This window comes from Solanum lycopersicum, chromosome 11, assembly GCF_036512215.1.
Source record: "Solanum lycopersicum chromosome 11, SLM_r2.1".
Classification (NCBI taxonomy): domain Eukaryota; kingdom Viridiplantae; phylum Streptophyta; class Magnoliopsida; order Solanales; family Solanaceae; genus Solanum; species Solanum lycopersicum.
The window spans coordinates 16029612-16173790 of record NC_090810.1 but is presented as its reverse complement, the minus strand read 5'-3'; the positions used below and the strand labels follow the sequence as shown (position 1 = coordinate 16173790).

The 144179-nt window shown below is 35.7% G+C and overlaps 1 protein-coding gene across 11 annotated transcripts; it reads left to right on the top strand.

Moving 5' to 3' along the window:
- The first annotated feature begins 64755 nt into the window (after nt 1-64755).
- Nucleotides 64756-131139, top strand: LOC101266386 (uncharacterized). Of its 11 annotated transcripts, XR_011212363.1 has the most exons (4): nt 64756-65053; nt 65468-65583; nt 95334-95373; nt 96487-96731. XR_011212363.1 is itself a non-coding variant. In XM_069291316.1 (3 exons), exons 1-3 carry the CDS (start codon nt 65026-65028, stop codon nt 130843-130845), a joined length of 261 nt encoding a protein of 86 aa, XP_069147417.1. In that variant the 5' UTR covers nt 64756-65025; the 3' UTR covers nt 130846-131139. The 11 variants fall into 11 exon arrangements, 2 of the variants coding, with proteins under 2 accessions (XP_069147417.1, XP_069147416.1); XR_011212359.1 differs by lacking the exons at nt 95334-95373; nt 96487-96731 and adding an exon at nt 100238-100581; XR_011212361.1 differs by lacking the exon at nt 95334-95373 and having other exon boundaries at nt 96170-96731.
- Nucleotides 131140-144179: the final 13040 nt, after the last annotated feature.

Below are 144179 nucleotides of genomic sequence, written 5' to 3'. Positions count from 1 at the left end.
ATAAGCAGGAATAGTACAAAACGCCCCTTAAAACATTTAACAGAAATTCGACCCAGTCACGGTTACGCAATCTGTGACAGTCCGTCACGACTGTGACGGTCCGTCCTGCAGGTCCGTCACAAAGTTCAGAGAGTTAATTCTGTGGAAAAATCTGTGACGGTCTGTTGTGCCAACGATGGTCCGTCCTGCTACTCTGTCACAAAGTTTAGAGAGTCGATCTCAGTACCCAAATTTCAGAATTCTAAGTGTTTTGGAACGAGACCCCTAGTGCTCAACAATACCAAATCGAAATTGGAAATGTTTATAGGACCGTGATGGCCAGCTAAAACTTAACGGGGTTGAATCATCTTCTTGGAATCACTGAGGAAGTAGGAAAGGATCAAGGGTTTCCTGAGACCCTGAGAGCCAGGATGCTTGCTCTTGAAGATGAAGTAAACCCTTCGACGATCCATCGTGTCCATGACGGCCCGTCGTTGGATCCGTCGACTCAGACAGTTATTACCAGAAATACTCTACTGCTCAAAACGACTAAACAGGTCGTTACAATAGATACCAATTTACCTATTGTTCGTCCTCGAACGATCACAAGAAGAAAAACAAGGGCGAGAAGGAGTACCTGAATCTGTAAACAGGTGTGGGTATCTTTCTTGCATATCAGCCTCCTTCTCCCAAAGGGATTCTTCAACTGGTCAATTCTTCCATTGAACTTTGATAGATGCAATCTCCCTTGACCTCAGCTTGCGGACTTCTCTATCTAAAATAGCAATATACTCCTTCTCATAAGACAAATTCTCATCAAGCAGAACTGAATCCCAACGAATGATGTAGTTTCCATCCCCATTGTATCTTTTCAACATAGACACATGAAATACCGGATGCACTCCTGACAGTCCTGGGAACAAGGCTAATACATAAGCTACCTCCCCCACGCGCTTCAGAACTTCAAATGGAACAATATACCTCGGACTAAGCTTACCTCGCTTACCAAACAGCATCACCCTTTCATGGGCGAAACCTTCAGCAAGACTTGCTCACCCTCCATAAACTCCAAGTCTCTAACCTTCCAATCTGCATATTCCTTCTGCCTACTTTGAGCCGCTATAAGCTTTTCTTGAATCCATTTCACTTTATCTAACGATTCCCTCAGAAGGTCAGTACCCCAAGGGCTAACTTCAAATGCATCAAACCAACCAATGGGAGCCCTACATCTCCTCCGATACAGTGCCTCAAATGGGGCCATATCAATACTTGAGTGATAGCTATTGTTGTAGGAGAACTCTGCTAAGGGTAAAAAGTTTCCCAATGGCCACAAAATTCTATCACACATGCACGAAGCATATCCTCCAACACTTGAATTATTCGCTCAGACTGATCGTCGGTCAGAGGGTGAAATGCGGTACTAAGATCCAACCTAGTACCTAATTCAGCATGCAATGTTTTCCAAAACTTAGAAGTAAATTGCGAACCTCTATCTGATATGATGGAGAGTGGAACCCCATGCAATCGAACAACTTCCGAGATGTAAAGTTTGGCTAACTTCTCTGCATTGTAAGTCACCTTGACCGGAATGAAGTGAGCAGACTTAGTTAACCTATCAAAAATTACCCAAATGGAGTCATACTTACCCATTGTCTTGGGAAGACCAACCACGAAGTCCATTGCAATTCTCTCCCACTTCCATTCAGGAATGGGCCTTCTTTGAACTGTCCCTCCAGGCCTCTGGTGTTCATACTTTACTTGCTGACAATTCGGGCATTGAGCAACAAACTCAACAATGTCACGTTTCATTTTACTCCACCAAAAATGCTGCTTTAGGTCACGATACATCTTGGTTACACCAGGATGTATAGAATACCTTGAACTATGAGCCTCTGTAAGAATAGTGTGAATAAAATCATCGACGCGGGGTACACATACCCTTCCCTTAATTCTCAAAACACCTTCCTTATCGATTTGTGATTCTTTAGCCTCTCCTTGCAACACCTTATCTCGGATCCGGATCAGTTTCTCATCAGTAAATTGTTTTCCCTTAATCTTGTCAAGAAAGGAAGATCTTGCCTCCACACAGGCCAAATATCCTCCCTTCTCATTTATTTCTACTCTCACCAAGTCATTAGCTAGAGTCTGAACCTCACTAGCCAATGGGCGTCTGGAAACCTGTAAGTGAGCTAGGCTTCCCATGCTCCCTGCTTTTCTACTTAACGCATCTCCCACAACGTTAGCTTTTCCTGGATGGTACAAAATAGTGATATCGTAGTCCTTCAATAGTTCTGTCCAACTCCTCTGTCTCAAATTCAAATCTTTCTGAGTAAAAACATACTGTAGGCTACGATGATCCGTATAGACTTCACACTTAACCCCATTTAGATAGTGCCTCCATTCCTTTAATGCAAACACTACCGCAGCCAACTCCAAATCATGGGTCGGATAATTACGTTCATGCACTTTTAATTTCATCGAGGCATAAGCAATTACATTCTTCTCTTGCATTAGCACTGCACCCAATCCCGAATTGGATAAATCACAATAGACAATGAAATTCTTACCTTCCACTGGCAGGGTAAGGATTGGTGCAGTAGTGAACAAGGTTTTGAGTTTCTGAAAGCTTTCTTCACACTCGTCCGACCATACATATGGAACACTCTGCTTAGTCAAATTTATCAATTGGGAAGCAACGAAAGAAAATCCCTTGACAAATCGGCGGTAGTAGCTAGCTAAACCAACAAAGCTCCTTACCTCTGTAACATTAGTAGGTCTTTCCCAATTCTTCACTGCTTCAATCATAGATGGATCCACCATTACTCCATCCTTAGAAACCACGTGTCCCAAGAAGGACACTAAATCTAGCCAAAACTAACACTTGGAGAATTTTGCATAAAGCTTTTTCTCCCTCAACATTTCCAGTACAATTCTCAAGTGCTCCTCATGTTCTTTCTTGCTCTTTGAGTATACCAGTATATCATCAATGAATACGATGACAAAGAGATCAAGATATGGCTTTAAAATCCCATTCATCAAGCTCATGAAAGCGGCAGGGGCATTCGAAAGCCCAAAAAACATTACTAAGAACTCATAATGCCCATACCTGGTCCGAAAAGCAGTCTTGGGCACATCCGTTGCTCGTATTTTCAATTGATGATAACTAGATCTCAAATTGATTTTCGAGAAGGTACAAGCACCTTGTAAATGATCGAACAAATCATCGATGCGAGGAAGAGGATACTTGTTCTTAACAGTTACCTTATTTAATTGTCTGTAGTCTACGCACATCTGAAAGCTTCCATCCTTCTTCTTCACAAACAAAACAGGAGCACCCCAAGGGGATGCACTTGGTCTAATGAAGCCTTTGCTCAACAACTCTTGAAGTTGGTCCTTTAACTCTCTTAACTCCGCGGGAGCCATTCTATAAGGGGGTATAGAAATGGGGCGACTACCCGGTTCCAGATCAATGCAAAATTCAATAACCCTATCTTGTGGCATACCAGGAAGATCTGCAGGGAACCCATCCAGAAACTCACGGACTATTGAAACCGACTCAATTGAAGGTACTTGGGTAGTATCATCCCTGAGGTGTGCCAAGAAAGCTAAACACACTTTACTAACCATTCTCTTAGCACGAACAAAGGAGATGATACGAACCAGAGTGGAAGTTTATTCACCCTCCCACACTAACGGATCTGTCCCAGGCTTGGGCAACGTTACAGTTTTGCATTACAATCTAAGATCGCAAAATTTGGAGAAAGCCATGTCATACCCAGAATTACATCGAAATCAACCATTTATAAGATAAACAAGTCTATATGAGTGTTGCTCCCCACAAAAGTCACCAGACAAGACCTATATACCTTTTCAACTAACACAGACTCACCCACCGGAGTAGACACACGAATAGGCATGTCAAGCAATTCACAAGGTAAATTAAGACCAGTAGCAAATGAGGAAGATACATATGAAAATGTGGAGCCAGGATCAAATAATACAGAAGTCATGCAATCACAAACCAAAAGATTACCTGTGATAACAACATCAGATGTCTCCGCTTCAGACCGCCCGGGGAAAGCGTAACAATGGGCCCTATAACCTGTCTGCCCGTTGCCCCTACTCTATTGTGCTGTAGTGTCTCCAGTTTGCCCGTCACCCCGGCCGTTTTGGTGACCACCATTACCTCGACCACCACGTCCTCCAGAATGACGGCCTCTTCCATGACCACTTCTACCTCTAACTATTAGAGGTCTGTAACTCTGCTTTGGACAATACCTCTTAATATGTCCAGTCTCCCCACATCCATAACACTCTCTGGATTCAAGCATAGGTCTCTGTGAGAAGGACGAAGTCTGGGGATAACCTCCAAACTCAGAGAAATATTGATCGGTCTGCAGTGGACCCCCAGCTACAGCCTGTAGTGAGGACTGAATTGGTCGGATTGCGTAACCTCCTGAACCCTGTCCTCGGGAGTAAGAACCATTAAACTCACCTCCCTTAGAAAACCTTTTTAATGTCGATGCCATGGTGAAGTCATCTGGCTTCACTCCCTCCACCTCTATCACGAAGTCTACCACTTCCTGAAAGGATTTTGCTGTAGCCGCTACCTGTAAGGCTGAAATCTGCAACTCTGACCTCAACCCCTTCACAAAACGGTGAATCCGCTCTTGTGGACTAAAACAAAACTGGGTGGCATACCTGGATAATGCACAAAACTTAGCCTCATACGCAGTAACCGACATCCTACCTTTCTCTAGGATCAAGAACTCATCTCTCCTCCTATCCCTCAAGGTCCGGGGGATATACTTCTCCATAAATAAGCTAGAGAATGACGCCCAAGTCATAGGTGGTGCCTGTGCGGGTTGACACTCAACATGTGACCGCCACCACATTTTAGCATTTCCCTGAAACTGATAGGTTACAAACTCAACGGCAAATCATTCCACTATGCCCATTTTATGTAGTAACTCATGACAATCAACCAGAAAATCGTAGGCATCCTCAGATTCAGCACCCTTGAAGACTAGAGGTTTCAATTTCAAGAACTTACTAAAAAGTTCATGCTGATCACTTGTCATTATAGGCCCTGTAGTCAACCGAGGAAACATGCCTATTTACAATGAGGCATCCATGCGGGGAGCCACAGCAGCTACCTGTTGTACTTCCGGAACCTGAGGTGCTGGTACAGAAAACACTGGAGGTGTCCGGCCTTGATCAGATAACCCGCTAAGATAAGCAACAACCTGATTAATAGTCTCTGGGGTAAGTTGGGGTGGTAATTCCTCATCCTGCACTTGTTCATCCTTCCCTTCCTCACCCTCTCGTACTAATTCCTCAGTCGGTGGAGTAGTCACCGCCCTAGTATTGGATGGGCTAGGTGCTTGTCCTCTTCCTCTAGAGGACGTACTCCCGCGACCTCTACCACGGCCTCTTGCCACTGTTCCTCTTCGAGCTACAGCCCTAGTGGCTGGCTCAGACGCATCTTGTCTTGCCGGTGTTGGTGTCGGTGCAGTTGTTGCTCTAGTTCTAACCATCTACGAAATAGAGAGTAGATGGTCAGATACCAATTTGTATCACCTAGATACCAATTGGATCCAAGTAATAGCACAAAAGAAAGAAAGAATGAAATTTTCCTAAAGTCCTATAGCCTCTCAAAGAAAAGTAAAGGCGTCCCCCTACCGTTCCTTAAGACTCTACTAGACTCGTTCTTGTGTGATGAGACCAACGAACCTAATGCTCTGATACCAAGTTTGTCACTACCCAAATCGAGCCGCGAGTGGCACCCACACTTATCCTACTATGTGAGCGAACCAACCAATCTAAACCCCTACATTTCAATACAATATAAACAGAATATAACGCGGAAGACTTAAAACTCATTAACAAAACCAATTAATAACTTCTAAAATTTATCAATTACTATCCCCAAAATCTGGAAGTCATCATCACAAGAACATCTATCCTCAGATTTCTAAATCTAAGCGTATCTAGGATGCTAAAATAAATAAACAGCTAGTCCATGCCGGAACTTCAAGGCATCAAGACATGAAGAAGAAGATCCAGTCCCTGTTAGAAGCATTAGCTCACCCTGAAATCTGGTATGATGAAGACATGCTAGAGTTGAGGTTGAGTTGAAGACGATGGCACGTTTGCTGCACTCCACAATAACAAAGAAAAACAAATACAAGTAGGGGTCAGTACAAGGCACAAGTACTGAGTAGGTATCATCGGCCAACACAAAATAGAAAGCAGTATATGTCAGCTAATAACATAAAATCAACTAATATTCTTAAGAGGTGACAACAACAATTACCATGACCCTTGGTCACAACACCAAGCACATCTATGATGACTCAAGACTCCATACCATACTCATTTGGGGAAACAGGTTCTTTAGATTGAGTATATTAACATATTTCAAGATTCATTCTCTTTACTATCCCGGTGTCGGAGCGTGACACTCTGATCCATCTACTATCTTGGTGTCGGAACGTGACACCCGATCCATATACTATCCTGGTGCCGGAACGTGACACTCTGTTCCTCATCATACTATCCTTGTGTCGGAACGTGACACTCCGATCCATATACTATCCTGGTGTCGGAACGTGACACCCGATTCTCTATTACTATCCTGGTGTCGCAACGTGACACCCGATCCTCTATTACTTTAGTTCATCAAGCCTTCTTTTATACCAAGCCATCATAATTAACAAAGTAAATTTACGATTTAAGATTCACGGTCTCATCTTCCCAATTCATTATAATTACATAATCACGTCATGCAAGCACACAATTAAGCATATAGAAGATTTTATAATACTACCCAACACATATCATTCGCTATTAAGAGTTTACTATGAGATAGCATAAACCATAACCAACCTCCACCGAAGAATTGTGATCAAGCAATCTACTTTCCCAAAGTTGCGTTCTTCTTTGTTTTCTCTCTCTCTTGATCGTTTGTTTCCCCATCTCTTTGTTCTTTCTATTTTTCTTATTCAAACCCTGTTTCTTTTACCCTAATTAGCATATAATTAAGTATAAAAGATGATAAAAATAACCCACTATTTGTTTCAAGGTCATCTCCTTTAACCCTCAAGTAATTGAATTATTAACATTAAACAACTAACTTTATAATTATAAGCAGGAATAGTCCAAAATGCCCCTTAAAACATTTAACAGAAATCCGACCCAGTCAGGGTTACGCAATCTGTGACGGTCCGTCACGACTATGACGGTCCATCCTGCAGGTCCGTCACAAAGTTCAGAGAGTTAATTCTGTTGAAAGATCTGTGACGGTCCGTGGTGCCAACGATGGTCCGTCCTGCCACTCCGTCATGAATTTCATAGAGTCGATCTCAGTACCCAAATTTCAGAATTCTAAGTGTTTTGGAACGAGACCCCCTCGACGGTCCGTCATGCCCATGACGGCCCGTTAGTGGATCCGTCGACTCAGACAGTTATTATCAAAAATACTCTACTGCTCAAAACGACTAAACAGGTCGTTACACTTCCCTGATTTCTTAGTTTCTCTAGCTTCTTTCCTTCCAGCCTTAGGTGGCCTACGAGGCCTGTTTGTGATTTTTGGGGGCTCAATAGTGGTTAGTAGAAACTAGCCACATCTCTATGTCTATGAGTGGGTCAATAACAGTGGCATAAGTTCTTCAGTAAGTTTCCTTGCAGTAGCAATTTTCTATATGGTCATAATGTCACGACCCGAAATTGTTCATGATGGCAACTTTCTTATCCCACCAAGACAAGTCATCCTAACACTCAATCATTACAACAAAATGTGGAAAATTTATAAGTTACTTATAAGTACCCCCGAAACATAGTTGTCCCGTGTACAAGCCTCTAAAGTATTACCATTGAATGAAAAGAAAATATAAGTCTCACATGATATTGTTTCTCGAGTAGAACAAAATCATAAAAAGGAGTAAGGAGGTATGCTGAGATGAAAAAAACTACCTCACAAATCTCCAGGAAGCCTTGGAAAAGAAGAGAATGTAACATAAAGGTCCAGGCTAGTAACCTACGAAAAAATTGTAGAAGTAAGGGGTGAGTACCAAACCACACGGTATTCAGCAATTAATCCTCTAAAAATAAGCTAAGGGGATAAAATGTGGGTACTCTTACCACCCCCAGCCGAACCTCCACAACTACAACTTGTATACAAATCAACGCAACCTAACAACTCACAGTTTACATAGCACGTAGATCAACAATAAAACTTAGACAAATTACATATCCTCCACAACAACAATTTAACGAATTACATATCCTGAACAACAACTATTCAACAAATTAGATATCCTCGATAACAACACTTCAAAAAAATATATACCCTTAACAACAACAATATAACAAATTACATATCCTCAATAACAAGCTCATTATTCATCAATCACAAATTTCACCGAAAGGCAATCAGAAGTTCAGCCAAACACAATATCAAGTTCACTAATGGTAAGTATGTGTAATGAATGGAATGCAATGTCACGTATAATGATGCATGTCTGACCTAGTGATACACACCCGCTATCTCTCGGTCCGGGACCCGTTGAGGAAATATCCGTCCATGCATCTATCGCAGCGCACGTCATGACCCTCGATAATAGTAACCATCGTGGTGCGCAATACATCCCTCGAAATAAGGTATCCATCGCGGCGCGTGATACGTCCCTCTAAATGGTACATCCTCTTTCAGTTCTCCTTCTTTCTGAATGCACATAGCAATTGTCACAACCATGTCTTAAAATAATGCGAATGACATGTTCAAACAAATAAAGAGGATATGACAACTTTCATAATATTGCACGATTCACAATAACATCAAGAATTACTCAAAAAGCCTTTTTTACAATTCTTTATTATAAACACATAACGCAAAAGCAATTATTCACATTGTCTCTTATTACCCTTTGTTTCGTCATTAGTATTTATCAATGTATACAAGTCAACCCATCACCAAGTCCCATTACTCCCAAACACATACCACAACGAAATACACACATTTCATACACTTAGCAAGGGTCTAGAAATTAACTTGCCTCAAATTGTCAAACAATCACTCCATGACTTGAGCCTTCCAATTTCATAAAGCATCCTAATCAATGTAATCTATCCAAGCATATATTAACAATAAGATCTCGAAATTACCAACATCCATACTATTATATGTCTATCTTAGACCCAAAATTTCGCTCAAATTAATAATCTATCAATCTCCTTTTTCTGGCTAACATGTCAACTCTTATGTTTTTCAAATTTCAAGCCTAGGTTTTAGTCTCAATAATTTTCAATAACATTTATTTTGATGATCTCCGCATACTACAATACTTCAACAGTTTAATTACATATATGAATATACTAATATATCAAACATGAATTTTAATGTTTTAATAAAATAAGAACAAATACATATAAAAACCACTGTCTACGAAACTAGTGGTGGAATCGCTTAATCCAAGGAGAACAACTCCTCACCTGCAAGCTCCATATGTAACAAAACTCTTTCAACAATATGTAGCACTAGGTAAGCCAATATTTATTTTCTTATTAGACTTAATAACTAACCTTTTTTCTCTATTCAAATTTATGTTGATAGCCATTAACGTACTCCACCAAGACCAACCCACCGACTCGGTTTGGCCTCCAGAAGATGAGGACTTTTTCGGAAGGATAGAGTCATTGTATTCCCGAGTAAGGATTCTCTTTTAGGATGGTATTCTATTGAATGAACTTACCTTCTCTCTCTCTCTCTCTCTATATATATATATATGTATATATATATATATATATATATATATTCACCATTATAATAACAACAATGATATAACTTCATTCCCTACACACAATTTTATATATTGAGGTGCATTAATGCTTACCTGACAAACACAACAATTGCTTTGGATTGTATATGGCAACTGTCAAGAGGCAGGTCTTTTAGTTAATCGAAAAATCTTTTAATTTCATTATGTACATATCTTAAGTGGTATAGGGTTTTTAAAAAATTAATGAATTTAACTTATTAGCCATCAATTAAATCAATTAGTTAATTGAGAAATATTTATTAATTAAATAGATATAGTTAGTGAATATTTAAAAAATCTCAAACCAATTTCACGGGCTGATTAAAAATAATTCAGGAAACTATTGGGAGGGTTAAAAATAAAAATTTTAAAAAAATCTACAAAAATGACAGTTCGGGTGATTACATTATCCACCACTAAAAAGCGTGTTCGTCCTCGAACATATACAAGAAGGAAAAAACGAATAACCAACGTTACCAAAACCTTAAGATATGACCTATTAGTCAGTGTTCATCCCTCTAAGTGGGCCTCTCTTTAAGATCATATCTTCAAGATCAACTACTAAGAACAGAACTTTCCAATAGAACTTCGAAAGATCTTCAAATCAAGAGTGATTTTTAAGCCATAAATTATACCCATGAACCCAACCATAACGGAAGCTCATTAGACAATAACACAACTACCATGACAAATGTTTTTCTCACATAACAAGGATAACATTTTGAATCGATACCATCCGCAACCTGAAGTGACTTTTGACCAACCCCACACACTCATAATGTTCTATCCATAACAAATCTTATCAAGGTTTCATGATCACAACATATATTTTCACAAGCTTAAGCTATAAAAATCTTATCATTACACATCGGATACTCATCATGGGATAATCAAACTTATCCAATTGAAAGAACAAATTTATCAAGTAATCACCCATTGAACAATACGCCAACTATACATAACCTCACTACCATAAATGTTGATTAGTAACCATTATTGTAGACGACCCTCTAGAACAACAAAATTAGACCTATTTCCATGCATTCATTTACACATAGATAGAATGTGATCTCCCCGACTTGATGAATATTTAGACTATTACAACTGTAAGTAAGTATCCATGGTAGTACTTCTAGGAATTTTCTTAAACGACGTTGTGTGTAGAACAACTAATATACTTCAACTATACCAAATAATTTCGAATATTCCATAATTGTAATTATTAAGTCCGCCAAAGGATCCTACTATGTCAAGAGGACATAAGAGGATCAGTACATCCGATCCACCACTAGGGATTCACCCGTAGTTGAAGAATACACATAAACATATGTAGCGAATCATACTCTAAACAATGTTTAAAATGAAGAAGGTAATCACATAAAAATGTATAGAACCAAGGTCAAATAAAACTAAATACTTCTTCAATAATATCCGTATTGAATATTTCCATTCATCTTACTACGTCCCTTAATTTTTAGCTATCCAAAACCAACCAGTTTGATATCTATTATAATCTTACACATACTCGACTTATAAAACTTCACATACTCTCATAAGACTCCACTAAACCCAACACTCTTAATGCTAACATACATCATAACAACACCATCTATTTACTTTACCCTCAAACCGCCACTAGTATCATGCCTTCATAACACACACATTATCGCCTCTAAAAATTTTCAAAACACACATTATCGCCTCTAAAAATATTCAAACTATGGCGCTTTCTCTTTCCATTTAAGAATAACATGATAGATATAAGTCACACCCAAGACAAATAACACTAATTTCGAATCTATATTTCTCCATAATGGTAATAATTAAGTCACAATTAATGTCAACTTCACCTAAACTTTCACATACCATTTTAAACCACCAGCTATAAGATTATTTACCTCATGCAATAATTTCAAGAAACCCTTTATCACTCCAATATTTATGTATGCTATAATCTCATAACCTCTACTCACCATCAAATACCTATGTAACACATATAACAATCTATTTTATCTCATCAACAAAGTACTTTTAATCCCCTCCTATCCTCATCAACCATGTAAAATTGTAGGTCCACACTATTTAACATCCATTTGTTACCGATCTCATTTTGAACAACCTAGCTCGACATAACCATATACAATCTTCCACACGTCATTTATTGTAACCCAACCAAAACTTAATCTGTAGAAAAGTTAATAAGAAAACCATAGTAATTACGTACCGAACTACTTCACATTTCATAGTCATATCTAAACTCAAAGTCAAAATCACTACAACCATCACCTCCAAATCCAGTGTTTGTACGACAGGTCTTATTGTTCCTTTGCCTTTCTTATAATCTTTCCATGACTAAAATTTCAAATAACTTTAACTCTTCAATACACCATAATTTTTTTCCTTTTTGCTAACTCACATACCAGTCTTATATTTTTGGCCAACAATATGGGAAACATTAGGTATAACAATCAAAAGTAACCAAATGTACTACTCAAATTTTAAGTCCTTCTAAATTCTTCATACTCAATGTGATCGATCATTTCTTACCTTACCAATTCATTACTTGAGAAGAGACACTATCACAAATCTAAACTCACCATGTAAACTTGAATTTTGATTCCAACCATAAATCCCATTATCTGACAACACAAGCTCATACTATTAATATAAATTTGACTTAACGTATTTTAGCATATCATTGATCGCCTATTCATTAACCCTACCATATTTTTTTCTTAAAATCATAGTACTCCTTACCAAACTCAAAACCATAAAAGAACTAATCATCATACTTTAGTTTAACGTCCGTACACTCCTTTCTCAAGTTCTATCTAATATTTGTTTTTTTAACAAATCTATTGATCTTGTAACACTATATAATATCACAATCAGAGTGAAACAGGTAAAATCACTTGTGTTTGAACAGAATTCTCCAAATTCCTCTGAAGAGAAATGTTTGACTCTTACAATCTGAGTAAATATCCTTGTTCTTTCCTCCTCAGGAAGGTTATATAGCCTTTCACTGATTCTTTTTGTTAAAGCTATAGCTCATTTAAATTCTATTTGAGTGGTGCCCCAACACCTCATACAACATTCCAAAATCAAACTACTAATCAATAAAAAAAACCATAAACTTACATGGTCATAAGTCATCATTATAATATAAAACTCATTTAACTAACCATTCTTATCATACAGTTGCATCTCATTCACAATCCATCACGAACTCTTATTACCATTATGCCTAATTAACTCTTTTCACTATCACGACGTCAACCATTTCACCAATATGACACCTTAAATCCAGTTATACCAACCGAAATTAAAACAACCCCATCTCATGTGCATTTTATTACTAAAATCTTCAATTACCTTCACATAAGTATATCTTGAGACTTCTTTTATCCATAAGCTTGTAAAAATGATATATATTTATTCCCTCGGACATTAAAATGAAATCATCGGTCCATATTTAAAAATTTCAGGATACTCTTCTTAACTTAACACATTAATATCGTATCAACGATCCACAACTAAAATCTTCCTTATACACACATCTTAACCCCAAACATCTGTTGTAACAACCTGGTTGGTTTATCAAATCTTACATTAACACCAAATATTATTATATGAGCATTTAATAAAATAGATTACTCCTTAAGTAGTTAGTATTTGCACTTAACATCAACGTATCCATTTCCATATACAACTAGTGCCACATTGTGAAGTTTGTTAAATACACCACAAGAACAGATTATACCTATCGGGAAGATTGTACCCAAATAGACCAAACATTTTTACCTATCGAATAACTTTCCAGATATTATCAAATTCGCTCCATATACAGCCAAAGCTATATGTATTCTTTCGTAGGGAAGGTCGATAACCAAAGTAAGACACTCCATAATTCTAACCAGTTAAATATTAGTACCATTGTAATAGTCGTATCATGACTTTTTTTTTGTTAACACTCAATCTGTGAAACCACAGAAGAGATTCTAACCTTAATTGATGCAATATCATTTTCTAAGCAACCCATTAATGGTATGACAACTATTTCAAATGTATTTTATAACGTTACACTATATATTATCTAGCCAACTCTTCAAATATTTAAAATTTAATTATTAAACCACTCCATATATTGTTTATACCAAATAAGTACTATTATTTCTTTTTTTACTATTATAACTAACCTTATTCAATCCCTTCAAATATGATCATACATTTGCTTGATAAGTATATAATTTCCCCCTTAATTCCAGATCTAATATCAAACCAATACACGACATGTCAACTATTCACTCAAGGAACTATGCATGAGTCATCACATAAATGAGAGTGAATGGAGTGAAGAGACAAGAATCAAATAGGACCTAGTACGCACGATAGAGATAAAAAATGATTTTCTTAAAAGTCACCATAGCCTCTCGAAGATAAGTACAAACGTCTCTGTACAAATCCTTGAGACTCTATTTAGGCACGACTTGTACACACGTGAGACCTATGAACCTAGAGCTATGATACAATTTTGTGACGACCCAAAATTGTTCGTGATGGCACCTGTCTTATCACACCAGGACAAGTCAGCCTAAAACTCAATCATTACAATAAAATTTGGGAAATTTCTAAATTACTTTTATGTACCCCCAAAACATAGTTGTAACGTGTACAAGCCTCTAAAGTATTACAATTGAATCAAAAGAAAATATAATCTCATATGATATTGTTTCTACAGTAGAACAAGGTATGCTGAGATGATCAACAACCACCTCACAAATATGAAGGAAGCCTCGGAAAAGAAGAGAATGTATCATAAAGGTCTGGGCTAGTAACATACAAAAACATTGTAGAAGCAAGGGGTGAGTACCAAACTACACGGTACTCAGCAAGTAACCCTCTAAACACAAGCTAAGGGGATAAAATGCGGGTACTCCAACCACCCCCAACCGAACCTCCACAACTACAACTTGCATACAAATTAGCCCAACCTAACAGCTCACAGTTTACATAGCACGTAGATCAACAATAAAACTTAGACAAATTACATATCCTCAACAACAACACTTTATCAAATTACATATCCTCAACAACAACGATTCAACAAATTACATATCCTCGATAACAACTCTTCAACAAATTATATACCCTCAACAATAACAATTCAACAAATTTTATATCCTCAATAACAAACTCAGTATTCATCAATCAAAAATTTTGCAGAAAGGCAATCACAAGATCAGCAAAACACAATATTAAGTTCACAAATAATAAGTATGTGTAATGAAATGGAATGCAATGTCAAGTATAATGATACATGTCTGAACTAGTGATACACACCCGCTGTCTTTCATTCAGGACCCAAGAGGGACATATCTTTCCATGCATCTTTCGCCGCACATTATACAACCCTCGATAATAGTAACCATCGCGGAGCGCGATACGTCCCTCGAAATATAGTATCCACCGCGGTGCGCGATATGTCCCTCGAAATGGGACATCCTCTGTAAGTTCTCCTTCCTTCTCAATGCGCATAACACTTATCACAACCATGCCTTAAAATAATGCAAAGGACATGTTCACACAAATAAAGAGGATATTACCACTTTCATAACACTGCACGATTCACAATAACATCAACAATGACTCAACAAGTCTTTCACACCATTCTTTATTATGAACACATAACGCAAAAGAAATTATTCACATTGCCTCTTATTACCCTTTGTTTCATCATTAGTATAAATTAATGTAGACAAGTCAACCCATTACCATGTCCCATTACTCCCTAACATATACCACAAGGAAAAACACGCATTTCATACACTTATCAAGGGTTTAGAAATTCACTTGCCTCAAATAGTCGAATAATTACTCCATGACTTGAGCCTTCCAATTTCATAAAGTATCCCAATTAATGTAATCTATCCCAGCACACATTAACAATAAGATCTCGAAATTAGCAACACCCATACCACTATATGTCTAACTTAGACCCAAAATTTTGCTCAAATTTATAATTAATCAATCTCCTTTTTTTCTAACATGTCAACTCTTATGTTTTTTAAATTTCAAGCCTTGGTTTTAGTCTCAATAATTTTCAATACCATTTATTTTGATGATCTCCGCATTATAAAATACTTCCACGGTTTAATTACATATATTAATATACTTATATATCAAAACTAGATTGCTAATGTTTTAATAAAATAAGTACTAATGCATATAAGAACCAGTGGTTACGAAACTAGTGGTGGAGTCTCTTAAGACAAGGATAACAACTCTTCACCTGCAAGCTCTGCATGGAACAAAACTCTTTCAACATTACGTAGCACTTGGTAAGCCAATATTTATTTTCTTATTAGGAGTAATAATTGACGTTAATTTCTAAATTCAAATTTAAGTTTGTAGCCATTAATGTACTCGCTCTCTCTCTCTCTCTCTCTCTCTATATATATATATATATATATATATATATTAGCCATTATAATAACAACAATGATATAAATTCATTCCCTACACACAATTTTTTATATTGAGGTGCATTAATACTCTTCTAGACAAACGCAACCATTGCTTTGGATGGTATATGGCCAATTTTCAAGCGGCGGCTCTTTTTGTTAAGCGAAACTTCAAAAACATCTTTTAATTTCGTTCAGTCCATGACTTAAGTGGTATAGGGTTTTAAAATTATTTATGAATTTAAATCATTAGACATCAAATAAATTATTTATTTAATAGAAATATTTATTAATTAAATAGATATAGTTAGTGAATAGTTAAAAATTCTCAAACCATTTTCACGGGCTGATTAGAAATTATTCAGGAAATTATCGGGAGGGTGAAAAATAATAATTTTACAAAAAAGACAGTCCGGGTCATTACACAATAAAGAAAACTTCGTAAAGTATAATGCAACTACATCATGTCCACATGGTATGCCCCTTAACTGCAACACCTTACCACTATAGGTTCTCCTAACAATATCCACTTTGTGTTGACAAATCCCTTCTTTCACTTCAAATACAGAAGCTCCAATAAATTCAATGGTACATTATATAGACCTATTAATGTTCTCCTCTAAAACCTTAAAAGACATTGTAGAGAAATTACACTTCCAAGTACTAGGAAACTCCCTCAAACTGCTTATTCATGTACCATCTTCACTCTTATTTCTTTAAGCAGAGTAATGTTGGTCTTGTGTCTAGCAGCCAAGATCCATGAATTAAAACACTTAGACATGTTTTTGTCTATAGAGTCACACTTTACTTCATTATTGATGTAAACTTTGCACCAAAAATTAATACTATAATACATTAAGTTATCCATCATTTTTTTTGGACCTAACAACTTCATCTTCTCTATGTTATGCCTTAATTGAGACTCAAATATACGCTTAGCTATCTTCCAAAATTGTTGTATTCATTGAAGACCCCTCCAATCCTTAGCCCACTTAGCTAATATATGTCTAGCACACATTTTATGTTCACACATAGAAAGTACATTTGTAATTGCTACTGACATTCCCAGCAATAGATGTTGATTAGGTCACAAATTACATATAAAAATTTAAAATTGTAAAATATAATTTCACATACCTTTTGCATGTCTGTAATCAATGTGAGACCTTAACCATCTCCATGTCCCGAATCATCCCTTATGCATTTCACAAACATGGTCCATGTGTGTTTGTTATCCTTTTCCACTACTACCAAAGCAAGTGGCATCATCTGATTGTTAACATCCCTGGCCACAACAACTAACAGTTGGCCTTTACAAACCCTTTTAAGAAAACAACCATATGAGCATATGTACTTCCTATAATGTATCCATGCCTTCTTTAAAGCATCAAAATAAATGTAAAAACTCTGAAATATTGATTTGCTTTCTGCATCAGGTTCACCACCATTTACAACACAAATGCTCCTTGGATTGGTCCTCAACAATACATCCTTGTAGTCAAGTAGCCTTCAAAATTCCACAACATAATCACCCATTATATCTTTCAACACTTTAGCTCTTGCTTTTTCCACAGTAGTCTTGCCAACATGAAGTTAAAACTTTTTCCTAATCAACTGCTGTACCTTGAAGACTCTTATGTTTGGTTGCTGTGTTGTTCTTTCTCTAAAGGCTTCAGATGAATACTTGGCATTGCACAGTAATTTCTAGATGTCTTGTTGCAAGTATGCTTTGGAGTAAAAGTTTTTATCATGAAATTATTTGTGTCTTGTCAAGAGATCCATACAAAAGTCATGGACAACCACCTTTGCATCTAACTTTAAATTTCTTTGTCTCATTCACCCACTTCTCCACTTGAACACTCCTTCTAACTGCATATTTAGTTACTGCTTGTGTAAATTTTTTCACATCCTTAAAAAAATGCCTAACTTCCACGCAACTTTCTTTGTTGTAGGATCATGAATGATTTTTCGAGGTTTTGAATTCCTCTTTCTTGAAAAATTTACCCTTCTTGATCTACCAGATTCATGTTCATCATCATTACAACACTCATATTCCTCTGACTCAAAATTGCCCTTATCAAAACTTGCAAAGTAAGGCTCATCTCCTCCTAGCCTTCTTTCATGACTTACTTTACCTGTTTCAATTTCATCAAAACCTAGACCTGGTCTAGCTTCACCTACTCGTACCTCTTCATTGTCTATTGCTACTCTTTCCCTTATTTTCCTCCATTGAAAACATCTTTTTTAAGCCCTCAACTCCCTAATCTCCTCATGTACATCACTACCATACTCTTCCTCATTATCATTTCCAACTTATTCAGCTTCAGACTCAACACTATCCTTATTTGAGTAATCAGCACACTTTACATCTTCTTATCACAAATCAGGTCCAGCAGGATAAACATCTATTTCATAATCACTACCACCATCTGCAGTAGCAATATTAAAAGGAGGTGTGGTGGTGAACAGATGTGAGGTTGAAAAAGTAGCAGTAGGGTCTTCGCTATTTAAATGGTCTTTATGTATCCAAAAGTTAAAGTTTTCACTTTTACTAGGCCTTGCATAAAAATCTGCACAAGATTCTCCCATATCCACATGAATAACATTTAGTGTTAACTTGGGCCCCACAAAATTGCCACATCAACCAAATGCCTAACAAATACTCCCACTTCATCCCCATCTTCCAAGAAACTCATCATGTCTAAAATATCCTTATCAATATCAATAGCTACAAAAATGCCATAGTTAGTTGCTTTAATACTAAAGGTGCAAGTTGTACTATATCCCAATTCTCTAATATAGTCTTTAAACTCAAAATATGACATTCTATCTACATCAACATCAAAAATTCTGTAACTTTTCCACCATTATATATGGGTTCCCCACTACTTACATTTAACAAACTACCATGGTACCACCTTAGAGTAGTCAAAGTAAAATCACTCATCACTTACCTGAAGATAATTTAAAAAATAGAGTAGTAATTATAGATGAACTCTAATCTTAGGGTAATCAAAAAACTAGAAAAGTACTTTAATATGAACATTATACGACACAGTAGAAAACTAAAAAAATACACACAGTACTTAGCTTGTCTATGAACAAAATCTATGAACATAAATACAACACAATAGAAAACTAGAAGCTTCTCTATGACATAATACTAAGAAGAATATAAATAAAACAATCGATGAACATTATACTAAGACGAGCAGAATACAAGATTAGACGACTTAGACGAGAAAGTAAAAACCAAATTTCATGAAAATCGTGGTATAATCTGGTGTAGATGAACACCTAAAACTATAATCATAAGCTATACATAAGTTTTGACACAATAATGCTTGTAATTTCACGAATCAACAGAAATCCTAGGGATAAATTACAAACTCCAAACTAAGGGATAAAGAACTAACCTTTTAATAATATCACGTGATAAACTATAAAATGGAGTTGACAATCTTTTGATGATTACCAAAAGTGGAGAATGATATGAACTTGAGAAAAGAGAGTTTTGATTTTTGTTTGTTATTTAGTTGTTCTTTCAATTTAGGAGGGACATAGGGGGGGAGCAAGAAAAGGGAGAAAAACAAGAAACAAGAGTTTCAAGGTGGGGGTCCCAGCGCATGGAATCATGCAAGATGAGTTATTTGATTTATGTGTTGAGGTCAGCATTTAGGTGGGTACAAAATAGATAAAAAATATAGTTTAGGTGGGTAAAAGGACACCCGTAAAGTTGTAGTATGTAGTTGATATTTTGGGTATATGTTGAGGAGTTTTTAGACCATCTTCTCATTATATAATCATAATACATAACATATTTATCATACTAACAACACTTTAAAATATTTGCTTCAAACATCATGACAATATTTTCAAAAATAATTTGTATTCACATTTTAATATTTTTGTGATTTTCTTTTATCAATTATAGATTCCATAATTCGACCAAACTCTAACCAATAAAAAATTTAAAATAAAAAACAAATACAAAATTCTCCCTTTAATTTTTCACGTTTCTCCCTTTTTCACATTATTCTCTTAAAAACTTTCCACCTTTCAAGTTCCCAGATTTTTTTCTTTCTTCAAACAAAAGTTATTCAAAATTTAATTCTTCAAAAAAATGTATGTATTACTTCAAGAATATTCTTGGTCGATAAACGATCAGGTATACATTACTTCATCAAATTTTTAATTTAATTAATGTAATTTGGATTACATTTTTAGATTTCTTTTAGTTTGTTCTCAATTCACAATTTATGTTTTGCATTGTACATATTACGGATTTTTCATCATTATACTCAATTTTAATGTAAGTTTGTTTACATTTTCAGTCAACCTTTTTGGAGATTTTTACTCAAAAAATGTTGCCTCTACAGTTTAAATGCCTCAAGAGAGGAGATCTAACTTTTTTTCATGATTCTATCCGCATTCAAGTTCAAGATAACAATGTCATGTAAACACACTATTAATAAGTAATTTTTAGAAAATTATTGTAGAACATTTCGAAAAACATGATGAAAATGTTTTGTATTAACAATTTCTCTTATGATATTTTATAATTTCTAAATTTGAATTTAAACCATTATGTATGATTTTAGGGGTCGTTTGGTAGGTCCCAATATATGTGTGTGTGTGTGTGTGAGTGTGTGTGTGTGTGTGTGTGTGTGTACGTGTGTGTGTGTGTGTGTGTGTGTGCGTGTATGTGTGTGTGTGTATGTGTCTGTTTCACAATCTCTTTCAAGCCTATGTTTGTTTTAGCAATCCAACTCACATATTCATACATTCAATGTACTGATACTAGTTGGCTTGCATCATCTTATGATGCAGACACATGTAACTAGGATCAGAATCATAACTCAACTTATGGATTTTCCATTAAATGAGGTGTGCAATACCCGATATCGGATCAGGGACAATATTTGAGGTCACTTTTGCATTACCCACCCTCAACATAGGCTTTTGGCCTAAGTTAAGTTGCACATGTTTAAGGAGGGACGGGGGGCAATACAATAGATTATCGGAAGGTGAATTAGGGGTTTTGAAAGAAGTGGAATCATTAAGTCTCAACGTATTTGGATCAAAGGAAAAATTCATATCATTTTGTTGGATTAATTTAGGTATTCGGTGGACTGTTTAGAACAACCACCTATGATTACTTCGTAGATTATAGAGTGGATTATCTTTGCAGGACTAACTAGGAAAGTTCTACATTGGCACACACTCCTTGAATCATCAACAATTCTTACTCTCTTGGCACATAGTTTCATTACTAGATTATTCGTTTACCAAGTATAAGTTCTAGCTAGATCATGAAATTATGTTGGATCATTATCGTGTCATGCTTAGAGACAACACATTAAACTTAGGCTAGTCTATAGCTTGTAGCTTCATGTTTTTCAAATTTTTTATGGGTATCATTTTTCAACAAAACTATGACATCATGCTTCATTCGTTATCATGATTCTATACACACCATTTATTCCTAAATATATAGGTTTAATAGAAATTAAGCAGCCTCTTGGGGAAAAAGAACACATGCAAGAAAACCCCAACCGAGGGTTGTGAGTTGTGTTAGTAAGGATTCACCATATCACTCACAATCCATTCACCCAACCCCTAACAAAAATCAGTACAATTGTCTTCAATACATTCAAAAATTGTAAAAAGTAATGTATTCGGGTGAACATAACCTGTGTCACTTAGCGCCAAAGACTCACCAACAGATGGGTGGGTCTGGTTTCATAGTTCCCACTTCAGCAGTATTGGGATCAACCTCAATAGTGCCCGCATTTCGAGGTGTAACAACTTCAATAATAATTGCAGTAATGGTTACATCACTCTCAGAAGTACTAATATCCTCCGCCGTGTTAGGTAGAACCTTAATACAGGGCAAGGAAGTTTAGGCCGCAACCATCATCTCATGAATTCTACACTCCCTCATCTTCTAGTCTCGAATATAATTTTTCTAAGCCCTTTTCTCATTCCAGTACAAGTCCTTGTCCTCTTCTTCTGCCTCCGTGCATTCATGTTTTCTACTCGAATGGTGCTTCTTCCATTTGTAAGGTGCGGGCTCGGGTTGCTCGTCTCCACTCAATAGGGCACCAAGAATTGATTCATCGCCAAGTTCGAAGAGTGCCACATATGGATCAACAACAAGTGTGGCAAAGATGGAATACATATTGGCCCAGAGACTGACCAACTCGGTCTGCATGGAGAACATGCCAATACTGGGGGTTGTCCACTCTAAAGCTCGAACCTCGAAAGCATTGAGTCGCTTATGAATAACTAAGATCCTATGATCCATAGAGGCCTCCAACTTCTTTTCTACGCGCTCCTCAGATTCTGCAATCAACTATCGCATTCAACGCTTGATATGGTGAAACTATATGTCCATATTATTCTCTAACTGTTGTACTCGTGCCAATGGTACCATCGTGTTTCTGGAATAAGGGGCTGCTTTTGATAAGCTCAGATCCTAACTTGCGGTATGGGAGGAAGAAATTGGTACATTATTTGTAGGTGTGTTCCCTTCTGTGGTGCTTCCACATTCACCTTATATAGAATGAGCCTTATTTCCAATGTCTCCATACCAAGGACCAATTTATCACAGTGCCAAATAGGCACTCTGACATCCCTGTAAAGCTAAAAATCTATATATAGGGAGGGATAAGTGGTGGTGGTCTTGAATGTTGTTACATGTATTTACGCCAATATAGATTTGACAAAATCTATCTCAACCCATGTGACCATTAAAACTACCATGAATTTTCTATTCCAAATGACCATGTTGTCGGCCTAACTGGATATACTCTGTATCTGATGAAAAGCCAAAATAACTTGCCCATGAAAATATGTGTGGCCTTCTTGATGCCTAATTTGGGTGTAGAAACCTATTCAACTCTCTTTCCCTCCAATGCCATGTGCTTGGAAAGCCATGATATGACGGCCTCTCTTTGCTATGACACCCTTAAGAAGGTTCCCGTTTTTAAGATGTTCTATCTGTAATAAAAATATGTTATGTTTTTAGCCCACGTATTTATGGGGTTAAGGACGTATAGGAACCGACTTTGGTGTCATGGAAGATGTTTAATGAGATACCTAAGGCATGGTCGATTTGAGGGGGTCTTGGTCTACTGGCTTTGCCTTCCTAGGAAAGGACCTGCTGAGAGTAGCAACATAGGAGACATTAAACTTTTGCACAATCTCCTCACCTTATGTCCCTAGGTCACGATACATCCATTTACACTTGTGTTTCTTTTAGAACCGGTAGATTTCCATATTGTATGAAGGCTCCCTATAAGAACTCGACACTCCATCATTATAGTTTGGGCCATATTATATATAGAGAAGAGCATTTTGGCATCTCAGTAGATCTATGATTTCTCCTTCACATACCAGAAGTTCGATTCCTCACCTACAATATTAGGTTTAGAACTTTGGTGGACTAGGTGTCCTAAAAGTTGGCTACCTCATCAGAGGAGCTGCTTAATCATTAAAACTGGAACCCGTGGATAAATGAGTGGCTGACCTTGAAGCCTGGTAAGAATCAGGGCCTGAAGCCTGGTAAGAATCAGGGCCTGAAGCCGGTTAGATTTGCATTCGGTGATTGATTCAACCTCAAAATGAGAGATTGATCCAGTTGGTGACCCGGTCAGTGTGTGCTCCTCATCAGACTAGGAGACAATGACTACATCGAGATTCACCTTTCGAGGGGTCCCTCTAGTGGTCCTTGCTGCAGTAGGGGAAGTCTCAATGTTAAGAGGCACGTACAGCTGGATCTTTCACTTTGTCGATGTCCTCATTGATCAGCTTCAGAGTTAGGGTGACCAATTTAGATTGGCCTCATTTTGCATAGATTAGTTGTTTCTTGGGTACCTTAGTACTTGTGAAAGATTTATTAGTACAAAAATAACCCAATTATACCCATGAAATAATTTTAGAACTACGAACAATAAAAAACAAAAACATAAAAAATTTAGATAGTAACTACATTGATCATCAACAGTGGGGATGTAGAGTCCTTAGGATGACCTACAGTTCATGGAAACCCTAAATTTTTCCAAAGACGGTAATTCACTTCGATGGTTTCACACTTGGAAAACAAATTCAGTGTCCACATACCTATACCATGGTTCGTAGAATGATGTATGGTCCATAGAAGGGGGTCTCGTGGATGGAAATTATGCCCGATTTTATACTTTTGACAACCAATTTTGACCCTCCTGGGTAAAAATTAATCCCCGAGCTTCTTCGATTCAAAATAATTTAAAATAATTGGTTTTGTATTTTCAAAAAAATAGCTAGCAAGTTGTATTTATAAGTTGTAACTTATGCGAATTTTAGCTAATGTATATGTTTTACATAATTATGTGTTTAATTATCATATTTTATAAATATTCAAAAATCATATCCAAAAGATTTTGTTTTGTTTAAATATTTTACTACTTAGTTAGTTATATAATATCTTACACTTTTGCAATCATGAGATGAAAGCAAGTCGACGTCAAGGGCGTGGTAATCCATCCCAAGTGTGCATTCCCTTTCCTCTTTCGGAATGGGTTCGAAGCTTTAGGAAAAGGTGTTTAGCCTAAATGGAAAAAAAATTGGAGTTTTTAATTTTTAATAGGTTTGGTTTTGGCTTTTTCAAAAATATATATATAATCGTTACTGGTTAACTATTTTAGGGAGCACTTTTTTTGGAAAATGGTCTAAAAGTTCTGAAATGGAGATTTTTACTTGGATCTTTCCTTGAACAAAAAAAAACACACACGCACAAACAAAATAGCTTAATCCAAACGGCGAAAGTACACTTAAATTCTTTCATGGTATAAGAGATTTAGTCTCAATTATAGCTTCCAATTTATAAGTCGTTGTGTCGTCTGTTCTTCTGAGTTTTCTTCGTGATTCGAGATTTTTATTGGATCTTTACTGATGTTCGCATTTGTGCTTGATTGAAAGAGCTCGTTTCCCTACTTCGTTACTTTCTCAATTTTGCTGCCTGGAAAAATGTAACCTCACATCTTCTTGCATTATCTTCCTATGGTGTTTAACGGAGTCCATTTATTAAGAGTGGTTTCTTTTCTCCATTTTCGTATTTTTCTTTAAGTTTTGTTTCTCCTTTGAGTTCTTATGACTATGAAATATGAAGTAAAAACGAAACTGAAATAGTTGATGTTCATTTGGTTGTGACTTTGAATGTTTAGTTTTTGGCCTAATTTTCTTCACTATCAATTCATGCTTTAGTCACCTCTTTATTATTTCGACTACGAGCTGACAGATTCTAAATTAGTGTTAGAATGTCTCATGAGGCTGTAGTTATGTTTGCAACCCGAATTCCATCTCTGTCTTGTGCATTTAATCTAGTACTTATGTTCTTGCCTTCATTTTCTTACCCAAAGTTGCGGAAAATATGAAGTTTGCATCTTGTTTTGTCTTGTTGTACTAGTGTCGTTTTCTTTGGTGAAATGTTTCGTACAATTTTTTTTTAGAAAAAACTTCGCATTAATGTCATGTAATTTGTTGCGCCTTTTCTTAAGCGTGTGGAGTACAATATGTATCTTTGTTAGCTACTTTGAGTTATTATCGGTTGACACGAAATGATTTTTTATGCATATTACTTTGTTATGACAAAATTGAATTTTTATTATTGAGGGTTTTCCTGGGATTCTTAGCTATACTTAACGTCATATAATTCTTTTTTTTTAATTTGGTGATATCCGTTCATATTTGGAGGAACATCTCTAGAAAATGTTGACCCCTTTTCCATTTTTGTTGATAACGTATATAAAATGTTCACATTTTTTACTCTTATTGTTGAATTATTGTTTAGTATGCATGGTTCATTAAAAGTCTTCAAGTCGGTAGTGGGCTTTCATATTTTCTTAGTGTGAAATTTTAGGATGAGGCATTATTTTCATATAATCATGAAGCTTCGTATTTGCCCGATCTTGACTATTGCTTTGATTTTCTTAAGCCTGCTCAGTTTCTTCACATTGTTTATAATTAAATTATGATGGCATACATTTCCCTTTAATTGACATTTGCTCACTCTGAATAATGATTTGTTGTCCATTTTATGACCATTTTGTTTGCATATGAAATCTCCCTGGGTCCTTATGGACGTTTTATTTTTTCACTATTACAGAGGCCCAATTCCTATTTTGGAATTCGCTATCCTTAAAAATCGACATACAGATCCAAATGTCGGAAAAATTTAAAACAGGTTAAAAAGTTTGATGATTTTGGGCCAAAAAGCCCAGATTCATTTCGTAAATTTTATATTTGGTTATTTTTGGGTCTTAGCTTGTCTCTCTTCTCACTATTGCATTGTTATAATTCTACGACATGCACCAAATCAAATGGGCTTAAGGTCCAAAACAAAATGGGTCCAAATACCGGTCCTGACGGACATAAATCGAATTTGGACACGGACACTCTCTCTCTCTCACTTTATCGCTTATTTGCTGGTTATTAATTGTCGTTAGTTTTAGGGTTAAAATTCAAATTCTCTTCAAGACGCCGTTATGTTTTAACTATTTAAACTAAATTAATCAAGTCTAAATGTATTTGAAAAGATAATAAATTATTCAAGGTAAAAACTTACTTAGATAGTAGGTTGATATTTCATCTTTTTAAGGGATTCCCAAATAAGTTTTTTTTACAATTAAGTTAAAATATTTTTAGCCAAACAAAGTAATTATAGGAAAATCACATTAGTGGGTTCTTTAGATACCTTAAAACCCTCCTAAAACACTAATAGGAACCCACAAACCCCGTTAAATATTTTCAAATGATTTTCTGTTTTGATCTTTTGAAAATCAATTTTCTAGATTTTTCCTTAAAAACTAAGTGGCGACTCCAAACCATTCTCAAAAAATAAAATATTTTTTCTTGAATAAAACATAATGAAGAGTCTGTTGGGGAATTGAATGGTTCTATCTTTAAAACCAACTTTTTTGGCTTTGTGTATTAATTGTCTACTTTCTTTGTTTATCACATTATGAAAATTGTTGCATCTCATGACATCATATTACGTCGAACGACAATTATTTTACTTTTCCATAAATGACGGTTAGGCGGGTTCGCAGTCATTCACTAACAAAATTTTTCTTGGGGGCACCCTTAAGAATGTAGTTGGCTACTTGATAGTCAACAGTCGTTAACTGACCCTTCCTTAGTAGTCCGCTTTGGTCACTTATTCACTATAAATAGAACTACTCTTAATCAAATTAGGTTATAGCAAAACCAAATAAAAATGTAAGAATTAGTCTAAGATGACCCAACGTCCATGGCGTGTTAGGCCCATTAAGTCCAAAACGGCCCACGACCAAAACTGACTATCATATAAATTTGTTTATATTTGAAGAATGTATACGTTATGAGAAAAATAATTATCCCATGGGGTGAGAATTAAATTATAGTTGAAGAAAGAGCTTCACAAGCTACTACTTCATCCAAAGGCATCGACATTCGGAGGTTAGAAGAAATCAAGTTCCAAGGACCTAGTTTATGGTAATACCCCTGCGTGGGATTAATTATTGTATCCCATTTCCCTATTATGTATTCCCATTAATTTTATTCATAGAACTTGTAAAAACTGAGTTTTGGGGGCAATGAATTATTTCAAATGATGTATACATCCCTCAAATAGTTAGTTCTATCCTTGGCATATATGTTAATTATGCACAATATGTGTTTATGTGTTATAATTTCTTATGTAAATATGTTGCTTTATTTTGAAATATTCTAGCTCACTCTTCTCCAATTCGTTTTTAGAACCTACCAGCATAAATATCAAGTCACTATCAAACGTTCGTCCAAATACAATTCGAGTGTTTAGTTTCTCGTTAAATTTGAACTTCATTTTAAAATCCTTACACTCCATCTCACAAAAGGTTGATTTTTGATCCGAAGTCAAGGAAGGGTCGAATTTTGTAGGACATGAATTTTCCCTCGAGAGTTACATAGGCAGCCTTCCAGGGCCCGTTCTCAAATTTTTGAGAAATTCTAACTTTGGCAAAGAAATTAGAGTTACATCTAAATCAAAAATAAAGTACGATAGTGAAAGATACAATCGACTTTTTCTAGACTAAATTCGACATCTTTGATTCACTAATTTCAAAGTCGAGTAGATAAATTTCTATATATTTTGTCTTTTCTCTATATTGGTGGATCAGTTTGTCTCCGAATAAAGCAACTCTTATGTGTTACCCATATGTGTGATATCTCGTACTATTTCTCATCTTCAGGCACTAATAATTGTCCTTTTGAATTTTTTTTCATTTGTTAGGTATTTAGAACTTAACTGTGTTTATAATGTCGACACCCAATTTTGACCCTATGCAACATAAATTAATCATCAAACTTCTTAAATTCCAAATGATATGAAATTATTTACTTTATAAAATTTTGAGTATCATTCAAGTCATTTAAGTAATTTTGTCATATTTATAATTTTTATAATAATTTTTTTTAAAAAAAATCCGTATTCTATATAATTTTGTATGTATTTATTATATTAATACTTGAAATCGTCTAAAAATATTTTTAGTTTTTTCTTAAATATTTTCATAAATGGGTTAGTAAATATATAATTTATATTTGTGTGTAATTAATACATAGTTAATTATTTTATTTCGTTAAAATTAAGAAGCTCATTAATTAATTTATATTAGCTTCCTTATTATTATTAATATCATTATTATTATTTTAATTATTTTATTTTTATTTTATATTTTATATTTTTTTATAAAAAAAATTCCCATTATTTAATAGCAATTTTTAGTCAATTGTTCACCCCATATTTTAAGAAGAAAAAAATTGGGTCACTTCCTAAAGACCTAATTTCAAATTCCAACACCATAAACTTCTCAAACCCATTACCAGCCCATCATATTCCCAAGCCCAACAAAAATCTAGCTTATAATTCTTACAAGCAGATACATACACAATAATAAAAACCCGACCCCACCCCCTAAATCTTCTTCCTTGTGTGTGAAACCCAGAAACTCTACGCCGCAAATCCAGTGATGCGACCTTCAAATCAAGAGAATCCCGCAGCAAATCACGTCATCTTCTTCCCCTCTCCCTTTCTTTTCTGTTTAAATTGGTTCCAAGAGCAACTTCATTTCTTATCTCTTCAAGATTTTGAATTTTCAAATCGCTCAAGCTTCCCCTATAAATGACCTCACCTTCCCCATGTTTTTTTAAAAAAGGTTTATTTTATCGAATCGACGAAAAATCAAGAGGTAGTTTTATTTAGTACCTATTCTCTTTTGCTCAAATTAAGCTCACCAAGTGGACTTTTCTCAACTCTTTTGTCTCAGTCGCTGCCCCAATAAAAGTAATGTGCCCTGTTCTACAAATGCTCTTCCCGACTTTTGTATTTGAAGATATTGTTTTTAACATCTCAAGATTTGAACTCTCTGTTAGTCATTTGGAGTTCTAATTTTTTGTATTATTATTATTATTTATTCTTTTTAATTTTAATTTTAATTTTAATTTTAATTTTAATTTTTCCTAGTTTGCTTAAAAGTTCTTATGCAAAGTGCATGCCCACTCTTTCCTTTATCTTGACTTTACCTTCATCATGTGTTGGCATGTTAATTGACAACAAATAATGATACAACTTGTCCCATATTGATTCCTTATTAAAGAATGTCTCTTTGTATACTTTCTTTCCATAAAATGTAGTAAATTTCCTTATTTAGTTTGCTTATTTATTTAACGACATTATTTTCATTTTCTGTCTTAGACTTTAACATTAAGTGATAGTTCATTGGTTTCTCATTTAATTATTGATTATAATAATTCTAATCTTATTACTATTTATTTGCATGTGAAAACTCCATCCTAGTCTAGTTCGAATTTAATCCCTGCATTTTCTTAAGTTGAGTTCCTCTTGAGTTTGCTTCCTCGATGTTCGGAGTAATTGAAAACTGAAACAGGTCTCAAAAAGAAGAAAAATAGGTTCTATACAATCAATATACACACATATATGACAATTGTATACAAAAATGACAATTGGTTAACACTAAAAAATTCCAGCGAAATTTGCCCAAAAGGGGGCCGAAGTTCAACTTCTCCCCCTTGCACTTAATTGTGATTATTTATTGTTTTGTTTATTAACTCTAACTTTAGAATTATTATTCCCCAAAGACATGAGCTATATTTTTTATGTTAGTTTATTTTAATAAAATTTTATTTTTATACTTAACTTAATGATATTTATTCAAAACTTTTATTTATTCATCAACTAATTTAAAATAATTTATCATGACTTAATTAACCAAATTGATTTAAACTATCATATGTAAAGTGATTCAGATTAAATTCTTACATAATATATATTTTCTTTTTTTAAAAAAAAAATTATCTCGTGTTTGATTGTTAATCTTAATGTCATTTTTAGTGCTAATCATGACCCCTTTTTCAAAAAAAGTTTTGATCAGACAATTAAATTAGTTTCATTTTTTGAACAAAAAATCGAAAAAAAATCTTCTTTTCTTGCCTTAATCTATTTTTGTCAAAGTTAGTTTAATATTTAACCTTAGTCGTAGGATAACATCGTGTAGCTGCTTCTTTAAGTTCTAATACCTTCTTAAAGTAAAAATAAAAGCCTATTACCCATTTTCACTAAATTTTTAAAGGTTTATCTATTAAAATCATTTTAAATTAAGTTTTCTTAAGTTCTTTAAAAATTATGTGGCGTGTCTTTTTAAGTATTTTTCTTAAATTGTTTAGTACTTGGAAACATTTAAAAACTGATTTTTCTAGAGATAGTAAAATTATGGCATAACAGAAATGACGACTCTGCAGGGAAATTAATAAGTTTTAACCATAACAAACTTAGGTTAATTATTAAGTTTTTTAGCAAATGCTTAATTGCTTGCTTCATTTTACATGCTGCATGCTTTTTTTTTACTGCTTGTGTGATATAAACTTCTTATTTATTATTGTTTATCAAGAATGTTTAGTTGTTACTGTTTTATATAAATTGGTTATTTGTTACTGCTTTATAATCTTTCATTTCGTTCGTAGTTCCACCAATTCTAGAAAATTGACAGAATGACACGTATACGTGAGGTGTGTTTTGCGCACACGAAAATTTCTTTCAAAATTCCAAAAGTTAGGAAAGTTGGCATATGATGGATTCCCGGGATCTTTTTTTTTTGTAACCGCGTAGCCTCCTCACTGGAGTTGTCCACTCGGGAAACTTGTGTCTAGTAAGCCAAATCATAGAAAATATAGATCTGAACCACCCCTATATTTAAGTAATGCATGCATATACCTTAGGTGGAACGATTCTTGGTACTGATTCCACATTTAAGAAGTCCACCCTTGTGTCGACGGGTTTCACGACCCAATGACTAACGAGCATATTTTGTGCAACGTGATAATGATAGACGGATCCAAGCTTAATTTTGACATAGTGAGTGTAGAAATTATTTGTTTATTTTTTTTGTAGGATGAATTCAGTCCACCAAGTGCATAAAATTAAGATGGTCGAGGGTTTGCCACATATATTGAGTGCATGGTAGGAAAATTTGAATCCAAGTGAAAAACTAGGTATCACGAAAAGGTGGGGTTTTACCTCATTTGCTATTCAAAGTCAACCTAGACAAACACGTAACTAGAGCACTAGTTCAATTTTTGAATCCGGATCATGTTGAGTTCACATTCTTAGACTTTGAAATTACAGCTACATTGGAGGAAATCTATTATTTCACAAGTATAAAGTAGGAAGAGGTCAGATTTTTCCACATAGTGAATCAGGGAAGAAATTTCTTCGCTACTTAGGGCTGAAATATAAAAAGAAACTTTGATTCATCAAACATAATTGGGCTTCTTAGGATTACATATATGAAATGTATGAACGCTCGAATAGTTATAAAGTGTGCATAAAAGAATTTTCTTGCACTTATGTTCATTGGCAAACTAGACGTCCCATTACATTTGTTGTGGCTTTACTAGGGACTTTAGTGTTTTCATGAGAACATGGTAATATTAGCACATGCATGTGTTCTGTGGCTTGAGTACTTTTTGAAGGTGTTAATGGAAAATAAGTTACTCCTGTTCCCATGATTTTAGCAGAAATATTTCGAGCTCTTAGAAATGTAAAGAGGGGAATCAAACTTCTTTGAAGGTTGTAGTTTTCTTTTACAAATGTGGGCAATGGAACATTTTCACCAGTGGAAAAATATGGATGACATATTCTTAGTAATGAAAATCATACAGACAGTTTGTACGACAGGATGAGAAGGTTTGTGTCTCCGGTTGGTACCGATGACTGGTATGAATATCTAGCCTCCCGCACCAGTAACAAAATTCAGTAGAAATATCCATTACTCTCATGTTCCTTGGCTTACACAATATCAAATAAGTTTTACTATATTGAGATTTTTGGGTTGAAAGGTCCCCATCCATATTATCCGGTGCGCGTGCTTCAACAGTTTGTTCAAGCACAAGTAATCCTTCTTCGAGAAAACATTAGGATTTTTGAAATTTCTTTCGGACCAAACATTGCAGTCCTTAAAGGTAGAGAGACTCATTATTAATGGAATAATATTCTGACGATAGATATAGGAAATTGACCAGAAATAGAGATTCCAGAATATCATGTATGGCTTTGAGAAGACCGCAGTAGCACGAGTCTATAAGGTGAACAGGGTTTTGAGGATATTGGGACGATGCTCTGGATAAGACATTCTCATCTTGAAACAAAAGTGATCACTCCTGAAATGTTGATTCAAATGGAAAAAATAATGCAATATTTGGATTATACGGGAGTCTGGCCTGGAAACGTGGAAGTGTCATCTTCTCTTGTTCCACTAGATTGATTGATAACAACAAACATTTATGCAAAGCCTTAATTCTGTTTATTTTTCCTTTATTGTACTCTTTTGATTATAAAATAATGAATCTTTGGGTCTATGTTTTACAAACTCGAATTGCCAAAAATTAATAGCTTGGATCAATCCATCATAATCACGTTTTGTTTGACGTTAAGCCTACCTTTGGCATAAATTGTTTTTGTTGCTTCATATAATTATTTATGTTCTGATGATGCCATTTTTTCTAAAACAAAATTCATCCACTCTTGTTTTTTAGAATACCCTAAGCATATATTAAATCTACAACAACAAAGTTCGTCAAAATTAATCCTGAAGTGTTGCCCAAGTTTCTAAGAAATGTATAAACCCTTAACTGTAAATATCCTCTAACTTTCCATTTGTCCGTCTCATGAAGGTTGACTTGCTAAAGTTCGAACCATGTTAGGATGGAACTCCATGTAGAGATAAATAGGCTACCTATTTAAGGCTCGGTTAATATATTTTAATTTTTTATTTCCCTTAATAATGAAGAATTTTGAAGATTTCAGTTACGAATGATATGAGTGGAGGAAGTTTACGAGGATCCATACAAGTTGATATTCTTGATTCATTCAAATGAACCAACAAAAAAACTATTCCCGTTTGAATCTTCCTTTTCACCCAAAATACATTTACGGAGTATTCTGCATGATGAAAAATGACTTTCTATGTTTTTTCTTATATCAACTTTTTTGTATTTCTAATTAGAAACAAGAACAGACATAGTTACCTTTGAGTTGTTTTGGATTTATCAAGTAAGTAGAACTAATCTGTGTTGAGAAACTGGCTGAGCATCTGATATACCGTGGTTTCAGGGTATTATTAATACTTTTTCCTTATGTTTAGTCTGTCCAAAAGCCTTTTTGTGCTAATTTTTATATAAGTTTCTCTATATTTTGCAGGAAATCTGTGCAAAGACGAATGCCGAGATTTTGAGTGAAGAAATGCAGAAGAGACCACCTACGGAGCTTATGACGGTCTGTAGGTGGCAGCGTAGTGCAGCTGCTGAAGGAAGATGGGGAAGTCTGACAAAGTGTGGGGTTACGAAGCTTGTGACGGTCCGTCGTGTCTATGACGTCCGTCCTGTAGGTTCGTCATGAAATTCAGAGAAGTAATCCCAGTACCCATATTCCAAGAGTTGAAGTGTTTTGGAAGGAAGACCCTCGATGGACGGTTGTGCCTATGACGGTCCGTCATACATGCCGTCGAGGGTAATGAAGAGAGCAGTAGAAGAAATTGCAAAAGTATGGCACGACGAAGTCCATGAAGGTCCGTCGTGACCACGACGATCCGTCGCGAGGTTCGTCGACCCAGTCGCGTTTTGGCAAATTTCCCGCAAATAGAGTCCTTGTTTAATTAGGTTTTTATTTTTTAATAAATAGTTTAAAAAACCTCGTTTTTGAGGTTAGACTCTTTGACAGTTAGACTCTGGATCATTGTTAGACTCCGTATTGTTAGACACCGTATTAGTAAACATTGTATTATTAGACTTTTGATTATCATTTATTTTTGGTAATTTTTTGGTGATTAATCAAGCAAACTCTCGGATTTTACTCTTTCACATTGATGTAAGTACATGAATTCTTATATAATATATTTGAATATTGTGATTATGACTATGGGTAACTAAACTCCATAACTAGGGTTGTGGGAACAATAGGCAAAAAAAGTGAGATAAAACCTAACTACAATAAGAATTCTAGAATAGTGTCTTGCATGTATTAATAATTCTTTCGCTTAGAAGTATTTTTAACGGATGGTCAACGTTAGAACTCGCCTTAATGCTACTTGCCGGATCAAGGAGGTAGATAATAGAAAAAGAATTATCAACATAAATTTAGTGTATACTATCTAATAGGCTAGTATTGATTGGTACGAGGTAATAACTTAGTCAAATATCGAATACGATGCTTAATATGAGGTAAAGATAAGGGTTAGGATAGCAACACACGTATCCGGACCAAGGTGCGGAGTGAGATTTTCTAGATGTCAGACCAAGGATTTAGAAATACATAACTTATCACTTTGCATGCAAGATACTAGGAAAGAATTGTTATAGTTAGGATTTTCACGTTATGAACCTGTGGGGAACACGTAAACCCTAGTTAATTTGATTAATAGATAAAAATCCAACATTCAAAGCTGTTAAGTGTCTCTTTCCATTTAGGTAGTTATTTTCATTCATTTAGAAATAGAAACCCCCCTTTTATTGTTTTTACTTTCCAAGGAAGTAATTGACTGAACATTAGTAATAATAGATTGAAGTTAAGCCTAGACTATTTTCCTCATGGGAACGATCCCAACCTCATTAGTTGGGTTATTTACTTGACACGACCACTTTACTTCTTATTTGAGATGTAAGTTTGAGTGTATAAAATTTTGGCGCCGCTGCCGGGGAATGTAGCTTTTAGATTAACTTGAACTTATTACTATAGTTAGTTGATATTTTCTTGATTTTACTTTGTTTTATTGTTTTTGATTTTTTTTAGAACTATCCTCATTGTATGCAAAATACACGGAGAGGAAGATAACCCTTGTTTCCCTACGATCACGAATTAGAGCGTACACTGCACAATATGAATCTAAACTTAGGAAAAAATGATGATGATCCGAACTAGAACATCCCAGCTCCGGTTGATGTTCATGGTCAGTTGTTACTCGATGCTCCTTGTGAACACCAACAGAGGGGAAAAAATCCCGCTCCACGGCCCCAAGCATACTACACATGCTATGATAACATAGCAGACTCCGATGGGCCACTGGTTTTGCCTCCTCTACCCACAAGCCACACTTTTGTTGTAACTAGTAGTCTAATGCAAATGCTCACTGCCAGAGGTTTGTTTTCAAGGCTACCCTCTGAGGATCCACATGCCATATAGCTAAGGTAAGGGTAGTGTGTAAAAGCTGTGCAGGGAGGCCTGATTTGTATTTAGATGTAATAGGGCTCAGAGTGTTTCCTCCCTCACTGACGGGAAAGGCTGCTATATGGTTAAGTGAGCTCCCATACAACTCAATCTTCACTTGGAATCAACTAAGGGCTTTTATGTTTGCACGCTACTTTCCGGTGTCCAAGAAACTAAACCACAAAGACAGAGTGAATACTTTGTGGCACTACCAGGAGAGTCAGTCAGTAGTTCTTTGAATCGATTCACCCCGTTCTTGAGAAGTGTCTCAAATCACCGTATAGATGATGAGTCACTGAAGGAATACTTCAATCGGGGACAGGATGATAATAATAAAGTAGTGTTGGACACTATAGCAGGTGGATCTTATGAGGAGTGTCCTTATGCTGAGATTGCTGAAAAATTAGAGAAAATCTCTCGGAATAATAAATCTTAGAGTACTAGGAAGTCAGATACCGGGAGAAACACCTTCGCAGTGCAGTCCACTCACAACCCAGCCACAGATGAGATTCATGAAGAAATGGCTCAGATGAGAACTGATCTTGGGTTGGTACTAAAACATGTCACTGGGGGTGCAGAAAAGATAAATGCAGTCAACTACTTGGCTAAACAACAACCTCCTAATGATTATGCTATTATGTGGAGGACACCTATGTAGTAAATGAGAAGACGCGGGGTTTCCGACAAAGCGCCCAAGGCTCAAATCAGGATAATTGGTGCCAAGGTCAAGGGAACCAAGGTCGGAACTATGGTAACTACAACCGTGTAGGTCATTATGTCTAAGATGGAAACTACAACCGCGACAACAACTTCAAAAGGGGTAACTACGGTAACAGAAATGGTAGGAATGGGCCCTATGTCCCTCCCCAAAATCGTGAAGTTACTCCTAAGGATGGTGGGGATAGTATGACGCGAGTTAAGGATATGTTGCACAAAATGATGAGGAGGTTCGATGCTAGTGATGAGCACATTAAAGAGTTAAGGTGTGATTTAGCTAGCATTGGGCAAAAAGTTGATACACATGCAATATCTATTAAACAGATCAAGTTGCAAATGGCCCAATTATTTGCGACAGTGAAAACACGGAAACCGGGCACTCTTCCTAGCAATATTGTCCAAAATCCAAAAATTGATGCGCACTGTATGTAAATAACTACTCGGGGTGGTGAGCAAACCATTGACCCACCTATGCCGTCTAATGAGGAAAATGTGAGAAAGGATGATGATAAGGTGGTAAAGGGTAGTGGTGAGGAAGAAGAGAGCAATGGAAAAGATGCAGAAGTGCCTGTGAAGGTAACTCCCATGATTATACCACCACCACCCTTCCCTCAGAGATTAGTGAAAAGACCGAGGATAGTAAATATCGGCGTTTTATAACAATGCTAAAGCAACTCTCTATCAATGTCCCTTTGGTAGAAGCTCTAGAACAAAATGCCTGGATATGCCAAATTTATGAAAGATCTAGTCACCAAGAAAAGATCGGTCACTTTTGAGGATGATGATAGACTGCAGCATTGTAGTTGTATTGCTACAAGGTCCCTCGTACAAAAGAAAGAAGATTTGTGTGCGTTCACTATTCCTTGTACAATCGGGTCATTACACTTTGCGAAAGCATTATGTGATCTGGGGGCAAGCATAAATCTCATGCCCCTCTCGATCTACAAGAAGTTGGGTTTGGGGGATCCAAAACCCAGTGCGATGCGGCTACTTATGGCTGATCGCACAGTGAAATGGCCTATTGGGATACTCTATGATGTGCTAGTAAAGATGGAGTCATTCATCTTTCCGGCTGATTTTGTTATTATTGATTGTGAAGTCGATTTTGAAGTGCATATTATTCTTGGGAGGCCATTCCTTGTTACAGGTAGAGCCTTAGTTTATATGGAAAAGGGGCAGATGAAATTTCAGTTTAAAAATGAAGAAGCGACCTTCAACGTTTATAGGACCATGAGGCTGAGTGGTGAGCTCCAATCGAGATCAGCCATATCCCACAAAGAAAAGATGAAGAAAGAGAATGAAGAAAAAAGTGTAAAACAAGAGTTTATGGTTGGGGATTTGTTGCTTGTAGACAGTTCTGGGGTGCCTTGTCTTCCGGGCAAGCTCAAGTCCAAATGGACTGGCCTTTACTTGATTACTTAAGTATTCCCTGATGGAGCAGTTGAGTTAAAAGCCAAGGAAAATGTGCGGTTTAAGATGAATAGAGAACAAATAAAACTCTATTTTGGGAATAAAGCATCGGGGTATGAAGTGATAGAGGCATACCATCTTTATGAAGTCCTAGTAATCAAGTGTCCCCATTCGTGCCGCGACATTAAATCAAGCGCTTGTTGGGAGCAAACCCAATACTTATAGTCTTTTTAATAATGGTAGAATTTTTCTACTAATGGGTTTTTAAATTTGCAGGCACATCATCAGGAAATTCTGCAAAAAAACTACTCTGCAGCAGTCACTGACGGATACATCGACGGACCGTTGCGCCTACGACGGACCGTCGTATGCCTCCGTCGCACCAGGTACGTCTTTCTGTTATTTTAAAACTAAGGCACACACGACGGAACCAATGACGGGTCTTCCCAACTATGACGAACCATCGTCGGGGAATCGTCGCGTAATCAATGAGGCTTACCCGACCCGACCCGGTTGAAGTTTATTAGAAAATTTCACCATTTAAACTTCTCAACCCCTCATTTCACCCCCATTCCTTCATTATTCCTCCCATTTCCCTCTATTTTCAATTTCCACTATCTCTCCCTCTATCAACCGATCATTGCCCCTCCTCAAAATTCTCCAAAACCCTAAAAGTTATCATCTACTAGTTGGAGTTGCTACGGTGGGTGTCTTCTTGGTCACCGAGTACTTGCTCATCTTGTTTTTTTCCCATTCTATGGTATGTGTCTCTAATTTCTACTCATTTATCTTGCATTTTTGTTTATTAATTAGTATTAGCTTAGTTGTTCATGATATGTTCGTTTTCTTTTATATAAGATTTAGTCTAATCTAGGTTAAAAATGTTCGAAATTGCCGTGTTGACAACCCTAGACATAGGTGCCTTTGCGTTGCTAGTTTCCTAGGTAGTTGGGTTAGACAAATGTAGGTCCAAAACACTACAAGTTCAATTTGGGTTCATCGGGGATGAATGGGGTACCCCAGTTCTGTCACTGATCTACGGAATGAGACCCCAATGATGGCCCGTCGTATCCACGACGGACCATTACAGGGTCCGTTCAAAAAGCCCTAACACCCTACTGCCCATTTTTTCTAAGTGTCCCCCAACAGACACATGTGACGGACCGTCGTGACGGTCCGTCCTGCATAACCGCTCTGGTTGTAAGGGACCTTGTTTCTAAGGGTCTCTCTTTTTGTCTAAGTGGTCCATCCTGCACAACCGTTCTAGTGTTAGAGACCCGGTTTCTAAGGGTCTCTCTCCATTTTTTCGAAGTCTACGTCACCGGACACATATGACAGACCGTCGTCATCACGACGGCCCGCCCTGGAGACCGTTATGACTGTTAGAGACCCCTCTCCTAAGGGTCTCCATTTTTTACAAAGTGTCCTCTGATGGACACCTACGATGGACCGTCGTACTTATGACGGTCCGTCTTTCACATACTGTCATACTATTCAGAGACTCTCCTTCATGGTTCTCCATATATACATAGTGTAAGTAAGACATGACGGACCCCGTGATGGTCCGTCATAGTCACAAGGCGCCGTCACCAGCCCGTCGTGTGTCACTATTACTATAGATATTACATACTATTTTCAATTTTTTGTGAGGTTTTGCTTGTCTTGTTTGCCACTACTCGTACTAATATTGATCCTTTATAGGTACTATCTACTATGGCACCCAAGCAAGATCGAACCTATGCATGCGGGCTATCGAAGTCTGTCGCCCCGTCTTCCCGCATGGTCATTGTCTCTGATGATGAGCGTGACCCCGAGTATGTGCCCCCAGGAGCTTCCACCCCTTCTCGTGCTGCATGTTCTCCTAGAGCCACACCCAAAAAGGTGGCTTACGGCGTAATCACTGCCTCCCAGTCTGATGAGGAGCGCACACTGACCGGCACACCCTCTGGGTCAGCCACAAATGAAGAAGGAGCGTCTATCTCCTTAGGAGTATCATGGTCAGAGGAAGCCTCTGGCTCTGCTGAGGTTCTCGCACTCGCCACCGCTGCAGCGTCGGCCTCGTCTGATGAGGCTGGCAGTTCGGAATCCACATCAGGTTCACCAACTCAGGCCACCACCCCAGCCACTGACCAGCCCAACCGGTGGTGTGTCGATAGGCAATTTCATGTCTACTCCGACGCCAAGTTCCTGACTGACACAGGAGTTATGACTGAAACACTCACCTTGGAGCGGCGGTTCCTTACACGGAGTCTCCCGACGGCCTGAGATCCATAATCTCTTCACCAAGCATCGCCTGGAGTGTACAACACGTTCATTGGGACGTTATAGTGAAGAAATGGTCTGAGAGTTCTATGCATTCGACGTAGCGACTCTTAGATCCTAGATAGATAGGCGGGCTGCCCCCGCTAAACAGGCCAAACTGGAGCAGGTCCGAGTACGGGGCGTGCAGGTTGACATTTCCATGCCTGCCATCTGCCAGTTTCTATACGGCGTGGGTGTTGATGTTACTTATACCCCTCTCACTGGCGAGTTTGACTACCGATGGCAGATTGTTAAAGATGGCCAGTTCCTGCGCGAGCCATCGCTGAGGGAAAACCAAGAGGTGGATGGCCCTGCACCTGTCAGTTGATGGAGAGGGTGCCGACTGGGTGACCGAGCCAAAGGGGGCCATCAAGAAGGCCAACCTCACTTTCACGGCAAAGTTCTTGTCGCTGATTGTCCGCCAGTGCCTTTCCCCCCAAGCCGCTGATAATATCGTTACATAGGATCGAGCAGTGTTGATGGTGGCAATGATAGCCGTGTTCGAGGTGGATTTCGCGTGGCTTCTACAGGAAGTCATGCACGAGAGGGCTTTCAAGGTCACTACTACTTACCCTTTCCCGTGCATGATCTTTTCTCTCTACAGGTCCGCAGGTGTGCCTATATGGCACGTAGATCAACTCAATACCCCGCGGGGCATTTTTGACGTCGGCCTCATCAAAGATGAGGCCAATGAGATTGCTCCACGCAGAGGGCCCCATCCAGAGCTCCCTCCACTTGCTGATGATCTTGCTGATACAGTAGCCCTGGCCCACACGGCAACGCAGGCGGCGTCCACTGACACTACCCCGGTCGAGTCTATTCCGGGTAGTAGCACTTCCCCGAGCTCCTCTCGCACATCCCCTCTACCGCCGCTGGTCCTGCATGATAGGGACCAAAAATTAGAGGCTCAAATGGCTACACTTCTGCATCATATCCAGCCATGGATGCAGAAGTGTATTGTTGAGTAAGAAGAGCGCCTAGAGAGGAAAATGGTCCAGTATAGCGAGCGGAAGATCGTTGAGGTTCACCAGCCCTTGGACGCCTTTGAGTTGAGGGTGCTATCCTGGACAACCCCTCCGGTAGATGTGTCGACTCTGCAGGCTGCGGTCGACAGCCTTCGCGAAGATATTGATACGATCTTAGAGGCTAGGGTGCCTGAGTCTAAGGCCCCTTCTGTCGAGCCTGCTGAAGACACAGTGTTGGCGGCCCTATTCGCCACCTCAGAGATTCCACCACCTCCCCCTTGAGAGCATGCCAAAAGGTGCAGGGGTCGAGCAGAGGACAAGGCGCGAGCACGAAAGAAGGAGCGCCGTGAGATGGAGGCTACAAGGAGAGCCTCACTTGCTGAGGAGGATGCGCATTAGATGAGAGCATAAGAGTTAGCGGCTGGGGCGTCTAGCTCTTGAACTCTGGAGATAGCAGGAGGCACTACTGATAGTGCGATTGTTGCTGAGGACTCCACTGAGGGTGTCCAGATTGCAGAGGACGTGGGTTCCGGGGAACCGGACCCACCAGCTTGCTAATCGACGGCGCTTTGCGCCACATGTTTGCTTCACCTACCACTCTAGTATTTAAATTTTTTTTATGCATTGGGGACAATTCCATGTTTTTTTTGTTGGGGGTGGGGTAAATGGAAAGTTAGTGTTAGGGTGAAGTCAGGGTAGCCCAATTCAGTATCCTCTTTTGGGATTTTCTTGCCTGTGTTCTTTTTCCCCAAAAGACTGATTACTTTTCTGTTGAACCGGCATGTCTATATCTTTTGTACATAGTTTAATTCTTGAGCATGATGGCTAAAATGATATCCTGATAAATTGGAAAATGATGCACGACTAGGCATAGTAACTGATAAATGTGTGGCTCTAAGCATGACATAGAGGTACACCTTTGCATTACCCTGAGTCTAAAATTCGAACTAGGTGTCATAAAATATGGTAGAGTGATGAGATGTCAAGTGAGTGTGAGGAAGATTTGAATAGTCCACTATTTGTACTGAGCTAGAGCTTGCCTGGTTAGTCCTGCTAAAAGTAAGTTGTAATAGACAATTAGGAAAGGATCATAGGCCCTTAATCAATATAGCCCATTTTTAGCCTAAATAAAAGAAAACCAAATGAAATTTATCCTTCGTTGATCCAAATGATCTGTGCTTAAATTAGACCTTTCTTTTTCACCCCAACTGATCTTTTCTGGGAATAATATGTTGGCCATGGTCCCTCCTTGGACATGTGCACCTCAGCTTATGCCAAAAGCATAAGTTGAGGGTGGCTAATGCAGTAAACAACCTTCATTATTGCCCTGACCCAACTTTGGGTATTATGTACCTTGAATCATGGCAAAGCCATGAGTTGAGGGTGGCTATTATGAGGAATGCTCTGGAAAGTGGGGTTGAAAGAACAAAGGGAAATAAAGAAAAAAAGTAAAGTGACTCAAGAATTAGTTGAAAGAAAAGTAATGAAAAAGAAGTATATACAAGAAATACAAGACATAAAAGAAGATAGTCACTTACACAAATGAAGAAAGAAGAGAAAATAGCAAGGTGAAAGAATATGAGAAACTGGGTGAGATAGAATGATAGAAAGTAGAAGGTTTAGCCGATATGTCAAGGAGGGCAAAAAGTCACTTAAGTCTACCTAAATATACCCTACCTGACCGTGAGCCTATGTTACAAGCTAAGAAAGTCCTATCGTGATCCTATGGGTTGTATAGAGAACTTAAGGCAGTGAAAATAAGGGCAAGCTTATGGAAATAGGTATGAATGAGTGTGACTTTGTGCTGAGAGCGAGTATTGAAAAGTAATCGTTATACTCAAACTGAAATCATTGTGTGAAAAATGAGGATTTTGTTTTAAAGTGAGGACACTAGTTGCAATACCGGAATTGTTGGCACCTCGGTTAGAAATTGAAGAGGATAAATGTTAGTGCATGGTGAGTCTGTGTCATGTTCTGATCCCACATTATTCAAATCTAATAGTGATAGCATGCATAGATATGATGACATTAATCGGGATTGATAGCCAAATGAATGCAAATGATAAAACATGGATACTACTGTACAAAGATTGTGTATTGAGTCATAGTGCGTCGCTTGAGGACAAACAATGAATTTATGTTGAGGGTGTTGATATACCGTGGTTTCACGGTATTATTAATACTTTTTCCTTATGTTTAGTGTGTCCAAAAGCCTTTTTGTGCTAAATATTCTATAAGTTTCTCTTTATTTTGCAGGAAGTCTGTCCAAAGATGAATGCAGAGATTTCGAGCGAAGAAATGCAGAAGAGACCACCTACGGAGCTTAGGACACTCCGTCGTGCTTGTGACGGTCAGTAGGTTGTAGCGTAGTGCAGTTGCTGAAGAAAGGTGGGGAAGTCTCACCAAGTGTGGGGTTACGAAGCTTGTGACGGTCCATCGTGCAGGTTTGTCATGAATTTCAAAGAAGTAATCCCAGTACCCATATTCCAAGAGTTGAAGTGTTTTGGAACGAAGACCCTCGATGGACCGTTGTGCCTATGACGGTCCGTCATACTTGCCGTCGAGGGTGATGAAGAGAGCAGCAGAAGAAATTGCATAAGTATGGGACAACGGGGTCCATGACGGTCTGTCGTGACCACGATGATCCGTCGCGAGGTCCGTCAACAAAGCCGCGTTTTTGCAGATTTTCAGCAAATAGATTCCTTGTTTAATTAGGTTTTTATTTTTTTGTAAATAGTTCGCAAAACCCAGTTTTTGAGGTAAGGCACTTAGACTGTTAGACACTGGATCATTGTTAGACTCCATATTTTTAGTCACCGTATTAGTAAACCATTTATTGTTATACTTTTGATTATCATTGATTGCTGGTGATTTTTGGTTATTAATAAAGCAAACTCTCGTATTTTACTCTTTCTCATTGAAGTAAGTACATGAATTCTTATATAATATATTTGAATATTGTGATTATGACTATGGGTAACTAAACTCCATAACAAGGGTTGTGGGAACCATAAGAAAATAATGAGATAAAACCTAGCTAAAATAACAATTCGAGAATTGTGTCTTGCATGTATTAATAATTCTTTCGGTTAGAAGTCTTTTTAACGGATGGCCAACGTTAGAACTAGCCTTAATGCTACTTGCCGGACCAAGGAGGTAGATAATAAGAAAAGAATTATTAACATAGATTTAGTGTGTACTATCTAATAGGTCAGTATTGATTGGTACAAGGTAAAAACTTAGTCAAATATCGATTACAATGCTTAATATTAGGTAAAGATAAGGGTTAGGATAGCAACACACGTAGCCGGACAAAGGTGCGGAGTGAGATTTTCTAGATGCCGGACCAAGGATTTAGAAATACATAACTTATCACTTTGCATGCAATATACTAGGAAAGAATTGTTATAGTTAGAATTATCAACTTATGAACCTGTGGGGAACACGGAAATCCTAGTTACTTTGATTAATTGATTAAAATCCAAAGTTGTTAAGTGTCTCTTTCAATTTAGGTAGTTATTTTCATTCGTTTAGAAATAGAAACCCCCCTTTTATTGTTTTTACTTTCCAAGGAAGTAATTGACTGAATAATATTAATAATAGATTGAAGTTAATTCTAGACTATTTTCCTTGTGGGAACGATCCCAACCTCATTAGTAAGTTTTAGAGTATCAGCATCCATATTTTACAAGATCTAAAGCCCCTAAATATTCCCTCCCTGGCCAAAATCTATTAAAAGGAAAATAAAAGATGACTAGAAATGGTGAAGACATTGGTTTGAATGAGATCAAAGTAATAGACCCTATCATTGCTGAGCTGAATGAGATGATTGCTCAGCAGGCACAACAAATTGCTGAAATAAGGGGTGAGATGCATAAGACTCGGGAATTGGAAAATTTGGCTATCACTGTCAGCACTCCTCCTCTAACCAACGAACGACCTGCACTCCATTTCCATACTCTTAATACAACACCCGAACATTTCCCACACAATCCACTTACTAATCCAGTCCAAAAGCCTTCCACCATCGAATTAAATACAACTAACCAATATCATGCAAGCTCTTCCTACAGAAATCCTCATCCTTCTCAAAGTCTTAATTCTTAGAAACTCTCAAGCATTACTTTCCATGTATCAAACTACTCCTCAAAACACTTCAAACCCACTTACAACTCAACCCAATCCTCCAAAGGCCACTTTCCACATTCCAATCCTCACAGGCCCACATGTTTCCTACACTACATACCTTGAACGTGATCACTCTGAGGAAAAGCAAAAGGAGTGGAGAGTCAAACAGGATATTTCTAAGCATAATATGAATGAAGAAATTATGAATGTTATAAAAAAAACATTATTACACTTCTGATGTTATGGGACTTAATAACAAAGACTTGTGTATCCACCCAAACTTGGATCTCCCCGAGGGGTTTATGGTATCAAAATTTGACAGTTCTTTAGGAACTAGGAACCCATTAGCTCACTTAAGGGCATTTGTGACGAACTTGTAGGAGTTGGGAAAAATAAAGCATTTTTATACGACTCTTTAGCTGAAGTTTGAATGGGAAAGTCTTGAAATGGATCGCCTCCAAAGACATGAAGCAATAAGTCTAGTTGGAATGCTTCTACTAAATATTTTTATTAAAGATTTGTTTATAATGTAGAGATATCGATACTCATTGGTAAAGATAGGCAAAAATCCAAGAAAGCTATCATGAATATGCATATAGGTGGAGAAAAGAGGCTGCCAGAGTCCAACCTCCAATGTCTTAAAAGGAGATCACTGAAGTATTTTTGCGCATCCAAGAACCAGAATACTATGATCGAATAATGTTTCTCATTGGAGAAAAATTTGTTGAGATAGTCAAAGTAGGTGAGACTATTGAAGATGGTTTTACGACCAGAATGATTGCCCATGTGTTATCGTAAGTTGGATTTTCCAGACTATTGACGAAGAAAAGAGAGTATGTGTCCTTTATTTCTCATGCGTCTGATGGAAGGACAAAAAGGTCGTTCGAGGTTAGCTCTATAAAATCTTCACCCTCCAAAGTCTATCCCCCAGCTCCACAAATCCCTACTCAATATCTTCTATGTACAATCAGATTTCCAAACTCCCCTCCTAATCTCCCAGCTCCATATTATCGAAATACCCCTCCAAACTACCAACTACACAATCAAATTACGAAACTTAACCGTACCCATAATTCCAAACACAAATACCTCCCTGCAAAAATACTTTATATTACAGCCATAAACCTCCACCTCCACAAAATAACTATGAACTTCCTCATCCAAATTTGGAAAGGGAAGCTCCTAGAATTTTCAATCCAATCATTAAAAGTCGAACCAAGTTGTTCGAAGGATTAAAAGCTAATGGCATGATTCATCCCATTGAACCTTAACCTGTCAACACAAACTCTAAATTCTCAAGATCTGATCAGATATGTGCATACCACTCAAATAGTGCAGGACATACCACCGAAGATTGCATCAACATGAAGCATAAGGTTCAAGACTTAATTGATCAAAAGTTGGTCACCCTCCAGATTGCCTCTCCTACTATGCATAGTAATCCTCTACCAAATCACATGGCGGTACTATTAATATGATTGAAACAGAAGAGGTTTGGGATGCAACTAAGACGATAGTCCCGTCAAATATTGACAGTCTTGAGAAGTATGTAGCCTTAATAAGCATATACAAAAAGCCCAAATTTGTGATAATAACACCCCATCAATCTTTTGTTTTGGGACAATAAAAGGGCCTTACTGAGAAAGAATTTGTGATTATATCACCTCATCAAGATCTTTCTTCATTTCAAAAGGAAGGTCAACCAAGAAAGAGTTTGTGATCAAGACTGTTACCGCCCAAGGTATGACTATATCTGGTAGATGTTACTAACCAGAGGAATTGTCTCATGGAGGCACCAAGAATAACCACCAGAAAATGCCAATCAGTGAAGCTAAAACCAAGGACTTTTGGCGAAGTGTGCAACCTAAAGAGTATTCCATTGTGAAAATTTTGGAGAAGACGCCTGCTCAAATTTCTGTGTGGGCATTATTGATGAGTTCACAAAAACATAGACATGCTTTGTTAGAAGATTTGAATGAGACTCACGTACTGGCGAGGACTAATAGTGATAATCTTGCTGCCATGCTAAGTAAAGTCATCCGAAGCCATCGTCTTAATTTTTGCGATGAAGAGTTTCCTTGTGAAGGGGTGATGCATAACAAAGTTTTGCAAGTCACAATCAATCGTAAAAAAAAGATTGTGAACTCTTTTTTGATAAATGACGGATCGAGCCTTTATATATGGCCGTTGTCGACCCTCAATCAATTGAATTTTTATATTGGGAAGATTTGTCAGAACCAAGTCAATGTGAGAGCCTTCGACAGAGGTCAAAGAGAAACATTTGGTTCTCTTAATTTAGGTATTTAGGTAGGACCTAAAGATTTTATTGTCGAGCTTCAAGTGATGGACATCACTACTAGTTACAATCTTTTACTCGGAAGACCATGGATATATATGGTTAGGGTCGTGCCCTCTACCCTTCACCAATTGATGAATTTTGTGTAGGATGATCATGAAGTAGTCATTCATGGTGAAAGAAGACATTCGAATGATTATGCACCGATATTTGATAATTTAACAAGAGATTCTAGATTCTATATATTGGAAATAGTGAATGCTACCGGTGATTAATTGGCTTTACATTTTCCTATGCCTTTTGTTTACCAGATGATAGACATATTAATGTGAAGAAGTGGATTTGAACCTTGTTTTGGGTTGGGAAAATATTTGCAAGGTATCAATAAGCCTATACAAATGTTCACAAAAAGCTTCAAGGTTAAGATTAGGATACATCCCAATAGGAGATGATGAGATAGAAGCTTTGGGTAAAAAGGTGGTTGATTGGGAGTTAGCAAAACCAATACCTCACTTGTACCAATCCTTTCCTGTGCAAGAATAAAACAATGATGATTGTCTAATGGAGGGAATCAGGAATCTTTTTGAAGAATCTATTGATGTACTTTAGGAGATGATCGAGACATCTGGCATTCGATATACCAAACAAGAGGAACGAGTGCCCAATTGGTCATCCACACAATTCCAGGTTCGTCGCTCATCTTGGTAGACAAAGACATTTATTTTGCTATTTATAAAATTGGTGGTAGTATGTGTGAGGATTAAAACCCACCCTTTGTGTTGTTTTACCTCATTAAGCTTTAATTTATCTCGTGATGTTTCAAAAGGCAGATTCACGTATGGTCATGGGCAAAGTTTGTACTTTCTTTTAATGTAAATAAAGCCTCATATATTCCTTAAATGTATTGATTCACAACTTACTAATTTTTTAAATTAATTAAATAATTTATTTGCTTATTTATTTATTTTGACATGGCTTATTTATGATTTCAGTAAAAATAATTTAAAATGTGTCAATATCATGTCATGTTTTAAACTGAGTGAGAAAAATGAGATAGATAAGAATGAGTTAGAGGAATATGATGAAGAGACTATGGTCCCAGAACACCTCACAGAAGAATTAAAGAAGTTTGAGAATCAAGAGAACACTAACTTAGAAGAGACTGAGACCGTAAACCTAGGAGACGATGAAAGTGTTAGAGAAACCAGGTTCGGTGTCTATCTCACATAAAATCAGAAAGAAGGTCTCATAAGTTTTCTTAAGCAGTAAATCAATGTATTTACTTGGTCCTATTATGATATGCCTAAAGTAAGCATAGATATTTTTTCTCACAAGTTGATGATCGATCCAGATTTTAGTCCAATAAAGCAAAAAGATTTAAAGTTCAAGCAAGAATTCAGTTTGAGAATCAAAGAAGAAGTTACCAAACATTTTCGAGCCAAAGTTGTGGAGGTTACTAAGTATCTAACTTGGTTAGCCAATATTGTTCGGTACCTTAGAAAAATGGTAAAATTAGAATTTCACTATAGAGATCTCAATAAGGACAGTACAAAATATAATTTTCCATCGCCAAATATCTAAATTCTCATCGACAATTTTTCTAAGCATGAAATGCAATTATTTGTGGATTGCTTCGCTGGTTATCATCAAATTCTGATGGATGAAAAAAACTGCTGAAAAGACAGCTTCCGTTGCAACTTGGGGTGTTTATCATTACAAGGTAATGCTATTTATTCTTAAGAATGCTGGAGCCATATGCATGAGAGCCATGACAGTCATCTTTCATGACATGGCCTATAAAGAGATTGAAGTTTATTTTGATGACGTAATTATCAAGTCCCGTGAGAGTTTAGATCACTTGACCTATTTGAGGAAGTTTTTTGATAGGTGCATCAATACAAGTTGAAGTTGCATCCTGCTAAATGTGCTTTTGGAGTACCAGCTAGCAAATTATTGGGTTTCATAGTCAGTAGAAGAGGCATTGATCTTGATCCTACCAAAGTCAAGGCGATTCAAGATTTACCTACTCCGAAGACTAAGAAAAAAGTTATGAGTTTCCTAGGAAGATTAAACTACATCAGTCTATTCATAGCTCAATCCACGGTGGTTTGCGAGTATATCTTTATGTTTTTGAAAAAAGATGCACTAACAGTGTGGAACGAAGAGTGTTAAAAAGCTTTAGATACTACCAAATATTAATTGTCAAAACCGCATGTATTGATACCTCCACGAGAAAGAAGTCCATTGTTACTATATTTGTTCATCTTAGAGAATGCATTAATATGGGTATTAGGACAACATGATGAAGCAAGAAAGAAGGAACATGCGATCTACTATCATAGTAAGAAGTTTACTCTATATGAGGCTCGATACAAGCTATTAGAAAGAACATGTTGTGCTTTGACTTGGATCGCTCAGAAGTTGAGGAATTATTTGTCTTCATAGACTACATATCTTATTTAAAAAATCGATCCATTGAAGTATATTTTCCAGAAAGCTATGTTGATTGGAAAACTGGTGAAATGGCAGATGATTTTGAGTGAGTTTGAATTGTGTATGTTACTCAAAAAGTGGTAAAAACAAAAGAATTGGCTGATCATCTTGCAGAAAATCCAATCAATGAAGAATATAAACCTCTTTGATCATCTTGCAGAAAATCCAATCAATGAAGAATATAAACCACTAAAATCATACTTTCCTGACGAAGATGTCTTGTTCATAGGACAAATTACTTCTGAGTCATATCCTGGTTGGAGAGTATTTTTTTATGGAACGGTAAATTATAATGGAGCTGTAATTGAAGCGGTTCTAATATCAGAATCCGCTCAACATTTCCCCGTGATGGGAAAACATCGATTTCATTGTACCAATAATATGGCGGAGTACGAGGATTGTATTATTGGCATAATGTTATCTATTGACTTGAATATCAAAGAATTGCTGGTAATCGGAGATTTAAACTTGTTAATTCACCAGGTTCAAGGGGAATGGTCTGTGAAGAATCAAAAGATTGTACCATATGTACAACTGGTGCAAATATTGTGCAAAAGATTGAGTTTATGCACACTCCAAGGTTGCAAAGTAGCTTGCCAATGCTCTTGCCACTATTTCTTCTATGATCAATCATCCAAATAAGAATTACATTAATCCTTTGGAGATAGATTTAAAGGAACTACCATCTCATTGCTCTCATGTCGAAGCAGAACCAGATGGAAAGCCTTGGTATTATGATATAAAGAAGTACTTGGAGACTGGAACTTATCCAGAAGATGCAACAACCAATCAGAAGAAGGCAATACGTCGATTGACCCCGAATTTCTTTCCAAGTTGAACCTTTATAGGAGAACTCCAGATTTAGAACTCCTTAGGTGCGTAGATTCCGTGGATGCTACAAGACTTCTTGAGGAAGTATATGCTGGAGTTTGTCAACCTTATATGAATGGACTTACCTTGTCAAAGAAGAACCTTTTAGCCGGTTATTTTAGGATGACTATAGACCGCGATTGTTGTAGATTTGTGCAAAAGTGTCATAAATGCCAAGTACATGGTGATTTGATCCGAGTACCCCATCACGAACTTAACGCTACAGCATCACCTTAGACATTCGTGGCCTGGGGGATGAATGTCATTCGCCCAATTGAGCCAACCGTCTCTAATTGAAAGACATTTGTTTTGGTTTCCATTGTTTACCTCACCCATTGGGCAAATTCTTATAAATCTGTGACGAAGAAGGCATTAGCTGATTTTTTTCGTAACAACCTTATATGTCAATTTGGACTATCTGATTCGATTATTATGGAAAATGGTGCAAACCTTAATAGTCATTTTGACGAAGGATATATGAGAGCAATTCAAGATTACTCACCGAAATTCAACTGCTTATCGTCCTCAGATATATGGAGCCGTAGAAGCTACCAATAAGAACGTCAAAAAGATTTTGAGAAAGATTGTTGATAGTCCTAGAGGTTGGCATGATATTTTACCATATTCTTAGTTAGGATACCTAACAACCGTTAGAACATCAATCGGAGCAACTCCATACTTGCTAATATATGGGATAGAAGCAGTGATACCCGCTGAAGATGAAATACCTTAATTGAGGATCATTAACGAAAACAAACTGAGCAACGCTGATATGATTCGTAATCGAATTGAACATTTAAACTTAGTTGATGTAAAGAGGATGATTGTTGTTTGTTATGGACAATTCTATCAAAAGAGAATGATTCGTGCTTCTAATAAAAAAAAGTAATATCTCGAACATTTAAAGAAGGACAATCGGTCCTCAAACGCATCTTCCTTTATCAAGATGAGTATAAGGGAAAATTCGCACTAAATTGGCAAGGGCCATACATGGTTCGTAAAGAGTTATCTTGAGGTGCGTTGATCCTGTCAAAGATGGATGGCCAGGAGTCGCCAAAACCAATCAACTCAGATGCTTTCAAAAGATATTATGTCTGAAGATTAGTTTCTCTCTCATCACTTTCCTTGTAATCCTATCCTTTGTTTGTAATTACTTGTGTCAAGTTCTTATAACTTTGTATTGAACTACGTTCGGCGTGAATTATAAAAAATGAGATACGTAGGCAAACTATGTCGGCCTCAGTCATTTTCTTATAAAAATTTCTTTTCTTTATTTTTTATTTCCAATAAGGGCAACTATGTTTGACCTGATTCCTTCCTCAACGGGATATGTTGGCGCCATAACGGCTCGATCATACACCCCAGAAAATATCCATTTCTCTTTATAATGGAAACTAGGGCAGAATTTTTGAGAGGAGCTCAAAAATTCTAAATATTTTTCTTCAACAAAAATAAGATTGGGCATGCATTAAGAGAAGGTAATGATAAGATCTCAAAAATTCGGCAAGTCTTCCTACCGAGATTTGAGAAATGACAAGACATTTTAGTGGAGCAAATCTTTTTCGAAGATTTCAAAAAAATCCGCAAGTCCTTCTACCAAAGACATACAAATGCCAGGACATTTTATTAAGGAAGACTTTTAAAGAAGATCTTAAAAATTCTATCAAGTACTGTCAGAAGTTCTGAGATAATGACAATTAATCTTCAGCGTGATCAGAAGCTCATAAACCCTAATATCAGAAATTCATAATAAAACTTCATATTTCCCAGCTTAAAAGGACTTGTTGGATATATCGAAACTTGAACTGAGTTGTTAACTTAAGCTTTATTGTGACATGAGACTTGACAATGACCCTCATTAAAATATTTTTTTAAAAACTATTTTTCTTAAAACTTTAGACATATATCAAATATTTTGTGCAAAAAATAGGTCTATCTTATGTCTATCAAGAAGTGGGGGAGCTAGATGCAATCAACAAAGGATAGCAAAAGGAAGAGCCAAACAGTCAAAGAAGTCAACACAAACTAGTTCATTTAAAACTAATAAATTTTATGTTGATGCAGGTTTGCAAGGATATCAAGAGATCATCATATTTAACAAATATGGAAAAGTCCGAAGAGCTAAAGCACCTAAGACTGATAACTTCTTTATGAAGGAAGAAACATTGATATTCCTGCTATAGGAAATGGCTAACTTAGTATTTGAATGACAATGTATTTTTCATACTTCTCAATAAAACTAAGAGCCACAACAAAGATACAAGTGGTCAAAAAAAAAATAAGTGAAAGCATCAAGAGGATAACACTTTAAGATGCACAAATGACTGTGATAACGTCATATTGCACTTCCACCATCAAAGACGTCTGAAGGGCACATGTAATACACATCAAATATCAGAGAGAATTTGAAGTGCAACATGATAAAATATTTATTATCACGTTTAAGTCAGAAGAGGATAACATTGAAGGATATTTGTGAGTCACATCGATACCGGATATTGTGATGCGCATTGCTGAAAGGCCATCCATAATATATTATCATAGGTGATAATATCATTGATTAGAAGGCCATCCGTAATATATTATCAGAGGTGATAATATCATTGTCAAGAGGTCCATCAAGATTATATTATCAAAGGTGGTAATATCATTGCCGAGAGGGCCATCAACATTATATTATCAAAAGTGGTAATATAATTACTGATAGGGTCATCCATATTAATTATCGCAGGTGAATATACCATTGCCAATAGGGCCATCATCTACAAACGCTGAAAGGGCCATCACATATTCAAAATGACAAGAGGGTCATTGCATATATAATTGCCAAGAGGGCCATCATCTACAAACGCCGAGAGGGACATCACATATTCAAAATTCCAAGAGGTCCATTACATATTCCATTGCTAAAAGGTCCATCATCTATGAATGCCGAGAGCGCCATCTCATCTTCAAATGCCAAGAGGGCCACTATATATTCAATCGCCAAGAAGGCCATTATCAACAAATGCCGAGAGGGCCATTGCATCCTCAAATGCCAAGTGGGTCATTATATATTTCATTTCTAAGAAGGACATCATCTATGAAAACTGAGAGGGCAATTGCATATTCAAACTGCCGAGAAGGCCATCATATCCAAACAGCAGAAAGAGGCATTGCATATTAATACATCCAAGAGGGGCATTACATCTTCAAAATGTAGAGAGAGACATTATATTCAAAATATTTACATCATCAAAATGTATAGAGAAAAATTATATTCAAATTAGTCTATTTTACTTCTCCGACATTAAAAAAAGTATAGTGAAGTATAAGATATAAACTTTATTTGGCTTACGTCAAACTAATGAAGTTTACGCCAACCAATCAAGGAGAGAAATTAAGTGCTAACAAGGTAAAACACGATATCTCTACAATTGGATTATATTTTTTAACTAATGAGTTTTACCTCAATCTTTGTCGAGATCATCCAAGAGGATAAATTCTCAAATTAAACCACAGGTGTATACGATATCAAAAAGGATGCAGCACAACATGGAACTTTTTTTATAGCAACGAACTGGGACGTAGTCCAAAGGGGAATATCAAACTCTTACGACGTGAGGTGACGAGAAATTTCCACTACAATCAAACCACACCCCACTCACTGGAGGCAACTTTCCAAGAAAAGACGAAGAGATTTGAAAATTATATCCATGTATGTTCTTAATTATGGGTGTGAAGAGCCCCGAATTCATGTCTAAGAGGTTGTAAGCCTCTTTTTCCTACTCGATCTGTTTGTCACTTCTCTAGAACCAAAGGTTATCTTGCATCATAGATTTTCATTTCAACCCATCTAGTTAAAGTACAAACAATCTGATTCCTAAGCGTATCGAACTGCAAGTGTCCTCGATTCTCATATAGCCTGAGATATGTAGGAAACCCGAATCTGGGTTTCGGTCATAATCGCTAAAGTCCGTATGAAAATCTCTTTCCTAAAGATGAAATTGGTTCTGCCAAAATCGGATTCGTCAATCTTTTTTGCTAGGTCCTCTTTCATCGATCCTACACAAAGAAGGGGGCAAATGTTGACACCCAATTTTGACCCTATGCCACATAAATTAATCATCAAACTTCTTACATTCCAAATGATTTGAAATAATTATTCTTATAAAATTTTAAGTGTCTTTCAAGTCATTTTACAATTTTTTTCATTTTTATAATATTTTTTTTTAAAAAAAAATTTATATTCTATATAATCATGCATGTTTTATTATATTCACACCTGAAATCATCTAAAAAATATTTTTAGTTTTTTCTTAATTATTTCCATAAATAGCTTAGTAAATATATAATTTATATTTGTGAGTAATTGGTTCATAGTTAATTATTTTATTTCGTTAAAATTAAGAAGATCATTAATTAACTTATACTAAATCACTTTATTATTATATTATTTTTTAAATTATTTTATTATTATTTTTTTATATTAAAATATCCCCATTTTTTAATAGTAAATTGTAGTCAATTGTTTACCCCAACTTTAAAGAAAAAAAAATAAGGTCACTTCCTAAAAGCCTTATTCAAATTTCCAACACCATAAACTTCTCAAAACCATTACCAACCCATCATATTCCCAAGCCGAACAATTATTTAGCTTATAATTCTCACAAGCAGATAAATACACAACAATACCAAACTGACCCCACCCCCTACATTTTCTTCCTTGTATGTGAAACCCAGAAACTCTACGCCGCAAATCTAGTGAAGCGACCTGTAAATCACGAGAATCCCGCAGCAAATCACGTCCTCCGCTTCCCCTCTCCCTTTCTTTTCCTTTGAAAAGTTGGTACCATGGACAACTTTATTTCTTATCTCTTCAAGCTATTGAATTTTTAAATCGCCCAAACTTCCTCAGTAAATGACCTCGTCTCCCCCATGTTTTAAGGTGTCTAAAGAGTGAAGAAGCCTTGATATTAGAGTGGATAGACTTTTACCTTCTAAAAAAAAGGTTTATTTTATCGAACATACGAAAAATCAAGAGCTAGTTTTATTTAGTACATATTCTCTTTACCTCGAATTATGATCACAACGTGGAATTCGCTCAGCTGGTTTGGCTCAATCGTTGCCCCAAAAAAGGTAACACGTCCTCTTTTACAAATGTTCTTCCTGTCTTTCATATTTGAACTTGTTGTTTTTAACATGTCAAGGTTTGAGCTCTTTGTTAGTCATTTTCAGTTCTACTTTTTTTTATTGTTATTATTTTTTATTTATTTTATTTTTATTTTTCCTAGTCTGTTTAAGAGTTCTAATGTAAAGTGCATGCCCCACTGCTTCCTTTATCTTGAGTTTACTTTCATCATTTGTTGGCATCTTAATTGACATAAAATAATGATCCAACTTGTTCCACATTGATTCTTTTATTAAAGAATGTCTTTTTGTATACTTGTGTTCCATCCAATGTAGTAAATTTTCTTATTTAGTTTGCTTATTTATTTAACAACATCATTTTTATTTTGTTTCTTAGACTTTAACAATAATTTATAGTTCATTGGTTTCTCATTTAATTATTGATTATAATAATTCTAATCTTATTACTATTTATTTGCATGTGAAAACTATATCTGAGTTGATTGAGGATTTCATCCTTACATTTCGTTGAGTTGAGTTCCTCTTGAGTTAGCCTCCTCGATGTCCTAAGAAAGTAGGAACTAAAATAGTTCTAGAAAATCAGAAAAATAAGCTATTTACATTTAGTATACATTGAAATATGAAAAGTGTATACAGAAATGGGAATTGGGTTAAAATCCAAAAATTCCAACGTAATTGGCCTAAAAGGGGGACCAAATTCAACTCCCCCTTTCCTTGAACCTAATTATGATTATTTATTATTTTTTTATAACTCTAACTTCAGAATTATTATTCCCCAAAAAGATGAGCTACATTCTTTATGTTCGTTTATTTTAATACAATTTTATTGTTATACTTTATTTAAAAATATTTAGTCAAAACTTTTACATATTCATCCATTAATTTAAAAAAATTTATCATGATTTAATTAACCAAATTGTTGAAACTATCATATCTAAAGTTATTCGGATTAAATTCCTACATAATATATATTTTTTTTTTAAAAAAGTGAAATTTTTTATCTCGTCTTTCACTGTTAATCTTAATGTTATTTTTTTAGTGCTAATAAAAATCCTTTTTTAGAAGTTTTGACTACTTTCTTATAATTAAATTAGTTTCATTTTCCTAAAAATAAAACGATAAAAAGCTTCATTTGTACACTTGATTAATTTTTGTCAAAGTTAGTTAAATATTTAACATAAGTCGTAGGATAACCACGTGTTAGCGGCTACTTTAAGTGTTAATACCTTCTTAAAAATAAGAACCTCTTACTCATTTTCTCTAATTTTTTAAAAGTTTATCTATTAAAATCTTTTTAAATTAAGTTTTCTTATTTTGTTTAAAAAATTAGTGACAACTCTTTCTAAGTACTTTTCTTAAAAATTTTTACACTTGGAGACATTTTAAAAGTGATTTTGCTAGAGATAGTAAAATTGCGACATAACTGATAAGTTGGTTGATCATCCTTATTTCACAAGATCTAAGGACCCAAAAGATTCCTTCCCCGATCAAAGTTTGTTAAAAGAAAAAGGCAGTAATGGGTGATAACAATGATGAGATTTGCCTGAATGATGTTGTCGTGGCTCAACCTACGACACTGATAAAAAATAATTGATTATGCAGTTGATGCAATAGATTGCCAAAATGATAGTGGAAGTGCAAAGCATTCCAGATTTGTCTAATCTAATTTCATCCTTCAACCCTCTAAGAGATAGAATACCTCCACTCAACTTTCCTCCCCTAAGAGCAGAACAAGTTCAGAACCTACCCCATAAACCCGATCAAAATCTTCTAACCATTGATTTAGTTACACCAGTCCCCATCGCGCCACCACTTCGTGTCAAGCACCACATATTCCTCAAGATACCAACCTTCAAACCTTCCATCTTCCTCAAAACCTATATACGAACAATGCTCTAACCTTTCCCCATTATCAAAACAAAAATACCGACCCTCAAACTTTACACGAAAATTATCAAGCCACTCAAAATACCAAGAATCCCTTAATTTCTCCACCCATATCTCAAAGACTACTTTTCAAATCCCAATCCAAATGAACCTTATGCCGATTGTTCCGAGGTTGATCAGTTTAAGGAACATGAGATGGTGGAGGTAAAAAGAAGTGGTAGTCAAGATGAATATGAAAGAAGAGATCGGGAAAGCTATGAAAGAGTTGCAAAATTTTTCCTGAAGTTTATGGGTTGAGCTATAAGAATTCGTGCATTAATCCAAATCCATACCTCCCCAGAAGTGTTTAAAATTCCAAATTTGACACTATCGGAGGAACATGGAATCCTTTGGCGCACCTATGAGCCTATTGTGACCAATTCGTGGGAGTTGGAGGAATGAAACTTTATTAATCTGTCTTTTTAGCCGAAATTTTATTGGAGAGGCTTTGGAACGGTTTACCTTGCATGAAATAAAGAAGTGGTCTAGCTGGAATGCACTAGCTAAAGATTTTTTTTGAATTGCTCGCCTACTTTGTGGAGATCGGTCCAGATTGCTATTCTTTGGAAAAAATTAATAAAAGATTCACTGAAAGTTATCGTGAATATGCGTATATGTTTAGGAAAAAGGCCGCTAGGGTTCGATCTCCTATTTCAGAGAAGGAGACCGTTGAAGTGTTTATACCCATTCAAGAGCCAGAGTATTATGACAGGATAATATTGCTCATTGGAAAAAAATTTGTGGAGATAGTCAACGTAGGTGAGGCTATCGAAGATTAGCTTAATACAAGAAATGTTTCTCGTGTTTCCGCGTCAACTAAATTGTTGAAAAATAAAAGAGATGACATGTCTTTCATTTCCTATGCATATGATGCAAAAAGACACTTCAAAAATCCTTAACTTACAAAGGTTATCCTCGAGCTCAACAAACTTCATATCCAACATGTTATACACAACCAAGTTATAAAACCCCACCATCGAGTTATCAAATTCCACCTTTGTTTACCAAACTCCACCTTCACATTACAAATTTACCCATTCATACTATCAAGATCCATTGGTTAATTGTTCAAATGTCCAATAAAGTTACCAATATCCACCATCATACTACCAAAGTACCCTTCGTAGCTACCAAGCTTCACATTACCCAAATCTTCAAACGCAAACAACAATTCACCAAAATCTTCCAAACTACCATCAAGTACATCAAGGAAATAAGTAAAATCCTCCTCGCCCAAATCTTTAGAAGAAATATTCTAGAGTGTTTACCCCTTTAGTTGAGAGCGGAGCACAACTCTTTGAAAGATTTAAATCAGCTGGCTTGATATAAATAATTGATCGAACAAATATCAATGTAAACTCCAAGATTTATAATTTTTATCTTCACTGTGCTTACCATTCAGGAGGTGCTGGGCATATTAATGAGGATTTTATCAACTTGGAACATAAAATTAAAGACTTGATAGATTAAAAACTCATCAATCTTCAAATTGCCACTCCTAATGTAAATAGTAACCCCATATTAAATCATGGAGGGTAACTATTAATGTGATTGGAGTCGAAGAAGATTTGTATATGGAGAACATTATAATCTCATCCAACCTCAAAAAGCTTGATAAAGGTGTTGCCTCTCCAACCAAGAGAATGAAATATGAATTTGAGATAATAACACCTTTTCAAAAAAATTCTTTAGTGTCAAGAGAGGATCAAAACCAGCAGAAGGTCGATCAAGCTTTTTCAAAATCATTGTTCCACTCATATCAGTTTTTTCCATAGAAAAATGGTCTAGGGGAAAGAAAAAAAAATTTGTTCAAAAACAGTGATATTCTACTTAAAGAGACAATTGAGACCCCAATCGTACTAAAGAGTGAAGCAAATGAGCAAACACCTAATTGGACATCAACTCCACTCTTGATTCCTTGCTCGTCTTCGTAAAGAAACACATTTTTCTTTGTTATTTTCAAAATTTGTGGTGTTTCGAATGTGGCTCGATACCCATCTGTTACTCTTTTTTCGCCTCACTGTGTTTTAATCTCCTTCAAATTATTTCTTTAAAAAATGATTTTCCGTTAAAGAGCATATTTTCTTATTTCAAATGAAAACCTCCTTTAATGTTAAAATTTGCTTTACTTGTATATATTTGCTAGTTGTTTATTGTTGCAGTAAAATTATTTTCAAATCCGTCAATAGCTTGTCATGTCGCAAGCTGAATGAACAAAATGGGTAAGATGCAATTGAATTTGATTACTACAATTAGAAGATCATGGTACCCAAACATCGGGTTGAGAAATTTAAAATCTTCGAGAGTCACGATAAGCCAAATATAGAAAAAATTGGAATAGTGAATTAGGGAAATGGTGAATGCACCAAAGAAATCTAAATTGGTGCTTATATGACAAAAACATTGGAAAAAAACTCATCAGTTTGCTTAGCAAACACATCAATACATTTATTTGATGGCGTCACATATTCGAGCATAAACATTAGATCTCACAAGTCGTCGATCTTCTTAAATTTTGTCAAAGATATTATATGTGAAGTTTCCATTCATATTTCTATTATTTCCTTGTAATCGTGTTATTTGCTTGTAATCATTCTATTTTAAGCCCTATCCTTTTGTAATGAACTACGTCTGACCTGAATTCTCAAGAATGAGATACGTAGGCGGCCTATGTCGGCCGGGGTCATTCCTTTATCACTTTTTAATATTTTTTTGTATATGAATTACGTCTGACCTGAATTCTCAAGAATGAGATACGTAGACGGCATTTGTCAACCCCGGTCACTCCTTTATCCCTTTTTAATATTTACTTTTGTAATGAACTATGGATGGCCTGAATTCTCATGAATGAGATATGTAGGCGGCCTACGTCAGCCTTGGTCACTCCTTTATTCCCTTTTAATGTTTACTTTTGTATTTGAACTACGTTCGACTTGAGTTCTCAAGAATGAGATACGTAGGCGGCCTTATGTACTCAGTTTCTTTCTTTGAAAATTTCTTAGTATTGTTAAACTTTGTGGGGGATTTTCGTTTGACCTAATTTCTGCCTTAATAGGATACGAAGGCGCCACAACGGTTCGGTCATACCTCTTGTAAGATTTCTATTTCTCTTTACGCTAGAACTGGGATATAATTTTTTAGAAGGACTAAAAAATTATCAAGAATAATATCCCTCCAACAAAGTCGAGACTGAATTTACTTTCAGATTCTCAACTGCGACAGATTTTTGGAGAAGTTCTCAAAAATTCCGTAATTTTCTCACCAACAGTTAAAGATAAGCGAAGACTGAAAATTGGGACAAAAATTTTAAGGATGACTTCAAAATTTTGACAGGATTTATTGGCAGTTAGAGAAACTTTGAACATTTCCAAAAAGTAAAAAGATAGACCTCGATATATAAACTTCAAAGAGTTTAATTAAGCTTGATGTGAAATGACACTTGGCAGTGACTTTGTCCTAAATGCTACCTTCTGAAAAACCAATTTTGATAAAAACTTTCCTTCATTTTTCAATTATTTTTTCCATAAAAATATTTTGTCTTACCAATCAAGAGATGGGAGATTAGAACAATCAACCGAAGATAGCAGGACAAGGAGCAGATGATCGAAGCGATCAACAAATATCAATTCATTTTAAGACTAACAATTTTTCTTTGGATGCAGGTTTATAATGGAGAAGTCAAAAGGGTGAAGAGTTCCCAAAATTGTAAATTTTTTCTGTGTGGTAAAGATTTTATGTTGCTTATACCAACAATTTGGGAATAAAAATAACATTATTCCTTTCAATTCCCACCAACATGAAATCCATAATGAACGTGCAACTATATTAAGAGATGAAATAACTTAAAATCCAGACGAAAGACAATTTACTATTATCCATCAGATAAAGATACCTGGAGGACGTTATCTTTATCCAAAGAGTCATTTATATTGTATTGTTGAATGAGATGATACCACTACACTGAGGGTCATTTTTATTTGTGTTGTCAATTAAGACGATGGTGGCACTAAGAAGATATGGAAAATATCATATATGTTTCTTTGTGAAGAATCAGCTTTGCTAGATATTGATAGACATCATCCTATCATCGGATAAACATCATCCTATCGATGAATCTTTAGCATATTTATTATCATCATCCTACCAATGGATTTTCATCAACATTATCCTTCCCATGGATCATGATCACTATCCTACCAATGTATCGTCATCCTTTTACCTACAGATTATTATTTGCATCATCCTACCAATAAATATTTATCATCTTCATCATCGTTATCCTATCAATTTATCTTTATTATCCTCCTATCAAGGAATCATTATCATTATCCTACATATGGATCAATATAATCTCACGATGGATATTCATTTTCGTCATCCTACTAATGAATCATTATTATTATCCTATGTCTGGACCAATATCATCCCACGATGGATTCTTATCATCGTTATCTTATTAATGGATCATTATCATTATCTTATCAATGGATAAATATCATCCCACCAACGGATATTAGCATTATCCTACCAATGGATAATTATTATTATGTTACACATGAATCAACATTATCATATCGATGGATCACTATTTTATCCTACCGGTGGATCAACATTATTGTCATCCTATCAATGAATAATCATCATTCTATCGATAGAGTATCATCATCATCATCCTATCGATGGAGCAACCTCATTGTCCTATCGTTATCGTCATCCTATCAATAAAGAATCATCATACTATAGATGTAGTGTTATCATTCTCTTATCATGTAGTAGCATTATCCTACCAATGGATTGGCATCGTCCTACCAATGGATTATTGTCATCTTACAAATGAAGAATCTTCATTATTATTTTCATTTGCAAAAAAGACATCAAGAGAACCATTAACATATTACATCAATCTATTTCTTATTACTTCATATCAAAACAAGAGTACATTGAAGATTATATTGCAAATATAATATATAAGCTTTATTTTCTTTTATGTTAAACCCAATGGAGTTGACATCAAATGTTGAACGAAAATAATTAAGTGTCAACACAGTAAAAGACAGTGTCTTCCATTTGGATTGCTTTTTTATGCTAATGAGTTTTATCTCAGTCTATGTTGAGAGCATCCGAAAGTATGAATTCTCAAAAACAAACCACAGGTGTGGACAATGCCAAAAAGGATGCAGCACAACGTGAAACTTTGTCTTAGCAGCAAACTGGGACATAGTCCAAACAGGAGTGTCAAACTCATAAGACGCGAGAAGAGAAGCGACTTCCACCACAATCAAAGACACCCTGATCTTAAGGCTTGTAGGTTTTTCTTAAGTTTCTTGGTATAAGTTTTGCATGCAGAAATTTTTGTATCTACCGGAAGAAGCAATCCAATCGAAGTGACATACACCAAGAGCTTTGGAAATTATGTCTGTGTAGGTTCTTAGTTATGGGTTAAGTGCGTCACATTCATGGCTAAGTTGTTACAAACCTCGTTTTCACACTCGATTTATCTTGTCATTTTTCCAGAACCAATGGTTATCTAGCATAGTAGATTTCCTTTTCAACCGATCAAGTTGAACTACAAACAACCTGATTCCTGAGATACAAGGATATGTAGGTGGGCTCAATGTTGAAGACTCGGTTGTGTTCCAACATTCACTCTTAAATATTTTTCCTTAGCATTCCGGTCCCTTTATTATTCTGCATCGGGATAAGTTTTGAAATCTTTCATAATCGTGTGTTAAATCAAGTGTACCGAACTATAAGTGACCTAAATTCTCGTATAGCTTGAGATATGTAGGTAACCCATCTCTGGGTTTTGACTTTAACTCCTAAATTTTGCACCAAAACCCTTTTCTAAAGATGAATATAAGGTCAGTCATAATTGGTTTCGTCAACTTCATTTTCCTCAAATTTTTTGCATCAATCCAAATAAAATGAGGGACAGTTGTTGATACCCAATTTTCACCCTCACGGATAACGATTAATCCTCGAGCTTATTCGATTGTAAACAATTTAAAATAATTAATGTTGTAAATTCAAAAAATAATAGCTGGGAAGTTATATTTAATAAGTTGTAACTATTGCAATTTCTTGGCTAATGTATATGTTTTACATAATTACGTATTTAATTATCATATTTTATAAATATTCAAAAATGATCTCTAAAATATTTTATTTGTTTACATATTTAACTACTTAGTTTAGTTATATAATAGCTTACACTTTTGTATTAATTAGTTTATAACTTAACCGATTATTTTATTTCGTTAAGATTAAGAACCTCCATAATTAATTTATGTTATTTCCTCTTATTTAACCATTAACAGAATTTAGTAAATGAATTCAATTTGGCTACAGTCCAAATACATTGGCTAAATTCTCAATGTAATGTATCATTCAATTCGGTCAAAATTTTAATTCATACCCAATATTCCCTAAACCCGTTTTGAATAAAACCATGTTAGGCCCTCATGTCTTGCAAATTCAAGCAGCCCACCGTCCCAAACCCATTTCCCAATCCATTTTCCAAATTCAAAATACCCAGCCCACTCTTTCCACACTTGACCCAACCCACATCCATTCTCCCTTCACAAATCAATAGATCTAGAAAATGCATCAAAGCAAATTAGAGAAATGGCGTGCTTCGCCTACACATGCGTAAAAACAAAGCAAACCAGATGCCATTGTCGTCTTCTATAAATGTCGCTCTCAACTCGTACTTGCAGCAAAAATCCAGTTGTGTTTTCATCCTTGCAACAATGAGATGAATGCACGTCGACGACAAGGACATGGTAATGCATCTTAAGAGTGCATCCCCCTTCCTCTTACGAAATGGGGTCGAAGATTTTGGAAAAGGTTTTAAGCCTAAATGGGATAAATTTTGAGTTTTGAAATTTTAATTGGTATGGTATTTGTCCAAAAAATATCATCCGCTCCCCCCTCCCTTTTATTTCAAAAACCCTAATCCCAGTTTGATATATAATCGTTATTGGTTCACAGTTAAAGGGGGTAATTTTTTTTTAGAAAATGGTTGGTAATTTTTGAATTGGAGATTTTTACTTGGATCATTCCTTGAATCAAACACACACCAAAAAATATCTTAAGCCAAATGGCTAAAATACACAAAAATACTTTCAAGGTAGAAGTGATTTACTCTCGATCGAAGCTTAAAATTTCTAAGTCATTTTGTCATATGTTTTTTTCAGTTTCATTCGCGATAAGAGATTTTACTTGGTTCTTTACTGTTGCTCGCGTCCGTGCTTGTTTGGAGGAGCTGGTTTCCCTGCTTCGTCACTGTGTCAATTTTTTTGCGCAGAAAAAGGTAACCTCATCTTTCTGTATTCTTTTCCTATGATGTTTAGCGGAGTCCATTTATTAAGATTAGTTATTTTCTCCATATTATTATTTCGTTTTAAGTTTAGTTTCTCCTGTGAGTTCTTAGGACTATCAAATATGAAATATAAATGGAAGTGAAATAGTTGATGCATTTGGTTGTGACTTTGGATGTTTAGTTGTTTGGACTTCTTCACTGTTTACTCATGTTTTAGTGACCTCTTTTATCATTTCTACTATGCGTTGGCAGATTCTAAATTAGTATTAGAATATCTCATGAGGCTTGTAGTTATGCTTGCAATCCGAATATTGTCTTTGTCTTGTGCATTTAAGCTAGTAGTTATATTCTTGTCTTCATTTTCTTACCCAAAGTTGCGGAAAATATGAAGTTTGCATCTTATTTTTTCTTGTTGTACTTGTGTTGTTTTCTCTAGTGACATGTTCAGTACAAATTGTTTTTCTTATAAAAATAAAAAACTTTGTATTAATGTCATGTAATTTTTCCCCCTTTTCTTAAGCCTGTTGGAGTACACTATGTATCATTCTTAGGTATTTTGAGTTATTATCGATTGAGGAGAAACAACAGTTTATGCATATTACTTTGTAATTATAAAGTTGAATTGTAGTTAAGGCAGGTTGTTCTACGATTTTTAGCTATTCGTAACGTCATATCATTCTTTTATTTTATTTTTTTTGAGTTTGGTGATATCCATTCATGTTGGGAAGAACATGTCTAGAAAATGTTGACCTCTTTTTCATTTTTGTTGATAGTTATTATCAAAATGTTTATTTTTTTACACAAACTGTTCTACTATTGTTTAGTGTGCATGATTCATTGAAAGTCATCAAGTCAGTAGTGGGCTTTCATATTTTCTTAGTGTGAAATTTTTGGATAAAGCAATATTTTTATATATTCCTGAATATTTGTGTTTTCTCAATCTTGGACTATTGCTTTGGTTGTCTTAAGGCTTCTATGTTTCTTTATTCTGTTTATAATTGAATATGATGTCATATATTTACCTTTAGTAGACATTTGCTCACTTTGAATCACGATTTGTTACTCACTTTATTACCCTTTGTTTGCATGTGAAATCTCCCATGGGCTTCATGATTATTTGTTTCTTGCACTATCCTATAGGGCCACCGAGGCCCAATTCCTTATTTTGGTATTTGTACACCTCAAAAATGTACATAAAGGTCCAGAATTCAGAAAAATTTAAAACATGCCAAGAAGTTGATGATTTTTGGCCAAGAAGCCCAAATTTATTTTCTAAATTCTGTATCTTGTTATTTTTGGGCCTAAGCCCTTGTCTCTTTTGTCACTATTGTATTGTTAGAATTCTAGGACAGGTACCAAATCAAATAGGCTTAAGACCCAAAATAAAATGGGACTAAATAACAGTCCAGGCGGACACGAACAAAATTTGCACCCTACTCTCTCTCTCTCTCTCTCTCTCTCTCTCACACACACACACACACACACACACTTTATCGGTTATTTGCTTATTAGTAATTGTCATGAGTTTTAGGGTTAAAACTTACTATCCCTCGCAAGACGCATTTATGTTTTAACTATTCAAACTAAATTAATCAAGTCTGAATAGATTTAAAAAGATAATTAATTCTACAAGGTAAAACTCACTCAGATAGTAGGTTGATATTTCACATTTTTAAGGGATTCCCAAATAATTTTTTATTATGATTAAGTTAAAATACTTATGCCAAGCAAATTAATTGTTAGATAATCACATTAGTGGGTGTTTTAGAAGCCTTGGAAACCCTTCCTAAATCTCTAATAGGAAACCACGAACCCCCTTAAACATTTTCAAATGATTTTCTCTTTTAATATTTTGCAAAATCAATTTTCTTGGTTTTTCCTCAAAAAATAAGTGACGACTCTAAAACAGTCTCAAATAAAAAAAAATCCTTAATAAAACATAGACATGCTTCTAATTACTACTTCATGAATACCATTTTTGTATTTACACGGTCTAGTCAAAGCATGCATTTCAACATTTGACCATGCTACTTGGTAATTCTTATAGTTCAAAATATTCTCGGCACATAGTTCATACATAGTGTGACAACGTATGTCTGAACTTACATTTAGACAAATATAACACAGATATTCGTCTACTACAAATGAACATAATCACAATCTGTCATCTGAAGGGTATTTTCAAGTTTATTTTAGCATGGTTTTTTTAAAATAATAACAAGGCCAAGAACCAACTCCCTAATTTCAAACTTCAATAGATGAACCGAAATTCAAAGTGAGGGTACAAGTATTGAGAAGTGGTGTGATTGTGTGATGATAACAAACTTTTTTCGATGGAAGATAATACACCTAATTGTACCGAGCCCTAAAATCGAATGTTTGAGAATGGGTATTTTAGAGCACTTGGAGTTAAATGATTTATGCAAGGAAGGAATTGGGAATTTTATTGTGAGGGATTAATGGGTGATTGGAGAGTGATTTGAGGTGTTTTGATGTTTTGAAACACTTTTGGGTAATTGAAATGAAGGAGGAGGGAAAGAATTTGAAGACTGTGATTTCAAAATTTGGAGTTTGGGTCGGGTTATTCAATCAAGGGTTTGGACCTACAAGACCCTGCTGACGGTCTGTGTGTCGATCTATGGTCAGTCGACTAGTATTATAGATATCTCTATGACTTAGAATAATTAGGAAGCTTACCTGGATCTACGGACATCATTCACGATGCGTGGGTTAAAGGACAAACCATCGATGGGATCCATACACCTATGCACCTGAAGTTTTTCCTTATGCCCGTACACATGTAGCAACCATTAGGGAATTCTCTTTGTTTTTTCTAGACGCTTTTTAGATATGGACCCTACGTTATATCTAGGCAACACAAAAACCAAAAATTATCAACTAAATACTCCGCTACAATAAATCAAATAATTAAAGGAAAACTACTTGACAGAAATAGTAAACCTATGGTTGGATATATTTTATACCTTTGTTTTCCTCCAAACCAGCACTTGATTTAACGTCGCGGCACAGGCAAGCCTCTTGATTGCTCAGACTTTATCAATATAATAGTCCTCAATCACTTGTTGAACACTTTCCGCTTTTTCCAGATAAAGCTTAATCATCTATTTTTACCTTGAACCTTATTCCTTCACTATTATCAAGATTCACCGCTCCATTAGGAAACACTGGCTTGATTAAGAATGGTCCGGACCATTTGGACTTAAGCTTGTCGTGAAATAAGTGCAACCTAGAGTTGAATAGTAGTACAAAATCTCCAACAACAAAATCTCTGTTTTTAAATCTTTGATCATGGTACTTCATCATCTTATCTTTATACAAGGATGCACATTCATAGGCTTTTAGGAGAAGCTCATCGAGGAAATTTAAGTCATTCACCCTTTGAGTTGATCCGGCGCCTCAATCTAAGTTAAGCTTCTTCATTGCCCACACAGCTTCGTGCTCTAGCTCTAGTGATAAATGGCAAGACTTCCCATATACAAGTTAGTATAGAGAAATATATATATGAGACTCTTAAGTATATTAAGGTGATCCCATAGAGCATATTGAACCTTCCTCTACCAATCCATCTATTGGTATTCACTGTCTCTGCCAAGGTTGTCTTTATCTCTCGGTCAGACACTTCGACTTGCCCACTAGTCTGTGGATGGTAAGGAGAAACTACATTGTAGCCGACCCCGTATTTCTTAAGTAATGTTTTAAATAACTTTTTGTGAAAGTGGGAACCTCCATCACTAATAATTACCATTGGGGTTCAAAATCAAGAGAAGACATTCTTCATCACGAATGCGGTGACACTCTTGCCTTCATTGTTTGGGAGCACAATTGTTTCCACCGTCTTCGATACATACTCAACCGCAACAAGAATATACTTCATCCGATATGAACTAATAAACAGCCACATAAAATAGATGATGAATACATCAAATAACTCTATTAGCATGATTGAGTTCATAAGAAGCTCTTGCCTCTCTGAAATCCCATCCACTATATGGCAACGGTCACAAGACTTGGCAAAATCATGAGAGTCTTGGAAAATGGTTGGTCTATAGTATCCACATTTCAAAATTTTGTGAACATTCTAAACACCACTATGATGCCCACCAACAGGTGATGAATTACACGTCTCAATAACACTCAACATTTCAAACTCAGGCACACATCGACGAATAATGCCAATAGCACAACTATGATACTGGTACGGCTCATCCCAAAAAAAATTTTACATCATGCTTAAACTTCTTCCTTTGGTAAGATGAAAGATTTGGAGGCACCAAATCGCTTGCCAAATAATTAGAAAAGTCAGTTAACCAAGAAATGAGTTGATGAGAGGCAGCCAATGCCTTTTCATATGGGAACATATCATTGATCTAACCCTTATAACAAAGATCAAGTAAAGCTTAATCTTCCAATCTAGGCAAGTGATAGGAAACTTGTTTATATATCCCCTTGCAGTCATTCACCACAAAATAATTTCTTGCAGAACAATATGCACATAATAAGTCGTGGTTTTTAATCCTTTTTGTCCATCAAGAACCTTAACGCTAAATGGTTCGTGTGCACTATGACCTTAATCTCAAGCAAATAAGTGAAAAATTTCTCGAATTTAAACAGTACAGCAAGAAGCTCTTGCTCTGTAACCGTGTCATTCTATTGAGCTGCATTTAAATCTTTGCTTGCACAATAAATGGGGTGAAGTATCTTCTCATGCATTTGCCCAATACCACGCCAAGCACCACCCCATTTGTATCGCATGTGACTTCAAATGGTTTCCCCCAATTTGGAGGAATAAAGATGAAGTCAAAAACGAACTTCTTCTTCAACTCTCAAATTCTTTTAGACAAGCATCAACAAAGTAAAAATTACTCTCCTTTTAAAAATGCTTGCACAATGGATTTGAATTTTTTGAAAAATCTCTTATGAACCTCCAATAGCAACCTGCATACCCCAAAAAACATCTCACGCTTTTTATTGAGATAGGTGGAGGATGGTTTTCTATTATCTCCACTTTGGCTTTACCCACCGCAATACCTTTCTCAAAAATCCGGTGCCCCAAAAATATGCGCTCTTTAACCATAAAGTGACAGTTGTCCCAATTGAGCACCAAATTGCAATCTTCACACCTTTTCAGTACCTCGGCCAGATTGTCCAAAAATTTATCAAAAGACTCACCAAACACCAGGAAATTATCCATGAACACTTCAATAGTGTCCTCTACTTTGTCGGAGAAAATTGATATCATGCAATGTTGGAAGGATGTTGGAGCATTGCACAACCCAAATAGCATGCATTTGAAAGAAAGGTCTCATTGGGGCAAGTAAAGGTGGTTTTCTCTTGGATTCCAAGGCTATAGATATTTTGTTATAGACTGAATAGCCAACAAAGAAGTAGTACCATCCCTTTCCTGCTAGACTATCGAACATCTGATCCATGAATGACATAGGGAATTGGTCATTCATTCAACTTCCATTAATCCATGCAAACTCTTCATCCGGTCACCAACCGCATCAAAAAAAGGTTGCTTATTTCATTTGGGACCACAATAATACTACCCTTTCAAAGCACAGACTAAACAGGGCATACTAAGCTATTGTCTGCAATAGGGTAGATGACTCCAACATCCAACCATTTGATAATCTTCGTCTTCAGTACCTATTGTATAGGAGAACTTAATCTTCTCTGATTCTTAATAATAGACTCATTATCCATCATGAATTGAATTTTATGAAAGCAAATATCGGGATGAATCCCGATAATATCCGCAATAGTCCACCCAATAGCTTGATTGTACATCTTTAGCAGTACTACCAATCACTTGACTTGTCACCCATTAGGATCCACCGCAATAATGACTGCGATTTTCTTATCCTTACACAAGAATACATATCTCAAATGTGGTGGTAGAGCCTTGAGTTCCAATTTAGGTGCCTCTTCCATAGATTGTCTCGCTGGAAGAGTCTCACGATTTTTCATATCCCTTACCAATTTCTTAGGTTTTAGGCCTATTCATACCTATCAAGTTTGGTAACGAACTCGTCATACTCTATGATATGAACACCCTCAAAGTTCTTTATCACTGTTGCTAACTCCTCAACACTTAGTCTCGCATCGATTTGTACCTCCAGACCACTCTCACTTTTATATGTCATAGTAGATACCAATAGGAACTCACCATGCTACTGCATGGACCTACAAATGTCGAAAGGTTCCTCCTCATTATTAATTCTGAACTTCATCTGTACTTTCTCCATATTAACAAAAGCGCGCCCCGTGGCAAGGATTGGAAAGTGGCAAGGACTGGTCTCCTAAGGATGATTTGAACCTCAAAGTCAACCTCACAATCAAGAAGTAACAACATTTGACAGAAAAATAAATGACTCCACCTTCACTAGCAAGTCATGGAGAAATCCAATAGACCTCTTCACAATTCTATGCGCAATGAGCAACAACATTGTAGATGCTTTTTGATCACCCAATCCCTACGTCTTGTAAATGGACAATGACATAAGATTAATGCTAGCACCAAGATCACATAGTGCCTTGGAAAAATCCAATAGCCCTATGGTACAAGGGATAATAAAATCACTAAGATCTAACTCATTTTGTACAAGGGATCTTGTAGCAATAGCAGTACAATGTTGCAACTTTTTGACATCTTCAAGACTCAGAGATCTCTTCTTTATAACCATTTCCTTCATAAACTTTACATACCCATGCATTTGCTCTAAAAATTCTATCACCAGAACATTGATTGAAAGTTGTTTTAGCATAGTGATTAACTTGTGGAATTTTCATTCTTTGGTCTTGATTGCTAATCTATGAGGAATAGGGGGAAATTCCTAGGCAAGGGAACCACTTTCTCTATGACCACAACCTCTTTCTAAGTCACATTATCGGACATGTTACCTCTAGTTTCTATAGGACTAGAGTCCCTTTTTTATGGAGGAACATATGGTCCAACTCGATTGTTTCTGTTTCCATAGTTGGTCTTTTTCGAGTTGTTGTCGCGATTGTAGTTTCCATCTCAGACATATTAACTTTCTCGATTGTAATTTTCAATGTTCTGACATTGATTTTCTAGAGATATGCTTCAATTATCCATGTTGGAAACTAGGCATGTGGATGGAAACTCCCTGATTGATCCTTCACTCCATACACATCTTCTTCATAATAACACTCCTCAGCCAGTGGTGGAATTCTAGTAAAATAGTTCCTCATAATAGCACCCCCGCATACATGTTTCAATACAAACCCCAACTTTGTTCTCCTTTGTGCTATCTCCTCATGTAAGGCATATGCGGATTGGTTTCCTGTAGCTTGGACTGCAAATTTGTTTCTCCCAGTATCCCATTTTCTAGTTCTCCAATATTTGTTGTTGCGGGAGATCTTCTCTAACTAATCAACAATCTACTCAGAAGATCAATATCCATAAAACCCCAACAATAGTGTCAAGTACCACCTTATTGTTGTCATCCTGCCCTCTGCAGAAATACTCTTTAAGAGACTCATAACCAATACTGTTATTTAGGACACATCGGATATAAGAGGTGAACCGATCCCAAGCAATACTCACAGATGCTCCAAGTAGTGCCACAAAATTATTAAGCTTATCCAGGTAGTGCCACGAAATTGGTAAGCATCTCCTTCTTGTTCAGCTTCTTGGACACTAGAAAAAACATTCCTAGGAATGATTTACTCAATTGGTTCCATGTATATATAGAGTTGTAAAGGAATACACTGGTCTAAATTGTTGCATCTCCGGTAAGTGATAGAGGAAATACTCGCATCCCTATAACATCCATGTCCCAATCTGGTCGTCCCACTCAACTTTTACAAACCACCCTAAGATTTTGTATCTTCGCATGAGGGTTATCAGACACAAACCCTTCAAATAAGCCTCTCGCTGTTAGAATTTGTAATAGAATACTAGTTTCCACATAGGTATAAACTTGAGGTAGTGGGGGTAGGACAAGGGGTCCATCAGAGTCAGCAATGTTGAAGTTGACCTTGTAGTATTTTTGGGTCATGGCTTCTACGGATCTTGTATCCTTAATGCATATCCCAATCAATTAACAGCTTGAGACCGATCATTACCCTCAACTACCCTCTGAGGCTACAACCTGAAACCATCACCTAATTCTCCTCCCATCAGGTTAAGTGTCACCTCTTGTTTATTCATTTTCTGCAATGTTATATTCAATTCTGCATCATATGGAGTAAGTGATTCTCCTTGACTCCGTGTACTTGGAATAAACTAGAGTTGGAACCGGAGACAAATAAAAACAAAAAAAAAGAAAAAAAATTTAGAACTAGTTGACTAAAATTCAATAATGTCGTTAAACATAATCTAAAAGCCAAACATCTCTGGCTGCGGCACAAAAATTTGACATGTTCAAATGACACCTCCACAAAAAGCATAATCAATCGTTATCAGGTAAAGAATCCAACTAGAAGGTTGTGGTTGATCCCACGAGAAATATGGTTTAGACTTAAGCATAATTATATTCATTTATCTAGGGTCTTTCTTAAACAATTAAGTAGGGGGGTCATGAAACAAATTTCTAAAATTATGTGAGTATCAAGTAATCAAAAGCTAACTTTGATTGTTATCAAGATGAGATAATAACATGTGTTCCGCACAAGCTCATAACGCGGTAATTCTAATAATTGCAATGGATTCCTAATGTATTACATGCAAAGTGATAACTTATGTATCTCTAAATCCTTGGTCTGACGGCTAGAGAATTTAGCTCGCACCTTGGTCCCTACACGTGTATAAATTACTAACCATTATCTTTAAGTCACATTACACATCGCATCAATATATGGCTTTGTTTTCACCCTCACACAAATTAACACTACACTATTGGATAGTTCACACTAAATCTATGTTGATAACTCTTTTCTTATTAACTACATCTTTCGTCCAGAAAGTAGGTAGAAGGCGATTTTTAACACATGCATTCGTTAAAAAGACTTCTAAATGAAATAATTATCAGTGCATACAAAACATATTTAAAGATTGATTAGTTACTCTTCATTCTTTGTTAATCACTCATGGTTCCCATAACCCTAGTAATGGATTTAGTTACCCATATATGTAATATCACAATTCATGTTTATAGATGAAGAAATACTTAACTTACGTAAAAATAATGATAAACCCCGAAAATCCTCTTGAATTGCAAACTAAAATCTAAAAAAAAACATAAGAAATCAATAACTTGCTAGAGTTTCAAAGTAAATCTCCAAATCCAGTTACTGTAAAGAGCAATACTATCTAGCCCTAAAAACGAGGTTTACATCCCGTATATATAGAAAATACTCCAAATTTAAAAGGGAAATAAAATTGTAGGAAGCTTCTTCATTCTACGAGGCTGGCCTATGGTTTGTGAGTTGAGTCACTATTCATTAGTCCATTCTGTGGTTCTGGACTTAAACAATTTTTAAAACTTAAAAAGTAAAAACTTCTCAGTCAGCTTCTATGATCCAACCGTACAGACCATCATTGAGAAGATAGTGTGTAGCTCCACTCCTTCTCTCCATACATAGATTATTTTCGCTTCAGATACTGGAATCACTTCTATGATCCCTTCAATAGATCTGCGGTATGATCCATAGGTCATTTTATGGTCTGTTAGTCGCAATCTTAGTTCCACATTTTGAAAAAATTTCCCTCAACTTCAACAGTTCCATGTTTTTTCCTTCTACAACCTCTACCTACATAGTGTGATTCATCCTACGGTCCGTAGGTGTAAATTTCATTACTTGCCTCAGCTTTATCATCAAAACTCCATACCTAATTTTCTATCCATAAATGACAAAAAACACATAAAACGGCCTTTGACACTCACAAATCGTAGGTGTAATGCATCAATAGTACCGATAAATCACGGTACATCAGGATGTAACACCTCAAAATCTAATATTCTAAGCTAGGGCTATGTGAGAGAGCAAAAACCAAGGAAAGGAGCTTGGGCAGCCCTAGAGAAATCATTATCACCTCCCATGAACATGATGACACCTCGTGGTGGGGACAACGATCCGTGTTGATGGGTGTGGTGAGCTAGGCAGTAGCTAGCCCAAGCTGAAACCCTTCCTCACGAGCCACATGACTACTTTTAAAGGCTACCACCGGACCCTGAGAGTGGTTGTGGTTTTCAGTTTTACTTCTTAGGGAAGAGGGGTGACAAACCAAGTTAGTGGTCAACGGAATATTAAACCAGTATATGGACAATCCCTGGTGCCTTTCATGGTGATGGTTTGACATATTAAGTTAGCGGGTTTTTGGGTCTTTTGTAGTTTTAATTAAATAAAAGATATGTATTTTCACTCAAGCCTAGAACACATATGTAAGTGATTCTAAACCTAAACTCACCCACTCAAGTCATTATTTCATAAACTCGAAATAGATCCTAAAGCCTTTGTCTCAAATACTTCTCTTACTAAAACATGAAGAATAAGAAAGAGTTGGAGCTAGGATCAAGGTCAAGTATCACTTCCTCAAGAATGTTTTGGGATTTGATATCAAGGTATGAGAACTTCTCATCCTTGGAATCCTTTCTTCCATGAATTCCCTATATTCTCCAATTGAAAGGTAGAACTTCTCTAATTTAAGTTAGGGTATTCTTCTGTAGTTGTGGGTATCTATTAATATTGATCTAATTGATTTTGTTATGATTGTATTGATAGGATTACTTGTTTTAGGAAGAATATACATGTACCTAGGCCTTACCCATGTATAGGAAGATGAAATCATATAGTTGGGTTAATCAATTAAAGGATAAATTGAGAGTATAGATTTATCCTTATATAATTGAGGAATTATGGTTAGAATTTCTTTTAGATCCATGCTTACAAGGTGATATGGTGTTGATTTCTTGAGAGTAAAACTTATATGATTTGTACGATATGTAGGGATTAAGATTGAAGATTCTATCATTAATTGATGATTTAGATGTAGTTGTTATGGAAGGAATTATACTCATACAAATTTTTTATGTATGAATGTGAATGGTTTTCTCACACGGATTCTAGGTAGAAAGACTTGCTCATCTTAACTGAATCTAAGAACTTATGGATTGTGATGATAAGATGAAGCTTGGATTGGTAATGTAATACCTTTCCATGGATAGCTTGAATTGGTATTGTAATTAATTTCCACGGATATCTTGGATTAGTTTTCATGGATAGCTTGGATTATTAATGTGATACCTCTTCATGGTACCTTTATTTTGTAAGGAGATAATACCTCTTCATGGTATCTTGAATTGGTACGAAGATCATACTTGTTCAAGAAAGCTTGAATTGGTATGGATATGATATATCTTCATGGTAGTATGGATTGTTAAGGAGATAATACCTTTTCATGGTAGTCTATAGTTATAATGAAACATGTCACTTCAAGAATGTATCATAAGTATGTCTAAAGATGATATTAACTTGCTTTGATCATGGTTTATGAATTATGTTGTTAAACTCTATGCTCTCGTTGACGTTTATACAAGCTACCATATTTAGTACATTTTGGTACTATTGCATCCTTTTATTTATATATAATCTAATTGTAAGGTCTAGAAATCATGATTATTAACCCCATGGCTAGTTTCTAGGTTGAGGAAAGCCTTGAAGATTAGTGAGTCCTCATATCCTTCGAAGATATGGTCACCATCTCTCTTATGCTCTTTTGTTTTACGTTTTGAACATTTTTTATGGGTTTTTTTCCAGGATATTCATGTATTACATTGTGTTAAGTCAAAGTGTAATAGGCTTTAAATTTTGTTATGGAACCTTGAAGTTGTGGAATATTTTAAATTTCTGCTCATTTCTATTATTGTATGTTATGAAAGCTACATGGCTTGTATGAGGCCTTTCGAGGTCTTGTAAAACTTATTACATCTAGGGGGTTCCCTTGGGTCGTGAAACGCACCAAATGTATCGGTTACAATGACATTGATCACCTAAAGTTACCCAAGAGAAGGGGTGAAAATCCAAGCCAAGAAGGTGAGAGAATGAATTACTCGATGCATCACCGACTAGGAAACTGAAGCTTTTATTCATAGAACATATAAATGCATATTTAATAACAGTTTTTAACAGTCCCCACATTGTCCAGTTCTTTGTTTTTTAATCCATAACATTCCAAACATTGTTATTTGACTTTTTGAGTAGATACTTAGGCTTTATTCAATTTTTAGTTCGATTTGAGCATATTGAATACTTATTGATTGTTACCAAAGCTAATGGAAAGCATAGTTTTTTATCCAATATTTAAAAAACAATTAGAAAATTATGCACATGTTCACAACCCCCCCTCCAAAAAAAATAAACAATTGTTCTCAAATGCAACTAAAACCAAAAGCAAGGAAAGAGTAATAGAGAAGAGGCAAAAAGAATTTATTCCGCCACGCTAAACGAGGGTTGAAGTCTATACGGCCACATCTCACTCTGCCTGGGCATCAATCCCTAGTATATCATCTATCAGGACACTCTCTATGTGGGCATCAGAATCCGGTGTCTGATCATCTTTTGCTCTACTTGAGACTATCATAGAAGTATCCTGGGAGATGCCTTCCTAGAAGTCTTGAACATTTTAACCGCAAAGTCAATCAAATCATCGTAGACGGTCTCTTTACGAACACCAAGTTGTTGCTCATTAGTATCAGACTAGGACACCGTAGCAACAACATTGTCTCTAACCTCATCTTATAGCCAGAGGCACATAAGAATAAGCTGGAACATCTGCACTTGGCATGTCTAGAATCTTGGCGGTCCCTAAAAGTGAACTCAAATTATTGGACTTCAGATAGTCTAGATCCTTCCTTAGATTATTAATATTAGCTATCAAGGCTGTCACCTGATCTGAAGCACCATGATTCTTCTCACGAGGTGCGACTCTGATAGTAAGGGAATTTAGTTTCAACCAGTGATCCCTCATATCTTCCCCAATTGTGGCTAATATAGAAACTATCACCCTATCTATCATCCCAGTCATTGGAGCCTCTACCTAGGGGCATGCAAATAAGTAGATTTAGATAAATTGACCACTTTGTAGGAATGGTTTCGATGATAGGGTCCAGGACATACAAGTAGCACACGAAGATCTAGAGCGAAGAGGTGCAACTGAAGTGTCCGGACTATGAGAAGGCAAAGGAGAAAATATACCTGAAGGCCCATTGTCCTGAGTAGACATGATTTTGTCAGTAGGTAGCATATCAACATCAACCTCAGTGAATGTGTCCAATGGGGTTGCCCTTCTGCTTTCAACCTCATCACGCATGTACTCAACCTTTATATGTTTGATATTTGTAGAAGAGGTTAGTGTAACCTCGATATCCTTTTGCTCATTGCTCGAAACATGAACCCATCGACATAACTTGATGGTCAATACAGGAAATTGAAGCAATGTCTAATGTTTTTTGTGTTCTGACCATCTCCTACTCGAATATCAAACCAAAATCCAGCCTTTTCCTTGCAATGATTGACCCAAGACTTGCCTTCTTTAGGTGGCGAAGGATAGACTCATTCTTGGACGGCATGATAATGTTTGTGATAAACCTAAACTAATGACTAGCTTCCATATTAAGATATTTTTTCTCTATCGGTGCTCTAGCTCCAATCCACCTCGTGGTGATTTCGGAGAGAAGGGGCAACAAAACCAACCTTTTAGGTCATATAGAGTCTCTGTCTTTATAATACTTTGACAGTCATTCATGAAGTCAGGAGAGCACCCAAACACAATTTATTTCAACACTACTACATTTAACCTTCATTCATAAAATCACCACAAAGTACACCGGGTTGAAGGTAATATCTTTATTTTTCCTTAGAGGCATAAAATTACCGTAAGCTGAATAGAACTCCCGGACCCAAGTAAAAATGTATTGGCCACAATGTTTTGTGAATACCTCAAATCTGTAGAATCTGAGGGTGTCAAAAACCGTTAGATATTGTCTGCCACACCATTTATGGACAATATCTTCACTTAAGAATAGTCCTCAAAGTCTCGACCTTTAGTTGGTTGAGTGACCAGGTAGGAGGAACCTATAATAATGGTGATGAGACCACTATCTTCTTTAGAGGAGATACTAGCCGAAGCTGGAGGGGTAAGACTCGGAGGCACCAGGATTCTATATGTATTATTCATCTCCTTGGAGTGATTTTCTGCTCTTCGATCCTGTAATAAGTAGTAATACTCTATATCAATGATGGAAGCCTGGGAATCTTATGATTCCCTCTCACTGATGATGATGTGAGGGGTGTATTGTAGACCTCACCCCTCCCAGGTGTTTGAACTAGACTTTTGTAGATGTACTACTAAGGGCACCTTTACCTTGCCCCTTCCTCCCGTTAGAGGTGTTTTCATTGCCTTTGGTTTAGATGGATTTTTATCCTCATTTATAACCACTACTGGTGCATGCTTCAAGGATGTCAAGTCTCCATCTCAAAATTTAGGTCTAGCCATTCCTGGAAACCAATGTAGCTAATGATACAAAAAGATCAAGAAAAACATTAAAATAACTACATGACGACTTTTTAAATAGGTCCGAAAGTCTTTGAATTACTTTGGCAAGCTAGGTCGAGATTGCCCAAAGGTCTAGATAATTAATTTCAAAAATTTTAAGATGGCCGGTGATGTTCACGACCATTCAACATATCGCCAAAACCAATATGCGACCTAATAGTAGATCTCAAAAATTTTAAGTCTTTTTTAAGGAATAATGGGTATAGAAAGGCGATCATGAGTACTTTCAGCGAGTCACCGAGTGAACTCAACAAACACAAGCATTTTTCCGAAAGTTACAAAATAAAGCTCAATGTTCAGAGAAATTTAAGGCAATCAAAGGAAATGTATAAGAACTGACAAGCCCTTCGATAAGGTTGACTCAGCTCGCCAAATGGCTTAACAAACAAGTTTTCACCCCCTACTTCAAAATCAAGCTCGTAGACTAAGAAAATAATATTAAACACCTATATTATGAAATAAGGCAAGACACATAGTATCCAATCATTCAGGATACTCAAACTTCTCTCGATTTGGCTAAAATTGGCCAAGTGGCATGTTTTTCCCTTAATAATGACGTCAATCGTTCCATCATTCGCAAAATATGACTTTTAGCGCAGTTGGGGGTTACTCACACTTCACCTCACTAGAATAAAACACATTTTAAACACAAACCAACAAATTTGATGATGGAATCCCTCAGTCACTCAATAACCATTTGGTAGCCTCACACATCAAAGAAACTGGAGACAACCTGTGATAAACCAATTCTTGTGATACGTTCTTGAATGAGAGTAGGCCATAAACATTCATAAATTTCCGAATATGGTTATCGGGGTCATATTTGTTCGGACCTCCATATAACCCATTCATTTGGAGAGTCGTGATATTGTGCTCGTAACATGGAAGACAATATTCTTTCAATAGGAGGTAGAAGAATTGCACCAACACCACCCAATTGGATTTGGTAATTCACATAATTAAGATTCCCAGTATATATAGTATTGGTGCCCACTTTGATACATACCAATACTCCCGTTCACGATCATCCCCTGCTCTAACAAAACAAGAAATAGAAACCCAAACCAAAGTAAGTTTATTCAACTACAAACAAAAAGATCATAATTCACTTTAAATAATAAAACTTTATACAACACCACTCCTCAACAATGATGCCATTTTGATATAAAGTCTCAAGTACCACTCATTGGATTCTAGGAGTAGATGATCATTATCTAGTATAAAACCTAATAATGAGTTGGGGTCGAATAGATAAGCAATCATACATTTTTAAAATTCAGTTATGAAGTCGTAAAGTTTGTTAAATTGTTATAGGAACATAAATTCTCAAAAACATACAAAAAAGTCGAAGGGATCACACCGAATGTTACATAATGGGTTTTGATTTACAACAGTATTAAGAAAAATACTTGTGATGTAACTGATAAAATGCTAATGGATATATTTGGGTAATTGTAATATTATAATAAAGCTGAATTATTCTTGTTAGGCTCGTCTATAAGTGAAATGGCTTTCTCTCGAATAACTATTATGATTCAAGCAGTTTCCCTCGAACATCGACAAGCTTAACGAGATAAACCACCAACAACTTTCACTCTCTCGAGCTAGATAGGTAAAATTGAATTTAGAATTCATTCTCTTGAGCTGGAACCCATATCAATCCAATACCTACAAACATTAATCAAAATATTTGGTTCCAAAACCTCTCTCTCAAGTAATTCAGGGACTATAAACTAAAATTTCATTTGCATCTAAAATCAAATGATTAAAAAACAAATAATAATTAAACCCACACTGAAAAAACATTTTTATCATAAAGCAACAATACTCAAAATATAAATTACACAAATAAACACATGATCACACCTCAAGAAATGGGGTTTTACTTACACATCATAAAAATAGAGAAAAGATTACCAAATACATTATCCATAATCTAGGAAAAGGTTCATTACTTTTTACAACCGTCCAAATACAGTAAATTCAGAAACCCATTTGCAAATCTTCAAGTTTTAACCTAAAAATCTTTAAAGTATACAATGGAACATTAAAACTAAGAGAAAACTTTAAATCTAGGACTCAGGGAATAAGAAATTTAAATAGTTTCTAAAATTTCATTTAAAATTCAAATTTATCGGCACCCAACTTCATCAAATGAAGTCATTGTGCAAAATAAGTTGGGCCTCACTGAACAAGACGACGATCCATCTTTTTCTCCAATCCATTGTTGGTTTGTATTGGTCGTTTGCCCATAGGGTTATCAGAGTTAAGGCGATCAAGGTTGCCATCATGGAGTCGTTAGGAGATTTACTGACTACCCAATTCTTTTGCAAAAGGTGGTTCTTCCCCAGGGGTGGAATTATAGAACTTTAGGCGGTCTAAAGAGCCACTGGGAGGTTTACGAGGGGTCTTGGAGATCATCAGAATCGATTTTATTCACTTCTTCAGCTTTTTTGCTCTTTTTTTCTTGATAGTGTCCTTCCCTTTTTCCTTAGCCTACGTACATATGAATCAAAGTTCTAACATCCCTTTATAGCATAAATTCCGCATTTGAGGATACTAAAACTATCAAAACAAATCCCTAAATATGTCTAAATCTTAGACTCATCAGTATTTGTTAGGTAGTATTGAGACTTGGTTACAATTGACTTGTCCATATTATATAATTATAATGATGAAAAAGGGTAATTTAACGCAATATAATTAGTTATTGGTGCATGATGTATTGAGAATGATTTAAAAGAATTATTGATTAACTAGTGATATTGTATCATGATTATGTTAATGTGAAATCTGCATTGTTATAGGAATAGTCATCTCCCCATTATTTGTTTGAACATCTCATTTGAATTAATTCTGAGACATGGTTTATACAAATATTATGTAAATTTGGGAATAATCTGAAATTAAAGAGCATGTACCATTTTGAGGGACGTGTCATGCGCTATGAAAGATTATGATTTAAGGATGCTTCGTGCGTCAGAATTTATGGTTCAAGGGATGTGTCTAACACTTTGACTGATTCTATTATCTTGGAGTGTGTCACACACCATGTCATATTTTATTATAGCGGGTAACACCGCAAACCGCGGATGCACAGAAAGATAGGTCACTCAAATGTTTCCAGGAATAAAATACAGTTGGCGTGTATCATAATCATGACCCAAGAGCACCTCCATGTTGTGACGCGGCGTACTTGACCTCTCTGAGGTCTTATACAAGTATCTTAGCATTCATTCATCACAAAGGTATGAAAAGTAGTGAGGAATTGAAACTTATAACAATAAAGTCAATAAGGAAACTCTTTTATAAAACATAACAAGAACTAAGTCTCATCACATGTCCCGATCCAGATTCTAGAATCCGAGTGCGACCGGCATCGTTGATCTCTAAGAGGTCGCAGACAAGCTTCTTCTTGTATTCATCAGCTTCATATAGTTAAATTTGCAGAAAATATAAACTTTTTAAACGTATGAAGTATACATAGACTTCATATAATTATTAACTAGTTTCATCATTTACTAAGATTAAAGGAATGAAAAAACCATCTATCGTAAAGTATCAATTCAAATTGAGAATCAATATATCATAAAAATGTTTGCCAAACACGGACTTATTACAAAAGCTTCGAAAAGAAACTGTCTGAAATAAATTTTAGGGACAACATCCACTAGTTATGCCTACAATTAAGCTAGACTAAAACTGTAGCATCCTCAAAATCAATAAGACCTACCAAATTGTCTGGAGAACGTTGATGTCCAAACCGCTGCAATGAATCTTCAATTTGCTCTCTAACCTACACCTACAAAAATAGTAAATTGGATAGGGTTAGTGCACCACCTGTACTAAGTATGGGTGTACGCACAAATACACATAAGGCTATGCATAATCAAGGAATGCTCTTCCTAAACAACATACTATTTCTGGAAAGTATAGTCACTAGACTTTCCTAATTCGTTAGTTATGAATTGTGGTATGAATATGATGTATTATAATTCATTAAAAGAACACAACTCATTTTCTATGTGACTACAAGACATTAGAATCATCAACATATTTTAAGAAAAACTCAGGCGAAGATGTGAAAATTTAAGCAAGCCAAACCCGAGAGCTCTTATTTCTAGACTTTATTTTTTTCAGTCTTTTTCTTCTTCTTATTGTGTTGTTCAATAATTACTTTGGTCCTATGTTTTACTTAAAAGTGCAATGATTCATTGTAGTCCCATCCCCACAATGAATCAAGTAAGTAATCCAAGGACTAAGTAATGATTACAGTATCCTTACAATGAGTCATTTATTACATTATATATTCTTTTACACTTCATAAGCCAGTCTTGATTGGCTATGCCACTTATTTCATCATCTTTATGTTAGGGAAGTTATGAATCTTTGATATTCTATTATGTTTATACTACCCTTTATTGGCATCATATAAGAAGTCATTATAAGCCAATCTTATTTGGCTTTGCCCATTATTTGCAGAAATTTCATTGGTATTGATATTGGCAATTGACATTCTTAAACTTTTACTTTCATAACTCACTACATACATTCCATCATCTTTCTTTCTTGCTTTCTTTGAGACATCTTTAAATGTAAGATCATGCAAGCTAACATGAAATCCAGTATCTTCCCTACACAAAAAAAAGGTTATTTACCGGTTAAAATGATTCTAGAATATGTGAGGTACTCATGAAATCCAGTGTTTGCCCCATAGCGAAAAGGGGTGATACCCAGCTAAAGCGAATCCATCTCAAGTGTTTACCCCACACCGAAAGGGGTGGCTCATGGATATAATGAACCAAGAACATCTTTTTGAGAATTAACTGACATAAATCAAGTTGCATAAACTTGAAATCCTGTGTCTACCCTACACCGAAAAGAGGTGATCTCATTGGTAAAGGTGGATAGAAACATACCTATCTCTCTTAGGTGGAAACCCCAGGCTAGTTACTATTTGGCTAGACATAGTTCGACGACTAGGGACGTAAAGAGACTACTTATCCACCTCGATGGTAGCCTCGTCTCATGAGACTTACACGTGCAAGCACGTGATCATAACCAGTCCATTGATCATTTCCTCACTTCCATTATCTTCTTATATTTTGGAGTTGACTCAAACATTCTGGAAGCTTGCTGCAAGATTGAGCTTTACTTACTCTATTGATGACTTGTCTTCCTTTTCTTTACATTGATGAAATGTGAATTATCCTTACATAGCATCTTTGGTGTTAATGAGACTTGTCTCACACGTTCTAACACCTTCATTCGTGAGTATTTTTAACATAGTAGGTTAGGTGTAAGTAAGTCTTGTCTCACTTCTTTTAACTCCTCGTTCTGGTCACTTTCTTAACATAGACATCTTTGGTTATGTTATTACTCACGTTACTTGCTTACTTTTGTTTGATAGCTTCATACATCGTTTATGGACGATGAGAACTTAACTCAATAAATTACATATGTTCATAGTTAATTTAGTTAGGGAATGTTGGGACTTGTCCCAATGATTGTCATGCCTTTGGATATGGATTAACTGAATTACCTTAGATGTTCTTATATTGTCATTTCAATACTTTATCTATATATGATTGGCACAAATTTAGCATTGGCCTAGAAAATTTGAAAACTGATTTCATAACCAATTTATTGGCACAAGCCAAAGTTACACTCATTCCTGTTTAGTTTGGAATACCTTATCCATTAGCCAATCTTTTAATTGTTTAAAGATAACATTATAGCCAATTCCATTCATCACTCTTAGACAATGTATTGTTAGCCAATTTATTAGCATAAGCCAGGCAATTCATTCAAGTATAATTTCATGGAATCATTAGCCAAGTCTATTACATATTTTTGAAATAATGTTGTAGGCAAATTTATTGGCATAAGACAAACTTTCACTAACTTAACTGTCAATATTTGGTTAACTCACAAGAATAATTCAATGCTTTGTTTGGACAATCTATGAAGTTGTTTTGGCATTATAGATTCATGAACTAGATTTTATTCTTTATGAAAGTTATAACTACTTATTCAATGCTTTTACGTTCACAAGTTCGTGTGGATAAGGTATGTTGGGACTTCTCCCATTGATTGACATACACTATGTTCTGAGTTCATTGATGTAGAGATTGGTATCACTTTTCACCTTTTGAATTAAGATTAGTATAACTACACACATTTTGGGAGATAATATTTTGGACATACTTTTGCTAGGCCAATTTGTAGGCATAAACCAAACTTTCACATATGATGGTCATTTAAACTTCATTTGTTGTAAAACAACCTTTTTAAATTCAATTAACTTGTAATTATAATTCAATGAACAGCCTATAACAGTAGACTCAACTTCATAAAAAACTCATAACAACTTCATCTTTCTCGAACAGAAAATTACGCATTATGTCATTCCTTAATACGTGTAAGTAATAACTCAATCATTCAAATCCAATCTATAGACCTCATTAATAATAAAGAATAAATAACTTATAAAATCACATAGCCCCACATGCATACAATATGTTAAATATTACATATATATACTTAAAGAATCGAAAACAAAGATAACTAGGGAGATGGACGTTCAACAATATCATTGGGAAATAACCCTAGTTTAAAATTCATGAGTTTAAAATGTTTGAAAAGCCTCTTGGAGAAAGAATTACATGAGAGAAAACCCTTGCCGTAAGTAGAGCTTAATCTATGAAGACCACCTTCAACGAAAAGTTTGTGAAACCTTGAAATAGGCGAGAAGGTCTATGAAATTTCTGCCTCTTTCTTTCATTTGTTTTATCGTTGTGTTCTTTGAGTGTTTTGATCGTGAGTTTTAGGTTTAGGAACTGATCTTGAATCATTCAACTAATTCTTAATAAGTTAATTAAATAAATAAATTATTTAAATTACTTAAAAGCCCTTCCTAGATTGACTAGAACTAGGAAAACACAACACTTAAATCTAAACTTTTTCCTAAGAATTTCGTTTTGACCCCTTTATGTTAATTAATTCAATGGTTAATTTATTTAATTAAGGGACCTAGGGTATTTACTAAAGTACCCCTATGTCATTGGACCATAACTAACCCTTTTCGACTATTCTAGGTTAAGTACTAGGATATTTCTTGAGTTATACTAGGTTCGGGTAAGAATTTTTGTTTGACTCCTTTAATTTAATTAATTAAATGGCTAATTTAATTAATAAATATCCCTAGGTTAATTAATCAAGTACCCTTAAGTCATTATAACCATAACTAACCTTTTGGACCATCCTAAGTTAGGTACTAGGTTGTCTTTTTCTTGTCTTAGCAAAACCTCGAAATTTCTTTGTAATTTAGGTTTTGCCCATTTTAAATTATTTAATCAATCTGCTAAATTAAGTAACTAAGTAACGTAGGGTAATTATTAAAGTATACCTACGTTTTTAGGACCACAACCATCTCCTTGAACAATCCTAGGTTAGGTACTAGGTTGTGTCTTTAACTAGTTACTAGGTTGGTGTCACCCAATTTAAGTCTTAGGTTGTCGGGTGCACTAATTAGTTTATTTTGGCTTTTCCTAGGTTAGTTAGTTAGGGAAGTAGGTTAGAGTGTAAAATTAGTTTGATACCTAGGCCCCACATGGGTGAACCCATGTGCACGCCTGCTCCCTAACTACCCTAACAAAATTCGGTTAGGGTGGTCCCCTCATGGTTATTGCTCCCTATGTGCTTTGACATGGGTTGCTTGTATTTTTTTAACTAACTATTATTATGGTTCAGTTGAAAATATTTACTTATTGTCCCAAGCATCCTCACTATGTCCTTGGGCACTGCTTAATCTACATGATCATTTTAATTAATCATGTGCCATTATATCTAGGCTTGGCACTTGGATGACTCATACCTAATGTGATGAAATGGTTGATATGGTTGAATATAGAATCTTAGCTTAGGGTCTTCCTTGCAGGTACAGATCTTGGACAAGCTCATTAATGTTAGGAAATTGGCTAACACCCCTTTAATCTAATATTTTGTAATATGCCCAATATTTCACTTATATGGGTATTATATAGAAATTGGCTGATACCCTTAGCAAATTTTCTATACTATACCAAATATTTCTCAATATTGGGAGTTAGAATGCCTATGTACTTCCAATACACATTCTTAAAGACCTATTGGGCTCTTCACTAGAAATGTAATTTTCCAGAATGTTACATCACAAGTCATATTTGACCCATCTTATTCTCATAGGTCATAACCCTCACATTGAAGGAAATATAATAGTCTTTATACAAAATCATTAACGAAAAAAAACTAGAAAGAGCATCCATGTCCTCGAACATATGAGGAAATACAAAGTTCCTTGAGATAACAATCTAATCCCAAGATTCAACTCTAAGATCCTCACTTTGAGCCTCCTACACTTGTAGAAATATAGAAGAATATGGAGTTAGTACAACTAAGCACTAAGTATGGCAATCACGTAAAAACATGATTTAAAGAGTATGTTTTTCATGCTATTTTGATAAAATTTTTTGAACAAAGTGTAAGAGACATCATACAAGTGAATCTTCATCATACAAAGTAATACTTCTCATAATTCTAAGCATATAACCATATTCATTAAGTTACCCATTAACCATTTAGACCCTCTATGCAATGCTATCCTAAGACCCACCAAACTAAGACATAAAGAGACCGCCCATTCAAACTCTTCAATACACACCTAAGTGTTCCTTAAGAATACCAAAGATAAGGATATTCGTTTCCATCACAACTCAACAAGTCAACATTCATTACGAGAGATACTAGAGGAAACATTTGTGCATTTAAGAACTTCACATAAAGATCATTCCTTAGGATAATTCTAAGTTAAACTAGTGCAATGTGAAAGTAGCATACCATTCTACTACTCCCACTTAGTGCTTCCTTAGAACAACCCTACACTAGGCATATCACATTCTACCATACACATAATCTTCATTAACATTAGATAGAAGACCAACATCCTTCTTCAACATTAGACATAAAGTAAACTTACTTCGTTAATGTCATATAGAAACTCATTCATTTATTTTCTATTCATGGACACACAAAGACTCCCTCCAAATGCATACTTTTGAAATGAATAGATGGTGTCCGATTCTACCACCAACCCTAACTAGAACACCCCCAGGAAGAACTCGTCATTACATTTATTTATGGGGGCAAGCATTAACCGACATAGACCATGAGATCTTAACATGGAATCCGAGTATTTACCCCTTCCGAATGAGGGATCTGCAGTTGTCTATAGTAGCATCATTTTTAGCCTTTTTGTGGAACACCACTAGCTATTCCTATGTGGGGGCATAGTTAAGGGAGTAGGGAGATTTCTTCTAAGTATTACACCTCAACTCATAGGGAGTACCCATCTTAAAAGATTACTTTTTAATACTACATACCTACTCACAACGAGTATCCATCCCTTTTGAATCCTCTTTGTGCTAAGCATTAATCCCCGCAGAGTATTTGACTTTCATTACATTCATTAGCTATAGTTTACCAGATTGCTACTAAGTACTTTACCTCTACTCAAGGAAAGAATACTCATCCCAATCTATCATTCATTTATTGGAAACCTCTTAGAAATATTAAGGTTTTTACAAGACACTACACCTTTACTCACAGAGTGTATCAACCTCAAAGTACCCTTTCATTTATTAGAGTTCTATTTAGAAAACCTTTCAATAAACCCACATACATAACATTTTCATTAGCATCATTCATTCATTCATGTGTGTGTATATGTAAGAAAGACTTTCACATGACCACCATCATTCATAACATTGTCTTCTAATCATTATCATACTACATTCGTCAGTATCCACACAAAATCATGCTTCACATTAACATTGTACTTCAATTATCATACTATTGTCAAGAATCACATTAATAGATTCATAAGACGTATTTATACATAAACATCATAACATTTATTTACTTCACATTAAGTGCCTTCAAGGTCACAACCACAATACATATACTATTAATATACATCAACTAAACACCACCATCATAAGTGGACCATACCGCACAAGTGAAATTTAATAAGAACTAGAACAATTTAGGTCAACTTACCCTTCATTAAATCCATAATCACCCTTTATCCATTGTCCAACAATTCATCATAGTTAGTCATGTATATCAATAGATAAAAGTTATATAACATAATATAAACACAATTGTAACAATATGCAATCACATTCATCAAACCCACTTTGTAAGTCAATTTAGGAGATTTGGACAAAACATGGATTATTCAAGGAATTCAATTATAATCATATTAAAAACATTGATTTAAAATTAATATATCAATATCATGACTTAGAAAACATTTTAACAATGAACTCATGCATAGAGTAGAAATTAGGAAATTCATCATTAATTCACTTCTAAAAACATTGGAATTGGACTTCTTGAATGAGAGATTATTCAAGAAGAAGTATCACCACAACTTATTGGTAGAAAACACAGAAAAATAGATGAATAAAACACTTGAAATCCCTTCTCCTAGGTTGAATCTGACCTAGACCTTCAATGGTGTTTTTGAGAGAATATATTTGAGAGGGAAGAGTTTGATTTTGGTGATCGAGTCTAAGTGAGGGTTTAATTTATTTAATAAAATTAAAATACCTAAAAACACTAAAAATTAACCGTTAGTGGATTAATTGGAACATAGGGTGATTTTACTAATTCACCCCTTACTTGGCTGTGACAAGAGAGAATTGTTGGCCTGATAAACAGCTACCACCTACAGACCATAGGTGATGTGACGGACCGTCCTGCAGGTTTTCAAACTTTTATGAGGCATGGACATGGCATCTAAAGATATATAGGATAATTATTTACCTACAGAGGGGTTGACGCTTCATCAGATGAGCTACTGGCCGTATGTCACCCCATTTTTGCAGCTTTGAGGGTTGACTTTAGGGTCCTCCTCAAGGAACCCTAAATGTGTTCTTGGAGAGTCATTCCTTGAATTTGAACCCCCTACACATGAGATTCTATGCACTAGGGTCACCTCCCATAATTTTAGATGATAAACGACACACCAAAAGACATAAAATATGCAAGAGCACACTATTACATACAATACTAGTTTCAAAACATCTTGGTCGTTCATTGATGTTTAACTTCAAAACCTCCAATCTCCCCTTGGATAGTATTGATAATTAAATAGAAATTTAATAACTCAAGAAACTCATTTGAATCTCTAGTTTTTCCTAGTTCATTTTTAGGCTGTTTAGGTTAGGACATGAATCACTATACTAGGAATTGTATTTCATTGCATTGCATATCTATATCAATTGTGAATGCCTTTCTTTGAAAGTATTATTTGTGAAATAGATCTCGTGAGTTGTTTATTTGTAGTTTCTAGAATATTGTTATGGAACAATGTACAATGTAAACAACGAACTAATAGGTTGAGACTTAATTTTTGCAGATTTTTGTTCTAGAGGTTCGGTTGGGTGGTAGATGTACCCGTATTTTATATTTGTGACTTGCGTTTAGGTAATCTACGTCGTTTAGATCCTAAATCGTCTGTTTTTAGTTAGTTTAAACCTAGAAATGTGACTAGAACTTAAGTAAGTCAAGTCATTAATTAAAACATAGAAAATTAGAAGCAAGATAAGAAAAAAAGGTCAAGAGCCCTAGTTAAATAACGCAACAAGACTCCATTAGTTCATGCCCGAAATCTAAGAATTTCTCATTGGAATTCGTCACCAGGTATGTGATATTTCAATAGTGGGTTCCTTACCCCAATTGGGTCCCTAGATTTTACTTGTGTTCTTGATTCCCTTATCATGATTAAACCTATGATTTCTAGAATTTCACCAAATTATCATGAATTAGTTAATTATATGTTCCAAAATAAGATTACCATATTATTACTCCATTTATTGCTTGAATTTCATAAACCTAGATATGTATTTCTTTTGTTTTTTAATTACACATTATAGGTCATATATTTAAATGATTTAAAAATGTACATGCCTCAATATTTGAATGCATGATTATCAGATTAATTATTGCATTCTCAGTTTGCATGTTCAATTTTGAGATAATCAGTATTTACAAAAACTCAGCAATAATTATTTGACTACTTAATTCATTGGAAGTAGCAAAAGACAAAGTTGGACTAGGGTTCACCGTATCCAAATAGTTCCAGAGCTACTAGCCGCGTAGATTGTAAGTCCCCTTTGTGGGCATCATTTTAGTGATGACTTCATCATTCCTCTATACCTCTTGCATAATATATTGGGTCTTCGGGATAAGGCATTTACATCAGACTCCATATTTAGGTCATGTGATTCTATCATTGATAATTAGCAGCTCTGCAGTTTAGTTACACTCCATTACATTGACCATGTTTCAGTATTTCAGTCACAACATGTTATAACGTCATTGCATTAAGATTAGTCATGTTCAGTATTTCAACATCTTTATCATCTTCAAACTATTTCATTATTTTATTTCTTTGTTCAGTTATATGTTATTTCAACTTTACTATATCATACATGCCCAGTAACTTTCAATTACTGACGCATACGTGCTAGAACTTCTCGTGATGTAGGTTCAGGTTTTAAACATCCATGTAACGCTTAAATCGGTTCTCGGTCTTTAATTCAGCAGAATCAGTGGTAGGTCCTCATTCTCTGAGGATAATAGCCATGAGTTTCTTTTCAGTATTTTTAGTCCTTTTGTTTCAGTTTTGCTAGACTTAGCTTAGTCTTGTCCCAACATTTAGGCTTTTTTTAGACAGAGTTAGATTTATCTTAGTATGGAGTTAATATCTACTTTATATTAAACTCTTTAGCTTTTATATATCTCAGTTATAGTATATGGATATTCCCCATATTTTCATTTTATTTATGATTATACCTTCTGTATCAATTTATTATTTAGTTTATATTTAGTATGCTTATGATCATGCCATCTGGATTAGCTTGGGATCACTTGTGGTCCTAGGTCTCCTTTCCGCGTCTCGAAAGTAGATCGGGGTTTGATAATTATGTTGTTATATTCTCTTTTTAGTAGCATATATCTTTTTCAAAGTCCTCATTTTATTTTTTATTTTAGTATTATCTAATTTTTCCCAATATAGCTCGTTCATTTGTTTTTCTACATTATCCCATCCTTCAGTTAGTTGTCATCCTACATAAAAGAAAATATAAAAAGTTTCAAGGCAAAAAAGTACTTCACTATAGCAGGCTATGAGGTCAATTTTGGCAAGGTGAACTTGATTGTTCTTCTAGTAACACAAGGAGTAATGCACCTCCTTCTCAAATTTACCGTATGAATATGTTTAATCACATATATCAAGTATGGCAAGAGATGAAACAAAAATCATTTTGGTTCGAAGCATCATCTACGATGTGATTTAGAAGGTAGTTTCTAGCCCAAGCGAGACTATTAACCTATTTAAAGTTTATTTGGTTGTCAATCTTAGGGTTGATATTTTTATTTTCCTACTTACTATTGCTACGAGGGATAATATTTATGCATAGTAACAATCAACTAGACAATTTTAAATAAAAAAAATATTAATGGGAAGAAACCAGGAACCGTTCGTGACACTCTCGCGTCATACGACTCCATCCCGGAAGAAGGACCTTCCCTTTCCTTTGACAAACGGGTTTCCTTTCAATTATCCCTATAATAAGGAAGACATAGTGCTTGTTAATGGCCACAATTCCAAAATCTCCCTCTGACCTTTTTTCCCGTGAATAGCTTACATTCCATTTTGGTATTGTTCCATCCGAGCTCTTACTCTTGGACCACTATATTAATCAACCTGATAAGGACCTTGAATGGGTGGAATTCGTATGACAAGGCCAATAAACCAGGGACTTTCACCCAGTGAGTACGAGGTCATGGTGCGCAATTTCCTGGAAATAGAGTTTTGTTTTTCGAACTTCTTTCGCTTTAAACGACTTTGGTCCTATTTCATCTCTTGTCGCGGCTAGTATATTTGTAGTAGTAATAGCGGGAGGGGGGTAACTCTTTTGAAAGAATAAACGATTTAGTCTCAATTAAAGAGTCTATGAAAACAAAAGAAAATGGAATTGGTATATAGACTGATACGAACTTCAAAAACTCATAAGCTAGTATGACAAAGAAGAGAAATAACCAAGCCAATATGCTTAAAGTCATGCTTTATTGAAACCAAATAGATCCTGAAATTACATTCCCAGATGATTGTAATTTAAGGAAATATGTATAACTAATTCTTAGAATTGATTTTCAATTTTTTTATTTTTATCAGAAACTAAAGAAAAAAATTAATTCTCATATTCATTTTAATCTAAAGAACTAGCAAAAGAAAATAAAAAGATCAAATTGATACATAATCTACCTAAAAATCAAAATATGAAAGTAAAATAAATTGTAAAAATAAATCTTACAATGTAAAAATAAATCTTACATGAAAGAAGAAGTACAACATTTGTTGTTGTGTTGTTGTGAGAATTGAAAATGTCCGGGAAAAAAAGAAGTATCTTCTAGTTTTCAAAAATATATGTTAAAAAGATAATACTAAAAAAATTCATGTAATTACACAGTGTAACTACACTCGATTCCGTAATCTTCTTTGGGAATTGAGGAGTGTAATTACTTCCCTTCAATTACACCTTATTCCCCTCTTTCCAGGTAATTACTTGGTCTACTAAACATGACAAAGAAAGTAATTACACCAATTCTCAATTCCTTTGTGGCCTTTCAAACATGCCCTTAATTATTTGGAAATGCTTAATAATATCTGTTCATTTTTATCTCAAGTACAAGTAACTCTATGACAATCTTTGTTAATCATTTAAAAGTTCCTGTCTTATGTTCTTTAAATTATATTTATTTACTTACAAATATTAATTTTGTAACATTAATGCTATCTTATAACATTGCATACTATATGTATGATATGTCCGTGCCGTAAAATTAATCATAGTAAAATGTATAATATGATAAATTAACTTGTATATTAAGGTCCATAACAAGACCTACCTAATGTTTGACCCTAATCGGTCATTCTATCGTCTATTTCTAACTAGTGAAGCGTGTGAAGCAGTGGAGGGGTAGTAAGAAGGTCGCCAACAAATACGAAGATTGCTTGTATTTTATTTTTAGAATTAGTTGCAATGGCTCACAAAAGCATCTCTTTTCCTTCCTTTGTTCACTGTTGCAGCAACGGAAGTAGCACCGACTAATGTGTTTATGAGTTCCAGGTAAACTCACTCGATTTATCAACAAAAAAAGTCATTTCCACAAGAGACAAGTTAACTCATTTGAGATACAGACACTATGATCCGCATTTGTTAAATCATCTCCTTGATTAAATGAGTATGAACAAATCACATATCAAAATTGTTGTTTCTTCCTCTCCTAGGTTGTTGTTTTTTCGTGTTGATGAAAATCTCAAACCCAAAATTTAGATTTTACAACAACTTGGCTTATCCGGATCTCAACTTGCTACATTTCTTGCAAAAAGTTCTTTTTTAAGAAGAGGTTTACATAGTATTATAGAGTCTAATCTTGGTTATTTAAGGGATTTGTTCCCCATTCATGACCATTTATATAATAGTCTTATTAAAGAGTCTAGGTTGGTTTCATGTCATCTTCGTAAAGTTATCCCACCAAATATATCATTGTTGCAAAATTTTGGATTTTCAATGGACAATATTCTCAAGGCTTTTTATAGGTATCCTAGGCTTCTGCTAAATAATCCTATGTGGACTGAGAAAGTTATACATCAACTACAAATGATTTTTATATGCCTTTGAGTTTAGGGATGTTTCTTTATGGTGTTCAAGTACTTGCAACGCTTGATGAATCTAAATTAGAAACGAAATTGCATATTTATCAGAGTTTTGGATGGCCTGATTCTGATATCTGTCTAATGTTGCAAAAACATCCTTACTGTTTGAATTCATTAGAGGCTAAGAAAAGGATGATATTGAAGTTTTTCATAAACGAACTGGGTATGAACCTAATTATCTTGCTTTTCGTGCATTATTTTTAAAGCTTAGCTTAGAGAAGAGGATTATGCCAAGGAATGAAATCTGGAAATTTCTTATAGAAAAGCAGTTGTTAAAATGGAGGCCAAGTTTTTACACTGTTGTGTCATGTTCTGAACTTGATTTTCAAAAGAAATATGAACTTCCATTGGGGGGAAAAGATGCCCGAGATGTATGATTTATATATGAAAAGTATAAGCTAAAGAGAATTCCATATGATGGAGACAATGGCTGCAGAGCGAAAAGGTTTATTCAGTTCCTTGAAAATATATTTGTATGTTCTTGTCAAGCATATTATTTCTTGTGTACTTTTCAATGATGCAGATCTATTGATGCATAATGAATTTTTTCAAAAAAAATTATGGGAGTGACAAAAACTAGACACTGGTATGAGTTTCATTTCCTACTGAACTGACGATTCGTGTTCTTGTTTAATGAGAAGGAAAGCAATACATATATCATACTTGATGTATATGACATTGATATTTCAATGGTTATCTGAATCAGGACAGTATTTGTTCTCATTTAACTAACATTTCTTTATTTGATATCATTGTGATTGGGCAATATTGCTTGACGATCTAATTTTTGCTTCACGACCTTCCTTTGTTGTCTTATCTAGGTAAGTGGGTCTACTATCTTCTTTATATTTTGAGAGTGTGCTTTCTATCAAAATGTTGTCAAGTTTTAAAGCCTTCTAGCATAACAGGCCCTTAATTTTTATGATATTTACTTTTTTCCTAATTAAAGATTACTTGACATATTCCACAATTTTAGTGTAAAAGCAGTCATGAAAGTGTAGCAAACGCCACAAATCCTGCACAATTTCTCTATTACTTTTCTTTTCCTTGTTGAAATGGTATGTTAATGGTGTAGCACAAATGTTCTGCAATATATAGAGGTATTACTTTGTAAAAATCATTAGTTCCTGTGAGATCATTTAAGATTTATTTATAATTCCCTTTTAAGATTAAAAAAAAGTTGAAACATGTTTGCTCTTAATCTTGACATTAAGCAAAGAGATGACTTTGTCTTGAAAGCATTTCGCATTCTATCTTTCGGGGTGGCGCATTAGTTTGGGCTTGGGACTTTCATTTTGGAGGTCTTAATTTTAAAATCCCTTGCCAGCGAAAGCAAGGGGTTTTCCCCCTGGTTCGAGCTCGTCCCATCGGTCTTGCCTAGTGCGGTTCACCTCTCCTATGTGGTTCCCGAGTTATTGCAGAGAACTGGGTTTTTACCTTGTGCGTACCCAAAAAAATTAGCTCATACATAACTTCTAGCTCGATATCTTACTAGGTGTAAGTACCTCACTTATTTTTCCATAAGCTTTTTCCTTCATACCAATCATACCTTACTATATCATCTTTTCCCTACATCGCTTAAATATGGGTTATTGGTATGGGGGTGGGGTGGAGGGTATGAATACAGAGAAATAAAGTAGAAGAAAGTATATTTATTTGACGAGACTCTTGTAGAGTTTTTATATAGATGGATCTAACTCTTGAATAGTTTGAACAAAAGTTAGTTCTATTGTACTTATTTTTTCGTGCATTCTAGGAACTAATGATTTTTACCAAGTAATACCTATATATATTTGAACAATACAACTAACTCTTGAATACTTTGAACAAAACCTAATCCTAAATATATTATGCACAATAAAACAATTTTATAATACTAGTAAAAAACTAACGCTAATGCGCTATTACTCCCCCCTCAAGTTAGGTGTAAATAAATAACCCGTAACTTGGGAAACATTCTCTGGAAAGCTGGTTTCGACAATGGTTTTGTGAGAGGATCTGCAAGTTTGTCAGCAGAATTTATGTGTCTCATTTGGACCATTCCATTGCGTACGTTGTTGAGAACGAAGTGAAGCTCAACTTCAAATTACTCCATTTTGGTATGATTTACTTGATTCTCAGAAATGTATGTCACTCCAAGATTATCATAAAATATCATTGGAGCAGCACGGAGTGACAAATGAATATCTTTGAGTAAGTGAGTAACCCAATTTTTTTCAGACAAGGCAGAAGAAATTGTATGATATACAACCTACTAGAGGATCAAGAGATAGTTGGTTTCTTATGAGAACTCCAGAAAATTTTTGTCGTTCCTAGACAAACAATGTAATAGGAGGTAGACTAACAATCATTGATGTCACTTTCCCAATCAGCATCATCATAGGCACAGAAAGTAGTCCATTTCTGTAGGGAAATGTGAATACCATACTTTAGTGTTTGTTTAAAGTAGCGCAGGATGCACCTAACCACCTCCAGTGAAGCACAGAACGAGAAGTATTAAACTGAATAAGCTTATTGACTGAGTATGTAATGTGAGGTCAAATAAACAATAGGTACTGAAGCTTAACAAGCACACTTTTATATTCTTTGCTATCAGTTTTAGGTTCTCCAGCATTAACTAGTAGCCTCTTGGACATGCTCGTAGATGACTGATTATCTTTGTAGACTTGCATCTGTGTGTCATGTAAAATCTCTGGTATATACTTCGATTGATTTAGAAACAACCCATCAGCATCCCTATGTACTTTAACACCCAATATATAATGTAACAAACCAAGGTACTTATGAGAAAATTCTTTGGAAAGAGAAGTAACAACATGGTGAACAAGAGTTTCATCACTGCTTGTTATTATGAGGTCATCCATATAGATCAGAATATAAATAGTGACACCCATGTTGTGAATAACAAAGAGAGACAGTGATCTTGAACCCCAGTGATCATACCAAACCTTAGGAGCTTGTGGGAGTCCATATAGTGTCTTTTTGAGATGGCAGACAAAGTAGTGATGAATGGCGTCCACATATCCAGGAGGTTGAGACATATACACATCATCTTGAATAGTCCCTTGCAGAAAGCATTGTTGACACCTAGTTGATGCAGTAGCCAATTCATTTGAACCACAACTGTACGAACCACTCCAATTATGGTTGGTCTAACCACTGGAAGGTTTTCTGAAATTCAATTACAAGCCTTTGTGTCCAACCTTTTCCCAATAAACGGGCTTTGTACCTATCAATGAAGCCATCACCCTTAATTTTAATTCAAAACAACCATTTGCAAGGGATAATATTCCTTTCATGGTCTGGTGGACTAAGTCCCAAATCTGGTTCTTCATTAGTTCCTCAAATTCATCCTTCATAGTGCCTAGCCAATATGGAAATTTTTGTGCTTACTTGTGGGTTAAAGTGATAGATGGTGTAGGCTGGTTCATTTGGGCAGTGTAGTTAACAATTTTTCATTGCTTTAAGATGTTGTTTTGAACTTTGTTACCACAACAGATGGTTAATGGGCGGAATGTTAACAGTAGGTTCAAATGTGGGAGGTAAACTGAGAGATGGGGTGGTAGAGCAAATGATGAGGGTGTTAGACACTGATAGATGTGAGTAATTGGTGGACGATGATTTATGGAGATAGGATAAGTAGAGGGTACATGGGGTTGGCACTAGAAAATAAAATTAGGCTTAGGGTGACAAACTGGGGATTTTACATACTTATTAAAAGGAGAATGTATGGAGTATTTGGGGTATTACTTGGTTCCTAAGTCATGGAGTGATCTATTGTCCGGTAGTTCTCCTGCGCGGTATGAAATAAACATGCATTTTTTAGCAGATCGCGCACTAATGGAATAGTAGGGGGCAACTGGGTTGTATTAGTATCAAGGGTAGGATCTGAATGAGCGACAAGGTTAGACTCATTTGGAGAAGAAATGTTTTGCCACGTTAAAGAATAAATTTTTTATTCAAGTGAGAAAACACACTATCAAAGAGAAAAAAAATTCACAAAGTTTTACATCTCGACAGATAAAAAGTTTGGAACTAGTAGGGTCAAAAAACTGATGGGAATGATGAGTTATGGAGAAACCTAGATACACACAAGGTTTAAGCACAATTCTAATTTATTTTGGGCATATGGCTGAATCCACGGGTAGCACAAGAAATCAAAAATACGAAGAGATGTCGAAGTTAGTTTTTCATTAAAAAGAACTACAAATAGTTACAGGTTATTAAGGAAGCTAGTGGGTAGACAGTTGATGATATATGTTTAATGATAACAGGAAAACAACAAAAAATTAGATGGCAAGGCAGCTTGATGAAGTAGTGTATTGGTTGTCATAACTAGGTGGTGATGACGTCTTTCAACCACGGAAAACCGTTGAAGAATGTAAGGTGAAGAAACAAGGTGTTCTATGCCATTGGAGCAAAAATATGAGTCAAACATTTGATATTCGTCTCCTCCATCAGTGTAAAGGGTGAGTATTTTTGTATCAAAATGTTTTCCAAGCACACAATGAAAGTGGTGAAAAATTTGTTGACCTTTATTTTTGTTTTTTATTTTATATAACAAGATGTACATGCTATACTGATCAACAAAAATACAATAATAACGTTTTTCCATGAATTGAAAGCACCGGTGACGGTCCGTACAGATTACTGTAAAGTGTTTCTAATGGCGATTTGTTGGTCAATTTGTTTGAAGAAAATTGAAATCTGTGAGCTTTATTTGCAACAACATGAATTCCAATAAGTGAATTTATCTTTCAAGGAATAAGAAAGACTAAAATTATTGAGAATGCAAAATAAAACTCGAGAATGGGGGTGAACCAATCATCGATTCCACATATGTAATTAAGGATTGGTAACAACAAGGTTGCTGGTTGGGAGAGATAGTGATGGCCATTCATAGTGTCTTGCTTTATTCGGGCCGCATAGAAGAGGATTTATCGTAGTCAGATCCTTCACAAGAAAATTTAAAAGGAAAAAACTCTATTGAGGTAGGTTGTCTTGTAAAAAATGAGAAACTGAAAGTAGATTACGCTTGATAGCTGGAGCACATAAATAGTAGAGAGTTTAAAGTCATTAGTTGATGCATATTGACGAGTAGTAGCAGTTTGAGTACTAGGAATAACATTACCATTACCCATTGTCACATCCTCTATATCTTCAAAGTTTTGAACGTTGTGTCGGGAATTTGCATCGAAGGTAATATGGTGGAATGCACCCGAGTCGACAATCCAGGGGTAATGAACCGGTTGGGCAACAAAATTAGCCTTTGCTTCAAAGTAGTTATGGGATCTTGGACTACAATTTTTTTGTCGTATGCCCAAATTTGTAACAAATTTGACAGCGGACTCGTGAGGTTTGTTGCGAGAAATTGTGCCATTGAGAACTATTATTTGAATCTTGAGGAATGGCATTTTGAGTGGGCTTCCTAGCTGGTGGATGCCAAGTGTTGTTGTTTGGTGGGCGTCGAGAATTACATCAAGAAGATTGGGAATATGTGATGCATTGAGCAACTGCTACTGTCACTTGAGTGGTGGTCTTTTTTAGGTCCTCATGTTTGAGGAAAACATCGTGATCAAGAAGTTTGTCGAATAACTCAGTGTAGTTGATTGGGGGAATTGTGTGACCGTATTGCTGCTGAAATCTCATGAAATTTCGGATCAATTCCACTCAATATATTCACCACAAGTTCTTCGTTATTGACTGGTAAACCTGTTGTGGAAAGTTAATCAAATAGAGATCGAATCTCAGGCTAATAGTCAACATCATATTTGTTATCCTTGCTGACTCAACTTTGATGGTGACGGAGGCTGAAGATGTGAGTTTGAGACTTTTTCGCAAAAGAGGTGTGAAGGTGATCGCATAAAGCTTTGTAGTTGTCAGCAGAGGTTAAAATGGATGCGTTTTTGGCATTCACCGAGGCAATAAGAGCATTTTGAATCAGTTTCTCTTGTTGAAACCAATCTTTATACTCGATGTTTACAGTTTTAGTTGCGTGAGTGATAATTGTTTTTGGAGGAGACAATGTGGTGCCGTCAAGACGACCATAGAGGTCGTGGCCATGAAGTAGCATGGAAATCTGGGTTGGACTAAATATGAAGTTGTAGCTGCCAGATAGTTTAATGGGAAGTTGAGAGGCTGGGTTAAACCGAGTTAGGTATTTAATGATAGGGGAAGCATTCAACATTCGCAACTGGTATGCAGGGAGTCATTAACGAGGAAAAAAAAAATTACTCCTTAGAGTATTTTGGCGCTGATACCATATAAAGACAGAGAAATAAAGCAAAAGAAAGTGTATAGCTTTGATGAGACTATTTTAGAGTTTTTATACATATGGAATAAACAAAATCAACCTAACTAACTCCTAGAATAAAGGAACAAATAACGATAGCTAATACAACTAACCCCTGAACAAATTCACAAACCTAATCCTAATCAAATATTGCACAATAAAACAATTTTAAAATACTAGTAAAACACTAATGCTAATGAACAATTAGAGGGCTCAGTAAGCATAGGAGACGAAACAAGTGGTTGAATCTCACTTTTGGCGTGAACAGTTTGGACATAGAGGAATGTAATATGCTTTTTTTATACGAAGGAAAAAGCTTCTGAGGAAGTAAGTGAGGTTTTTACACCTAGTAAGGTAGATAGCTAGTAGTTATGTATGAACCGGGCAGCAGCTTTCCCTCTTATTTAGACCAAATGAATCTATTTCCCCACTTACACTTCAAGGTTATTTCTAATTTCTATATTAGTATTAGCATTATCCAAATTACATTCGTCTTGATTAGCAAGTAATTAGCTCACAGGAAAAAAATATTTTTTTTCATACTCTTTCATACCATAAATATTATTAAAAATTATTCCGCCAAAACCAAGGGATCTTTTTTAGATACCTCCAGTAATTATCACCATTTTTAAAAACTAAAGAATTAATTGGATGATATGATTACATTAATTTCCCTCAGATATCTTCATTCCACAATAAGTTGTGAGATGCTTAGTCTAACAATTTGTCCAACTTCCTCATATTTGAAAGGGAATCATTTTTTGAAATATATTTGAATTTTGATCGAAATTGTTGTAACGGTGAAAAACATTGGAAAGTGACAGTTACCTGACCACTCGGACGAGCACACTAAAGCTAGACGGATTGGAAAATCCGCGATATGGAATGACCTATGTAGAATCTCATTCCAGAAAAAGGAAATCTCTGACAAAGATTTAAGCTTCTCCGATTGAGAAAACTCCAACAATTAGTTTCCACTTGGATTGACTTATTTTAGGTGTTTTTAAGCCAAAATAGCTTTTAACCAGTTTTAAACTATTTGGGTAAACTTTAAAAGTTCTTATAAGCCCTTATTTTAAAGACAAAATAATGGCTTTTAGCTTGTAAGTCATAAACTAAATGTTAATCCAAACATATCCTTTGTTTTATAGAAGCTGTGATCCTAAGATCGAAGGTGGCTCCAAGAAGAAGTTCCTTATTTCCTGTTTGAGAAGTTAATGTCTCAGTGCCAGTTGACCTCTTACTTCTCTGCGTTATTTAATAGTATATTTTAAAGATATGTTTGTGTCCACGTGAACATCATATATGTTGAATCATTATAAATAGTAATGTGTCCGTGTGAACACTTATATACCTCTAAAATATACTATTAAATAATGTAGAGGTTAAAAGGTCCTTCATAAAGTTAGGAATTGTAACAACATTTTCAACTAAAGTTAAAATATATTTTACTCTCTTTTCCCTATATGAAAGTGTTTGCCTATACCAAACTGATAAGTATGGTGTTAATTATGTCTAATAAGAAGACTTTTTGGATAATTTACTTTCTCAAACTTACTTTTAGGCTAAAACAATTATACTATTTGATTTCCACTGATTATGGATCAATGAAGTCCCTATTTAAATATTTTATTGCACCCCATAACCAGTTCTACCCTTTTATTTAACCTATATATTTAGTTATTCAAATTATTTCACTAGTAGCTAGTGTTAGAAATTTGAGACAAGAGTTTCTATGTACTCTATCCTTTTGCTTCTCCTTTTCTTCTTCAAATTGCAGGCACATATATATATACTAGTGTAGCGCAGAATTGAATAAACTTTTTAGATAATTGATGTCTTTAATTGATTTTTTAAAATAAAAAGTGTAGAAAAACAATACAATCAATTCACGATCTTGATGTTGTCTATTTAGAAAATTAGTAGAAAGATTTTTTTAAAACATTAATTTCTGCTTAACATTGCCAATAAAAAGAAGAAATGCATAAGAAGTATCTTAAAAAACTTAAGTTGATTATATAACATTACATCTGAGATTATACTTTGCAATGGAAAATAATATTACACACCGAGCCTACACCTGGGCGGGACTAACACTCATTGACCATTGCTGCTCTCGGGCGAACCCTTGGTCTGACTTACATAAGTCAATAGAAGAAAACAATCACACTTAAAAGGATTAAAGAATTTAACTTAACTGACTAGTAATACTATATGGAATTTTCTAAAAGTTTAAACATTCAACTTGGCAAAAATGGCAGCAAATATCTTTCACATAAGAAAGAAAATATAAAGACTACTAAACTACTAACTGTCTATGAAGCCTCTTATCTGACTGATATGCATGTTGGGTATACCCCCACAACATTCTATTCAACTAACCTGAAAGCAAAAACATATGTCCTCCAGAATGCAAGGAGGCTCACCAACTGACTTCTGAATGTTCAACTAGGTCAACTATGCATTGGATGTCGATCCTCGCTATCTCTGTCTACATCATATACGACGCAGACCAACCGGGATTAGTAATTTAAAAGTATGAGTATGCGAGTTGGAATACTAAATAACACTTAAGCTTGAAAGGAAGTAAGAAAAAACACTTACCTTGGCTCTATTCAAATCATTATTTACTAACCATTATTCAATATATGCAGTTTAAGGTCAATGTAATATAAATAAAACTAACTAAAACATGTTGTGAACTCTAAATGTATACAAGTATACAAATAATATTTTAGATGTATTAAAAAATACAAATAATTTATGTATGTGAAAATACAATACTTCTTTGGGAGTTTCTCTAACCGACAACCATCATTTAAAAGATATAGTGATGTTACATCGTTACTCAGCCCACACTGCCCGTGTATCCTAACCTTGCCAGATTATAGGACCTGAACTACCTAAGGGATCTACTTGTATACTATGAAAAGGGTTCATCTAAAAAGTATGACCTTCTTCTACCCATGGTGGCTACATGGTTTACATGGAGACTTGAGTTATGAACTCGCATCCCCAAATGGGTACTCAGTATTACTCCAAAAATATATATATTGACTCTTATGTTTGTAAAACATACTGTTTGAGATTAGTGCTCAAAACATAGCTTTAGTAGCTCTCTTGGAAAATCATAATTTCCCTGCTTGCTTCATTTTATAAAGCTATTACTTATTTTTGAAAACTAGCGCGAAGGCTCTTTACTTGTTTAAATATGAAGACATTTGTAACTCTTAGAGATTACTTAGTCCCTTTATAACTTTTGAGAATGAACTCAACTCCTTACTCTTGCTTTAACTTGTGACTTGAGTCATAAAACAAAGTTAAAAAGGTTTGGTAGAGACTCTTGAAAACTTTAAGAATTCATTTTGACTTTCTTCCTCACTTTTAGACTTGACTCTTTACCTTTTTGACTTTGATCTTAACATTCCTTGAATTGGATTATGGATTCAAGGATCATCATCTCATATATATTGATGATATCATGTTGTTTATATGTACTTTAGAGTGTTGGAATCTACTAGGAATTATAGGTACATCATTTAAGAACTAGTACGAAAAGATGAGGGAGAAATTAGAACTCTAGGTCACCCTAGCGCTCTAAGAGGCGCAACGTGCCAGAGCTTGACAGACAGACATTGTCCTCAGGCGCTCTGGCTGGCGTGACGCGCCAGATCTTGATAGATAGAGTTTGTCTTGAGGGGCTCTTGTAGACGCAGCGCCCCAGGGCCTGTCAGACGGGTTTTCTGACTTTTCTTCTATACTTTCAACTCTAAACCTCCCAAAAATCCATGGATCTTCCTCCAAACACTTAGGATCACTAGTATCCTCAATACCCAATAATTTTGACTCGTAAAACAACTTGGAAAAATGAATCAAAACCACTAAAGGTACACTACATCTCTTACAACAAGATATCAATAACTGTTCAGCAAGAAACTCAAGATTCATCATTCAATCAATATAAAACTTGCTGAATAAAATATATTGGTGTGTGGATGAATGAACCTACACATAAAGATCTCACATACCTCGATAGGGATCGCCCCACTGATTCCTAAAGCGACACCTTAGCTTTCTTTAAGAATTCTTGATCATCCTCTTCTCTTCTCACTTCTTCCCATGCCCTAAGCATTGTCAACTTTTCAAAAACTGAATTGGGATTTGGTTTTACCCCTAATAAACCCTTAAAACGAATTAGGGGATGCTAGGGTGAAAATACTACTTTACCCTTATTAAAATCCGGATTGGACTTCCCTCAGTCCAACAACCCAACTTTCAAAAGTCATATCTTCCTCAACAACATCGCAAATGCAAAAATTTGGCACCACTGCAAAAATATTCAAAGAGCTTTCCAACCATATAAAGAACTCACCTTAGATCTTCCTAAGCTGGGAGTTATGGTCATTTGAAAATGACCAAAACTCACTATTTGTAATTTCGGAAATTTTTAAGATTTCTCTATTTATTTCAAAAAATGATTATTCTTGCTTTCTTAGATTATTTCTTAGTTATACCAAATTACGAGATGTTACATTATTTCCCCCTCGGGAACATTTGTCCTCGAATGAGAAATATTTCACCAAGCTAAGGGTAGCAACATCATTTTATCTCTCAATAACTAAAGCAAATAACAACATGCCTACACATAGTCATTATAAAATGCTAACAAGAGAATTTAATACCTTGATCTGCATTCTCTCCGGATTCAAAGGGATATATGTTCTTCATATCCTCCTAAGGTTCCCAAGTCGCTTCTTCAACGAATTGCTTCCTCTAAATAAACTTGATTGATGCAACTTCCTTTGGTCACAACTTGCAAATTTGACGATCAAAAATCTAAAGTAGAACTTCTTCTTAGTATAAGTTATCCTTAATCTCAACATTCTTAGTTTGTACATTCTGTGAAGGATCAACCAAGTACTTTCTCAACATAGAAATATGTAATACCAGATGAACCGCCACTAATTCTCTAGGTAGCTCCAACTCATAAGCCACATTTCCGACTCTATTGGAGATTATATAAGGTCCGGGGGACTAATTTTCCACTTCTTACAAAACCTCATAGCACCCTTCGTGGATGAAACTTTCCGATATACCCAATCATCCACCTCAAACTCTAACGGCCGTCTCCTAACATCTGTGTAGGACTTTTGGCAACACTGTGACATTTTTAATGTCTCTTGAATGACCTTCACCTTCTCCATATCCAAGTGAATTATATATGGTCCTATCAACCCTGTTCACTAATTTCGAACCACCCAATAGGAGCTCTGCATCTTCTCCCATAAAGTGCCTTATATGGAGCCATTTGGATGCTCGAATGGTAAATATTATTGTAAGAGAACTCAATGAGAGGAATGTGATCATCCCAACTCCCTTTGAAATCGATCACACAAGCTCTCATCATATCCTCAAAAGTCTGGATAGTTTTTGTGCTTGTCAATCTGTATGAGGATGAAAGCAATGCTTAAGTTCAACTTTGAACCCACACCTATCTTGAAACATTTCAAGAATTATGAAGTAAATTGTACACCTCTATCTGAAACAATGGAGACCAGAACTGTCTTGATCGGGAAGCACCCACTAGACATAACCGGAGTCGTCGATTTCGGCGAGGACTAAGACTAGCCTCTTAGCATTCGTCATTACATATCATAGGGTAAAAATGCAAAAGAGTTAAAAAATTTTATACATACATCTCTAAAGTGAGGTTTACATATACCTCTCACATACTACATATGGAGTTTACATAGACTCCTCGCATAGGAATCTTATATAATCTTCTCAATTAGGCAATATAATCAATGCATAAGAATTAGTCTAATACTTCGTCTCATATTGAACCATCTAAACGAGTACAAATCTAGGATATATCCAATACAAAGTCAATATGCAAAATATAGCCTTATATTAATATCCATATGATAAAGGAATGAACAATGTTTTAATGATAGTACAACATTTAAAGCTAGAATGTGGAACAAGGTAACATCCGAGAACATGAGGACCTACAAGTACTTGGGGAATAAAATCCAATGCTTATTCATTCGGCCTTCTAATATCTCAACGACCGGAACCTACATAATTGTAGAAACATAGAAATATGGGTTAGCACACAGCTTGTACTAAGTATGGAAACATATGCACATAAACATTGGAATCATGGTAAAAGGGACATTTGTTCATAAACGATGCTAAGTACCTTTTTGTAAATCCTTATGCACAACCAAGAACACATATAAGTCAACATTCATATATTCCTTATAACAAGACCATATTAAACACAAGACCAACATCATCAAATAGATCAAGTCAACATGTGTAGTAGCATCTTCGCACCCATAATCAAAGCAACTCCAACATCATGTTATAACAACAAATCATGTACAAGAGTTCCTAATATTACAACATATGCAAGACTCTAAATCATAACCCCTTACCAAGATTACATGTGCAATGATTAAGTGAAGCCCCATAAACCCACTCAACCAAGTAAACCAAACAAAGGATCACATTTTATGTGTAACTTCATGTAGAATAGCATTAAGAGTAATTTTCATCATATTTAACAATATAGAGCAACAATATGTTCATAAATGAAACCAACATCATTAGAATCATCAACATTTAAGTCAACATATGCATATAATTTACCTTATAAGAGCATAAGAACATCCTAGGACTTTCCTCAAGGATAGATAGTGCAATGCATTGGTAGAGTATCATACCCCTACGTAGACTAAGTCAAACCCCTTGAGTCACCATGGTTATAGTTCATTTTATTACATCATTTTAATTTCGGGAATAGTTTCCTTAACCGACATAGACCACCTCAGCTAATGTGGTATATAGTGTCATGAAACCCTATACCGAAACATGGTGGACTACTTGACAAGGTAGTACCCAAATATGAACATAGAAACTAGGTAGATCTACTAGTGAGTATTCCTATGGGAGAAATATAGTTCAAGAACTAGGAGACATGCCTGAAACCCTTTTTATGCCATTGTCATTAATATTTCTATCTCATGAGTACAATAGTGAACCTACCTTCCCTACTTGGGAAGGGACACTCCTCACTACTAGTTCACTCGGTGCTACGTTTGAGCCTCTTTTTGAAATGTCTTTGAGCCTTTATTAATCATCATAACATAGTGCAGGTCATAAGAGACTGAACCCCTTGTGTAAAATCATCATTACCTTATTAAGAAATGCAAGATAATGTCCTTTCATTGCAACCCATCATTTGTGAGATGAACATTATAATAATCATATCGTACTAAGGCAATAAGTGATTCACAATCAACCTTATATCATCATACCTTATTCATAATATCATAATCGATATAGACAATACATTCCAATTACATTTATAATACCATCACATATATAATCTAATCACAATTAACACTTAATATGAACATCAATTATCATTATAAATAAGTCATCACGATTGAAGTAAGGATTCAAGATCATAGGTCTTACCAATTAATCTTCACAAGACTTTTTCCATTGTCTTACCATAAGACATCAATTTTCATACATTAATACAATTAATATAATAGTATAATAGTAATTAACATAACAACTAAGTCAATTACATCATCACAAAAAAATTCAACATTAGTTAATCAACTAGGGTTAGGGAAATAGGGTCAATTCGTGATCTCTTCCATAGAACTAGATCTAAAATACAGAACTACCCTAATTAAACAATAATCAATAATAACTAATCCATAATAATCAAATAATTCAAGAAGAATACAGTTTGAAACATCAATTTTGGATTAAGAATGAAACCATCTTTTCTCAACATTTTGGAAATCAATTTGAAAGAACCCTTTGGCGAAAGGAGTCCCAAGGGTGAAGAGTTCCCATAACTTTTTTATACTGGAATATTGATAGACAGAAGTTAAGTTCTTGCAGACCTAATGCCCTTTGACCTTGGTCTTCAATGGAGTCTTCTTTGGGGAGAGGGAGAGTAGAGAGAAGGAAGAGAGATTTGAGATTGGAAATTGTGGGTGTTGGGTTAGGTTAATAAAGGTTAGATCTTTATATAGTTACTTAATTAACTTAATTAGACCTCCCTTAACCATTAATTAAACCCCTAACCAACAAACATAATTAAATGACTCTCTTAGAAGTGTATAGCCCATAACAGACATGACCTACGCGACCCCGACCTACGCTACGTAGGTAAATCAACAGCCGCTTGCACCCACCATCCTGCATGTCGTCTATTATTTGTGAGACTAGTCTTTTGGACCAGTCTGGGATTTTGGATAAGTGTGGGACTACGGATCAATCGACCCTCGTCTATTGGCTTCATAGGTAGCCACTACCAGCACAACCTTTTGGAGTCAAATTGAATGGTCCTCTCCAATGAACCTTAGGGGGGTCCTTGGGGTTTCGTACACGGACAGTTTGACCTAAACATACTCCAACACTTGTTTGATACCTTTCCACAAACTTTTATAACAATTCGACTCCTAAAACACAGTAAAATAGGATAAGACACAGTAGAACCTATTTCACTAGTATACGGACGTCATGGACGTTTCATGACGTCTGAACTGTAATACATTGTAAGTGGTTTATAAATGTTATTTTAGGCCTTAAAATAGTGTTTCCAACCTTAGACCAACATTTGAGTCTCTAGTTTATGTCATGGACTTTCAGAGTGTTACATTATCCCCCCCCCCTCTCCAAGGAACATTCGTCCCCGAATGACACAAAAAACTTTTGTACGAAAAGAATAGACTATATACCAGCAGCCCAACCAACAACATACACAATCAAAATGAGTTTCAATTCAAATAAACATAGGAACGTGGCATTTACATATAGCAACTCAACTCAAAATTTACCACATTTAGCACCTCAAAATCACAACTTGAGGAATTTCCTTCTCAATATCAACATGAGCTCAACATGATCATCAAGTCACTTATGCCAAAACTTCTTAGAACACATAAACATGTTCAATACTATTTCATGAAGGCAAAAATACACAAATAAGTGCAAATGAAGAAAAAGAGCATTTTTTTCTCATGAAAACTCATTTTAGCATAAACCCGTTTACCGTAATTATGCACATTTAGCAAAACAAGCGAAATTCAAGTTATTTATTATATTTATAATTTATAGAACAACGAACCTTGGTTCTAGAAAAGATAAGGATAAATGGGATTCATGTAGGCCTCGGCTCACATGTTACTCCTTCAACTAGGTGGTTTCTCCATTGAACCTTTGCGGAGGCCACCTCTTTGTTCCTTAATTTCTTAACTTGGAGAGTTATGATTTCAATCGGCATGTCTTCATAGGAGAGGTCCTCATCCACACCAAGAAATTTAATAGGAAGTATGGACATAGGATAAGAATTGACTTCTTTAGCAAGGAAACATGGAATACCAGACGAACCAAAGCTAGTTCACTAGTTAATCTTAACTCGTATGCAACCTTTCCGACCCTTTGAAAAACCTCATAGGGACCCACATACCGGGGACTTAACTTCCCCTTTTTTCCAAACCTCATCACACCTTTCATAGGTGAAATCTTCAAATACACCTTATTACTTACATAAAATTCAAGATCGCTTCTTCTATTATCGACATAGGACTTTTGCCGACGATAGGTTGTTTTCAACCTATCCCTTATCACACGAACCTTGTCCAAAGCTTTATAGATTATTTTGGGACTAAGGAATGAAGAATCTACAACCTCAAACCACCCAACCGTAGACCTACATCTCCTACCATAGAATGTTTCAAATTGATCCATTAAAATACTCGAATGATAGCTATTGCTGTAGGAGAACTCAATAGCTTTTAAGTATTTCCTTTGAAGTATATCGAAAAAGCTCATAACATACCCTCAAGAGTTTGAATAGTACGCTCTGCTTTACCATTCATTTGGGTATGAAAAGTGGTATGTGTACCCTACCCTTTTAGGAAAGACCTCCGAAAATGAGAAGTGAATTGAGCACATCTATCTGATAGGATGGACAAAGAAATCTCATGAAGACACACAGTCTCATTAATGTAAATTCTTGAATAATCCTCTGCTGAATAAGTAAACTTAACTGGGATAATACGAGCGGATTATGTCAATCTATCCACTATACCCAAATTGAATCATGCTGCCTCCTAGTTCGAAGAAATCCAAATACAAAGTCCATGTTGATTTCTTCCCATTTCCATGTAGGAACACCTATTTCTTGGATTAGACCACTAGGATTTTGATGCTCGGCTTTCACTTGTTGGCCATTTGGGCACTTGGATACAAACTCTGCTATGTCCCTTTTTAGGTCATCCCTCTAATATTCCTCTCTAAGGTCATGTTACATTTTTGCCGAACCTGGATGGATAAAATATCGGGAACCATTAGCTTCCTCTAACACCCAATCCTTAAATCATCAACATACGGTACACATAATCTATTTTGGTACCTTAGCACACCATTACACCTTAGGAGAATGACTCATTCAACTTGCGAAGTACCAATTCCTTCAACACCATCAGTAGCGGATAAAGATGTTATTTGGACTTCACCTCAATCACTATGGATGAGCCGGAGTTATTATGCACCGCAAAACCACCATTTGGGGAATCTTCCAATCGAACACCCAGTCTAGCAAACCGGTGAACATATTTCGCTAGGTCTTTCTTGCCTTCTTCAACATGAGACACGCTATCCATGGTCAAACGACTTAAAGCATCCGCTACCACATTTGCTTTGCCGGGGTGGTCGAGAACGCTCATGTCGTAATCTTTCAACAATTCATACCAACCACTTTGTCAGAGATTTAACTCTTTTTTAGTAACGCATATTGAAGAATCTTATGGCCGGTATAGACATCCACATGAAAAACATGCAAATAATAATTCAATATTTTCAAAGGAAAAACTATGGCCGCTAATTCATGGTCATGAGTTGGGTAATTCTTCTCATGAACCTTGAGTTTTCTAAAGGAAAAGGCTACTACCTTTTTATATTGCATAAAAACACACCCCAAACCCACTCGCGATGCATCACAGTATAACACATAGCCCTTTGTACCCTCCGGTAAAGTCAACACCGAAGCGGAAGTAAGTCTATCATTCAAAACATGGGAGATTCTCTCACATGCCTCCGACCACTCAAATTTCATAGTCTTTTGGGTCAAGGTAGTCAAAGGAGAAAAAATGGATTAAAAACCATCCACGAACTTCATATAGTATTCAACCAAAACCAAGAAACTCATATTGTCAGTTGGAGTCGATGGTCTAGGCCAATTCTTAACCACCTCAATTTTCTTTGAATTGACCTCTATACCCTCATTTGAGATAATATGGCCAAGAAACGGTATTGATCTCAACCAAAACTCAAACTTTCTATACTTGGGAAATAGTTGGTGTTCCTTAAGGACATATAATAGCACTCTCAAATGGTCCATGTATTCAGCCTCATTTTTTGAATATACAAAGATTTTGTCAATGAAGACAATGAAAAAGGAATCTTGGTAATTTCGAAACACCTTATTCATCAGGTCCATAAAAGCCTTCGAGACATTAGTTAGATCAAAGGATATTACTAGGAACTCATAGTGACCATATCTACTTCGAAATTCCATATTAGGTACATATGCACCTCTCACCCTCAATTGGTGATACCCCGATCTCAAATCAATCTTAGAAAAGTAGCTTGCCCCTTGGAGTAATTCAAACAAGTCGTTAATACAAGGGAGAGGATACTTTTTTTTAATTGTGACCTTATTAAGTTGACTATAATCAATACACATCCTAAGGGACCCATCCTTTTTCTTCACAAACAATACCGGAGCACCATATGGAGAAATACTAAGTTTAATGCAACCTTTATCTAGTAAATCCTTGAGTTGACTTTTCAACTCTATAAATTAGGTCAGAGCCATCCCAAAAAGGGGAATTAAAATGGAGTTCGTATCTTGTAATAAGTCAATACAAAAATCAATTTCCCATTCGGGAGGAATACCAGGCAACTCATTGGGAAAGAATTCTAGAAATTCCTTCACAACGAGGACCGACTCAATAGGATGAATGTCAGTTTCAAGATCTTTGACTCTTACAATATGACAAAGACACCATTTAGAGGTTTTTTTCCAAGCTTTCAAACAAAAGTTGATACGACCTCTAGTAGTTAAATTACCCCCGTTCCACTCTAAGACAGGTTCATTAGGAAAGTTAGACTTGAATACCCTAGTCCGACAATCAATGGAAGCAAATAAGCGTGTAACCAATCCATTTTTAAATAACATCAAAATCAAACATATTATGTTCTACCAAATCCACCCATGTATCTCTATTCGGCAATGATATAGAATAACTCCTAAAGACTCTTCTACACATAACAAAGTCACCAACCGGAGTTGTAACTTAAAATTGTTCAATCGAAATATCACGTAGAACATCAAAATTATTAGCAACTAGAGGAGTTACAAATGCCAAGGTAGCAGCGGGATCAAGTAAAGCATAAACATCAATAGAGAAGACTTCTAACATACCGGTGACCACATACAAAGACTCTTCTTGATCACCCCTAGATTAGAGCATAAAAGTGGTTTCTCTTTGGAGCTTCGGAACTAGTAGCACTAGCTTGAGCTTGAGCTTTAACACTTCCCTTCTCTGGAATCTTTATATTAGGCCAATCTCTAAGCTTGTCGACACTATTGCAACAACCAAAGCACTTATCTATCGCAACTAGACACTCACCCCAATGCTTTTTACAACACTTGGAACAAGTTGGTTTCTTCGTAGGTGAATTTCCATTTCTTGCCTTTTGGGAATTCGGGTTAGACACCCTATTATTACGAGCCTTATGGAATATGAAAGGAAATTGGTTGGAAACCCTCTTCTTGAACCTAGGCTTGTCTTGAAACTCAAGCCTACCCTTGGAAGTACCTCCCTCAAAAGACATGGCCCTCTCAAACTCCCTATTGTTTCTGTTGAGTCGAGTCCCTTCAAGATGTTATCAATGAAACATCAACCTAGAAATATCCATATGGTCATGGAGCATCATTAAACGATACTCTTCAATCAAACCAAATAATCAGACACATCGTGATAAAGCGACTCATCTCATCTCTTGGGTTAGACATCAAGGAAGGAGCCTATTTGGACAACTTAGTAAACTTCAACGAGGTACTCTTGCACATGCGTACCTCCTTGACGAAGGTTGATGAGTTCTTCTACATTCGCCTCCTCTTTCTCCCTAGGAAAGAAATGATCAAGGAAAGCCCTTCTAAACACCTCCCAAGTGACAGGACCTTCTTTCAAGGTCCTATTATCTCTCCATTGTGTGTACCATGTTTGAGCTACATCCTTGTGTTGGTAGGAAGCTAGCTCGGCCTTTTTATTTGAAGTCAATACAATGGCATAGAGAATCTTGTAGACCTCATCAATGAAGTCTTGGGGATCTTCACTTTTTTCGACCCATAGAACATATGAAGGTCCATCGTCATGAAGTCCCTTAAATTGAAAGCCTTAGTACTAGCATTTGGTTGAACAGGAGGTCCAATCTCCAAATTGGATTGAACTGTCAAAGATTTGCTTCAGAGGGTATCGATTGAGCTTGGGTGGTCATGACTTGAGCAAGAGTCAGAAATTCTGACCTTATCTCTCCATTTGTCATAAGTGGAGAAATGATTGGTGCTTGGACTCATGGAAGAACTTGGTTGTCCTGTGGAGAGACATTATTATATTGGGGAAGAGCTCCTGCATTAGCCAAACTTTCTTCCACTCTTCTTACTAATGCACGTCTTATAGTCATATCCTATATCCATAAGAAAAAGGATTATAAGAAAGAGGGACAAATACTGTTACCACTCATAAGGCATGACATTCAATATAACCAGTAAGTGAGAATTGCTAAGCGTCACGTAGCTTCTTATTCATAAGTGTGGTACGCTTCACACTCATGAACAAGACTTAAGGTATACGTAGTTCAATGAGATATGAATCCTAAGATTTCTTTAACCTCATACTTTGATACAAAGTTTGTCACGATCGGGAAGCACTCCCTAGATGTAACCGACGTCGTCATCCTTGGAGAGGACTAAGACTAGCCTCTTAGCATTCATCATTAAATATCATAGGCTAAAACTGGGGAAAAATTTAAAATTTTCATACATACATCTATATAGATAGGTTTACATAGACCTCTCACATACTACATATAGAGTTTACATAGACTCCTGACATTGGAAGCTTACATCGGCTCCTCGATTAGCCAATATATCAATACAAAAGAATTAGTCTTATACTTACTATCATATTCAACCCTCTATATAAGTACAAATCTTGGATATATCCAACACAAAGTCAACATCAAATATAGTCTTACATAAATATACAAATGAAAAAGGAATGAAAAATGTCTTTATGATAATACAACATTTAAAGCTAGTATATGGAACAAGGTAACATCCCCGAACATCAGCACCTACCAATACTTGGGGAATAGAATCAAAGTCTTCTTCAATCGGCGTTCTAAGAACTCCATGATCGGAACCTACATAATTGAGGAAACATAAATATGGGTTATTACACAAGTTGTACTAAGTATGGAAACATATACACATAAATATTGGAATCATGCTAAAAGGGACATTTCTTAAAAAACCACGCTAAGTACCTTTTGGAAAAACATTATGCACAACCAAGAACACATATAAGTCAACATTTATATATTCATTATAACAAGACTATATTAAACACAAGACAAACATCATCAAATATATCAATTCAACATGTGTAGTATCATCTTCGAACCCATAATCAAAGTAACTCCAACATCATGTTATAACAATAAATCATGTACAAGATTTCATAACATTACAACGTATGCAAGAATCTTACTCAAAACCCCTTACCAAGCTTACATGTACAATGACCAAGTGAAACCCCATAACCCCACTCAAAAATGTAAACCAAAAACAGTATCATAATAAATATCTAACTTTATATAGCATATCATTAAGAGTAGCCGTCATCATATTTAAAAATAGACCAACAACATGTTTATAAATTGAACCAACATATATAGGATCATTAACATGTAAAGTCAATATATGCATATTATTTACTTTATAGCATAAGAACATCCTCCTAGGACTTCCCTCAAGGCTAGCTAGTGCTATGTATAGGTAGATTCCCATGCCTCTAACTAGACTAAGTCAAACCCCTTGAGTCACTCTAGGTAGAGTTCACTTTATTACTTCATTTTACTTTCGGGAACACTTGCCTTAAAAAATATATACCACATGAGCTAATGTGGAATCCGATGTCTTGAAACCCTACATTGAAAAAGGTGGACTTCTTGCCACGATAGTACCAAAGCAAGAACATAGAATCTAGGTGAATCCACTAGCTAGTATACATATGGAAGCAACATCTTTCAAGAACTATGAGACATGTTTGAGACCCTCTTTATGGCATCACATTATAGTCTCTATCTCATGAGTACAATAGTGAACCTACCTTCCCTACATGGAAAGGGGCACTCTTCACTACTAGTTCACTAGGTGCTAAGCTAGAGTCTCTTTTTGAAATATCTTTAAGCCTTTATTAATAATAATAACTTAGTATAGGTCATATAACAATAATTACCTTCTATATCATCATCATTAGGAATTGCATGAAAATGTCCTTTCATTGCAACCCTTCATTTGTGAGATTAACATTTGCATCATCATATCGTAATAAGGCAAATAAGTGATTCACAGTCAACCTTATATCATCATACCTTATTCATAATCTCGTAATCCATATAGTTAAGACATTTCAATAAATTCATCATACCATCACCTATATAATCTAATCACAATTAGCATATATCATCGTTATGTACAAGTCAGCATAATTGGAGTAAAGATTCAAGATCATAGGTCCTACCAATTCACCTTCACAAACCTTCTTCCATGGTCTTACCATCAACCAAACATATTCATCCATTAATTGACTTCAGAACATCACATAATAGTAATTAAAACAAGAACTAAGTCAATTATATTATCACTAACAAATTCCACATCAATTCATCACCTAGGGTTAGGGAAATAAGGTTAATTCTTGATCTCTTTCATAGAACTAGGTCTAACATCAACTACCCTTATTCACCAATAATAAATCATTCATCAATAATAACAAAAAAATCAAGAATAATACAATTTGAAACATCTATTTTGTAGTAAGAATGAAACCCATCATTTCTTAACATTTTGGAAATTAATTTGAAAGAACCCTTTGATCAAAGGAATCCTAAAGGTAAAAACAATTGCCATACCTTGTTAATCCTTGAAGATTAATGCAGAGAAAGTTATGTTCTTGCAGCCCTAATGCCCTTTGACCTTGGTCTTCTATGGAGTCTTCGTTGGGGAGGAGAGTAGACAGAAGGAAGAGAGATTTGAGTTTGGGAATCGTAGGTTTTGGGTTAGGTTAATGAAGGTTAGGTATTTGTATTGTTACTTAATTAACTTAATTAAAACTCCATAACCCCTAATTAAACCCCTATATAACTAACTTAGTTAAATGTCTCAATTAAAATTGGACAGCCCGTAACAGACCGGGCTTAGGAGACCCCACCTACGCTTGTATGTCAGTTAAGGACCCCTTGCACCCACCTTCATGCACGTCATAAATTCTTTCAGATACTGGTCTTTTGGACAAGACTAGGTGTTGGCTAAGTGTGGGACTACGGGTCAACCGACGCCCCGTCACTCAGATGACACCTTGTCGATTGGCTTCGTAGGTAGCCACTGGCAGTAGAACCTTTTGAGGTCAAATTAAACGGTCCTCTCCAACGACCCTTAGGGTAGTCGTTGAAGAGTCGTACGCGGACGTTTCGACCCTAAACATACTCTAACACTTTTTAATACCTTTCCACCAAGTTTTATCATATTCCAAGTCTTAACACCCCGTAAAATAGATCAAGGCACACTAGCACCTATTTCACTAGTCTCAAGACGTCATGGCCGTTCCTTGACCTCTTGAATTTAAAACTTCCTAAATGGTTTATAAACATTTTTTAGGGCTTAAAAGAGTGTTACCAACCTTAAACCAACATGTGAGGCTCTAGTTAATGTCATGGACTTTTGGAGTGTTGAAGGAACTCCATGAAGTCTCACCACCTCTTGAAGGTACAACTTACCATAATCCTTGGACGAATTGGTAGTCTTTACTGGAAAGAAATGGGATAACTTTTTCATTCTATCTACAATAAACCAAATAGAATCATCATGTCTGCGATATCTTGGAAACCCTCTGAGAAAGTCCACATTAATCATCTTCAACTTCCATTCCGGAAGTTCTTTTGTCTGAGCCAAATCTCCAGGCCATTAGTGCTCTACTTTCACTTTATGGAAATTCGTGCACTTGGCAACAAACTCAATAACATCTTTTTTCATGCATTCCCACCAATATACCTCCCTCAAATCGTGATACATCTTGGTGGAACCCGGATTAATGGAATATCTAGAGTTGTGAGCCTCTTCTAGGATCCTCTCATGGAGTCCATCAACCCTAGGTACACAAAATCTACCTTGGTACTTCAATATACCATCTCCCTCTTGTTACAAAGCAAAACTCTTTGCTTATGAAATTTGTCTTCAAGTAAAGCAAAATGTGTTCTTGGTCTTGTATCTCTTTCACCTTTGACACTAGTGATAATTCAGCCCCATTGTCATCACTATTCCTCCTTCTGTGGAATCCATAAGTATGAATCCCAGACGTGCAAGTGTGTGCACATCTTTAACTAACTCTATTTTTATTGTTCAACATGGGCGGTAATCCCTAAGGATAAACTGCTTAGGGAATCAGCGACCATGTTAGCCTTACCTAGGTGATAAAGAATACTCATGTCATAATATTTTTGTAATTCTAACCACCTCTTTTGAATGAGAGTTAGATCCTTCTTAGTGAACACATATTGGTGGCTTTTGTGATCCGTGGATATGTCAACACGAACACTATACAAGTAGTGACATCATATCTTTAAAGAAAACACTACTGAAGCCAATTCCAAGTCAGGAGTTGGATAATTCTTCTCATTAACCTTCAACTTTCTGGAAACATAGTCAATAACCTTGCCATTTCGCATCAACACATAGCGAAACCCAACTCTTGATGCATCATAATACACGACAAAACCTTGAGTACCCTCTCATAAGGTCAGAACCGGAGCGGTCGTCAATATTTTTTTCAACTCCTACAAGCTTTTCTAACAAGCCTAAGACCATTGAAACTATACTGCCTTTTGAGTTAGCTTGGTCAAAGGAGACGATATAGATGAGAACCCTTCTACAAACTTCTTATAATAGCAAGCCAAACCCAAAAAACTCCTTATATTTGTTTGAGATGTGGGTTTGGGCCAACACTTAACTAATTTTATCTTTTGGGTATCAACTCTAATCCCATCATCGGAAACAATGTGGCCCAAGAATTCAAAAGACTTAAGCCAAAACTCACACTTGGAGAATTTTGCATATATCTCTTTCTCTTTCAAATTATGCAGAACATTCCCCATGTGACTAACATGATCTTCTTCATTACTTGAATACACCAGTATGTCATCAATGAAGACATGACAAACAAATTTAAATAAGGTTTGATTATTGTGTTCCTATGATCAATGAATGTTGCTAGTGCATTTGTCAAACCAAAGGACATAACTAAAAACTCATAATGTCCATACCTTGTTCTAAAAGTTGCTTTTGAGATGTCGCATTTCCTAAATTTCAACTGATGATAGCCTGATCTGAGATCAATTTGAGAGAAGCAAGAAGCACCCTAAAGCTCTAGATATATATATATATATATATATACATATACTTATATATATATATATATATATATATATATACATATATCTATATATATATACATACATACATACATATACTAAGTCTTCCTTGCAAATGACGATAATCTCTTCAATGGTCGGAACCAAAAATTGTTGTGAAAAAGGGAGAAATGAGGTTAGCACATCACTTGTACTAAAATTGGAATCATATGCACATACAACATAGAAATCATGCATAAAGGGACATTTATTCAAAAGCATGCAAAGTCGCTTTGAAAAGATGTTATGCACATTCAAGAACCAATACAAGTCAATAAGAACATATCCCTTATATCAAGACCATGTGTAACACAAGACAAAAAATATCAAGTCTAGTCAAGTCAAAATGCATATCAACATAATTGTGAACATAATAAAGACAACTCTATCATCAGATTACAATATCAAAAATCATGCATAAGAGTTTATGACATCATAACCTAAGCAAGACCATTACTCATAAACCCCCAATTAAGTCTACTAGTCCAATGACTATGTAAGGCCACATAACCTTACTAAATCAAGCAAACCAAAGAAAGACATATGCAACGCCTAAATTTACCTACTATAACATCATGAATAGCCATCATCATATCTAGCAATGTTGACCAACAACATATTTATAAGTGAAACCAATATCACATAATATAATTAAAATGTAAGATCAATATTTTCTTTCCATTCACATTTATAAGCATATAATCATATAAGAATATCTGTCTAAAATTTCCTCAAATCTAACTAGTACAATGTATTGAAAGAGTCACATACCCCTAGACAGACTAAATCAAACCCCTTAAGTCATCCTTGTTATAGTTTACTTTATTACTTCATTTTACCTTTGGAATATCTTTCCTTAAATGAGATAGACCACATGAGCTAATGTGGAATCCGCTGTGATGGAACCCAATACCGAAAGAAGGTGGACTGTTTGCCAAATTAGTACCAAAACATGAACATGGCGTCTCTGTGGATCCACTAGCTAGTATTCATATGGTTGAAATATAGTTCAAGAACTAGGATATGTGTTTGGGACCCCCTTTATGATACATGCATTACAGTCTCCAATCTCATTAGTACAATAGTGATCCTACCATCCCTTTGTGGGAAGGGACACTCCTTACTTCTATTTCACTCGGTGCTAAGCTAGAGTCCTTTTTGAAATGTCTTTAATTAATTATCATAACTTAGTTTAGGTATAGGAGACTACTCCTAATAAAGACAGACTTTAGCTCATAATGAATTATATGAGAACGTCCTTCAATGCAATTCACATATGTGAGGTTAGTACATTTACATCACCATATCATAGTAAGGCACATAGGCAATTCATCATAAACCTTATATAATTACATCCTAGACAACAACTCACACACAATAAATCAAGACATTTCAGTTTAACATCATACCAACCCTAATCAATCTTATCATAAGGTGTATTTTGACAGATCTTCATCACTAAACACAAGTAATCATAATTGAAGTAAAGGTTTGAGATCACAAGACTTACCCCAATCTCCTTCATAAGTCATCACCCAAGGTTTACTATCAACCATCGATATCAACCCAAAAATGGGTGTGATATCATCACAGAATATTAATCAATACAATAATGAAGTTAATTGAATCACTATATATCAATTCATCAGTAGTTCATAACCCAAGGTTAGAGACTTGGGTTAATTTCATGATCTATTTCACATAATCGGTTAATTCATCTAGCACTATTATAATCGTAACATAATACATGATAATCCAAGTATAATAATAAAAATAAACCATAAACAATATAGTTTAGAAGATCAAGTACGTAATAGAAGAAAATCCACATGAAACTCATCTTTTTTAAATCAATTTTTGAAAACCCTCTAGGGGAAAGGAATCTCAAAGGTGAAAGGATCCCATACTTTGTTAATTGTTGAAGAATGATGGATAAAAACTCCCTCCTTTATTACCTAATGACATCGACATAGCCCTTCAATGGAGTTCTTCTTTTTGGGAGACACAACGAAGAGAGAAGGAAGATAAAATGTGCTTTGGCATTATGGGGGTTGGGTTAGTTTAATTAGGCTTAGGTATTGATATACGTTCTTAAATAACTTAATTAGAACTCCTTTTACCCTTAATTAATCAACTAACCAACTAAATAATCAAAACAAATAACATAAACTCACTACAAATCGCAGGCTTGACCTACAAAACCCCGACCTATGGACCGTACGCCAGTTGACAAGCCTTGGGATCAACCATCCTGCACACCGTTGTTTGGTAAGAGACTTGCCAAAATGGAAATTTTGCCAAAATGGATAAGTCTTCATCGGCAGAGGCATCGATGCTCCTATCAATAAACTTACACCTCATCGCCTGCACCTTGTCGACGGCTACTTTCTCAAGACAACTTTTAGACAAAATGAAAGGGTTCTCCTCAAGGACCCTTAGGTTTGTCCTTGGGGAGTCATACCCGACGTTTCAACCCTGAACAAACTCTAATATGTGTTAGACATCTTATTACAAAATTTCATCAATTTACGACTCTTAAAACCTTGTCAAATAGGCTAAGGCACGCTAGCACCTTTTGCATTATTCTCCGGACGTCATGGATGTTCCTTTACATCTTGACTCTAAAACTTCCTAAATTACTTTTATTCATTATTTTTGACCTTGAAATAGTGTTACAACCCTTAGACACTCATGTGAGTAATTAGATTAGGTTTTAGACTTTCGAAGTGTTACAATAGATTTCCTAGGACTCTTGAACCTTGTACTCTGATACCAAGTTTGTCTAGCCCCGAGCTTACACTCTTGGCGGGACTAGCACTCATTGACCATTCCTTTCCTCGATTAAACCCTTATCCTGACTTACTTAGCTCAGCGAATGACAACAATCACACTTATAAGGATAAAAGAACTTAACGAAACTGAATTGTAATACTATCTGGAATGTTTTAAAAGCTTAAACATTTAACTTTGCCACAAATCAAAACACAAGTCTTTAACATAATAATTAAAATGTAAATACTACTAAACTACTAACTCTCTATGAAGGCTCTTATATGACTGAGATGAATGTTACGACAAACCCTATAAAATTTTATTGAACTAACTACAAAGCAATAAAATATGTCTGCATGAATGCAAGGAGGCTCACCAATTGACTTTGGGATGCTCAACTTTATCAATGGTGCTGAATGTCGATCTTTTTTACTTGTGTCTGCATTATAATATGATGCAGGCCAACTAGCATTAATATATTGAATGTATGAGTATGCGTGTTGGAATACTAAATGACACTTAAGCTTGAAAATGAGTAAGAAAGAACATTTACCTTTGCTCGATTTAACTCATGATTTACTAACTTTTATTCAATATATGCAGTTTAAATGTAAATGCAATATAAAGAAAAATGGACTAAAACATGTTGTGAACTATTATTATATACAAGTATACAAATAACATCTGAGATGTATGTAAAAATACAAATACCTATTGTATATGAAAATATAATACTTCTGTGGGAGCTTCTCTAACCGAAAAACATCACTTAAGAGCTATAGTGATGATACGATGTTACTCGGCCGACTATACCCGGCCATCCTAACCTTGCCATAGTATAGGTTCTGAACTTCCTAATGGATCACTACTATACTGTGGAAATGGTTAATTTAAAAAGTACGACCCTCTTCACCCATGGTGGCTACATGGTTTACATGGAGACTTGAGTTAGTATGAACTCGAATCACCACATTGGTGCTCAAAACTATTCCCAAAAATATATACTGGCTCTTGTGTTTTTAAAACATATTAATTGTGTAGTTTGAGGTTACTGCTCAAAACATAGCTATAGTAGCTCTCTTCGAAGTCATAGTAACCTTGCTTGATTCATTTCATAAACCTATTACTTCTTTTTTAAAACTAGCTCGTAGGCTCTTTACTTGTTTAAATATGAAGACATTTTTAACTCTTACTGATTACTTAGTCCCCTTATAACTCTCAAGAATGAAGTGAACTGTTTATTCTTGCTTAACTTGTGACTTAATCTTATAACAGAGTTAAAAAGGTTTATTTAAGACTCTTGGAAACTTTAAGAGTTCTCTTAACTTGATTTTTCACTTTTAGACTTAACTTTTTACCTTTTTGACTTTCATCTTAACTTCCCTTGAATCGAATTATAGATTCAAGGATCATGATTCATGTTTATGATTGATTTCATGATGTTTAGATGTACTTTAGAGTGTTCAAATCAACTCGGAATGATAGGTTCATCACTTAGGAACCAGTACAAATAGATGGAAGAGAAATGGGAACTCTAGGTGACCTTGACTATCTGAGAAGCATGGAACTCCAGAACTTAACGGACAGATTCAGTAATGAGGGGTTATTGTAGGTGCGGCGCCCTAGGGCTTGTAAGACTAGTTTTTTTACTTTTCTTCTCTGAGTTTCAAATAACATCCCAAACTTCCATATATCTTCCCCCAAACACTTAGGATCACTAATATCCTTAATAACCATTAGTTTAGACCCGCAAAACAACGCTGAAACATTAATCAAAACCACTAAAGGTACTCTACATCTCTACAAATAAGATTTCATTAATTGTTCATCAAGAACCTCAAGATTCAACATTCAATCAATACAGAACTTTGTGAATTAAACATATTGGTGTGTGGATGAACGAACCCACACAGAAAGATCTCATATACCTAGATAGGGATCACCCCCGACGAATTCCACTAGCTAAACCTTACCGTTCATTAGAATTCTTGATCTTCCTCTTCTCTTTTCTCTTCTTTCCAATCCCTAAGTGTTCTCAACTTTTAAAGAACATAATTGGGACTTATTGTTACCCTTAATAAGCCCTTAAAACAAATTAGGCAATACTAGGGTAAAAATACTACTTTACCCTTACTATAATTTGGATTGGACTTCTCTCAGTCCAACAACCCAACTTTCGAAAGATATATGTCCCTCGTACGACATCGAAAATGTGCAGGCTTAGTGTCTCTTGAAAAACCTTGGACCTTACAACCACATAAAGAACTCACCTAAACCCCTCCTGATCTAGGAGTTATGGTCATTTGAAAATGACCATAGCTCACTCTTTAAAATTTAGGAAATTTCTAGATTTCTCTATTTATTTCCAAAAAAGATTATTCTTGGTTTCTTAGCTTATTTCTTAGTTATTTCAAGTTACTAGATGTTACAAATAAACGAAGTTAAACACATAATATATAATAAAATTGTTGTCAAATGAGAGCAAAATGCAAGAATACTTAAACAAGACAGTGGGGGAGACAAAGTGTGATGGAATGTATTAAGTTTAGAGCCATATATTAATCTCTTCAATTGTATATTTTTTATGGGTGAAGAAGACCCTTTTAGAATAGGTAGAAATAATCCGTTTACTACATTAACCAAAATGTGTTTGTACTATTCAGTTTTTACATTAAATTAATACATGCACTATGTTAGGTTGATGAAAAGAAACATCCATATTAAATGGATTTGTAACACGCCCCTTAGATGTTTATAGTTAATGTGTCTCGTTAAAACCTAACTAGGAAAAAGCCTAGTGAAGCAAAAAGAGTACACACATATTTCAATACACCTTGAGTGGTGCCTCATTACAAAATAATTACTAGGAAAACATAATGGAACAAAACTTTGGTTAAGAAAAAAAGAGAACAGGACATATTTTTACTCCCCATGACAAAAAAATAATTTATATCTTGCAGATGACTTACTCCAATCTTATATCTTAGCATCTCAAATGGTTACATTGGCAATGTGTTAGAGAATAAATCTTCAAGATTATCACTCGAATGAGTCTGTCGAACATTTATCTCATGATTTTGTTCCAGATCATGTGTGAAAAAGAACTTAGGTAAAATATGCTTTGTTCGATATCCTTTTACATATACTCCCTTTAAATAAGTTATGCAATCAACATTATCTTCATACAATATGTTGGAATCTTTGTTTGCACAGAAAGACCGCATAAATGCAAAATGTGTCGAGTCGTTGATCTCAACCATACACACTCTCGACTGGCTTCATGAATGACTACTATCTTTGCATGATTTAAATAAATAAGAAATATTGTTTGTTTCATCAAATGCTATGATATAGTTACACCTTCATATGTGAATAAATTTCCCATTTTAGATCGGCTTTTATGTAAGTTAGAAAAAAAATCATGCATCTACATAATAGGTCAATTCTGACTTGAATGCATTATAATAAAACAATCTCATATCAATTGTTCCTTAAAGATATCTGAATATATGCTTGACATCTTTCTAATGCCTTATTCTTTGACATGAGTTGAATCTCGCCAATAAATTTATTGTTATGCAAATATATGATCAGACATTGTTGGCTAGGTACACTAGTGCCCCAATAGAATTGAGATATGGTGTTTCACCACCAAGATTATCTTCATCCTTTTCTTGAAGTTGTAATGAATATTTATTTATATCAAGAGATCTTACAAGGATCGGGATACTCAATGTGCGTGATATATCCATGTAAAATCTCTGCAAAATCTTTTCAGTATATGTTTTTTGATGGATAAATATTTCATTTGTCAAATGTTCAATCTGAAGGTCAAGATAAAATCTAGCCTTACCAAGATATTCTATTTCAAATTCTTTCTTCAAACACTGAATAACTTTTGAAAACTCTTTAGGAGTTCCAATGGTTTTCAAGTCATCAACATAAATTAATATTATTACAAATTAGAATTTTGACCTTCGTATAAAATACAAGTACAAATAGGTCCATTCTTATACCCTTCCTTTAGAAAATATTCGCTAAGATGATTATACCACATTTTCCCTGATTGTTTTAATCCATATAAGGAATTTAAAGCTTTATTGAACAACTTTCTTTGGAATTTTTATATGCTTCAGATACTTTCAGTGCTTCAGGAATTTTTATAAAAATATTATGGTCTAGTAAGCATATAAATAGAATGTGACAATGTCCATTAGATACATTTCAAGTTTCATGAACTCTCATATTTATTAGATGTCTCAAAGTTATTACATCTACCATAGGACAATATGTCTCCTCAAAATCAATGCCAAGCATTTACGCAAATCCTTGTGCCGCATGTTGTGCTTTATATCTTATGAAATTACAATTTTCATAGTGTATCGCACAAAACTCACTTGTACCCAACTACTTAACACCTTCAAGTGTTCCGATTATTGGACCAAAAAATTCATGTTTTTCAAGAGAAGCTAATTCTGTTTGAATTGCTTCCTTCAATTTTGACTAATCATTTCTCTGCCTATATTCATTGACAGATCTTGGTTCTAACTCCTCATCTCAACTATCACATTGCAGGAAAAAATATTGTCCATCACAATATTATTTTGATTTCAACTTTTTCTAGTCAAGACATACTTTATAGGTACTTCCTCATTCTCGTTAATTTTTAGGTACATGGACCTCCTCTGTGGTGTCATTATCTATTCTGTCTCAGCGCTCTTCATAAGCAATTTTCTCAATATTATGATCATCTTGATTATTTGTTCCTTTCTATTTTCGAGGATTTTTATCCGTAAATCAATTGGTCTACCATGTTTTAAGTATGGTCCAGACTCATTTGCCTTAACATTTTGTCATATCAGGACTTGAGCATTTGTAGTTGTGATATATGATTTAGTGACCCGGAAAGGTTAGTAAATGCATCTGAGAGCTGGTTTGCAATATTATGTAAGTGAATTATCTTTTGAACTTCATGCTCACTTTGATTTTTTTGAGCATCTAAATGAGACATTGCAAGTTAATTCCAATCTATCTCAATTCTCAACTTCTTTTGTTCTCCCTAATGTTAGTTATATTGATTCATCAAAATGAAAATTAGCAAACCTTGTTGTAATAAATTTCAAGTTCTAGGTTCCAAATATTTTATAATAGAACAAGATTCATACCCAGCATATATCACCAACATTCTTTGGGGACCCATATTTGTGCATTTGCTGAAGCAATTGAAACATATACTGCACAACCAAAGATTCTACAATGGGAAATATGTGGATCATCACAAAAACCAATTGCTATGGGTTGATGTCATGATAATTGGTTGTCCTTATGCGCATAAGTGTCGCTGACCCCTACTTGTATTCAATAAAGCTGACACAGGATATAAAGTTACTACTAACATACCTCCACGAGGGAACCCTCTTGCATCCTGGAGCTTGCCACATCTCCACGTGCTTCAACCAGATCATGGGATGACTCAGCAGCTACAGCGACAGACTTACTCACCTCTGGCATACTACGACCCTTTGCTCCTCTTACATCTTTTTCAACACTTGTAACGGGAGTTCGAATAACTTCTTCATTCCTCATGTTTTCCTCTATGATATTACCAAATACACTAGTAGTCTAGCAAACACGAACCATGGGATGCATCTCTTCAACAGATGGACCCTCAAATTGCTTGGAAAAGATGCCAGGAGTCTTTTCGACAATGGGACTACCCGATTCATCCCCATTAACCTTGTTAGACTTGACACCCTGCCCAGAGAGTGTTTGGGAAACTTTCGAGTAGCTCTCTGGACCAGCTTCCACCAATTGAGTAAGAGGCAAAGGATCAGCCAACGCAACAACTTTCCCAGCATGTGACACAGCTTCATCATTTGATTCAGAGGCAAATATATATATTATTCGTTATATTTGTTTTTATATTTTACACCATCTAAAAAATCAATTAAATGTTATGATTGAATTTTTCATACGGAGATTGATCAATAATTTTGCGTTACAATTCCAAGGCCACACATTTGGGCCCATTGCTTGTTTTTTCCAGGGGAATTGACTGAAATCCCACCTTTATGTTTTTTTATTATCATTATTCCCTATATGTTTTATAAATCCCCAAAATCTCTCATCTTCGCGTATCAGAGTATGTATCAGTGCATCACATTAGTGTATCATGTATAAAATGTGCATCATATTAGTGCATCATGTATAAAATGTACTGTATCTTACTTAACAGTCAATGTATCTCGCATATCAAATTAATGTTTCAATGCTTAATTTATTGTATCAGTTTGAAAGATTTTTGTAATTATAAATATTTTAGGGACAAATAGTAATTTTGCTTTAAAAGTATGTGATTTTTATCCTTTGCCCTTTTTTCAATTTAGGTTTAGGTTAGATAATATATATGATGTGATTGTTTTCTCCCATTTTCTCCAGCAAACAAAGACCATACTCAAACAAAACTAATTAGCTCTTTCCGACTGCCATCCGACTAGAACAGCACTCAAAAACATTTTTCCGACAACCAACAGTGCTCCATACCACCATCTCTTTCGGAAAGCTCGTTGCTGGAGCAAGACAACGCATCACCATCTAGACCACCCTTTCCTCCAGCAAACAACCACCTAAGCCTCCATCTCCTCCACGTTTCCCACTCCTTTCTCCACCAAAAACAACCACTAAAACTCCATTTTCAACTATTCCTCCACCTCCAAATAAGACCTCAAAACCCCAACCCTTTATAACCTTTTCCTGGTGCAATTAACGATCTATAGAGCTTGAAACTCGTGAAACCAACGGCTAGTCCCTTTCCCACTCTCCACTTTACGATTTTGATTTATTTTGTAGGTACTCTTGTCAGTTCCAAGCGACCTCGGTGAGCTTCAAAAGTTGTGGTTAACAAATCAAAACCCTCCAGCAAAAATGGAGCTAATGAAGCCATTAACAGCAAGCTCAAGGCTTTAGACTGCAACTCCGGTTAACTGAACCAAAGAGCTCCGAGATCATGAGCAAAACCATCCAGCGGTGAACATGTGTTCTCCAACTCCGAATCCATATGAACCAACAATTCCATTTCCGACAAGGCTCGCTATCCAGATAAGGATCACTATTTTTTTCTTTATTTCTGATTACCATTGGTTATTAAGATTAACGTTAAAATTTGTGTTTAATTTTTTATCTACTTTCTATTGTTTAAAAACATTTGTTCTCGTTGTTATTTACTTTAATTCCAGTTGTTGTCATGTTTATTTAGCTCAATATTTTATTATATTATCTAACTTGCACATTGTAGTACTTGGTATTAATATAGAACTTTTGTCTGTCACGACCCAAAACGAGCCGCGAGTGGCACCCACACTTATCCGACTATGTGAGCGAACCAACAAAATCTAAACCCCAATATTTACCAATAATTCAACCATAACGAACAAAATATAATGCGGAGGACTCAAAATCTTATTAATATAACAAATAAGTAAGCTTCTAAAGTTTACCAACTATCATCCCCAAAATCTGGAAATCATCACACCAAGAACATCTATCCTAAAATTTCTAAATCTAAGAGTATGTAAGAAGCTAAAATAAGTAAAAGAGATGGTCCATGTCCGAACTTCAAGACATCAAGACGTGAAGGAGAGAATCCAGTCCGAGCTAGGAATAATAGCTCACCTTGAAATCTGATATGCTGGAGACTGGATAGAGTTGCGGACGAGTCGAAGTCGATGGCACGTTTGCTGCACTCCACAAATAACAAAGAGAAAAAAATACAAGTAAGGATCAGTACAAGGAACACGTACTGAGTAGGTATAATCGGCCAACTCAAAATAGAAAGCAATATATACTAAATAATAATATAAAATCAACTACAATACTCAACAGGTGACAACCACAAGTACAAGAACCATTGGCAACAACACCAAGCACACCTATGAGGAATCAAGCCTACACACCATACTCATTTGGGAAATAGGTTCTTTAAATTTGAGTATATTAACCTAATTCAAGATTCATTCTATTTATTATTATCGTGTCGGAACATGACACTCCGATCCATTATTTCTACCGTGTCGGAACGTGACACTTCGATCCACTAATACTATGTGTCGGAACGTGACACTCCGATCCCCTACTACTACGTGTCAGAACGTGACACTCCGATCCCCTAATACTACGTGTCGGAACGTGAAACTCCGATCCCCTACTACTACATATCGTAACGTGACACCCGATCCATTTATCTCATTATTTTAGTTCATCAAGCCTTCTTTATGGCGAAGGCGTCATCTTAATAGAGAAGATTTAAGGTTTAAGATTCAACAGTCTCATCATCCTAATCCATCACAATTACATAATCACAACATACAACCACACAATTAAGCATATAGAAGACTTTACAATACAACCCAATACATATCAATTGCTATTTAGAGTTTATCTATAACATAGAAATAAACCATAACCTACCTCCACCGAAGAATCGTGATCAAGCAAGCTACTTCCCAACGCCTTTGCTTTCTTCTTTGTTCTCTCTCTCTCGCTCGTTCTCCCCTCTTCCTGTTCTTTTTATTTTTCTTCTTCAGACTCTTATTCTTTTACCCTAATTATCATATAATCAATAATAAAAGATGATAAAAGTAACCCACTATATATTTCCTTATTATCTTCTTTAACCCCAATGTAACTAAATTATAAAACTTACCCCACTAATTTCATAAAGTTTGTCATGAATAGTCCAAAACACCCCTTTAAAACTTTTAGCAGAAATTTGACCCAGTCGGGGTTACGCAGCTCGTGACGGCTCGTCTTACCTGCGACGATCCGTCCTGCAGGTCCGTCACAAAGTTTAGAGAGTCATATTCAGTAAAGAGGTTTGTGATGGTCCGTCGTATCTACGACGGTCAGTGCTGCAGTTCTGTCGTGAAGTTCAGAGAGTCAATCTCAGTACCTAGATTTCTGAGTTGAACTTTTTTGGAACGGAGACCCTCGACGGACCATTGTGCTTATGACGGTTCGTCCTACCTGTCGTCGAGGGTAATGAGGAGAGCAGCAGGAGAATTACACAAGTGTGGGGCAACGGAGTCCGTCACGGTCCGTCGCGTGATCTGTCGACCCAGTCAATTTTTATCAAAAATAATTCTACAGCTCGAAACGACTAAATAGGTTGTTACAATAGATACCAATTTACCCTTTGTTCGTCCTCGAACGATCACAAGAAGAAAACAAGGTCGAGAAAGAGTACCTGAATCTGTAAAAAGATGTGGATATCTTTCTTGCATGTCAGCCTCCTTCTCCCAAGTGGACTCTTCAACTGGCTGATTCTTCCAGTGAACCTTGATGGATTCGATCTCCCTTTATCTCAACTTGCGTACTTCTCTATCTAAAATGGCAACAGGCTCCTCCTCATAAGACAAATTCTCATCAAGAAGAACTGAATCCCAACGAATAAAGTAGTTTCCATCCCTATGGTTTTTTTTAGCATAGGCACATGAAATACCGGGTGCACTCCTGAGAGTCCTGGAGGCAATGCCAATTCATAAGCCACCTCCCCCATGCGCTTAAGTACTTCAAATGGACCAATACACCTCGGACTAAGTTTACCTCGCTAACCAAACCGCATCACCCCTTTCATGGGTGAAACCTTCAGCAAGACTTGTTCACCCTCTATAAAATCGAAGTCCCTAACCTTTCGATCTGCATATTCTTTCTGCTTGTTCTGAGCTGCTTGAAGCTTCCCCTGAATGAATTTTACATTATCTAATGATTCCCTCAAAAGATCGGTCCCCCATGGTCTCACCTCAAATGCATCAAACCAACCAATGGGAGACCTACATCTCCTCCCATACAGTGCCTCAAATGGGGCCATATCAATACTTGAGTGATAGCTATTATTGTATGAGAACTCTGCTAAGGGTAAGAAGTTATCCCAATGACCACCAAATTCTATCACACATGCACGAAGCATATCCTCCAAAACCTGAATCGTTCGCTAAGACTGACCATCACTCTGAGGGTGAAATGCAGTACTAAGATCCAACCTAGTACCTAATTCGGCATGCAACGTTCTCCAGAACATAGAAGTAAATTGTGTACCTCTATCTGATATGATGGAAAGTGGAACTCCATGCAATCGAACAATTTCTGAGATATAGAGTTTGGCTAAATTATCTGCACTGTAAGTCACCTTAACCGGAATGAAGTGAGCAGACTTAGTTAATCTGTCAACAATTACCCAAATAGAATCAAACTTACCCAATGTATTTGCAAGACCAACCACAAAATCCATTGCATTTCTTTCCCATTTCTATTCAAGAATGGGAATTTTATGAAGTGTTCCTCCGGGCCTCTAGTGTTCATATTTACCTGCTGACAATTCGGGCATTGGGCAACAAAATCAACAATGTCACGTTTCATCCTACTCCACCAAAAATGTTGCTTTAGGTCAGGATACATCTTGGTTGCACCAAGATGTATAGAATACCTGGAACTATGAGCCTCTGTAAGAATGGTGTGAATCAAGTCATCAACACGGGGTACACATACCCTTCCCTTATTTCTCAAAACGCCTTCCTCATCGATTATTGCCTCTTTAGCCTCTCATCGAATTACCGTATCCTAAATTCGGATAAGTTTCTCATCAGTAAAACTGTTTTCCCTTAATCTTGTCAAGAAAAGAAGATCTTGCCTCCACACAGGCCAAAAATCCTCCTTTCTCTAGTACTTCCAGCCTCATGAGGTCATTAGCCAAAGTCTGAACCTCTCTAGCCAATGGGCACCTAGAAATTTGTAGGTGGGCTAAACTTACCATGCTCCCTGTTTTTCTACTTAAGGCACCTACCACAACATTAGCTTTTCCTGGGTGATACAAGATAGTAATATCGTAATCATTCAGTAGTTCCATACACCTCTTCTGTCTCAAATTCAAATTTTTCTGAGTAAAGACATACTGTAAACTACGATGCTCTGTATAGACTTCCCATTTAACCCCATATAGATAATGTCTCCATTGCTGTAATGCAAACACGACTGCAACCAACTCCAAATCATGGGTCGGATAGTTACGTTCATGCACTTTTAATTGCCTTGAAGCATAAGACAATTATATTCCTCTCCTGCATTAGCACTGCACCCAATCCAGTATAAGATGCATCAGAATAAACAATGAAATTCTTACCTTCCACTAGCAAGGTAAGAATTGGTGCAGTAGTCAACAAGGTCTTGAGTATCTGGAAGCTTTCTTCACATTCGTCCGACCATACAAATGGAACATTCTGTTTAGTCAAATTTGTCAATTGGGAAGCAACAGAAGAAAATCCCTTGACAAATCGACGGTAGTAGCTAGCTAAACCAACAAAGCTCCTTACCTCTGTAACATTAGTAGGTCTTACCCAACTCTTCACTGCTTCAATCTTAGAAAGATCCACCATCACTCCATCCTTAGAAACCACGTGCCCCAAGAAGGACACCGAATCTAGCCAAAACTCACACTTGGAGAACTTGGCATAAAGCCTTTTCTCCCTCAACATTTCCAATACAATTCTCAAATTCTCCTCATGTTCTTTCCTGCTCTTTGAGTATATCAGTATATCATCAATGAATACAATGACAAAGAGATCCAGATATGGCTTAAAAATCTTGTTCATCAGGCTCATGAAAGTAGCAGGGGCATTCGTAAGCCCAAAAGATATTACTAATAACTCATAATGCCCATACCTGGTTCGAAAAGCAGTCTTTGGCACATCCGTTACCCGTATTTTCAATTAATGATAACCAGATCTCAAATCGATTTTTGAGAAGGTACAAGCACCTTGTAACTGATCGAACAAATGGTCAATGCGAGGAAGAGGATACTTGTTCTTAATAGTTACCTTATTCAGTTGTTTGTAGTCTATGCACATTCGAAAACTCCCATCCTTCTTCTTCACAAATAAAACAGGAGCACCCCAAGGGGATGCACTTGGCCTAATAAAACCTTCACCTAACAACTCCTGAAGTTGGGCCTTTAACTCCCTTAACTCAACCTGAGACATTGTATAAGGGGGTATGGAAATGGGGCGAGTACCCGGCTCCAGATGAATACAAAAATCAATATCCCTATCCGGTGGCATATCAAGAAGGTCTGCAGGAAACACATCCAGAAACTTATGGACTACCGAGACAGACTCAATCGAAGGTACTTGGGAAGTATCATCCCTGAGATGAGGCAAGAAAGCTAAACAAACCTTACTAACCATTCTTTTAGCATGAATAAAGGAGATGATATGAACTGGAGTGGAAGTGTAGTCACCCTCCCACACTAGCGGATCTGTCCCAGGCTTGGCCAAAGTCACAGTTTTAGCATTACAATCTAAGATTCCAAAATTTGGAGAAAGCCAAGTCATACCCACAATTACATAGAAAATCAACCATCTCTAGAATAATCCAGTCTACATGAGTATTGCTCCCCACAAAAGTCACAAGACAAGACCTATACACCTTCTCAACTATCAAAGACTCACCCACAGGAGTAGAGACACGAATAGGCATGTCAAGCAAATCACAATGTAAATCAAGACCAGTAGCAAATGAGAGAGATATATATAAAAAAGTGGATCCAGGATCAAATAATACAGAAGCCATGCAATCACAAACCAAAAGATTACCTGTGATAACAACATCGGATGTCTCTGCCTCAGACCTCCCGGGGAAAGCATAACAATGGGCCCTATCACCTGTCTGCCCATTGCCCCTACCATGTTGCGCTGCAGTAGCTCCAGCTTGCCTGCCACCCCGGCTAATTTGGTGACCACCATTACCTTGGCTACCACGTCCTCCAGAATGGCGGCCTCTCCCATGACCACCTCTACCTCTAACTATTGGAGGTCTGTAACTCTGTTTTGGACAATACCTCCTAATATATCCAGTCTCTCCACATCCATAACAGTCTCAGGAGTAAAGCATAGGTCTCTGTGAGAATGACGAAGTCTGGGGTAACCTCTAAACTTAGAGAAATGTTGACTGGTCTGCGATGGACCCCCAGCTACAGCCTGCAGTGAAGATTGAATAGGCCGGGCTTGGTAACCTCCTGAACTCTGCCATCTGGAGTAAGAACCACTAAACTCACCTCCCTTTCGGAACTTCTTACATGTCGACGCCATGGTGAAGTCGTCTGGCTTCACCCCTTCCACCTCTATCACAAAATCAAGCACTTCCTGAAAGGATTTTGCGGCAGCAACTACGTGTAAGGCTGGGATCTGCAAATATGACCTCAATCCTTTCACAAAACGGCGAATCCGCTCTTGTGGACTGAAGCAAAGCTGGGTGGCATACGTGGATAGTGCACGAAATTTCGCCTCATAAGCAGTAACAGACATCCTTCCTTGCTCTAGGCTTAGGAACTCATCTCTCCTCCTATCCCTCAAGGTCTGGGGTATATACTTCTCCATAAATAATCTAGAGAATGATGCCCAAGTCATAGGTGGTGCCTGTACTGGTTGACACTCAAGATACGACCGCCACCACATTTTGGCATTCCCCTGAAACTGATAGGTCACAAACTCAACACTGAATCATTCTACTATATCCATCTTATGTAGCAGCTCAAGACAATTAACCAGAAAATCATAGGCATCCTCAGATTCAGCACCCTTGAAGACTGGAGGATTCAACTTCAAGAATTTAGTGAAAAGTTCATGCTGATCACTCGTCATTATAGGTCCTGTAGTCAATCGAGGAAACGTGCCTACTTCCAATGAGGCATCCATGCGGGAAGCCACAGCAGTTGCATGTTGTACTCCCGGAACCTGAGGTGCTGGTGCAGAAAACACTGGAGGTGTCTGGCCCTGATCAGATTACCCGCTAAGATAGGTAAGAACCTGGTTAATCATCTCTAGGGTATGTTGGGGTGGTAATTCCTCATCTTGCACTTGCTCATTTTCCCCTTCCTCGCCCTCTCTTACTACCTCATCAGTCGGTGGAGGAGTCACCGCCCTATTACTAGCTGGACAAGGTGTTTGTCCTCTACCACTAGAGGATGTCCTCCCGCGACCTCTACCTCGGCCTCTTGCCACTGCTCCTCCTCGAGCTACAACCCTAGTGGCTGGCTCAGACGCACCCTGTCTTGCCGGTGTTGGTGTTGGCACAATTGTTGCTCTAGTTCTAACCATATGCGAAATAGAGTGAGGATGTCAGATACCAATTTGTATCACCTAGATACCAATTGGATCCAAGTAATAGCACGAAAGAAAGAAAGAATGGAATTTTCCTAAAATCTTATAGCCTCTCAAAGAAAAATAGGGGCATCCCCCTACCGTTCCTCAAGACTCTACTAGACTCGTTCTTGTGTGATGAGACCAACGAACCTAATTCTCTAATACCAAGTTTGTCACGACCCAAAATGATCCGCGAATGGCACCCACACTTATCCTACAATGTGAGCGAACCAACAAAATCTAAACCCCAATATTTACCAATATTTCAACCATAATGAACAAAATATAATGCGGAAGACTCAAAATCTTATTAATATAACCAATAAGTAAGCTTCTAAATTTTATCAACTATAATCCCCAAAATCTGAAAGTCATCACACCAAGAACATCTATCCTCAAATTTCTAAATCTAAGAGTATTTAAGAAGCTTAAATAAGTAAAGCAGATGGTCCATGTCCGAACTTCAAGAAATCAAGACGTGAAGGAGAGAATCCTGTCTGAGCTAGGAATAATAGCTCATCCTGAAATCTGATATGTTGGAGACTTGCTAGAGTTGTGGACGAGTCGAAGTCGATGGCACGCTTGCTGCACTCCAGAAATAACAAAGAGAAAAAAATACAAGTAGTGGTCAGTACAAGGAACACGTACTGAGTAGGTATCATCGGCCAACTCAAAATAGAAAGCAATATATACAAAATAATAATATAAAATCAACTAAAATACTCAACAGGTGACAACAAAAAGTCAAGAACCACTTGCAACAAAACCAAGCATACCTATGAGGACTCAAGCCTCCACACCATACTCATTTGGGTAATAGGTTCTTTGAATTTGAGTATATTAACATAATTCAAGATTCATTCTCTTTATTATTATCGTGTCGGAACATTACACTCCGATCCATTATTTCTACCGTGTCGGAACGTGACACTCTGATCCCCTAATACTACGTGTCAGAACCTGACACTCCGATCCCCTACTACTACGTGTCAGAATGTGACACTCTGATCCCCTAATACTACGTGTCGGAACGTGACACTCTGATCCCCTACTACTACGTGTCGGAACGTGACACCCAATCCATTTATCTCATTATTTTAGTTCACCAAGCCTTCTTTCTGGCCAAGGCGTCATCTTAATAGATAGGATTTAAGGTATAAGATTCAACAGTCTCATCATCCTAATGCATCACAATAACATAATCACAACATACAACCACACAATTAAGCATATAGAAGACTTTACAATACCACCCAATACATATCAATTGCTATTTAGAGTTTAATTATCACATAGAAATAAACCATAACCTACCTCCACTAAAGAATCGTGATAAAGCAAGCTACTTCCCAATGCCTTTGCTTTCCTCTTCGTTCTCTCTCTCTCGCTCGTTCTCCCCTCTTCCTGTTCTTTTTATTTTTCTTCTTCAAACTCTTTTTCTTTTACCCTAATTATCATATAATCAATTATAAAAGATGATTAAATTAACCCACTATATATTTCCTTATTATCTTCTTTAACCCCCAAGCAACTAAATTATTAAACTTACCCCACTAATTTCATAGAGTTTGTCATGAATAGTCAAAAATACCCCTTTAAAACTTTTAGCCGACCCAGTCGGTGTTACGCAGCTCGTGACAGCTCGTCGTACATACGACGGTCTGTCCTGCAGGTCCGTCATAAAGTTCAGAGAGTCAAATTCAGTAAAGAGGTTTGTGACGGTCCTTCGTATCTACGATGGTCTGTGCTGCAGTTCTGTCGTGAACTTCAGAGAGTCGATCTCAGTACCCAGATTTCTGAGTTGAAGTGTTTTGGAACAGAGACGCTCGACGGACCGTTGTGCTTATGACGGGTCGTCCTACTTGTCGTCGAGGTTAATGAGGAGACCAGCAGGAGAATTACACAAGTGTGGGTTGACGGAGTCCATCACGGTCCATCGTGACCATGACGGTCCGTCGTGACCATGACAGTCCGTCGCGTGATCTGTTGACCCTGTCAGTTTTTATAAAAAATAATTCTACTGCTCGAAACGACTAAACAGGTTGTTACATTGTCCTGTTCTTTTGTCAATAGTGTTGTTTAGTTTCAAGATAAGATAATTGTTTTTTTTTCTTGATTTAGTTTTATACTAAATTTTTATCAATACTTTATTTGTTTTAATTTCTTAAAGAATTACAGTTGCATTTGAATTTTCCTATTTGATATATACTTGTTTGGTTTATTTGACTTTGTTCATAATGTTGTGGTGTTTTTGTTAGAATCAATGGCTTGGATTTTTCACTATTTTTTAGTGAATTGTATTGTTATTAGTTGGTAATTATTTTTGGGTTATCGAGTTTTATTTTGAATTGTGTTTTTTGTTAAGTTTTATGTGATTTTTTTGTTTGAATGATGCATGTTAAAAACGACCATTGAAAAAATCTCTCTGTCAATTTTGGAGGTCTTCCTATTTTAAAAGATGAAAATTTAATTAAATTTATATTATATACTTGTTAAATTTGGCCGATAAAGAAATTACTGACGGTTTCTCAGATCTTCCATATTCATAAGACGTGTTTTTACTTTCAAGTTATTATTTTATTAATTTATATTTTATTTTATTACTAACACTTTACAAAATGTCTAAACTCCAAATCATATTTGTTGATAATTTTTATTTTCCATATGTATAGCTATAATATTTAAACTTTATTGGGTTGCATTAGTTATAGTTTGACTTTGTTTATTGTTATTAGAACTTATTTATTTGCTATGTCGCCATTATTGTGACTAGAGTGAATAAAAAATTAGGCAGTCATTTTGTGTATTTACTATATGGTTTTGTTGTTATGTTGCTAGTCATTATTATTTGGTTATTTTATTTTCTTTCGGTATTCATTGTGTTTAGTTAATTATTGTTTAAATGTTTAGATATGACTTTATAATCTTTTTGTTAGATTCATATGACTATTATGTGTGTGTAGTTGCTGCTATTTTATATTCTTTTTTATTGGTTTTACGCAATCTTGTGCTTTGAAATAAATATTAAATTGGTTAAAGAAAATTCTTCATCGATTTTGGAGGCATCCCCATTTTTAAAAACGAAAATTTAATTTAAGTTTATACATTTTTGTATGATAGATTGGCCGATGAAGAAAATATCGTCAATTTCCAAGGCTTCCCATGTTAATAAGACGAATCTTTTTTTTTAAGTTACAATTTGATTCATTTATTTCTATTGCATATTTATTTATCACTAACACTTTTACTAAGTGTGTTTGCGGGTACCTCGGATTCACTTCTATTTGAAGATATTCCAATGAAATTCCAATTATGATTTTTATTTGTTATTTATATATCGTCCACGATAGGCAAACATTAGTCAGTTTCTCATATTACTTGTCTACTTTATTATTTGTGTATATTATATGTTTAGTATACTTGTATAGTGTTTTATTTCATTCTCAATTTGAAAAAAATGAATTCAGTCGGGATAAATATTTGTAGATTCTGAAGGGTGCCTAACACATTCCCTTCGTAATCACTTGAACCCCTTACCTAGAAAGAACTAATGGTTTCTTAGATATTTAATTTGTTTCATAGTTTTTCCTAAAATTAGGTTGCAACTCTTCTAAAATTTATTTATTTCTTAATTTTTTTAAAAAAAATTGAATCAATTGATTATTTTTTGAGTTACCGCGACGTTTCAGCCTATTTGAATAGAGTGGGGATGAAACAGAATGGCGACTCCGACGGGGATACATAGAGGTTCTAACCAATATGAATTAATTTTTTTAAAATTGAGGAGATTTTTCTTTTATTATATCTTGTATCTCGTATATTTTGTTGATTTTCTTGCATATTGTAGTTGCAATCCATTCATTATTTATTTAATTATATATATGTTGGCATTGCATTATGACATATTCCGTCATTTGGCATTATTATTTTCTACTTAAAGGACGATTATGCGGGTTCGCTGTCTTTCGTTGTCTGTCGTTAACCAAGCTTTTTGTGGACACCCTGACGAATGCAGTTGATAACTTGATAGTCAACGATCATTAACTATTCCAACCCAAGTAGTCTGCTTTAGTCACCTATCCGCTATAAATAAAACTACTCTTAGTCAAATTAGTGTAAAGAAAAACCTAGTTTTGAAATTTAGGACATTGGCCTAAGATGACCCAATACCCAAGGCATGTTGGGTCCATTAGAAAGGCAACCCTGAGTCCAAAATGGCTTCTGGCACGACCGGACAATCATTATTATATGTTTAAATTTGAAGAATCTATACGTCGTTTGATAATCATTGTCCATTGGGATTAGGGGTTTGTTTTAATAGTTTGCATTAGTCAATTTAGGATTTTCGCAAACAATTATTTAATCCAGAGTTGTTTGCATTTGGAGAAAACAATAAGTTCAAGAAGAAATACCATCCAAAGAGGTTTAGTTTATGACTGTTTCCTGCGTGGGAGTGATTATTTTATCATTTTCCCCCTTATTTGTAATCCTATTTGATTTATTCATAAACTTGTACTAAGTGTTTTGGTGAACAATGGAAAATTGTCAATAACGTTATACATAATTCGAATCGATAGGCCTACCCTTGGCATAAAAGAGTCACATATTGTATAGGACCTTCAATAAGTGATTGTTTGCAATGTGATATTCTTCAGTTTGTCGTTAATTAAAATAGTGCTTATATATTTAATTCATTATTTGTGTAATATTTTGCATTATCCATTATGAAGACAAACTAGCACTCTTACCTTTTGAGATGTTCTTCTTTAAGCGAAAGGTTGATTTATGTCAAATTTGAAATTCTTTGATCATCCAAAGTAGTAATGGACAAGAGTACTCGCGAAATCTCAATATTTGTAATTCACTAAGGCATAAATATGAAGTCAAAAAGACAAATCACGGGAGTCCATGACGATGAAGTTACATTTAGTTATTTTATTTGTTTTCTTAATTGTTATGGTCTTGCTTTCACACATTTCTTATATTTATTTAGGGAAATCGCTCCCGATAATAGTCGGGGAAGGTCATAACAATGCGTAACTTTTCTGAATAATTGGGAGAAGAAACAGTTTCAAGAGACATTTGGAAAAGTATACAACAACATGTAGTTACTGCAAAAAAATTATAGACCACATTCAACAGAGAGTACAAAGATCCACAGTTAAGAGGATACAAGGATTCGCCCGGAGTTTGTCTAAATTTTTAAATATTTTATGACATATCTCAACGAACTACGTTAACCTGATTTTTATTTCAGTGAGATACATAGACAGTCCTTATTGTGTTCGATATTATTTTTCTAAAAGTAAAAAAAATAAAATAAAGTAGTATGTGCATATTTTTAAAGTGAAATTTGCACGAACTACGCGAACCTGATTCTCATTTTTGTGTGATACGTAGGCAGCCTTCTTCAGTTTGGTATTATTTTTCTAAAAGTAAAATAATAAAATAAAATAGCATGTGCATATTTTTAATGTCATATTTGCATGAACTACGCGTACTTGATTCTCATTTTAATGAGATACATAGGTAATCCTTCTTGGGTTCGGTATCCATTTTCTTAAAAAGTAGAACAAAGAAGAAAAGGTTAATAGAATAATATTGTGTGCATATTTTCAAAACCTTATCTGAATGAACTACGTACAGCCTCATTCTCATATCAATGAGGTACGTAGGCATCCCATTTTTGGTTAGATGTACATTCTTTAAAAATAAAAAAATTGTTTTGTATATATCGTAAGAGTCATGTCTTCAACTTATTTGGTACCATTGCAGTTTGGAGTGTGTAAAAGTATTTGATATGATGGAGAGGATAGAATTCGTGGTAAATTGTAGATTCTTTTGGTACCTCTAATTTATACTTTTGCGATGCTTGAAAATTCTCTTGCATGCATTCAGAATAACAACAAAACTAACCTTATGTTTCATATGCATTGTGTGGTGAGCTTTTAGATCAATATGCAATTGTATCGCATTGTTGATCTAGAACATGGCCTGAACGTCATCGAGACGAAATCCTAAGTAATGTTTGGTTTGAGAAATGATTGTAGGCCTTTTTTGACATGATTGTGCCTTTCAAAGCCTACCAAATGTCATAAATCTCTAGTTTTT

Excerpts from the sequence above, each read along its gene's own strand:
- LOC101266386 (XM_069291315.1), top strand. The coding sequence starts at position 65,030 with ATGCACGTCGACGACAAGGACATGGTAATGCATCTTAAGAGTGCATCC. Across the intron at positions 65,118-65,467 it reads GGTCGAAGATTTTGGAAAAG|TTTCATTCGCGATAAGAGAT; the intron begins GTTTTAAGCCTA and ends TGTTTTTTTCAG. Across the intron at positions 65,584-130,728 it reads ATTTTTTTGCGCAGAAAAAG|GTACTCTTGTCAGTTCCAAG; the intron begins GTAACCTCATCT and ends TTTATTTTGTAG.